General features: G+C 44.2%; 1 protein-coding gene across 1 annotated transcript; it reads left to right on the top strand.

The window, feature by feature from the left end:
* Window positions 1-57,876: 57,876 nt before the first annotated feature.
* Window positions 57,877-116,434, top strand: LOC144769760 (uncharacterized). Its single transcript, XM_078653939.1, has 4 exons — window positions 57,877-57,904; window positions 58,448-58,780; window positions 106,128-106,196; window positions 115,843-116,434. Exons 1-4 carry the CDS (start codon window positions 57,877-57,879, stop codon window positions 116,364-116,366), a joined length of 954 nt encoding a protein of 317 aa, XP_078510065.1. The 3' UTR covers window positions 116,367-116,434.
* The last annotated feature ends 7,618 nt before the right edge of the window (window positions 116,435-124,052 follow it).

Genomic DNA, 124,052 nt, shown 5'->3' with positions numbered 1-124,052 from the left:
CGTAAGGGGTTAAGAATGGGATCACAGTTCCGCCCTTCGATCTTGGTATAGAAATTGCTAAACATAAAATATCACAAGGTGTGAACACCAAAAGAGTCCCGGTCTGCAGAGAGTCCTGACTGATCACTTTTCACCTCTCCCTCTTATGCCTTTCACTCTTTTATATCAACTCACAGAGAGCCACCTCACATAGTCCACCATATGCTTTTGAGGGAATTCTGAAATTCCTTCTGTTCTTTCTGCAAACCTTGTTAGCAGACAAAGTGACAACAAAGGGCACATCAAAATACTTCACCATTGCAAGAGCCTATAGAGTATGGGTGGCCATAACTCTGTAGACTCCCCACCAAAGCACAATAGAAGCACATTTAATTATTTACAATTTGCCAGCAGGAATGGTGCGACAATGGTGGATAATCACCTACTACAAGGTTCAAGCCAAGAGGCAGTCCTTCCTGGAAGTGAAACAACACTCAGATAGTTGGGCATAATGTACATACTCATCTTTCCTGCAAACCTAAAAACCTTTAAAGGCGGCAAAGCAATTCTTTTCATGGATCCCGATGAAGCGTGGGAATGGATTGCAAAATGGGCAGCAGGCAGTGGTAAAACTATTGAAGGACTGGTCACAAAATGAGTAAGGAGAAATAGAAACTTACAAAATTTCCATGAATTCACTTAAACAATCACCTCCCAAAGAGCATCAGCAATCGGGCGCGCAGGCTGATGAGAGGTCACCAGTGAAAGACTCACACACTCATTCAGAAGCCCTAAACACAGGCTTCAAAGTAGATCAAGCTGAAGATAGTGATCACCAAGCACCAGTTTCAACCAAGTAAGTATAGCAGAAAGACCCAACCAAGCAGAATTATTGGATGTAGGAAGGACAATACGGCCTCATTATGTACACTATCATTCATACCAATTAGAGACCTCAGGTTGTAACGTGCAACCTGAAACACACAAGAGTCCTTCAACCTTCATGCAACATTTACAAATTGTTAAGACCAAAAATATACATAAGGGGCAAACAAACAGCACTCAACACATGGGTGACCACACTCAAAGTTGTGCAGGCATCATAATAAACCAAGCCACACCTCCCACCTCAACCAGCCATCATGCTGCAGAAAAAGACAATTTCCTTCTTTAGGAGTTGAAGTTGATAATAGGTTTAAGTAGTTGATCAATAGGCCGGGGCAGGGGGGTGATATGACACAGAACAGTTGAGAGAATTAGCTAGAACTAAGGTGACGCTAGTAACTTTAGGTCACATCGGATCAGAGAGACTGTTGAGCCATGAGATAGAGGAGAAGTTGTTGATAGCTGATCTCTGGTGGCAGCAAAGTGTAACCTTACATCAACCCACACACGCCCATTGATGACGGAAAGGACTACCTTTGCGGACTTGGAAGGTGATTTAACAATGCGTTGCAGGATCCATGCATTCGAGAAGAGATGTTAACTTTACTTTCCTACAGGAAATACGCCTGGCTAAAGTGGAGGGAGCGAAACTAAACAAACTATAGAGAGAATAATTATTTCATGGTTATTACTCCTTTTGCACAAGGGTCATATTAATATGTTTTTTGGGGCGGAAGTTTCATATAACGCAAACTAGACCAGAAAGTATCAGAGTGCTTTACATGACCACCAGTTGCATTACAGATGGACACATTCAATTTTTGTTAGGTACGGGGAGATTAAGTGATCAGCCCAGAAACTGGATGGTGAGCGTCCTTGCCAGACTCAAACCGGTTCCCCCGCTTGGAGGTTTAATCAGGGAGGCCCATTTAAAATGACAACATTGGTACATACTCAATAGTTGAGGGAAAATTGGATGGAGAAGTGTAACAACTGGTGAAAATGAAGGAGCTAAGTTAGACTGTGAAAGCATGCTCTCAAAAAATACAGAGAACAAACTAACTACTTATACTACACAACACTAAGCAATGTCTAGCCAAAAAGCAGAGGAAAAATCTCCCAAAATGGGTCAGGACAGACGAAAGATTATTATAGAATGTTATATAGCAAGATCAATAGGCATTTAGCAGATAGGCAAAGAGATTACATGTGGGGTGCACTTCTTGAAACCGGCCCTGAATACAGAGCACTCTTAGAAAACCCCTTTTGACAGATGAGATTAAAACCTCCACGAAAGACCAGGCGAAGGGACAAACACTGGTAAGCAAGTGCCTCCTGTTGAATATCATGCTACTTACCATGCCTGCCTGCTAGAAATTTCCCAAACCGTCCATGACGAAAAATTGCTCCCTTTCACTTCCAAAAGGGCAATTATAACTATGCTTCTAAAGCCACATGAGGACAATAAACATCTGTTATTCAGTGCCAAGATACCCTTGAGTTAGCGTGGGCCTTACAAATACATATGTTATGTAATGTTATGTAATGTTATGCTAGGACCCAGTGGAGGTTGCCCCTCATTGTCCACTATCCATATTAAACCTAGACTATAAACTTCTAACAAAAATCCTATTAACCAAAATATTCTACATAATACCCTAGCTAATTCAAACCAGTCAGAAGGGATGGTGTCTTGTATTAACAGATCTCCCCCAAACGAAGGCTATTCCATGTATTAAAAACCCATTGTTGAAACTTGAGCTCATGGTGGCATCTCTGCACGTAGAAAAGGTTCAACACTTTAAATTGGTCCTCCCTATTCATAGTTTGGATGAAGTGGGTTTAGCTGACATAATCAAAGCCTACATAAAACTACTCTAGTCTAAACTGGTCCTACAATTGAGTAATCAGTGGCAAAATATAATCCAAGCTCTGGCCAATGCGGCTAGGAACAAGACAGTGGTGTGTCTACTCTCACTGCTGTCCTTCGTAAAGAAGAAAAACGCTGCCGCGGTTAAGACAGAGGACTCTTTTAGACATATTTTGCCCTATGGATACACCCATATAATCTCACTGCAAGCGGATGACTTATTACTTGATCTCAAAAATGCCCATACTGACCTAAATCCACTTCTTACCCAATTAGACCGCTTTGGGGATTTGTGAGGCTTACAAATCAATACCAACAAATCATGACTGTTCTCTCTGAAATTACAAAGCTCACTTGAACACATTCTGATTCCTGAGTTACCTCTGAAGTAGGAGCAATGATCCTTCTAGTGTCTGGGATCCACATACTTTATGAAAATGCACACACCATAGAGTGAAACCGAGGCAAAACACTGACATCCACAAATAAAACCAATCAGCTTTGCAAAAAGTTACCACTATCCACAATGGTGACTGACACTTTACAAAATGATTATAGAGTCCCAAATTCTATACCTCTTTGCAAATTCACTAACAAGAATACGTAATCAGATATTTGAAAGACTGCCTGTGATATTCCTGGACATGGCCTGTTGAAGGGGCAGAAACAAAGTTCCTTTTTGCAAGCCGGAACTGCCCACTTCGGAAGGAGAACTTGAAACCACTGTCTACAAAAGTTACTACATAGACGCAAATCGACAGTGGGTGGCCGGATGCTTCATGTAGGAAAGTGCCCTTTTGTATGGTCACCCCTACACTTTTTCCCCCCAGGTGCTGATGGTTATGGCTCTGGTAGCGCACTAAAGCCTTTGAACCAGGTCTCGGAGCCAGTGCTCTCTCCCTTTAAATTAGATGTATGTGAATTGGTTACCCCAATTAACAAGGACTTTAACCTGCTCATAAGTCCCTGGTAAGTGGGCCAGTGGTACCCATGGCATGGGCGTTAAAGGGGTCACCAGGGCATGATGGACTAATTGAACCACCCTGAGTGACTCAAGTAAACAGATGAAAGCAGTTCTGCCATTGCCTATTGCTTGAGCAGTGCAAACTGCTCAAATTCTACTTCGCCCTCACCCCTAAGGCAGGCCTCCTTAGCCCAGGTAGTAGGGTGCATTAGATTAAAGGTGTGGACATATAAGTGCAAGCATATATGTCCCTATGGTAGCCTCTTTCCATTAAGGGCACATAGAAGTGTTAGCCGGCTCCAGTATGGTCCAACTGTAAAGTGTCAAACAACTTGTCTCATCAAATCTGACTTTTGTCGAAAGTCATATTTACTGTGGCATGCATCGAGGTTGCTTACCTAGTTGCCCCCGCCTTTCCTGTGCCCTGGCTAATAGCCTGCAGCTGATTCCACCAACAGAGTAATCCGACTCCCTGCCTAGATGGGTAAACACTCCCAGGAGTCATAAACAAAGGCGTGCGTGGGAAGGAGGTGACACCTCCCACCCTGACAGGATGGCTATGAAGTGGCACATCAAGGCTGTGAGCTTCGAACCCTCCACCGCCTCTGATATGCAACCAGACTGCCTCCCAAAGGAGGAAACAGCCAATCACTTGCCCCAGACACATTTGCTCCTAGTCAGGTGTTAAAACTAAGGTCAGGAGGTGTACACCCCAGAAGGCTACTTGATCTGTACAGCCAAGGAATCTTTATGCCATTTTTAAAAGTGGCAGAGTAAAGGGTTCAAGGTAAAAAAGGTGGCACGCAACCTTAGATGTGGTCACCTCTGGGGATTTAAGGGGCACCCTTTGCACCAGAACCTCAGATCTAAATCAATTTGCAACCAAGGACAAAGAAGAGATCCAAGTCTGCGACTTTAGGACCTGCCCAAAGAAAAGGTGCAATAACCTGCACCCATGGCAACCACCCTGCTACTGCATGACTGCAACTCGTGCCAGACCAGAAACCAATTCTATAGGAAAGAGGAACCCCTCTGAGAGCCAAAGGCAACTCCAGCACTCCCTTGGCCTGGAGGTACTAGTCTCATGCGACCCACATGTAAACCAAACTTCCAGAACCAAAGAATCACTGCACATCTGGCCCACTGAGGGATCGCACAAAAATAAATTATCTAGTGCATTGTGGAAAACATAGTGTTGACTTCCAGCTAGTTTCGGATGGCTACCTTTTCTGCCAGACTCCAGGATGTCAAAGTAACCCATGGCTGAGCTTGCCACTGCGAAAGCTTCTTGGTGGCCAGTCCGGCTACCCCTATCATTGTTTGACGCTGTGCCTTGAGAGAACCCCCCAGCATCATGGCCTGGTCCTGGGACATGCATTACATTACCCCCTACCTCCAGTGGCTTTGATTGGGCTTGACCTGCAATTAACTGAATGTCACAAGTGTATTTCTCCTTTGTTTTGTCGTACTGAAATGCACAATTAGTTTCTTCTTTTAAAATATATATCTCCTTTTATACTTATCGGATTGTTTACTTTGGTGTCTAATATTTATATAAAAGTTGGATTTATTTGAATAAATTGGTGTCGGAGATCTATTGCGTTGCGTCAATTACTGATCGTCCATGTTGAAACTCTGAAATGCTTAACACCAGTTCCTCTAGTGAAGCCTGGCTACTCTGTGCCATACTACCAGGACTGAGCTGGGGATTTATTAGTGTGAATCCAAAGGACCATCCTTGGCGTATTGTGAGAGTACTGCACAGTGACGCCTAACCAGCCTCACTGAATAATACTCCACTTTCCCACAGTTCACCAATCCATAGGCAGAATTTCTTTTTTTTTGATGTTCTGAATAACTGCTTGACACTGATGCCTAATACTCTAGGCCCACATGACAAACCCCAGAGTCATTCAGCCAGACACTACTGGAAAATATGCCATACTCATAGCAAAATAGTCAAGGCATGCTCTCCAGTGCACCCCTTGTGATTCCATCCCAAACTATATAAGCTATAATTAATAACTAGTATAGTGATCTGGCTGAGAGCTGCCATACCTAGACTGGGCAACCTATTCTTAGAACACACACTACAGACTTTTGACAAAATGCAACTTTACACTAAGCTTCCACTGGGTAACGTTTTAACTAATGGAGCCTGTCCTGACAAATTAAACTAATATGAAAAAGCAGGGACACACAGACCCAAGAACCCATATAATATTGCAGCTATATTAACCCATGGCAGAGCTAACAATTCAATTACAATACTCAACCACAGTATTGCAGTACATCCAAAGGCTGATCTTCCAACTTTAATGTTGTATCACACTATAAAGAGGTGGAGGTTTGTTATTCTGCAATACTCCTCCACACACACACCTATTCCACAAAAAATGTACCGAAGTCTCATTTTACCTTAATCTCCCTGGAATAAATTCATCCCCTACCAGAGGAACAAAAGACCAAGATTTTGGATGGAAATGGGTCACCCACATTATTGTGACATGCTTCATCATCAGTTAGCCTGTCACACCCTTGTGGCTTACTGGTTAGAGGCGGCAGACCCGGGAGCAGAGAACGGCTCGGGACCAGGGTTCAATTCCCGATGCGGCAGGGTCTTGGACCAGGGTCAACGGACTCGATAATTCTTGCCTCGGTGCCTACTCTAACTAGGGATCACACTCGGCAACTCTGGGCATTAGCTTGCCTCATCTCCACAACGGCCCCCCACATACGCCGGGGATGGCTGGTTTCACCCTGGAGATACCCAGTAGGGACCATCTCACAGGGAAATCCAGGACGGGTTCCCCAGCGGTCTACAGCGCAGAGATACTCCTTCGGGAGTCGATTCTAGCACTTTAGAAACCCACAATCAATCATAATTGTCTCAACGTCTGGAAGAAGGAGATCAGATTAAGTGATTCTAACTATGCAAAGAATACAGAATAAAGTTTAAAACTATCTCTGTGTATACCCAAGGAATTTCCTTCATTTGAAGAGATTCACAGGGTAAGGTTAAAATAGGACACACTTACAGATGATTGCTGAGAGATAATGTTTCAATGATCCTCTATTTTCAAGATATAAATATGTTTCAACCTCTTTTACAGCCCAGATTGGGTCTCTGACCTTTGTCAGGGCACCACTAGTCTGTTTTACATACACTTGTATACATACAAGTGAGAATAAATCTTACCTTAACACATATAAATCACCAAATATGACATATGGGAAGCTTATGGTTAATAAACTGCATATTACTGTCCTTCATAGGACACGCGCTCGGTTGCTTGTTCTTCAAAATCTTTCATGAATGATGAAAAATCCCTTCATGAAAGTTGAAAAAATCATTTTGCACAGGTGAAACCACAAAACACAGAATACACATGAAGTAAACCTGAGAATGTACTACTAGTGTGTTCACGTACCCTACCCTTAAGGGGTTCAAGACCATTAGTCCATTACACCACTCCTGAAGCCACACACTTAAAAATGGGCACAGACATATATTCAAGAAATCGTACATAGTATGTTCATGAGCTGGCCAAGAAATGTGTTAGTACATTGTGTGTTACTATGTCATCAAGGTAAAACCTTGCAGAGAAATTTGTTATCAAAGTTGGATAATCTCAGGTAAAAAGCTTTAGTCCACTCGACATATTGGAGTGAATATTGTTGTAAGTCTATCATGGTGTCAGGGTGAAATAATGCTTGTGGACGAATACTGATACCTTCTTCCAGCCATAAGCAGCATTTTGCTTGCAAAGCCTCCATCTGGCCCACAATCATTGGTAGCCATGGGTTAGTTTGTTTTATTACTCCTGCTATACATTATTAAATATACCCCAAACAATTCATACAGCCCTTTGTATGCACTGAAATCTTATGACCTTGTTGAGGTCACACAGATGATGTCATGGGTCACCAAACTCACCTTTGCACATCATATGTTAACATGACCATTGTGCTGCATCTGAGGTCATGTTTATTTGTAAGTGTGCATGTACAACTTATTAGGCATTACATCATTTGTGGCAATAGGCCATAGTGCGCTGTGAGCATAATATGGATTGCCCACAAATAACCAATCACACCAGCACAGATGTTACACACCCCCACAGTAAATCTAGACTTATAAACCCCTTGTAGCATTCTGTTTCTCAAAATAAAAGAAGACTGATAAAACACATGATTGTTCCAAGGCATGCAAGACAGACATTCTCACATTCCAAATCATGCCCCTCCATACCTGACTTTCTCAAGGCTCATGCCCCACATTTCTACTTGTTTGACCACCAGTGAGCTGATTCCAGTACCTCAATATCTGCCAGTTGGATCGTTAAACCAGTGCTAAAGGAATGTAGTCCACAAGCAAGAACACAAAAGCATGAGGCCAGTTTTCATAATGTCTTTCTTGCATACTGACTTACAATTGGAAGCTCAACATTGAGAGAATTCTTATTGGTAAGAGCATATGTTCTACTATTCTGTGTGCCCACATTTCTCTCGCTACCAATGGTACCCCACTTGTGCGACTGAATTCATCACGTGTGACAGGAAAGGCCAAAAATGTGCTTAGCAAATCGACCCATTTTTGTGATGTAGGTAGCTAGGGCATTCAGGCACAGGCTCAGAAAATATCAAGGAAGGCCTACCAAACCTAGACATTTCTGCAAACTAGATCCATATATCCCACTCCATCCTCTTACCGAGACTACCCTGCAAACTTTGGATAAATCACAGATTTCCCTTATATGTCTGTGAGGAAAAGTTGAGGAAACTTTGGGAATCAACTACTATTGTTACAACCCAGCATCTCCACACGTTCTCTCGTAACAACAGTAACCCACTTGTGCTTTGGATCTATCATGCTTGACAGGAAAAAGTCCAAACTTGGACCATGTGAAGTCAATGTGGGGTTAATGAAGTCCTCACACAATTATAGTTTTGGTCCTTTCCAATGAGGTGCATTAGGTGTAGACCCACATATCAGAGGCAGCATTTTGAACAGAATATGTGTGGGATTAGGCATTTTTTACCTATTTGACAATCACAGGGCATTCTGGATACGAAAAAATGCTAGGATACATGCTATTTCCACCACCCTGGATTCCCCATGGCCTGTAGGTTTCGGAAATGCACTGGGATGGTAGAGTACTCTGATTACAGTCTGGCCTAGAGGCCACATATTTCAGACATTCACCACTGAACGTTAGAGGACGTTAGAATTGCTTTGGACATTCTTTTGACAACTGGGCTGGCAAAGAGGGGTTATGCCCCCATTCTGCCTTCCTCTGGTGGCAAGAGCACTATATGGATTATCCCAAACTTCTGCGCCTTCTCTTCTTAATATTCAGCCTTAGCTTCCTGGAGAGCCAAGTGTGAGCTCAGGGTCTTGGTCAGACTTAACACAGCAATCAGAGAGAGATAGGAGGCTGTCTCTCCTGGTTTAATACAGTATATGTTTGGAAGTAAAGACATTCCTTCTGGAACACTTCTACCCCCTTTCTGGATTGTAATTTAACAACCTGTCATAATTTTTTTAATGTTCCCAACTTAGCTGTAACTTGGTGACAGTTTTACCTAACCTGGCAATCTTTGTATAGGGGGAAATTTACAACATTCACGGTTTTTCAGATTGTAACAGGGGAAAGTATGTTATTATCACATAATTTTATTACCCATTCCCCGGTTCAGATTTTAGAATGATGTTGTAATACATGATTGGAGTGTTCTGTCAGATCGATTTTTCCCTTTATGGTTTGACTGCATCATCTTACGATTGCAGGCAGAATCAGCAACTCAGAGCAAAAATAAGTCTTGTTTGGAGCGTAAGAATTTATTTTGCAAGTGTCTGCAAAAGAGGGTTGAGATTACTCTCCAAGAAGTTTTTGATTCATGATTCCCAATTACTAGCTGGGCGGTGTGAGGGGGGGGGATCCAAGGTGAGAATTGCGCCTTCCTGTTGGTAATTGCACACCTGCACTATTCAATTAACAAGGATGGTGCAGATGAGAAATTACCAGCAGGAATTAAAAAGTCTGGAATGGGACTTAACTGTGCAACCACGATTATATTGATTGAATTGCACATTGATTTCCTGATTACAGCCTGCTTAAAACTACCATTGACCACCTGCTCAGTGCAGGTAGCAAAATGGGCTGGGAGGCTATGGTGTATGGTGTGGTGGGGATGGGTTGTTATGAATGTACAAGCAGGCTCTTGTAGGTCAGGGCCTACTTACTTGTCCTTGGTGTTGCTTGAGCTTGGTGGTGGCTCCTCTCAGCCCTGGTTCACTGTTAGGACTAACCAGGGCTCTGTTGCTGCTGTGGGGAATGGTGTTAGGGGTTGGGTTCAGTGGAGCAGGACCTGGTGAATCAGCCATCCCTACTGCTGGGCTAGATGGGATGCAGGTCTGTGATGCCGCCTGCAGCCCTAGCAACATCTACAAATAGCCAGGTTTAGCCAGGTGCGGATGTTCACAAGTTAAAACTGGATCCTGTGCTTGTGTGCATTAAATTACTGGGACTGTGTATTGTACATGTAGAGATTTTATTTACACAAATATCACCCCACCTGGGACCAATTTGAATGGCATTTGCGCCAGAAATACTGCCCTGCCTTACTCATCCACAGGCCCATATAATTCACTTCATGCCACTGATTTAGATATTGTAAAAATTGATTTGATGTATTCAAATGCATTGAGATAGATTAAATGTTCAAATATTTGACACTCATTTTAGGTATGTTAAGATTGTTTTAACTGATTCCTGTCCTCAAGATCAATCAATCAATCAATCAATCAATCAATCAATCAATCATATCATTTGTAAAGCACACTACTCACCCGTGAGGGTCTCAAGGCGCTGGAGTGGGGGATGCTGCTACTGCTCGAAAAGCCAGGTCTTGAGGAGTTTTCTGAAGGTCAGCAGGTCTTGGGTCTGCCGTAGGTGGATGGGGAGGGTGTTCCAGGTCTTGGCGGCGAGGTGGGAGAACGATCTGCCACCTGAGGTCGCTCTTCGGAAGCGGGGGACTGTAGCGAGGGCGAGGTCGGTAGAGCGGAGCTGGCGGGTGGGGGTGTAGAAGCTGAGTCGTCTGTTGAGGTACGTTGGTCCGGTGTTGTGGAGTGCCTTGTGTGCGTGGGTGAGGAGCTTGAAGGTTATCCTCTTGTTGACAGGGAGCCAGTGCAGGTCTCTCAGGTGGGGTGTGATGTGGCTGTGGCGAGGGATGTCGAGGATCAGGCATGCAGAGGCGTTCTGGATGCGTTGGAGCAGTCTCAGGAGTTTGGCCGAGGCTCCTGCGTAGAGGGCGTTTCCATAGTCCAACCTGCTGCTGAGAAGGGCCTGGGTGACTGTTCTTCTCGTTTTAGTGGGGATCCACTTGTAGATCCTACGGAGCATGCAGAGGGTGTTGAAGGAGGAGGAGGAGACGGCGTTGACCTGTTTAGTCATAGAGAGGGTGGAGTCGAGGATGACCCCTAGGTTGCGCGCGTGGTTGGTGGGTGTTGGAGCGGTTTCCAGTGCGGTCGGCCACCAGGAGTCGTCCCAGGCCGAAGGGTTGGATCCGAGGATGAGGACCTCCGTCTTGTCCGAGTTCAGCTTCAGTTGGCTGTTCCTCTTCCATTCAGCAATGGCCTTCATGATGGTCTACCTCTTTTATTAAAGAATGGAAAGGGCAACAAGAAATAGCTGAACATGGGAAATCTGAGTTGTAATTTTCATCATAGTAAATTTTGCTTTGAATAATATTTACTATTTCTATCTCAACTGCTATATCCAGCTGAACTTTGTTTATTATTTTTATGATTTCACTGAATTCAATGTGGGTTGTGCTGTCATTGCCTTCACATTTGACATTAACATATGTGTAAAGAAGAAGAAAAGAAGAAACATTCGAAGCCAAAAAATTCTTCACTCATCAAATTTCATACTGTTCTTTTGCATTTGTAAATGTAGACTCTCCTATTAAATAAATGAATATGAGTGTGCCAGGAGGTGCTTTTGCAGAGTAGTGGAGAAAGAGGGCATGGCGTGTTAACATATCTCAGCATTTCTGCTGTATGGGACTTACTGGAGATAATAGGAGGGGTAGTTGTCCCCCAAGGATGTCCAGGATTGCCGAGAAGTTGTCAGAAGCCGCGCCCGCTTTCTCCACCACTCTGCAAACTCGCCTTCCGGTGCACTTTTTCAGGTGGGACCTTGGGGTTCAACAAGCCCTCCTGGTAAGTTCTATTTAGTGGGATTCCTGAGAGCTGGTTGGAGGCCTCACCTCCTTTATCCACCACTCTGCCATGTGATTCCTACTTAAAAACCATAGAAGTTCACTGAAAAAAAAAAGTTATGGTTAGGAATTAGCATTTAAAAAACCTTAGCAATTCCCTAAAAAAACAGAGGTTACAGGAACATTATAGTTAGTGACAGATTTTACTCATACAAGACCAGAGAAATTCAGCCCTTATAGTTAGAGAGGTAACTATAACTCGCGCCCAGCAATACACTGCTTATGACCTCACATATTCATCACAATGACATGGTGAGTGACAGGACTGATGACATCGGTGATTACATCATCTAGTGACTGTGAGTGTTTTAAAAACGTTTATGAGTTTAAAATATAAATACCAAGGTGTATTGGTGAATCAGTGGGTGTATGAGTGTCTGTTTGGATAACCCAGTGGGCGTGTGACTGACTGTATAAGTTATTGATTAGGTGTTTCGATGGATGTATGCGTTGAGTGACTAGTTGTGTAAATCTGTGTATCTGTCTGCCAGTTGATGTCCAAGTGGGTGTATGGGTGTGTTAGTGGGCATGTGAATGGCTATAGGGGTGATTGATTGGTTGTCTGACATCCCCTATGGTGTCTATATGTATGGGTGAGGTGGTGTTTGACTGCCTGTATGGATGAGCGAGTGGGTGAGTCACTGGTTGTATCGGCTACTAAGTGTGTGTGTGAGAAGCTGTATGGCTGTGTTGGTGACTGAGTGCATATGTCAGTATGAGTGAGTAACTGGGTATGTGAAATTCAGTATAGGGGATTGACGAGGCATATGAGTGACTATGTGCGTGAGTAAATGTGAGAGTGGCTGTGTGAATGATTGTGCGCTTCTGTCAGTGACCATATAGGTGAGTAAGTATGTGTTACTATTTGGATGAGTAAATAAGTCGGTGTGTGTAACTGCTTGGGTGAGTAAGTGAGTAAGGTGAGTAAGTGGCTGTGTGATTGACTGTGTGGGAGAATATATAGGTGTGTGAGTAGTTATATGGGTGACTCACTCAGTGTGTGAGTAGTTGTCTGGGTTTGTGAGTGGATATGTCAATGGCTGTATTAGTGAGTGAGTGGGTGTATGAGTGGCAGTATGGATGACCGAGTGGATGTTTATGATGATCTATGACTCAACGAGTGGGTGTGTAAGTACTGGTATGCCTCTGTAAATGAGTTTGTGAATAGTTGTGTAGGAGTCGCAGTGGGTGTATAAAAGACTCATACTGGTATGAGTGGGTGCGTCAGAGATGCTGTGGATGATGTCATCATTGATGTAATTTGAGATGTCATGAGTGATGTCACTGACCATGTCATGAGTGATGTAATATGTGAGGTCATAAGCAGTGCAATGCAGGGGCAGATGTTATAGGTAACTCAGCTAAGTATAATGGCTCAATTTTTCCGCTTATGTAATATGTAAAATCTGTTTATAACTATAACGTTCCTGAAACCTTTTTTTGTGTGAATATATATATATATATATATATATATATATATATTTATATATATATTACCTACTGGCGATAGCCAGTAGGTATATATAGTTAGGATTTTTTTCCTATGGGATTTTTGAAAATTCTATGTCGAATAACTTTGGCGTTTGAGGACAGAATTGGCTGAAATGTTCAGGAAAATGGAACATTTTGTTTCTGAGCAGCCCCTGAAAATTTGGGGGGGTTTCGTCAAGGGGGGGCCGAGAAAAAAGGGGGGTCCCAAAACGTGTTTTTCCCATGCAATTTTCCATAGGGCGGTTCGCCTCACTTTTAGCCTGAACGGCTGAATGGATTTACACCAAACTTGGCAAAATTGTAGGGACTGGTAGCCCGATGTGCCTTTGCTATGTCTCAAGATATAGGCTCCAGTGGTTTTTACGAAAATTAACTTTGAAAAATATATATTGGGCTACATTGGGCTATATATATGTTGGAGCCCAAATGTAGCCCAATGTAGCCCAATGTAGCCCAATGTAGCCCAAAGATGGCCACCAGAGACAAAAAAAACAAATGTAGCCCAAATATCAGCCAGATGTAGCCCAACTATAGCCCAATGACAGAATGTCCCAGAGTGTTCTAAAGAACAACTAGAGTGCTAACAGTCCTACTTATTACAAAGGTATGGCACACCTGAAGCCATCTTGATTGGAATAAAGTGGTAACTCTTAAAACATTTAATTTAAAAAGGAACAAAATGAGGGGGTTCATTTTGCCATAGAAAGTATGATTAGCGAATATATGACGAAATCCCGCATACCATCAGTCCGCAAAAAAAATCCCGCATGTACTATTAGGCCGCAAATTAAAATAATGAAAACTTTTAGAACGAATATGCCTTTAGCATACACTAAACAACTAAACTACCCTAAACCCTAAAACACTACCCCCAGCATGACCCTACACTACACAAACAGTACAACACTACCCTAAACCCTAAAACACTACCCCCAGCATGACCCTACACTACACAAACACTACAACACTACCCTAAACCCTAAAACACTACCCCCAGCATGACCCTACACTACGCAAACACTACAACACTACCCAAAACCCTAAAACACTACACCCCAGCATGACCCTACACTACGCAAACACTACAACACTACCCTAAACCCTAAAACACTACCCCCAGCATGACCCTAAACTACACAAACACTACAACACAACCCTAAACCCTAAAACACTACCCCCAGCATGACCCTACACTACGCAAACACTACAACACAACCCTAAACCCTAAAACACTACCCCCAGCATGACCCTACACTACGCAAACACTACAACACTACCCTAAACCCTAAAACACTACCCCCAGCATGACCCTACACTACGCAAACACTACAACACTACCCAAAACCCTAAAACACTACACCCCAGCATGACCCTACACTACGCAAACACTACAACACTACCCTAAACCCTAAAACACTACCCCCAGCATGACCCTACACTACGCAAACACTACAACACTACCCAAAACCCTAAAACACTACACCCCAGCATGACCCTACACTACGCAAACACTACAACACTACCCTAAACCCTAAAACACTACCCCCAGCATGACCCTACACTACGCAAACACTACAACACTACCCTAAACCCTAAAACACTACCCCCAGCATGACCCTACACTACGCAAACACTACAACACTACCCAAAACCCTAAAACACTACCCCCAGCATGACCCTACACTACGCAAACACTACAACACTACCCAAAACCCTAAAACACTACCCCCCAGCATGACCCTACACTACGCAAACACTACAACACTACCCAAAACCCTAAAACACTACACCCCAGCATGACCCTACACTACGCAAACACTACAACACTACCCAAAACCCTAAAACACTACACCCCAGCATGACCCTACACTACGCAAACACTACAACACTACCCAAAACCCTAAAACACTACCCCCAGCATGACCCTACACTACGCAAACACTACAACACTACCCAAAACCCTAAAACACTACCCCCAGCATGACCCTACACTACGCAAACACTACAACACTACCCTAAACCCTAAAATACTACACCCCAGCATGACCCTACACTACGCAAACACTACAACACTACCCAAAACCCTAAAACACTACCCCCAGCATGACCCTACACTACGCAAACACTACAACACTACCCTAAACCCTAAAACACTAGCCCCAGCATGACCCTACACTACGCAAACACTACAACACAACCCTAAACCCTAAAACACTACCCCCAGCATGACCCTACACTACGCAAACACTACAACACTACCCTAAACCCTAAAACACTACCCCCAGCATGACCCTACACTACGCAAACACTACAACACAACCCTAAACCCTAAAACACTACCCCCAGCATGACCCTACACTAAACAACCACCACAACTCTACACTACACTAACACAACACTACACAACACTACACTACACTACACAATCACTAACCCACGAAAAAATTAACACAAACCCACTTACCTCTCTCGTCATCGTGGTTTTCACAACGCAAATGCATTTACCATACATGCCTTTAAAACGTAATTCTTTGTAAAGGCATGCGCGATAAATGCACATGCGTTTTGAAAAAATGCGGGATAATGGTATGCGAGGTCAATGACCTTGCGGGATAATGGTATGCGGACTGAAAGTCGGCGGGATAAAAAATGCGGGAAAATGGCTGCAAACCATGATTAGCAGCAGACTTCCCTGGTGAGCACTAGCTTTACTACTATGATCTAATGAGCAACTAGAGTGCTAACATTCAGAATTTATGGCAAATGTGTGACACATCTGAATGCCTTCTTGATAGAACCAAAGTAAACAAGCATTGAAAATGCAATAGATCTCGCCCTCGTTTAAGTTAAATCCATTCTGTTTGTAATGAGGTGGCTTTTTAGCTTTGCTTTTATTAGTGTTTTTAAAACTTTCATGTAAATAACATGCATATGTATGCATATATGTATATGTATGCATGCATTTATATTTATATAGATATGCAGATTATATATGTTTATATATGTATATTACCTACTGGCGATAGCCAGTGGGTTTATATAGTTAGGATTTTTTCTCTATGGGATTTCTGAAAATTCTATGTCTAATAACTTTGGCGTTTGTGGACGGAATTGGCTGAAATTTTCAGGAAAATGGCACAGTTTGTTTTTGAGCAGCCCCTGAAAATTTGGGGGGGTTTCGTCAAGGGGGGCCGAGAAAAAAGGGGGGTCCCAAAACGCGTTTTTCCCATTCATTTTTCCATAGGGCGGGTGGACTCACTTTTAGCTCGAACGGCTGAATAGATTTACATGAAACTTGGCAAAATTGTAGATATGGTTTGCCCGACATGCCTTTGCTATGTCTCAATATATGTGCTCCAGTGGATTTTGAGAAATTAACGTTTAAAAAAATATATATATCTGTGACAGCGCTCCGGTTAGCGCCCCGGTTCGCGTACCTGACGCGTAACGGAACTTCGCGAAGCGAAGCTGATTGGCTCTCCGGTGTCTGTCAACATTCTAAACAGTCCGGGGCGGCCGCCATCTTGTCTCTCGGTACGATCGAGAGACAAGATGTGGTGAAAAATGAAGGGGGAAATGAAGGAAAGGGGGCAAGGTAGACCACTCCTGACCCCCTAGGATTGATGAGGGGGATATTAAAGTTCCCCGCGATTTTTCGCGGTAGAGGCGCTTCCCGGTACGCGAACCGGGCAGCTAACCGGCAGCGTAACGGGAGTCCGCCATCTTGTGTTTTTGGAGCGTCCGGTTCGCGTACCGGGTAGCGTCCTGGTAAGCGTAACAAGGGGAAAACCAAGAGAAACAGTAAAAAAAAAATTAAGGGAATAGATTTCCAGCAAACTTGGCAAAACTGTAGGGACTGTTTGTTTGATGTGCCTTTGCAAGGCCTCAAGATATGTGCACGTGTGGATTTTGTCTAATTAAGGTTAAAAAAAATATATATATCTGTAAGCATGCTCCGGCACGCTTACGTTACGGGTTTTGTTTGCGCTGCAGAGCCGATACGTCACGGTTATGCGACGCGTCATGAGGCGTCTCACGTGGCTACGTGATACGTCACGTAATAAAGAATATATTTTACAGCTATAGATATTAGCTTTTAAAAAACCAATGAAATTCACTGAAAAAAACATAGGTTATAGACCATATATAGTTAGGAATTTGCATTTACAAAACCTTGAAAATTCACTGAAAAAACCATAGGTTAGAGACCATATATAGTTAGCTGGACATTTTATTGACATGAAACCAATGAAATTCCATATATAGTTAGTTGCACTAACTATATATCGCGCACCCGCAATCCACTGCTGATGATGTCACATATTACATCATTCATGACATGGTCAGTGACATCACTGATGACATCACTGATGACATCTCAAATGACATCACTGATGACATCACTGATGACATCTCAAATGACATCACTGATGACATCATGACACACCAATACCAGTTACTACATACGCACTCACTGATTCCTACGTCTACACACACATTCACTCATTCACCCATACAATCACTCATACATACAGTCACTCATTATTACAACACTATCATATGCACTCATACACCTATGCAGACACTCACACACTGCCACTCATCCATGGAGTTACTCACACACCTAGTCAGTCCTGTAAAGAATCAATCACACTTCCATTTCCTCATCTATACAGTTAAACACAGAACACCATACTTCAGTGACATCACTGATGACATCACTGATGACATCTCAAATGACATCACTGATGACATCTCAAATGACATCACTGATGACATCATGACACACCAATACCAGTTACTACATACGCACTCACTGATTCCTACGTCTACACACACATTCACTCATTCACCCATACAATCACTCATACATACAGTCACTCATTATTACAACACTATCATATGCACTCATACACCTAGTCAGTCCTGTGAAGAATCAATCACACTTCGATTTCCTCATCTATACAGTTAAACACAGAACACCATACTTTTCACACATATACTAACACATACTTACTCTCTTATACAATCACTGATACAAGTACACATTGATATGCACAGAGTCACACACCTCCCAGCCAGCCACACACACACTCAGTCTTCCATACATCCACTCATTCTTCAATATGTAAAACATATTTAAACTTTACAAAAACACACAGACACTAGAAGATGTCATCAGTGATGTCATTTGAGATGTCATCAGTGATGTCATCAGTGATGTCATTTGAGATGTCATCAGTGATGTCATCAGTGATGTCACTGACCATGTCATGAATGATGTAATATGTGACATCATCAGCAGTGGATTGCGGGTGCGCGATATATAGTTAGTGCAACTAACTATATATGGAATTTCATTGGTTTCATGTCAATAAAATGTCCAGCTAACTATATATGGTCTCTAACCTATGGTTTTTTCAGTGAATTTTCAAGGTTTTGTAAATGCAAATTCCTAACTATATATGGTCTATAACCTATGTTTTTTTCAGTGAATATATATATATATATATATATATATATATATATATATATATATATATATTACCTACTGGCGGTCGCCAGTAGGTATATATAGTTAGGATTTTTTCTCTATGGGATTTTTGAAAATTCTATGTCTAATAACTTTGGCGTTTGTGGACGGAATTGGCTGAAATTTTCAGGAAAATGGAACTTTTGTTTCTGAGCAGATACTGAAAATTTGGGGGGGTTTGTCAAGGGGGGCTGAGAAAAAAGGGGGGTCCCAAAACGTGTTTTTCCCATGTTAATTTCCATAGGGCGGTTGGCCTCACTTTTAGCCCGAACGGCTGAATGGATTTGCACGAAACTTGGCAAAATTGTAGGGACTGGTAGCCCGATGTGCCTTTGCTAGGTCTCAATATATGTGATCCAGTGGATTTTGAGAAATTAACGTTCAAAAAAAGATATATATCTGTGACAGCGCTCCGGGCAGCGCTCCGGTTCGCGTACCTGACGCGTAACGGAACTTTGCCTAGCGAAGCTGATTGGCTCTCCGGTGTCTGTCAACATTCTAAACAGTCCGGAGCGGCCGCCATCTTGTCTCTCGGTAGGATCGAGAGACAAGAGGAGGCCAAAACAAAGGGGGAAATGACCATAAGGGGGCCTAGTAGATCCTCCCTGACCCCCTAGGTTTGATGTGGAGGCTTTAAAAGGGCCTCGCGGGGCAAAAAAAATAAATATTTTTTTTCTTTGTTTTTGCGTGGGGAGCGCCCGGTACGCGCACCGGGAAGCGGTCCGAGGAGCGTACTATGAGGAACAAAGAAAGACAGGGTATAAACATTTTGGCAATTTTGTTATAAATGGAAGGTAGTTCTGAAAAGAACTGTTTTTTTATTCTTTTTCTTTTTTTTCTTTTTTTTATGAATTTTCTGAACAATTTTTTGATTTTTGAAAACTATTTTGTGTTTTTTTTGTTTTTTTTTAGGGGAAATAACAAAAAAGCAGGGTTTGAACATGTCTCAACAGGAGCAAAAAAAAATAAAAACGATTCATTGTTTTCTCATCTTGTTGCATTTATGATTTTCTCCAGCTCGGTTAATCAAAGTAATACTCTTCTCTCCATAACAAATAGTTCCTCCACAATATATACAAACTATTTTGTAGTGTTCAAAAGGAGCTTGAATATTGTGGATTATTTCTCGGCCTTCTGGTCCAGCAAATGAGCTTTGTCCACTAGAGGTGCTGGGGATGACATCTGGGGGGTTGGCAGCAAGATCCCTTACTTGTGCTTGGGAAAGATTATTAGGATGCCATCGCTCCATGTGGCGAATCATTGTATGATTGCCAAAGCTGTATTTCTTGTTGGCGTTGCCACGAGAAAGTATATTTTTACATATCAAACAAGACACCTGGGGTGCATTGACCTTCTTTTGTCCAGGTGGAATTTTAAAAAATTGCCATATGTAGTGCTCTTTAATATGGCTCTGCCTTGGTGTTGCTGGCAGGAACTGCCTTACTTGCTCTTCCTCCTCCTCCTCCTCTTCGTCCTCAATATCTTCCTCTCTACCAAAGTCCAGTGTTGGTGGTGGTCCTTTTGGTGGTGGTGGTGGAGGTGGTTGCTGAGAAGCACCAGCTGCAGCTATTGCAGAAGCCATTGTGAAAAATAGGTCTTGCTCTCTGGAAGTAGAAAGTAAGAATGAGGTAAAAAGAAGGAGGGGTTTTCATCATTTGGGAAGAAAAAATAGTTCTAAACCAATGAAAAGTGTTATTTTTAGGTCACATGACCTAGCCTAACAACATTAGGAAACCAAAAGTGAAATGAACCAATGAAAAGTGTTATTAACAAGTCACATGACAAGTCACATGACCTGCTATGCTTACATTACGCGCTCCGCGCCGCGCCCCGGATCGCTTCCGGGGAGCTGCGCTTCGCGCCGCGGTTCGCGTACCGGAGCACTTCCGGGTGCGCTAACGCGGCGCGTCATAAGACACATTACGCGACAACGCGATACGTCGCGCTTCCGCGACGCGTCACGATGTTGATTTCTAACGCGGCAGTTGCGCAAACGGAACGTTTACTGGTTCGCGGACCGGGTCGCGGCACCACATTAAGCTAACGGGAAGCTTCCCGGTTCGCGAAACGGGAGCGAACCAAAACATAATAATAAAAAAATAAATAATAAACATATAAAATAAATTTTTTGATTTAAAGAAGAATACATTTTACAGCTATAGATATTAGCTTTTAAAAAACCAATGAAATTCACTGAAAAAACCATAGGTTATAGACCATATATAGTTAGGAATTAGCATTTACAAAACCTTGAAAATTCACTGAAAAAACCATAGGTTATAGACCATATATAGTTAGGAATTAGCATTTAAAAAACCTTATTTTACTCACACAAAACCATTGAAATTCCATATATAGTTAGTTGCACTAACTATATATCGCGCACCCGCAATCCACTGCTGATGATGTCACATATTACATCATTCATGACATGGTCAGTGACATCACTGACCATGCATATGGAGCTTCGAAACGCGTCGGGCAGATCCATTACGGAGCGGCACCTACACATAAATCAAGCTGCTGCTCGTGTGCTGCTCAAAGGTGGACAACCTTGGAGCGACAACATATATATATATATTCTGTTTCTGTTTTTGTAATAAAAACATCTTTGCTGACTCTGTTGGTCCGTTCGATTTTGGAAAAAGGGGGTGGTGATGGACAGAGTTTCTGAATGATGCAGAATACTCTTACCAAGTCAAGAGATCATGGTTTTAATCCATCACCTGTTTTTTAGCTCATTGCACCATCCCAGCTCAGAACCTGGCTATATGCAAATTAGTCTGTTCCTGTCCCAGTGCATGATGGGAACAGGGCAAACCAAACTACCAAGCCAATTCTTATACTGGGAAGGAGACAAGCTTCCGGGGACCGGTTTCTGGCATCACAGCCTTCGTCGGCCCGGCTTGCTTGAATCCTGATGGTGCAATGAGCAAGGGACTCACGTCTGAGTATACCCTCCCACACATAGTTCCTCACTACTGCTGGCGTGGAGGCGGTGTCTGCGAGCGCAGAGCATGCTGAGGAGGAGCTCTAATTTCATATATATATATATATATATATATATTTCACGCAAAAAAGAAATCGTGGCACTCCTCTTGGTAACTTCAAAAGAGATTTTTTACAGACTGTGATAACCTACGCGTTTCGAACCATAGTTCCTGTTCACAGCAGTGTTATACATATGTCCCTCTTGAGTTTCTTTATTTATACTGCTACACCCATGAGTTGTTATGGTGCATTGTGGGCCATGTAGTTTCTGTATATATCTTTTCAATAAAACTTTAACAAACTGCCATGGTGATATATGTTTATACATTTTGGGGATGGTGTTGTATTATAGCGGTGTTTATTTGTAACTACAACGCACCTGACACCATGCTAATAGTTAGATACTGGGCGTAACAGAATTCATGGCACAGCCATGAATACAATGGTCAATGGTTACATACGCGGTCCATATAGAAGTTATGATATATTGACCATTGTATTCATGGCTGTGCCATGAATCCTGTTATGCACAGTATCTAACTATTAGCATGGCATCAGGTGCGCTGTAATTACAAATAAACACCATTCGAAATGCGTAGGTTATCACAGTCTGTAATAAATCTCTTTTGAAGTTACCAAGAGGAGTGCCACGATTTCTTTTTTGCGTGGAATTGAATACGAGACACAGTCCTGGTCTCGACGTGGGCACCGACTAAACAGTGCTCCCTCTGCGACAGGACATTTGTTGTGAAAATATATATATATATATATTACCTACTGGCGGTCGCCAGTAGGTAGTTATAGTTAGGACCTAGTTTCCATAGGAAGAACATTTTTTGTTTTGCTTATAACTTTTGCGTCGTTTGATGAATTTTCATGAAATTTTCATAACTAATTCTTTGTTGATATCAACTCATATGTTGAAAGTTTAAGGATGATTCGTCAAGGTGGGGGCGAGAAAAAAGGGGGGTCCCAAAATGTGTTTTCTCCATGTTAATTTCCATAGGAAACTTTAGACAAGGCTACAGGTCGAACGGGTGAACAGAATTACCACAAATTTGGCAGGGGGAAGGGTCTTGGTCTACAAAGCACACTTTGTTGGTGTAAATCTGTTCAGTAGTTTTCGAAAAATATTGAAATTTACGGATATATTGATATTTGGGAATTCTGCCATCTGATTGGCTGAGGCGTTACGAGCACGAGGCTGCTGCTGATTGGCTGCAAGCACTGCGAGCGGTTGCAACTAGGAAGTGTTGCCCCCCATTTTGTGATTCCGTTGAAGCGAGTAAGCGGAAAAAAGGGTAAAAAAAGTGGGAAAGAGGAGGGTAGGAGCACTGTAATCTCTGTGTGGTGTTTAGGGTGTGCTATACAGGGGGTGCAAATCTAACTACTCATACCTAGCGGTCTGAAAGTGCTGGGCTATGGAAATTTAGTGAGGTACTGGCTAGAGTATGATGCTGCTAAGAGAAGCTGCTAGCCGGAGTCGGGGATCAAAGTGTGAGCCCAAATTGTGTGTCTTATGTATGTGAAGTCATATGCCGTGGCTGCTGCACTACACCTGTGGAAGTAGTGTCAGCATGTGTTTATACCTACTAGGATGAACTACTGACCCGTTCTGGTCTGAAAGTCCTAGGGTACGGAAAATATGTGAGGTATTGTCTAGAGTCTCATGGTGCTAAGCTGAGCTGCTGGCGGTCTCAGGGATGTCATATGCTCTGGCCGCTGTGACACATATGTCGAAGTAGTGTGAGCATGTAGTTATACCTACTCGGATGAACTTTTGTTTCGAACATTGTAACTTGTGTGTGGTGCTTAAGGGGTGTTATACAGGGAGCGCGAAGGTAAATTTGCGCGTGTTAAATGAATTTGAAAGTGGAAAATACTCACTCCTACGGGTCTGATGGAGCTGGGGGCGTAAGCTGAACTGCTGACGGACTCGGGGTAAACTATTGACCCCTATCGGTCTGAAAGTGCGGGGTACGGAAATTAAGTGAGGTATTGCTTAGAGTGTCATGCTGTTATATTGAGCTGCTGCAGGATTCAGGGATGAAACCGTGAGTCTCAACTGTGTGTGCTATGCTGTGAAGTCATGTGCTCTGGGCGATGTGCGACACCTGCCCAAGTTGTATATGGTTCTTAGGTGGTGTTGTATAGGGAGTGCGAAGGTAAATCAATATGGTATTTGTAAAGCGCAAACTACTTAAGCCGATGGGTGAGTAGAGTCGGTGATCAAAGCGAGAGCTCTGTGTTGCAAAGTGAGATGGTGTGGCCGCTGTTGCACAGCTGTGTAGAAAATACATTTTGGCGAGGGTCCAGGAGTTTCCGTTGCCTGGCCCTAAAATAGCGGGCCTAAGTTGTAAGTTATAGGGTGGCTCTAAAAAGAGCCCTTGTGTTCATTAGTTGGAGCTACATATAAGTGCGGATGCAAAGCTTCAAGGTTTTCAGGAAAACTCGATTTCCCTGATCTGTGAAGTTTACTCCATCACTTCTGTAGATATCAGCCATATCAAAACATATGTTGTGTGGTCTCTGAGGTATGCAGACACAGCTTTGTTGACTTTCTTCCTAGATTTTTTAATCTGAGGACATAATTGTCTTGACCATTTTCACTTCTGTCTTTGGCATATATTGCAATATACAAAGACAGTTTGGGGCAAAAGTAACATCAATTGTCCAAAGGTGTCCTTCATAAGCATTTCCAAACCTACCACAGTCAATGTGCTTAGGTCGTTTCCACCACAGTGCACAATCATGAGGTCAGGGTGTTGGAGATGCAAACAGGTTTTACTCAAAGGCAACAATTGGTGCCACATCAATCCTCTCTGTGGAAACCATTTAATGTTTACATTTTGTAAACCTAGGTCTTGGTCAATACGTCTCAGTTCTGCATACCTCTTGCACCAGAAAACACAGCTATGTCCTACGATCCACACTAGCATTTTGAAGGTATGGCGAGAAGGTATGGAAAGACGTCTGTAGCTACTGCAGTTCCTTCGTAGAATACGAGATATGTTTAAAGATCCGGAAGTCGTTTTTTTTCAGATACAAAAAGATACCTTATCGGGAGATCAAACGCATTGCTTTTTAAAAGTAGGGTGCACATTCGTTTGGTGGAAAAGCATCTTTGTGTTTGGTTAAGAAAAATAAGTTTGAACGTGGAGTATATATTGTAGGATAAAATTTGCTCAACTCAACCACACCTGCTACTTGCATTTAGAAGGCACTGTTCGTACTTAAAACAATTGTGAACTTTTAACCTGCACGTGTTGTAGAATGTTCTAGAAAGTGTGTTGATAGAATACGTTGCACTGCTGATTTTAATGTGTCGTTGAATATGAAAAAAACTGTTTAGATGGAAAATTAAAAAGAAACTAATAGAGATAAGTTTTGAAACATAAAAGATTCAAGGAAGTATTCTAATTTGTTCTTTACATGTATTTATGTGTGGAGGAGCAAAAGTATAGAAACAAAAGCAGCAGGAAGAGGAAGAAGCAAGGAGTGGGGGTACGGGGAGTTGGGCACAATGTCACACATGTACAATCAAGTATAGTACAAGTATATAGAAACAATGGCCAAAAGGAAACACACGAGCATAGAAGTGAAAACCATGGTTGCACACATCCCACAACACCCACGATCTTCCTTTGTACACATCCTGTATGAATGCACTGTGGTTTTCACTTCTATGCTCGTTCAGTGGTGTGATGTTGCCAGATTGTGTGACTTATGCACCTTGTTCGTGTGTATGTGTACAAAGGAAGATCATGGGTGTTGTGGGATGTGTGCAACCGTGGTCATCATGGATGAGATGCCGAGCACTTGGCACATGGGCGGGTTCACTGTGTGCTACATTGCCAAACAGCTGCTCCTCCCTCCAACGATCCCCCACACTTTTGTACGGTGCGCTGTTGTATCCTGTGCATTCGTATGGCACACCATTGTAATGCCTATTTGCTTATATCCTGCTGTCCAACTACACTATGACAGTGCCATTTTACAACATCAATTGCTGCGGCCCTCGTGGCAGGCCACACCAGAACACAGAGACACACTTACCGTACTTCCTGCATGCGGACATGTCAGAGACAGGCTGTTTCCCTTGTCGTATAGGCATACCCCTACCCTGACCTATGTACGCCGGACCAGCACACGTGTGTTGTGCTTTCATTCAATCAATCAATCAATCATTGCATTTCTAAAGAGCGCTACATACCCATGAGTGTCTCAAGGTGCTGGGGGGGACGCTACTGATCGAAGAGCAAGGTCTTGAGAAGTCTTCTGAAGGCCAGCAGCTCCTGAGTCTGTCATAGGCTGGTAGGGAGAGTGTTCCAGGTCTGGGCGGCGAGGTAGGAGAAGGATCTGCCGCCGGCGGTGGATTTCCGGATACGGGGAACTGTGGCGAGGGCGAGGTTGGCTGAGCGGAGGCTTCGGGTGGGGGTGTGGAAGCTGAGTCGGTTATTGAGGTATGTGGGACCGGTGTTGTGTAGTGCCTTGTGTGCGTGGATGAGGAGTTTGAAGGTGATCCTCTTGTTGACGGGGAGCCAGTGCAGGTCTCTCAGGTGGGGTGTGATGTGGCTGCGTCGGGGGACGTTGAGGATCAGTCGTGCCGAGGCGTTCTGGATTCGTTGTAATCGTCTGAGGAGCTTTGTTGTTGTTCCTGAGTAGCGGGCGTTCCCGTAGTCGAGTCTGCTGGTGATGAGGGCCTGGGTGACGGTTTTTCTCGTGTCGGGGGATCCATTTGAAGATCCTGCGGAGCATTTGGAGGGTGTTGAAGCAGGACGCGGAGACGGCGTTGACTTGCCTGGTCATGGAGAGGGTGGAGTCGAGGATGATCCCCTGGTTGCATGCGTGGTCTGTTGGTTCCGGGGCTGTGCCTAGCGATGTGGGCCACTAAGAGCCATCCCAGGCCGAAGGGGTGGGTCCGAGGGTGAGGACCTCCGTCTTGTCTGAGTTCAGCTTCAGTCTGCTGTCCTTCATCCAGTCGGCTACGGCCTTCATTCCTCTATGAAGGTTGGCTTTGACGGTGTGGGGGTCTTCGGTGGGGGATATGATCAGCTGGAAGTCGTCGGCGTAGGAGATGATGTTGAGGTTGTGTTGTTGTGTGACGTGAGCGAGCGGTTCCATGTAGATATTGAACAGCGTCGGGCTGAGGGAGGATCCCTGTGGGACGCCGCTGATGATCTCGGTGGTTTTCGAGCGGAAGGGTGGGAGGCGGACGCTCTGGGTTCTGCTGGAGAGGAAGGATGTGGTCCAGGCCAGGGCCTTCTCTTGGATTCCGGCTTCATGTAGGCGTGCTGATAGGGTGCGGTGGCAGACTGTGTCGAAGGCTGCTGATAGGTCCAGGAGGATGAGGGCGGCTGTTTCTCCTTTGTCCATCAGGGTCCTGATGTCGTCAGTGGCGGCGATAAGGGCAGTCTCGGTGCTGTGGTTACTGTGAAAGCAGGATTGGGAGGGGTCCAGGATGTTGTTGTCTTCGAGGTAGCGGGTTCGCTGTTTATTGACAACCTTCTCTGTCACTTTTGCCGGGAATGGGAGCAGGGAGATGGGCCAGAAGTTCTTGAGGTCCTTGGGGTCTGCCTTGGGCTTCTTCAGAAGGGCTTTGATATCGGCGTGCTTCCAGCTTTCCGGGAAGGTTGCTGTCTCGCAGGAGCTGTTGATTGTTTTCCGGAGGTGGGGCGCGATGGTTGTGCTGGCTTTGTTGAAGATGTGCTGAGGCCAGGGGTCAGATGGGGATCCGGAGTGGATGGAGTTCATGATTTTGATGGTGTATTCGTCGCTGACGTAGGACCAGGCGGTCAGGCGGTTGGTGTGGGTGGTGGTCGCAGGGGCGGTGGTGGGTGCGGGGGTGTCGGAGTTGAAGCTGTCGTGGGTGTCGGTGATCTTGTGGTGAAAGAAGGTGGCCAGGGAGTCGCACAGGTCTTGTGATGGTGGGATGTTGTTGGTGTTGGAGCTGAGGTTGGAGAGTTCTTTTAAGATAATGAGGAGCTCTTTGGTGTTGTGTGCGTTGTTGTCTAAGCAGTCCTTGAAGGCGGTCCTCTTGGAGGTTCTGATGAGTTGGTGGTGTCTGTGGGTGGCGCTCTTGTGGGCTGTATGGCTGTCTGGTGTTTGGTCGTGGAGCCATTTCTTCTCCAGTTTTCGACAGGTGCGCTTGGAGATCCGGAGGTCTTCGGTGAACCAGGCGGCTTTCTTGTTGGTGTGGTTGGTTGTTGTGGTCTTGAGAGGGGCGAGGGTGTTGGCGCAGTCGTTTATCCATTGTTTGAGATTGGTCGCGGTGGTGTCTGGGTCCGAGGGGTAGACGGGTGGTCTCAGGGCGAGGGTGGTTGTCAGTTGGTCCTTGGTGACCTTGCCCCAGCAGCAGCGCGGCAGCTGTTGGGTGCGGTGGTGTGTTGTGGGTTTCTGGAAGGTGAAGTGGACGCATCTGTGGTCGGTCCAGTGGGGTTCGGTGGTGTGGTTGAAGGAGACGTGGGGGCTAGTGGAGAAGATGGGGTCCAGCTTTCAGGAGGATGTGTGCGTAGCTACATGTCCAGGGTCACTGCCAACACTGAGGTGACATGGTAACGTCTGCTGAAGACAGCACACGGTGATGTTGCAGGGCCCGTGCCTATCATGCTAACACAATGACCACACGGACACACTTGCTCAGATGTGGTTTTGGGGGGCTTTGGTGGTCCTGGGGTTGTTGCGATGAGTCTTGTGGCCCTCATGGGTATCCCTGTATCATGCTCATTGACTCTATAGCACCTGTGGGTGTTCTGGTGTGGCTCTTTTCTGTGTTTCCTTTCATGCTGCAGGTAGTCGTCCTGATTAACACCAGCAGAATGCAGGTGTAAAATTCCTGGTGGTAACGTGGGTTATCGCCGGAATTAATTTTGCATTGCAGTTGTCAAAGTTCTGATGTCATTTTTTTGTGTGCAGAACAATATGCAAACTGGGCAGTGTATCCTGTTAAGATCCAGCACCTCACGCACTATTCCTAATCCATATAAATACAATGAGATTTCTTCACTGATTTTATGTGTACACTGTAAGTGCAGGCACTACCTCAGTGCAATTCAATTCAGGATTTTAGTATTTAGAATAAATCGCAAAGGTGCACCTTGTGTCTTTTTGCATGGGCACGGCTACTCTGCATTTCATTGTCAGCACTTTAATGCAACTAAAGTTGAGATAAATCTAACACAATATTCAGAAGTTGGTGCAAACTGCAGGGATCACCAGTATTCTCGCGATAAGTGGTCCAAATTGTAACAATATGGTGGATACCAGCAAATAACAGTAATAAGAACAAGAAAGAGTCACATAGCAGTTAAGAAAACAACCAAAAAGGTAAATAATGTTTTTTTATATAAACCATAAACTAGTTTTACATTTAATTTTTTTATTATTATATATATAAAAAATAAACCAATAAAGAAAACAATTAACAAACCTAATGGAAAAAAACAAGGTGGAAGACTTCTCTGGGGACCATGGATGTAGACGACAGAGCCTGAAAAATAAAGCACAAAATAAGGCCCTGTGTAATGCACATATAAAAGGACTGAGAGAGAGAAACAGAGAAGCAAAAACAAGCCAGAGAGAAAGAGAGAGGAAAGGAAAGAAAGGGAGTGAGAAAGGGAGTGAGAAAGGGAGAAGGGAGAGAGAGATAGAAGGAAAGGAATGAAGAGAGTGAGAGAGAGAAAAGAGAGGGGGGAGAGAGAGAGAGAGAGACAGACAGACAGAGAGAGAGAGAGACTGTCGCCTCTGCGCATCCATGAGCAAATAATTACCTGGTGCCGGTGGAGTGTGCAGCAGTGGGCGGACTACTCGTGCCTGTCAAAACCCCGCCGATCTCAGATGTGCTGCTGAGTCCTGAGTCATTCATGGTGGAGACCACATCAGATACTCGCCGATCTCAGATGTGTTGCTGAATCCTGAGTCCTGAATGGCGGAGACCACATTAGCTGTTCTGCAGATGTGACAGATGTCGCTGAGTCCTGAATGGTGGAGACCACTTCAGCTTCTCGCGGCCCGGCAGATGTGAGACATGTCGCTGAATCCCGAGTCGTCAATGGCGGAGACCACCTCAGGGTTTGGGGCCCTAAGCCTGTGGAACTCAAGTTCGTGCCACGTGGTGGTAGGCTCCTGATGGCTACATGAGTTTGGAGTGGTACTAACCCTGCGCATATGAAGTCCGCGCCAAGGGGATGGTAGGCCGCTGACGGCCATATAGCTGAGGGTGCGACTAACCTTCTGCGCAATTTTTCAGGGACTTTTTATGGTTGAGATCCGTGAAGCATTCGCCAGCTAGTCAGCACCGGCAATAAAGGATGTGAAGTTGTCGATCTATTATATTTGCGTGGTCACATGGCCTGTGCCGCATGTGCCGGATGGGTGTGGTGTGTGTGCGAACCTGCCCTCAGGGAGTGGCAGTGAAATCTTGAGAACTAGACCACTGACCTGCACACCAACAGCGAGTACGCCTGTGACAGGTAGCTATGTGGGGCCAATGTCGGAATGTAATTGCAGTGGCGTGGCGTACGACGGAACAGGGCAGAGATAGACACAATGACACAGACGGCTCGTAGTATTGCTTCTGGGAATCGAGCGGACGGGCCGCAGCTTTCCCTCTGTGAACCTGGGTCCAAACTGTTGATAACTCACACTATATAAGTATTGAAAAACCATTTTGTGAATCAGTCCGTCAGCTGGCATCTGTCCGAGGCATTTGTGAAAAGATATCGGAGTTATTTCTGTGAGTGATACCCGTTTGATGCTCCCTCTCCCCACATTACCAACATACCCCCAACAACCTTCTTGGGCTCGGAAGTGTCTTTGTGCGGTTGGAGAAAGAAGAATCTTAGTTATGTATAGATTTACATATAAAAAAAATATGTAAAGAAAAGAACAACAAATAAGATTAAAGGAAGTCTGGTGCTGTGGTTGCTGCCACGAAGTTGGGGTCACTGCAGTTCAGGACTCAGGACACAGTTACACATGTGGGATTGCTTTGTGTTAAATAGGGTTAGTGACACCAGAAGCATTGAGACTGTATGAGACTGTGATGGTGCTTGGTGTGAATGACCTCACTGTGAGTAATGTGTGTTGCCTACTGGACTGCGTCATGTGGAATTAGGACTCTATCTGAATTGTAAGCTCAGCTGACCGTAGTGTAGGCAAGAGGTAGCGATGAGGAAGGGCCTACAGTCATGTGTATATGTTGGTGGCTGGACCGGCCTGCGTAGGTTCAGTGGCACCGCTTGTCGGCAGACTTCAATCTGTAAATACTCCTCACTAATCGAAGGGAGTGAGGTCCTGCGGTCGCTGCCACGAAGTTGGAGTCGCTGAAATTCAGGACTCAGGACTCAGGACTCAGTTACACATATGGGATCTGCTTGTGTTAAAGAGGGTTATGCTACGTGACCCCGGCCTTGTATATCAAAATATGCCTCACTGATCGAAGGGAGTGAGGTGCTGTGGTTGCTGCAACAAAGTTGGGGTCGCTGCAATTGAGGACTCAGCACACAGTTACACATGTGGGATCGGCTTGTGTTAAAGAGGGTTAGTGAGACTACGTGTCGCTGGCCTTGCATATCGAAATATGCCTCACTGATCGAAGGGAGTGTAGTGCTGTGGCCACTGCCACAGACCTGGGTTCAGTGCGATTCAGGACTCAGGACACGGTTGCACATGTGGGATCGGCTTGTGTTGAACAAAGTTAGTGGTACCACGTGTCACCGCCGTTGCATATGGAAATATGCTTCACTGATCAGAGGGAGTCTGGTGCTGTGGTCGGTGACACGGACTTGGGGTCACTGCCCTTTAGGACTGGGGAGACAGTTACACATGTGGGATCGGCTTCTGTTGAACGGAGTTAGTGGCAGCACGTGTCACCAGCCTTCCAAATGGCAATATGCCTCACTTATTGAAGGGAGTTTGGTGCTGTAGTTGTCTCACGGAGTTGGGGGTCACTGCTATTCAGGTCTCAGGACACAGCTACATGGAGAAGTGTGGCTCACTGGTTAGAGCGGCAGACCCTGATGCAGAGATCTGACCCGGGACCAGGGTTCAATACCCGTCGTGGCAGGGTCTTGGGCTCAATGTCCGCGGACCCGATAATTCTCGCCTCGGTGCCTACTCTAATCATGGGTCCCACTCTGCAACTCTGGGCAACAGCTTGCTTAATCTCCACACCGGCCCAAATCGCTAAGGATGCCTGGCTTCACCTTGGGGTGCCCAGGAGTGGGCACCTCACAGGAACAGGCCAGGATGGGTTCCTCAGCGGTACAGCGTGGGGACACACTGTTAAGTGTAACCAGGCGCTTTACAAGCTCAGTTACATACATACATACATATGTGGGGTTGGCTTGTGTTGAAGACAGTCAGTGGCACCATGTGTCGCAGGTGTTCCACAGTGTACGCCAGAGCAAGGGCCCACAGTCACATGCCTACGTTGGTGGCCCCACTGGCGTGCATAGTGCAGGTTCAGTGGCACCACGTGTCGCTGGCCTTCCATATGCAAATATCCCTCACTGATTGAAGGGAGTCTGATGCTATGGTTGCTGCAAAGAAGTTGGTGTCGCTGCAATTGAGGACTCAGGACACAGTTACACATGTGGGATCGACTTGTGTTGAACAGAGTTAGTGGCAGCACGTGTCGCCAGCCTTCCATATGGCAATATGCCTCACTGATTGAAGGGAGCCTGCTGCTGTAGTTGCCTCACGGAGTTGGGGGTCACTGTTATTCAGGGCTCGGGACACAGTTACACCTGTGGGATCGGCTTGCGTTGAACAGGGTTAGTTGGCATCATTTGTCGCTGGTCTTCTACAGTGTAGACTGGAGGCAGCGGTCAGCAAAGGCTCACAGGCAGGTGACGTTGACTTGAGCTGCACAGATTGGAAGCATTTGGTCTGCTTAACCCATTATAGCTTCTCACACAATTTGCGTCGCTACTAATCTTGAATTGTGAACCGTGTAACCCCAGTGTAGGGCGTAGGCAGCGATCAGGATGGGCGCAGAGCCACGTGGCATTGAGTTGAGCTGCACAGTTAGTGGCACCTGGAGCACTCAGCGTGTGCGCTCCCTGCGAGGATAGGTGGTCCCGGCGGGCCACACTGGGTTCAATGTCTTGCCTTAATAAGGCCACATGGAGATGACTTATGGTGCAGTGAGTTAGTATTACCTGAAGCACACAGCGTATGCGAATTCTGCGATGATGCGTGGTCCCTGCGGGCCGCACTGGGAGCAATGTCTCTTGCGAACTGGACTGCATCATCTGCAATCGCCACTGCATCTGAATTGCGAGCCCTGCTGTCCGCAGTGTAGATCGAAGGCAGTAGTTAGCATAGACATTGAGGAATGCATTTTCTCACATCTTGAAATCCGAGGACATAGAGTACAATTATCTGTGCAATTAATAAATCAAGGCTGAATTCAAATTGTGAACTGTAGAGTTGAGTGCATCTGCATGTCATCATTAGAATGTTAGCTATGTTGCTAGGATAGAATGTTAGCTTTTGATTATAGGAAAGGAAACGTTTATTTTCCTTAATATTTGCTAACACTTCTGAAGATTTGTTTTAATATAGAACCTGGGTGTTGTAATACTGAAACTTTAAGGATTTTCAAGCTTGCCTGAGAAATATCAGTGTTAAAGAGTGCATTCTTTGAACTGCTTCCTAACTGGTGTATGGTGATTGCGGCCATATTGGATTTTCTTTGAAGCAAGCCCTACCTCCCTTGAAAAGAGGACCGAGTGTTTCTTTCGGTGGCCATATTGGATTTTCTTTGAAGCAAGCTCTACCCCCCTTAAAATAGGACATTCTGTTTCTTTTGGCGGCCATATTGGATTTTCTTCGAAGCAAGCCATATCTTCCTTGAAAAGAGGACCGAGTGTTTCTTTTTGCAGCCATATTGGATTTTCTTTGAAGCAAGCCCTATTTCCCTTGAAAAGAGGACCGAGTGTTTCTCTCAGCGGCCATTTTAAGAGATTGGGCGGATTTTCATTAGAAAAACATTACTTTACGATCATTTTTATTAAAATACGATCGCGACTTTAGAAAACTGCATCTATTTTGAGGAATATTTGAATTTGAAGAAAAGAGGAGAACAGTTTTCTACAGTTTGGAAGTATTGAACTGGAAAAGACTACAACAGTTTAGAAGTCTTTGGAATTACAAATAGAAGGACTGGAAAGGAATTATAAATAGAAGACATCAAATAATCTGGTTTGGTATTTTAAACTATTGTTTTATCTTTTTATATTAACGTATTGTTTTGATTTGTTGTTTTCTTAACTAACACTTTCCTTCTAGGTACATTGTATTATATATATATTCTAATCCTTTTCTTTTTTTTCGTTATGGGTGATCAATCCATGTCTGCTCCTCCAAGTTCCCTTCCTACTCCAGGTGATCCGGCGATCCCTTGGAAAGATTGGAAACAGCTATTTTTGACTTACATTTTGGCTATTGGGGCAGATAAATATGTACCCATAAGAAAACAAGCTATATTACTCCATCATCTTGATCTCTCTAGGAATGGGAGATGGTCAACCCAATATTCTATATGAAATGTCAATGAAAATGTTAGAGTTACGCTTTACTAAAGTTACGCTTTACTACTAAAGTGAATGTGGTCCTTGAGAGACATACATTTTGTAGTCGCAAACAGAAATTTGATGAGGATATTGGTACCTATGTTGCTGCATTAAGGGGTCTATCTCTTACATGCCAATTTGAAAACCTAGCAGATTCTCTTATTCGAGACCAGATAGTAAGATGTACAAACAATAGGAGAATACAATAAAAACTTCTCATTAAAGATCCGTCTCTAGAAGAGGCAATTCAAATCGCTAAAAGTCTAGAACATACTCAGATATGGATTAAGGAAATGGAAATTTGTAGTGATTCATTAAGTGGAGATCAGAATAATAAGAAATGTGAAACTCAAGCCTATGTTGATGAAATTAAATTAGTTAAGCAAATAGAGAAATATCCTATAAACAATCCTGTCAAAATTGATAGATCTTTTAGGTAATAATAATATTCCAAAGTTTGACATGAGGACTGTTAAGTGTTACCGTTGTGGGGCACCTGGTCACATTGCTTCTAGTCACAAATGTGCTGCGAGGAATGCCTTGTGTAGAATTTGTGGAAAGAGGGGACATCTTGCCAAAGCGTGTAGGACCAAGATCCAGTCGGGGCAGACACATTCAGATCAAGTACATGAAGTGGGCGATGTTACTGATAATATGCGGGAGCTTATGTTATGTGTTGATGGTCACAGTGACTCTACTAAATATGATCAAGTGTACAGTAATGATTTAGAATCACATTCTGAAAATTCAGTTTTGGATTGTGATGTGGTTAGAGAAAGCACAGAATTGTTGACTAAGCATCACTGCATCATAAAATTAGACTCATATGATGTTAAAATATGCTAGTTGATTCAGGGAGTCTTTACATTTTGTTATGCATGGAAACGTATAATGAAGTGTGGAAAAGTAAATCTGATGTTAACTCATGGAATAAGCCTGACATCAGAGCTTTCGGGCATGGGGGAAAAACTATTGATATAATTGGCTTCAAATTGATGTTAATATTCTTTAAAGGAAAGAAAGTATATGGAAGTGTGTATTTAACCAAACAAGGTTCGAATTTGTTGGGCTGGCGCCATCAAAAGGATTTCAATATTATCCTCAACCCTAATGCTGAAGAACCTGTTATGTCTGCTGTTGTGCACGATATTAATTCTATCTATCAAAATGATTTATTTGAAAAGTACTCAAGAGTGTTCTCTGATGACCTTTGGAAATTGAAAAACTTCTCGCACAAAATTATTTTAAAGAGAAATGTTATTCCAGTAGTACACAAAGTTAAAAATGTACCCCATTTAATGAGAGAACCATTGCAATGTGAACTTAAAAAACTCCTTGCTCAAGGAACTATTGAATCAATCGTGGCCTCCGAGTGGTTGGCCCCGATTGTTGTAGCACCAAAGGATGGAAACAAAATTTGTTTGTGTGTGGACTATCGCGATTTAAACTGAAATATTTGGGTAGATAGACAACATTTGCCAAATATTTCTGAAATGCTAACAGCTATGGGTGGTGGTACTGTTTTCAGTGTGATCGATATGTCTTCGGCGTATCATCAGATAGATTTGGAAAGTGGATCAAGACATCTTACCTCTTATGTGACGCCGTTAGGGGCATATCAGTATTTTAGGATGCCTTTTGGCTTAGCATCCGCCTCTGCGGTATTTCAGAGAGTGATGGAGAGGATTTTTGGAGACATGAATGATGTTTTGTGTTTTCAGGATGTTTTAATTGTAGGAAAAAACAGTGTACACCATGATATTATTCTGAATGAGGTATTGAAAAGAATGGATGATATTGGACTGACCATAAAGAAAGAAAAATGTCAGTTAAGAAAAGATAGTGTGACGTATCTTGGACACAAAATTTGCAAAGATGGTATTAAGCCTAAAACATTTATCATTGCTGCAGTTAGAGACTCTCCCATTCCAAAAAATAAGGATCAGCTTAAATTTTTTTTTGGACTTGCTGAGTATTGCTCAAAATTTGTCAAGGGTTTTACAGAAATTGTTGAACCACTGAGACTGCAGATAAAGAAAGGAGTACTTTTTACTTGGAATGAGAGTTGTGACAAGGCATTTAATAACATTAAAAGAAGCATCATTAGTGCTCCTACTCTTGGGCATTTTAATGTTAAGGATATGACTTTTGTTACTGCTGATGCAAGTGCAGTAGGGATTGGAGCTGTTTTGACTCAGTTGAGTAATGATGAGATAAAGATCATTGGATTTGCTTCCAGAAGATTGCGAGATGCGTAACTATCATATTCTGTGATAGAGAGGGAGGCCTTAGCGTGTTGTTGGGGGATTAGGCACTTTAAGTACTTTGTATGGGGTCTTCCCTTTCATGTGCGAACTGATCATAAACCGTTAGTTCATCTTTTCAAAGGAGGCAGAGGATTAGAAGGAAATGTTACCCCTAGGATTTCAAGGTGGATCATGTCTGTACTTGATTTCAATTTTGTTGTTGAATATGTTAAGGGTCTCAGTAATGTAGTAGCAGACTATTTATCTAGAATGCAAGTTGAGGGTGTGGAAAATAATATGGACGACATGATTGATGTAGTACATCACCTTAAAGGAGTTGGACATGCTTTTAGCAAGGAGGAATGGACAAATGTAATGTGAAATGATGAAGTTTTACAACAAGTGATTACTTGTGTTTCTCATGGGTGGCATCAAAACATTATTGAAGATGTAAGATTCAGAAGTTTCTACCATGTTGAGGCTGAACTGAGTGTAAGTGAAGGAAAACTATTGAGGAGATATCAATTTGTACCACCAGCAAGTCTGGGAGGGAAAATTATAAATATTGCTCACGAGGGACACTTAGGCAGGAATATGACTAAGAGAAGGGTCCGACAATCGTATTGGTGGTCTGGAATGGATAGAGAGATTGAGGATGCAGTAAGAGAGTGTTACGCTTGTGCTCAAGCAGATAAAACTAAAGTTGTAAGGCAGCATTCATTGGTGTCTACAACTTTTCCCAAACGTCCATGGGAAAGAGTGGCGATTGATTTTCTTGGGCCAATTGTCAAGCTTGGTACTCGTAGCAAGTTTTTGATGGCCATTGTTGACTACCATTTTAAATGGTTTGTGGTGGAAAGCACAACATTTATAAAGACTCAAAGAGTTGTTGATTTTATGGAAAGGGTGTTTATGAATGAAGGGATACCCAAGACACTAGTGTCAGATAATGGTGTGCAATTGGTGTAGAAAGAAATGCAGGAATTTCTTTCTAAATTTGGAATCATTCATGAGAGGGTTGCTCTATTAGGCCACAAGCTAATGGTTTAGTGGATCAAATTAGCCAAGTGATTATGGATAATGTTCAGTTGTCCCTGTCTAATGGTTTGTCTTGGCGTGAAGAATTAAAAGAATTGGTGTAATCTTACAGGACTACGCCACATTCAATAACATGGGTTTCTACATTTATAACTTTGAAGGGGCGTGAACCTCGTGTTAAAGAGGTTCCTGGTTGGTTGAAAGTGAAAGATTGTGTGTAGGTGGACAGAACTGCTGTGGAAGATAAAGTAGTTAAAATGCAAGATGAATCTACTAGATATTATAATGATAGGAAGAGTGTGAAAGATATTAAATTTGAGATTGGTGATTGGGTGACCATGAAACGAGGTGGTGTAACTGCAAAGGGTGACAGCAAATTTTCTGCACCGATTCAGGTGAAGTCTATAAAAAGAAATGCTGTTATCCTGTCCGATGGTTCAGCTTGGAGTACTGGAAACATATGCAAATATCGTGCTCCGGTTCATGGTTCTGAAGATTGATGTCTTTTGAATATAAAAAATGGAAATGTATTATATTCCTTAAATATGATTTATATGAAAAAAAATGTATAATTTATTTAGTGTATGTTAAGTAGGGAGATGTGTAGAGTTGACTGCATCTGCATGTCATCATTAGAATGTTAGCTATGTTGCTAGGATAGAATATTAGCTTTTGATTATAGGAGTTGATCTTTGAGCTGTGAAGCTGTGCTGGAGGTATCTGCCTTGATTCTCATGTAAAGCTATTTGATCTTCATCAAATTGTCTGGAAATTGGATCTTTACATGAACCCTGCTGTCCGCAGTGTAGATCGAAGGCAGTAGTCGGTACAGACATAAGTCTGTGGTGCTGTGCCGCTGGGTTCTCAGAGGGCCTGTGTTGAGGAGGCCCACAGTCATGGCGGCAGCCACGTGCCAGGGTGAGGGCCGCCGCTCTGCCAAACTCGTTGGTCTTCGCAGAAGTGAACCACACCTAGGGCCTGGCCTATTTATTCATTCTCCTACGCTGGAGTGGCGTACGTTGGATCAGACGACGCTTCCGCTTCCAGGGGGGGACAACACAGCGACATGACCGAGATCTTTCCCCTGCCGCAGGTGACATGGTTGCTTCCACTGTGCACTATAGTACAAGTATCAATAATATATCTCCACATGGAGATTTTTGGGGTTTGCATAGTGAGGTCTGTGCAGCACATCAGCGTTACAGTTGGGATTGTGTGCATTATTATTGATGAGTGACTTGCTTTCTTCATATATAGTTGGTTGCCACTTCTCCCTACATTCAGCTATTGTGTGGCTGAGGGGCCATGGTATTTTGGGAAGGTCCGTTGTCCTGTTTTGCGCTGCCTTGGTGGTAGTAGTGGGGGGGGTGGTCCGGGGGGGATTCTGGTGGTGGTGGCACTGGGTATTGTGGTCTTGTTGGGTGTCGGACCTGCATGATCAGTAGCTCTATCATGTGTTGGTCTTTAGATGTGGCTGTGAGTTGGGTCTAATTCACGCAGTAGATAGTCGACCTCCTTACACCAGTTAAAGGTTGATGTTATTTTGTTACTATTTACTTGGCTTATCGCCTACTTTTTTTTTAGATCGCATTGCAGATTTGGCTTGTTGTTGAAAATATGGGGAAATGGTGTTTTCATGTTTTTTTTGCACGGGAATGCCTACTTTAGATATTATTAGCGTTAGTTGTGGCTCTCTTTTGTGGCGATGTTGTTGGTGGAAGGTATCGATGGCAGAGTGGTGAGATTTGCAGTTTTCACCAGGTTGAAAAAGGAGATTTTAATTAAAAAACAGTGAAAAAAAGATAGGTTTAATGAACATTATAATTAGATATTAGTATTTAACAAGCCTTTGAAATTCACAAAAAAAACATAGGGTTTCAGGAACGTTATAGTTAGGAATTAGCATTTAAAAAAACCTTAGAAATTCACAGAAAAACCATAGGTTTCAGGGACGTTCTAGTTAGTTTGACTTTTCACTCATACAAACCGATAGAAATTCAGCTGTTATAGTTAGTTGAGCTAACTATAACTCACGCCCGCAATGCACTGCTGATGACATCACATATTACATCATTCACAACATGAAGGAAGTAATAGGCACTGCAATGGTAATGCCAAAAGACCGCCCGCCAGACCAAGAGAACACTCTGAATCTTGTGTGTGGGTGGTAGTCGACTCCGGCAGAGCAGGAGTTGGGCGGTGGTGTGCTGCTAAGCTCCCACACCGCCAATGTCGTAATCAGCCCCTGAATCATTGTTAGGTTGAGTTTATAACCAGAGATCACTCTAAACCTATTTGCCTAATCCGAGGTTCGGTATTTAGCTTTGATGAGGCCCGATGAGTATACAGCCACATTGATTGCGTAGGCACTAACCTTCAGTTCCACCCCTTTCAAAATGACCACCTGATTCAGAAGATTAGAAATTAGAAGTTGGAGGTAAGGCTCAATATAAAGGGCAAATTATAGCAGGGATAAGGTGTTTATTTTCGCTACTGGCCCACACTTTTTTCAACAAACTGCTTATCATTTCCAGTATTGTAACTTTTTTTTGTATATTTTTCTGGTTGGCCACATTTTTGCAATAAGCTTTTATAAATTGTTCCACTTGAATTCTATAACAAATGTATTATTATTCTCATGCACTATTGATGATTCAGCAGAATAACATTGTCCCAGACTAGTGGTCTGGAACCAAAATGTACTTGTTTAATTTTTTTTTTTTGATCAACCTTCTCCGCCACCGGGTCTTAGGTCATATTGACCAATTCCTTCAATTGATTGTGATGCCAATATTTACTCAAAGAGTATGGCTGCCTGTGTAAACAGGGTAGTTGTCAATGTGGCGTCACTGTGGCAATGCAACTTTATTCCGGGTATGGGCACCATAGATAACCGTACAATAACAGTATTTGATGTAAAGAAAAAAAATAAGAAATCTTTTGGCAATGATAGTGCTCCATGCAGAAAATGCTTTTGACAATCTCACATGGACATTTTTCTGGGCATTGCTATCTAAGATGGGGATACGTATGATGGATACATTCTCTAATGTTAATTAAATTAAGCTGAGGATGCCTTTCACCACTTCTGTTTGAATTCTATTTAGAGCTGTTCTTGTGAACAAATGTAATTCAACCGCAATCTCTCCAATTAGGTTTAAATTTCCTGACGGCTAAGACTCTTGCATATGCAGACAAGATAGGTGCCTTTATCCCATGTGCTGCCAAGTAGAACAAAGAAATAGAAGCATTAGTGATTGAATGTGGGGCCATATCATGCAATTTCATAAAGATAAAACTGAAATACTAGCCAATAGATATTGTAAAATCAGTGATCAGCAGAATGTTGATATGGCAAAATACCTTCCGTTAAGCTTATAACATGAAGTCCACAGTGTAATAAACCTAAAGTACGACACAGCATTAAATAGAGCTTAAAAACGATCTAAAGAGCTGGAATCATCCTCATTTCTGCCTTGTTTTCTAAAGAAATGTTATTACCAATTTGTTTACATTGTCCTACATTTATAATGTCATATTTGACAACTATTTTGGATTGCAGAATTGATTCAGTTTTATTATATTTTGGGTTGGCAAATGATCCAATAGGGCGTTGAAATACTTGAAATTATCCCGGGAAGTAAGTGGTTTACCCCTTCCCATCTTTAAGCATTGTTACCCTGCAGCTATGATTAAACAAATGGGCATTCTTGTTAATGACTGCAGGACTTCCCTATATTCATGAATTGAGCTTAGTTTGTAAAGGACAATTATGTCCTACTATTTTGGGAGCCAAGCTATTATAGGAAGGCCCGCGTTAAGACAGTGCAATCAACAGTGGTTCTCTGTAAACATGTCCACAGGTATTTAATGTCATCATTCAATTGCTGTACACCATATAGCAATCAAAATTAAAGCCAGAAATCTTCCATAATAATAAACATAAGCCCTGACAGAGAACTGGAATGCATCAGTTGGGACAAATAGTTAAAGAAGGCTTGCTGATTTCATTTACACAAATGCAAGATAAATCTAAACTCCCATATCAAACCTTTGGTAAATAACTACAGATTATGGAATTTAACATAAAGAAACAGAAAATGCAAATGAATGTTGAGCAAAATCCAGTTTAAGATCTACTGTTTAACAAGTTTATATAAAAAAACGTAGAATGTACTATGCAACACTGCAGATTGCAGGACTTGGAGATTTTACATGGCATATCATAATTCGTTTGATTTATATATTCTGGACCGACTTTATAGATGGAGACTGAGACATTCTTCCTCTTGTGCTCGATGTTGTAAGAAAGATGCTGATATTTTACATATGTCTGCTTCATGTCCTTGTCCAGGTTATTATTGTGCTGCCATATTTCTCAAACTAGAATACTTCAAACAGTATTTCAGTTTTTGTTATCCATTTGTCATCATTTCTATTGACAATAATCAACTTTGTCTTAAGCAAATAGATAAATCAATAGTTGTAGTGATTTTTATTGCCAGAATAATTTTTTGCCACTGCTTGGCTAAATTTGCAACTGCTCCTGATGAGCCAGAAGCGGTCCAGGTATTTAACACTTTACGATATTGAAAATTCGTCCTATAAAGTGGCTACCAACTTTATGTCTGCTAGATAAATGGTTCATAGTACACAAATCAATGATTATTTGATTACAATGTTTCATAATCATTGTGAGAGGCATTTATTTTTTCTTGTTTAGCCTTCCTTCTTTAGAGATTTCAGTCACCCCATAAAGTTCTTATTGGGTTGTAGTGTTTGTTCTGTTTAATTTTAATTTGTGAGTATTGACCTCTGTCCGTTGCTTTTTAATGTTGATACTATAGAAGAGGAATGCAATATATTGGATCATTGCTGTTTTATTACTAGATGTGTACAGATTTGTGTTATGCATTTATCCACGCTTATGTACTAATGTAATATATGCATTTCTCAGTGAGAAAGATTTATCAAAATTGCAGTTTTGTGTTCATGTGTAATCTATTGACATAAACCTTTGTGCAAGTGGATTTCTCTCACAAGCATTCCCCCAGCAGATGTTGTGAAGTTAGCTGGCGATGATACTCAGTGTGCTCACTCAATTTAATGTTTTTTTGGAAATGTCACACAAAGGGGCCGATTCCGATGTTGGCCGGACCTGAATCTGTCCGACATCGGTCAGGAACCGTGACTGACAGACCCACTGTCGTCGGTTACAGCACTGCAAGTACGATTTCGGTCGCAATCGTATGTCACACAATGGGAGCATGCATTCGGGCAGAATGCATGCCCGCATTGTGAAATGGAGGGGTGCAGTTCATCCCTGCACCCTGTGGCCGGCACCCCAAGGAACCATCAGGCTTCCATTTGAGTGTTGATTCAGGTCATGGCCCCTCCATAGTTGCATTCCTAAGAAGTACATGGGAACAGTAATTTGTTAGTGTAGGTTTAGTTATGAAATTGTGGTGCTAGTGCGGAAAATCAAATATAATTGTTCGGTCATGCAACTTTTGGGTTCACTGACAGAATATCGATGCTAAAAACATTGATGTAAAAAATATTGAAAAAAATATAGAATGCAAAAATATCGACTCCCTTTACTTAAACAGGTAAGTATAAAATATTGAAGTTAAAAATATAGATGTATTAATTAACGATTAAAAAATATAAATAAAATAAAATAAAATATATTACATATATAAAATATAAATATTATCTTTAACAAAATAAATTACAATACATATATTTACTTTAAAATACTTTCTTAACTATTACTTTAATTGAATTTTTCGAACTTTGAAAATATATAAAATTAAAATATAGACAAATATCAATAATTTAAAATAAAAAAAACTATAATTAATCAAAACATTACACTATTTATAAAATGTAAACGTACATTTTGCAATACAATAAATACAACTGTAGGGAAAATGTTGGATAGGGAAATAATTACTTTTACTATTCCAACTCCAGTGAGTGCAACAGTAGGGAATGTCCTGGATAGCAGAGGGGTAACAATTGCTATTCCCACTCCAGTGAGTACAGCAGTAGGGAAAGTGTTGGATAGAAAGGAGGTAAAAATTGCCATTGTGTGACCACGGTAGCCCAGAATGTGTCTGGACTGAGGGAACCAGAGGCATGGGGTAGCAGGAGCAAGCAGCCTCCAACAATAATGTTATAACACAATAGAGCTGCTCCCAGTGCTAAGGAACTAAGTGCAATTATTTCTAATTTGTGAGTGCTGGCATCTCACAAAATGAGAAGGACTGGTCTCACACACCACCTGGTGTCATGCTTCATCATTGACCAGTTCTCGCCCTCTAAAAACTTGGTTTGGTAGAGGGCGGGCATACACCTGACGACAGGGATGCACTTCTAAATTAAGTGGGGGCCCAGAAGGAAAAGAAAAGTGAGTTAAAAGTCCATTACAGATGTCACATTAAACTTCATATGGCCGGCATCTGTATGGTATCTTAAAATTGTGGTCTGTGTGTAGAGGAAATGATGATCCTCACCCCGAAGTCAAAGGGTCAACATGTGTCTGCCCAGTGGCCCATTTGGGTACTTGGCATTCATCACGACCTATATGTAAGGGCTCCACAATCACCACACTACGGTATGAGGAAATCCACGGGGTGAGGTGGTCTTTCACACTTTACTGAGTTGTTGGATTTGATGTCTAAAGCCTGAAATTAGACATTGAAATAATATCTAGAAAAACAAAAATAAAGAAATTACTGCACAAACAAGCCTAAAGTACCGAAACAATAAATGTAACAGGCTATAGATGCGCACAAATGGTGAAGTCATACATCTGTGCACAAAATTAAGGGCAATGGATTTGTCTTGCTTACCCTATCAAAGGAGCAAAGTGTCCCATAGGAGGGTGAGGGCAGGGGACCCCTTTGGTCCAGAGCTAGACTGTGATATTTTCAAGAATGAGGAGAAAAAGGAGAGAAGACAAAAAACATACTTTGTAATTGTATAGTTCTAGTCAGGAACCGGAAAAGCCAAGGTTCCTTCTGATTAAGCAATACCTGAAAGTGAAAACACACTCTTTACCACATTCACACTCTTAATGTATGTAGAAATGCTCTTCGCCGTTCCACCTGTCTGCGTCCTCATCCTCTCCTCGATGTAGAGTGAGTGATTTCGATTTGGCGCTTATATAGTAAACCAGTGTGAGGTAATTGGTACCTATTACTAATGATTGGAAGTTGCTGTGGGTCGTACGGTGTCAGGGGGACTCCCATTGGAAGTATTGCCTGGTTGCCTGAATGCCCAAAGAAGGTGTATCCGGAAAAGTGTTTCCGTACGAGGAATAGGAATGGTAACCGCCTCTGGGTGAGTCTCGTTGTTTTGCCCGTGCTGACAGGAGGATGGGGTGCTCGCACAAGCTCAGTAGCGCGAAGAGGGAAGTGTCTCTCCTCCCTCTCTGCGTGCGGGCCTGTTTCCTGATTAAAGTGAAGCAAGAACAAAAAGCACGAGTGCGCCTGTGCGCCAACATGTAAGTTGCACACTAACTAAAACGGAAATATGCGTGCGCGCTGTATGTCCGGGGGAGTTTTCTTGATGTTAGGCACAATGAAAACCTCCCCTGGTAAAAATGTAAGTGTAAAAAGGCGGCGGGCCTGGGTGAATGGAAGTGGGACCACTATTTACAGTACCATGTGCTGCCTAGGTGTTTCAAGAAGATTATTAAATTGCAACCTGGGGCCAAATAGGTTAGTGAACCAAGGTATGTAACCTAAGCACCATGGGGTGCTAAAGAAACATAAGGAAATAAAATAAGGCAGACTTTAAGTGGCACAAACTATGCGGTATTCCAATTAAAGTAAGTCCTACTGGTATGCCTGTCCCTGGGGGCGAAGGGGTGTAATGAGGTGTTTTAGGTTGAAAGAGCATGTTCATGGTGTAAGTTGTAACCATGGTATTTTCATCATTGAGTCCTGTGCTTGATGTGCGGAGGTGATAAACCCATCACTGTTCCCTGATGTGTAAGGGTTTAGTAATGTCCATCTTATGTTTCTTCATTACTTCAAGGACTACCCACTTGAGGTCAGTGTCTTTATGATTGTATTAAGTGTTTGGTGAGTTTGGTGTTAGTCTTTTTACACCTAATCGTGCTTCGATGTTCATTGATTCTTGTTTTAATTTTTCGGGTGGTCATCCCCACGTACTTTAGGTTACATGGACATGACAAGAGGTATACAACGTTTTCCGTATTGCAGTTGGAAAACGTGTTCAATTTCCACAGGCGTGGAGTACCAATGTTTAGTTGTTGAGGTGAAGGGGCAGGCGACACAATTTCCACAAGCATAATGTCCTGTTCGTCTCTGGGTGTTCCACAGGGTGATTTGATCATCCCCCGGCGTGGTAGACTCTTTTGCATGCACTAGTTCTTCTCGTAGGTTCTTGCTTCGTTTAAATGCAAAAAGTGGAAGGTTCCATCTCTCCCCTGCTATATGGAGTATCTTCCAATTCTTCTGGAAAATTTTCTGGATGGTGTTGGATACCGGAGTGTATATAGTAACACACACTAGTCTGTTTGTTTTCTCCTTTTCGAGCATTTCCAGGAGGGCATCGCGATTGGTATTTCTGGCCCTTTTCTTTGCCTTTCAGATTATTTTCTAAGAATAGTGCCTTTCAAGGAGTTTTTCTTCCAGTGAGTCTGCCTGTTCCAGAAAAGTCTGTGTTTCTGTGCAGTTCCTGCGAACTCGAAGGAATTGTCCAACTGGCAAGTTGTTACGCAGAGCCTTGAGATGGAAGCTTTCATACAATAATAAGCTATTCCTATCTGTTGGTTTTTTATGTACCTGCGTGCTAATGCCTCCCATGTTGTTGGATTGCTTTTTGTTTGGCTGCCAAGGATTGGGACTGCGAGCAGCTTCATTTCTGTTTGCTCTTCCCGTCACCTCTTGCGGAACCCGCTTCGCGGGTCCCGCTGCGTGTTGGACCGTGTCACTGCCCCATCTGCAACGCTGGACTGAGGAGGATCCTTCCAAACGCCCAATCTCCATCTTGGGGCGCTTGTTGGAGCAGGGTTGCGAGCGAGGGTGGGCGCAGGACTACAAGTCCCAGGAGCGCCCGCCCATCTCGATTACCAGCACCTGAGACGCTCTCCCTGCAGGCTCCTCCCCCGCTTTCATTGCTGTAAAACCCCGTGTACCTGGGGCTCCGTTGGATTGCTTTGTGTTTGGCTGCTAAGGATTGGGACTGCGAGCTGCTTCATTTCTGTTTGCTCTTCCCGTCACCTCCCTGCAGGCTCCTCCCCTCTCCTATAAACTTAACAGACTAGCCCCGCTGCGCGGGAAGCGCGCGGGAAGGCGCCGGGAGAAGCCCGGGACAAGGGTGGGACAGTCTGCGACAGTCCGCGACTGACGGCGATTGGACTGGGCCAGGTATACTGCCCTTTTTTGTCCTTGTGAGTGACTATAACTGTGGTTTGTTCTACTTTTGAAGGTATGTCTAAGCTAAAACAATGCACTGTTCCCTCAAACACCATGGACAACTACTTAGTCCAAGTGGTCGCCAAGATTAATAATGACAGAAGGTCCTCCCTGAGATTGAGCTTAACCCCTGATATATTTACAACTGATCCCTCCCAAGGTGAACTAGGGGTGTTCACCCACAGTAGTACTGATAGTCCCGCTCTTAATACATCGACACCCCTCATATTGAGTAACTCCCTAGTTAACCTGCAGGAAGTAGAAATGGATAGTGAGACAGGGGTGTCTTCCCTGACTAACATTGATAACCCTGTACATAATGCATCATCCTCGGCTATATTGACTAAAATATCCGAGGTTGACCATGATGATACAATTGTGGATTTAGAAATTGTGGAAAATAGCTCCCCTAAACCCGCACCTGTTCCTGCGCCTAGAGTGACTAGAGGGGCTTCAAAGGGACAACCCAGACGTACTGGATAACGTTCCAGCAGAAAAAGACCAGCGACCCCACCTAGGAAAAGCAATGTAGAGAACATAGGAATAGAGGACGAGGGTAACATGCTATGGGACGAAGCTAATATAAATAAACTCATGGGAATGTTTGATCAAAAAATAAGGGGTATAATAAAACCATTGTTATCCAAGATTGACCAACTAACTGATAAAGTGCACAAACTTGAGGGCCTCCTGTCAAATACAAATGAAAATATGGAAAAAATACCCAATCAGGTGATGGACAAACTGGAGCTTACCAAATACAGGGAAGATGGGACTGGTAATGGAGGAGAAGGTGGGGAGTCGGTGGTTCCGACTCATCCACCTATCCCCACCCCATGCCCAACGGTAAATGCCCATTGTTTACCAGATCCACTATCGTTTTGTAGGTCTGGGGAAGATTCTCTGCCGGAATCTGGTCCAGTGGAGTTAATCGTTGAAGCATCCCCAATGATCCTGGTTTTGGCAAATGTACAGATCCTAAAACCTGGCCAGACAGAGTCCTCCCAATCACTTTTAAGTAAAGCTCTTTACTGGCTAACTAACAATATGCACATCACCCACTGGGGAAAACACAAACTCACAGAGGAAATATCATCTGCCAGAAGAGTCAAATGGATAGGCAGTAGCCCTAAAAATTTTTGAAGGTGATTGTGTGGTGCTTAATTTTAAGGGGCCAGAAGTATTACCTGATATCTTACCACACCTTCTGCCCCCACAACGTAGAACAGCAGAAATTGTCCCACTTACACTTGACTTCTTCTATAGCAGAAGAGGCCTCATTGCCAAACCAAGTGTCCTGAGAACTAAATGGACCACGGTGACAAACAGAAGGGGTGGGGGTGCGGGTGGAGGTACTCATAGCGGAGAGTGGGGTGTTAACTTAGAAAATAGGTTCGCAGCACTATGTAATCTAAATGATTGCGACTGACTGATGCAGCGAAAGTCGCCACAGAGAGCCAATCACAAGGAAGTACCAAGTAGGAAAAATAGTGAGGAGGGGCTTGAAACCCTAGAATGGTATAATAGCTTAGCCCAGAGCAATGACATTGAGACATTACTGGAGACTTATTTGCCTGATCCTATTGGGATTTCCTCTGAACTTTTAATAGTACAACCTATACAGCAGAATATAAATATAAATAGCCTTCCAAGTCCAGGTCAGACAGGGCACACCGTATCTAACCCACCGCTATCCCTTATTTCTTGGAATCTGGCCGGGTTAGCAAATAAGATAATATCTCCTGAATGGTGTACTTTCATTGATCTCTATGATATTATACTATTTCAAGAGACTTGGTCGCAAAGCCCTGTGTATCGGGTAGGGTATCTTACATTTTTTATTCCCGCAGTATCACATGGTAAAGGCCGCCCATCTGGAGGGCTGTTAATTTGGATTCGCCAAGCGCTTAAGTGTAAAATCCAGCAAAGACCACTCCCAACTAGGGATATATTATCAGTTAATATAAGATGGGATAATGGGGAAGATTTAGCCCTCTATAATATATATGCTAGGGGAGTCAGTGGGGGTAAAACCTCAGATGTAATAACGGTCCTTGAGCAAGAGCTAGAATTATTGCCCCTTGAATAATTTATTATTGTAGGGGGAGATTTAAACACAACCTTTGAACCCCTAGGACGAGAGGATAAATTCTTAGCCGAAGAAGAAGACAGCAAATGGGGAATCCCCCAACTTGAGATAGCTGCAGTCAAAAAATGGAGTGCGGTGGCCATCCAAGTGAAGAGCCTTTGCTTAGCTAGAGGACTTAGAGCCGCAAACGGTCGCACACTTTCAGACCGCGAGGGGAACTGTACATTTGATAATGGCCGGGCATCTAGCAGAATTGACTATTTTTTGGTAGATACCAGGATTTGGAATAAACTGATTGATATGATTGTGGTAAAGAGAATGGAAAGTGATCACAACCCATTGAGTATGGTCTTTAAGTCTTACCTAGAGGAAAGGGTGATAAGTACGGAGGAAGAAAGGGTGACCCTGGACCTCGTATGTACAAACAACCAGCGGCAATTAAAATGGGGGAAACTTATTGAGGATGAGGGGACGTTAGACGAACTTAAGAGAGTAGCAAAAGAGGAAGTAAACAACTTAAAACTACTCACAAAAAATCCTAACTTCCGAGACATCTTAATGGAGTCTCACAAACATTTTTTTTCTAGACTACAAACATTTTTCCTAAAAACTGTAGGCCACAACAAAGGGAAAAAACATCAAAGTAAACAGGGATGGTATGGAAAAAGTTGTAGGCTGGCACGCCAGAAACTTAGTACAGAGCTTAAACTAGGAAACGCTGACACAGTTAGGAAAGCAAGGGACATGTATAGACGCACCCAAAAACAGGCAAAGAGGCTATGGGACGAGGAGCTTTGGGCTGAGCTTAAAAATGCATGTGCAGTTAAAAATTCAAAGCTATTTTGGTCTACAGTGAAGTGGGAGCGGGGAGGGATAGCTAAACCCCCCCAAAACAATGTTCCCATTAATAACTGGATAGAATTTTTTAAACCGCAATATGCTCGAAATCAGATCCAAGCTTGCGCTACTCTCCCGCCGGCTGTTTTCTATCAGGGTAGTGTGTTTAACGAAAAAGATGTAAATGTAGCCCTTGACTGTGTAACTAGGGGCAGAGCGCCAGGTATGGACGGAATACCAGCAGACGTATACCTAAGTGACCGGAACACGTGGTGTGTATATTTTGCATGGCTTGCTAATGCAGTGGCGATGGGTGGCGAAGTACCTTCCTCCTGGAAAGGGGCGGAAATTATCCTAGTTTATAAAAAAGGTGACAAATCCCTCCCTAGTAACTATAGACCCATCAGTCTCATTGATTCAGCTCAGAAACTGATGGGACGTATGGTTCAAAATAAGCTTCAAGTATGGATCGAGGAAAATAACATCTTGTCACCATACCAAGCGGGGTTCCGCCCCCTGACAAGTTCCATTGACCAGGTTTTTTACTTCCTTGCCCTGTACTAGAGAAACATCATTTTAAGTAATGGCCCCCTATATGCTGTCTTTGTGGACCTAAAGTCAGCTTTTGACTTGGTTCCCAGGGACAAGTTATGGAGGGTTTTAACTGACGTAGGAATAAGTCAAGAACTCCTCACTCTTCTGATGCGTCTGCACGAGAACAATTATGCTAAAATTAGATGGGGCCAACAAGGAGAAGTACCCGAGCCTTTCCCCGTTGAGCGTGGGGTGAGGCAAGGGTGCGTACTAGCTCCTACATTGTTCTCGATATACATAAATGGTATAGTTGAATTCCTGAAGAGGTCCCCCTCCGACGCCCCAAAAATTGCTGGAGCACATGTCCCCGTATTAATGTTTGCGGACGATACGCTTATACTATCGCGTACTCCAAGTGGCCTCCAAAAAGCGGTAAATGCATTTGGTGAGTTCTGTGACACTCGTGGTCTAGAACTGAATACTAGCAAGACAAAGTTCATGTGTATGAACCATCACACAGTGTTTAAAGGTGTTATTACTTTCAAAGGTATCCCCCTTGAGCAGGTAGACGCTTTTACCTACCTTGGAATAACATTACAGGGAAACTTGAAATGGAAGTCACACATAGACACAGCTGTATTGAAGTTCAGACAATTAGCGGGAGCACTATCATTAAAACACAGAGCTTCTCTCACCAAGCCAGTAAATTGTGCCTTGGAGATATACAATATGAAAGTCTTACGTGCCAGCCTTTATGGTTCAGAGTTATGGGGCTTTAGTGACCTGGCACACCTGACTACCGCAGAGAATAAGTTTCTTCGCGGGCTGGTAGGGGTACCACAAAGTACGCCAACCGTCCCTCTAAAACTAGATCTTGGTCGGAAAAATATTGCAGATATAGCGAGGTTGCGTCCATTACTGTATTGGAGACGTTTAATGGTGACTCCAGAGCTAGCACACTATGCTCTAGCATTCTCTGACATTGTATCACTTGATTGTTTTCATAAAATTTCCTGGTTGAAAGATCTAAGGGGGGTATTGCAACAACTAAACCTAGATCATTTATGGTGTAATACTGATGTCTCTAGATTCCCCCCAAAGGCAAGACTGAAACAAATGTACTGGGAGATGGTGAACCTAAGAACTTTTTCTACTGGATCTATTACTTCACTGACGAGGCGCTTCCTGGACTTAAAACTGGCTCCCTCGTATGAAGCGTATTGGGATTTGATTGAGAAGCCCTACGACAGGAAGCTGTACTTCCAATTCAGAGTTGGAACTCTCCCAGTAAACATGTTCAAAAAGCAATGGTCTATAGCCTGGGATGAACATTGCTACCATTGCATGGACAAAGTTGAGCATGTTCCCCACGTATTGTTTTGCTGTCCCTTATATTCCAAGCCGCGCCACAAATGGATTAGACCTGTTTGCCTTAATCTGGGGACTCGAAATCAAGCTACAGCCCTTAGAATTCTGGAAACCGACTGTTCCCCACAGTATGCAATTGCTGTTGCAAAGTTCTTAGCCTGGGCCTGGGTGATTCGAACACGCACCCTACTAGGAAAAACTACTTGAGGTATCCAGGTTATTATGTTTATATTGCCTTGACTGGAGAGTACGAGTCAGGGCGGTTCTTAAAAATGTTATTAATAGTAAATGCATTCGACGGAAGTTTTTTGTTTAATACTTATTTTACAAATTCTGTGTATTAGACTTAGTATTTATTGTATAGTGTTAGGTGGAAATGCTTTTATGACTGAAGTCGAATAAAGCTTTAAGAATGAGCCTCCCATGTTCATCTTAATGTCTAGATCTAGAAAGACCGCCTGGTCCTTGCTGATTGAGTGGGTGAATCAAAGGTGTTGGTCTTTTGTGTTTATCCACTCAACAAAGGCTTTTGCAGTGTCCTCCGTTCCATGCCATACGATAAAAACATCATCTATAAACCTTTTCCAGGATTTTAGATTAGCTGCAAATGGGTTGTTTATGTTGAAGACGTGGTCTTCCACAAACTGGTGTACATATAAGCAGGCCAAGCTGGGGGCAAATGTGCTGTCCATTGATGTACCAGTAATCTGATGGTACAGTACAACTTCAAATTCGAAAAAAAATCCGTAAATGCTTTCTCTGCACAATCAATAATGAAGTGTTGCGGTGTGAGGAAATTCCATTCCATATTCAACAGGATCTGTTCCACCACTTGTAGTGTGTGTCTTTGAGGGATGCTCGTGTAAAGAGCCTCAATATCCATAGTGATGAAGAGGTCTTCTGGGGCATCAATTTCCAAATCACTGAGGAGACAGAGTACATCTTTAGTGTCTCGTAGGTAAGATAGAGATTTTTGTACGATAGGTTTAAGAAACCAATCGCAAAATTGCGACAATGGTTCAAGAATTCATCCGATGCCAGACACAAACGGTCTTCCGGGTTGGGGTATTTTTCCTTTATGGATTTTCGGCAGGCTGTAAAGTTTTGGTTTTCCTGGTGAGTCGCCCATTAGAAAATCTGCCTCCTGCTTCCTAATCCAGTCATTACATAAAGCCTCATCCACCATGCCTTTGATCTTTCTGGAGAGGCGGAGTGTGGGGTCGCTGCTATATTTCTCGTACCTGATGTTATCTGCAAGCAGACGGTTGCATTCCTCCTGATACATTGATTTATTCATCAGGACTATTGCGCACCCCTTGTCAGCAGGCTTTATTGTAAGATAATGGTTACTTTTTAGTTTTTCCAAAGCTAACTGTTCATTCTTTGTGAGATTCTGAAAGCCTTTTTCTTCTCTGAAGTTGATCTCCTGTATGTCTCTGAGTACTGCCTGTTCAAATGCTAATAAATGACAGGGTATAGTCTGGGTGGGTGGTACAAATGTAGATCTTTTCTTGAGGCCAGTGTTGGTCGGTTCCCTCTGGTTGTCAGTATCATCCCCAAAGAAATGTCGAAATTTTATCTTCCTGAAAAATTGCCCCAGTTCGATGTGTAGCAGGAAAGGGTCATTGGTAGGGGTTGGAACAAATCCTAAACCTTTTAATAGGACCGTTTCTTCGTCCTTGGTGAGGGTGTAGTTACTCAAATTTACAATATTGGTTACTGCCGACTGGTCAACGGTCCGTCCTCTCTCCCTCTGCTCCTTGTTCCCATGGCTACTGGATTTTTTGGAGAGGCGGAGTGTGGGGTCGCTGCTATATTTCTCGTAGCTGATGTTATCTGCAAGCGGACCGTTGCATTCCTCCTGATACATTGATTTATTCATCAGGACTATTGCGCCCCCCTTGTCAGCAGGCTTTATTGTAAGATCATGGTTACTTTTTAGTTTTTCCAAAGCTAACTGTTCATTCTTTGTGAGATTCTGAAAGCCTTTTTCTTCTCTGAAGTTGATCTCCTGTATGTCTCTGAGTACTGCCTGTTCAAATGCTAATATATGACAGGGTATAGTCTGGGTGGGTGGTACAAATGTAGATCTTTTCTTGAGGCCAGTGTTGGGCGGTTCCCTCTTGTTGTCAGTATCATCCCCAAAGAAATGTCGAAGTTTTATCTTCCTGAAAAATTGCGCCAGTTCGGTGTGTAGCAGGAAAGGGTCATTGGTAGGGGTTGGAACAAATCCTAAACCTTTTAATAGGACCGTTTCTTTGTCCTTGGTGAGGGTGTAGTTACTCAAATTTACAATATTGGTTACTGCCGACTGGTCGACCGTCCGTCCTCTCTCCCTCTGCTCCTTGTTCCCATGGCTACCGGAGTTTGATCCTCCCACTGGACCCTGGCGTTCCGTCTTCTTTGTCTTTCTCTTCCCCTGCCTCGGCCACTGTATTAAAAAGGATGTGGGCCCTGGGCGATGCCAAATGCAGGCGGGAAAAAAGGTTGTTGCCATAAACCCATCTGGGGCATTGGGGGGTGTACCATTTGTTGATTATAATGTTGTTTCCATACCCCTTGGTAGCTGTTAGAGCTATCTTCAACCACTGCTGCTTCCGTCTGTGCTTCTATCATCGCCAGAACTAAAAGTCCAGTTTTGTAGTGTCGCTCTGAAGCGCTGTTGCTTCCTCATGGATTGTGGCTGGACTGGTTTGTCATAATGTTCATCAGTCATATACGGATATACAGTATCTCTGCTGAATTTTTGTACGTCCTTCTTCAGTTTATTTAATTTCGATTGGGTAAGATAGTCTTGGTATTCTGTGTGGTCTTTATTGATTTCTTCAAGTTTTTTCTTGAAAACAGTTATCTGTACCATAGTTTTTAATCTATTCTTACTCTGTTGAATTTAGACTAGGAGTGCATCTGGCGGTGTTAATAATAAGGACTAGCCAGTCCTTTGTGGACTTCCAAGCAATCCTTGCGGAACTCTTTGATGTTAAGGAACAATCTAGGCTCATTGGTGACTATGAGGCCTCTTGGTGCGCTGTTCTTCCGTAGATATTCAGTCATGAAAGCTCCATGTAGAGCCGTCCGAATTTGTTCTTTTTTCTTGGCAGATAGGGCTTCCCATTTGTCGGTGTTCTTGACAGTGTGGGCTACCACTGTCTCTGCCAGTAGAGATGGTGTTCTTAAAATCTCAGCGTAATTCTCCTCATTAAATGCCAGCTCAGTGTCCATTTTTGCAATGTGACACTGTACACACCTTTAAAAGAATTGGTGTGTGTGTTTTACTGAATATATGTATCTCGAGGTTCGAGATACAATCGGACAAATGTATCCCAGGTATTTCAGTGCATTCTGTACCAAGAGTTGGTATAACCCCAATGGTATTGTTCCCACAGCAAAAAGCTGTACTTAATATGTGACCACGGCAGCCCAGAATGTGTCTGGACAGGGGGAACCAGAGGCACGGGGTACCAGGAGCAAGCAGACTCCAACAATAATGTTATAAAACAATAGAGCTGCTCCCAGTGCTAAGGAACTAAGTGCAATTATTTCAAATTTGTGAGTGCTGGCATCTCACAAAAAGTGAAGGACTTGTCTCACACACCACCTGGTGTCATGCTTCATCATTGACCAGTCCTCGCCACTGTTCCCTGTAGGCAGCGTTCGCACCTTCCCTGACGTCAGCGTGCACCACCTAGCGTGGAGCGCGCACACAGGATGTCGCTAGAGAGTCGCACCGCCCGCCGCTTTTAAAAAGCGAGCGGGCGATCATGAGGCACTTTTCTGTGTGGTGGCGGTGGCGGCGGAGCGGGCGTGAGGGGTTCAGGTAAGGAGGCGGGGGGCTGGTGGCGATTGTGGCGCTTGCGGCTGTGTCGGAGCGTGGCAGACTGTGGCCTTTTGTTTAAATATTGCTGATAATCAGAGCCCCTTCACGGGCTCCGATTTACAGCAATACTTAAACAAAATGCCACAGTCTGCCCCGCGCTTTACTAACAAAAGCGTAGACACTTTCCAAACACAGCGTGTACTCGGCTTTTCCGGTTCCTGACTAGAACTATACAATTACAAAGTATGTTTTTTGTCTTCTCTCCTTTTTCTCCTCATTCTTGGAAATATCACAGTCTAGTTCTGGACCAAAGGGGTCCCCTGCCCTTTGCTCCTTTGATAGGGTAAGCAAGACAAACACATTGTCCTTAATTTTGTGCACAGATGTATGACTTCACCATTTGTGCGCTTCTATAGCCTGTTACATTTATTGTTTCTTTACTATAGGCTTGTTTGTGCAGTTATTTCTTTATATTTGTTTTTCAACATATTATTTCAATGTCTCATTTCAGGCTTTAGACATCAAAGCCAACAACTCTGTGGAGTGTGTAAGACCACCCCACCTTGTGGATTTCCTCATACCATAGTGCGGTGAGAGTGGAGCCCCTACATATAGGTCCTGATGAATGCCAAGGACCCAAATGGGCCACTAGGCAGAAACATGGTGACCCTTTGACTTCGGGGTGAGGATCATCATTTCCTCTACACACCGACCACAATTTTAAGGTACCATACAGATGCCGGCCATATTAAATTTAATGTGACATCTGTAATGGACTTTTAACTCACTTTTCTTTTCCTTCTGGGTCCCCACTTAGTTTAGAAGTGCATCCCTGTCGTCAGGTGTATGCCCGCCCTCTACCAAACCAAGTTTTTAGAGGGCGAGGACTGGTCAATGATGAAGCATGACACCAGGTGGTGTGTGAGACCAGTCCTTCACATTTTGTGAGATGCCAGAACTCACAAATTTGAAATAATTGCACTTAGTTCCTTAGCACTGGGAGCAGCTCTATTGTGTTATAACATTTTTGTTGGAGGCTGCTTGCTCCTGGTACCCCGTGCATCTGGTTCCCTCAGTCCAGACACATTCTGGGCTACCGTGGTCACATATTAAGTACAGATTTTTGCTGTGGGAACAAAACCATTGGGGTTATACCAACTATTGGTACAAAATTTACTAAAATACCTTGGATACATTTGTCCGATTTTACCTCGAACCTCGAGATACATATATTCAGTAAAACAGACACACCAATTCTTTTAAAGGTGTGTACAGTGTCACAATGCAAAAATGGACACTGAGCTGGCATTTAATGAGGAGAATTACACTGAGATTTTAAGAACACCATCATTACTGGCAGAGACAGTGGTAGCCCACACTGTCCAGAACACCGACGAATGGGAAGCCCTATCTGCCAAGAAAAAAGAACAAATTCGGACAGCTTTACATGGAGCTTTCATGACCGAATATCTACGGAAGAACAGCGCACCAAGAGGCCTCATAGTCACCAATGAGCCCAGATTGTTCCATAACATCAAAGAGTTCAGCATCAATTGGTCAAGGATTGCTTGGAAGTGCACAAAGGACTGGCTAGTCCTTATTATTAACACCGCCAGGGAACTGGCTGATGCACTCCTAGTCGAAATCCAACAGAGTGAGAATAGATTAAAAACTATGGTACAGATAACTGTTTTCAAGACAAAACTTGAAGAAATCAATAAAGACAACACAGAATACCAAGACTATCTTACCCAATCGAAATTAAATAAGCTGAAGAAGGACGTACAAAAATTCAGCAGAGATACTGTATATCCGTAAACGACTGATGAACATTATGACAAATTAGTCCAGCCACAATCCATGAGGAAACAACAGCGCTTCAGAGCGGCACCACAAAACTGGACTTTTAGTTCTGGCAATGATAGAATCACAGACGGAAGCAGCAGGTGTGAAGATAGCTCTAACAGATACCAAGGGGGACGGAAACAACATTATAATCAACAAATGGTACACCCCCCAATGCCTCAGATGGGTTTCTGGCAACAACCTTTTTTCCCGCCTGCGTTTGGCATCGCCCAGAGCCCACAACCTTTTTTATACCGTGGCGCGGGCAGGGGAAGAGGAAGACTTAGAAGACGGAACCCCAGGGTCAATTGGGAGGATCAAACTCCGGTAGCCATGGGAACAAGGAGCAGAGGGAGAGGGGACAGACCGTCGACCAGTCGGCAGTAACCAATATTTTACATTTGAGTAACTATACCCTCACCAAAGACAAAGAAACGGTCCTATCAAAAGGTTTAAGATTTGTTCCAACCCCTACCAATGACCCTTTAATGCTACACACCAAACTGGCGCAATTTTTCAGGAAGATAAAACTTCAAAATTTCTTTGGGGTGATACTGACACCCAGAGGTAACCGACCAACACTAGCCTCAAGAAAATATCTATATTTGTACCACCAATCCAGACTATACACTGTCATATATTAGAATTTGAAGAGGCAGTACTCAGAGATATACAGGAGATCAACTTCAGAGAAGAAAAAGGCTTTCAGAATCTCACAAAGAATGAACGGTTAGCTTTGGAAAAACTAAAAAGGAACCATGATCTTACAAAAAAGCCTGCTGACAAGGGGGACGCAATAGTCCTGATGAATAAATCAATGTATCAGGAAGAATGCAACCGTCTGCTTGCAGATAACATCAGCTACGAGAAATATAGCAGCGACCCCACACCCCGCCTCTCCAGAAAGATCAAAGGCATGGTGGATGAGGCTTTATGTAATGACTGGATTACGAACCAGGAGGCAGATTCTCTGACGGGTGACTCACCAAGAATACCAAAATTTGACAGCCTGCTGCAAATCCATAAAGGAAAAATACCCCCAGCTGGAATACCGATTGTGTCTGGCATCGGATCAATTCTTGAACCATTGTTGCAATTTTGTGATTGGTTTCTTAAACCTATCGTACAAAAATATCGATCATACCTACGAGACACTAAAGATGTACTCTGTCTTCTCAGAGATTTGGAAATTGATGCCTCAGAAGACCTCTTCATCACTATGGATATTTAGGCTCTTCATACGAGCATCCCTCAAAGACGCACACTACAAGTGGTGGAACAGATCCCTTTGAATATGGAATGGAATTTCCTCACACCGCAACACTTCATTGTGGATTGTGCAGAGATAGCACTTACAGAATTTTTTTCGAATTTGAAGATGTACTGTACCATCAGATTACTGATACATCAATGGGCAGCACATTTGCCCCCAGCTTGGCCTGCTTATATGTACAATTTAATTTCCACAAAAAGACCTAGACCCACAGGCACTAACTGATTTCTATACTTAATGGTGTACCGTATGTCGCAAAACATTACAACTGAACTCTCCTCTTTTAATTAATGGGGTAGGGGGAACATCCACATTGTGCCATGTTTTTAAAAAATTGCCCGATCAAACTCAGACAAAGTAAAAAAGTGTGTGAGAGCGAGATGGCGCCTCACGGGCGCACCACCAACGGGAACCTGGCAGGTACTCACCAGGATTGCCCTGATCTCATCATTGGCACCATCAAGCTCAAAAACAAAACAAATGTGTCCAATAAACAAACAAGAATTGTGTTTGTGAATACGTGCAGTGTAAATAGACAACAAATATGTCGTCAAAACAACATAAATACACAAACAACACGGATATCACATTTTATTCTTTCTCCTTCGTGTTGGTTGTGGGTTCTTAAAAAAGTGAGTGTGGCTACTACTTATCCAACCATACTCCACTTGCCGACATGTTTCATTGTCACGCAAATTTTGGGCAATTTCTTCAGGGCGTTACGTATTTTAAGCCATTACATTGGACATACATCGTCTTCACAACTGTGAAAATAAAAAACACACAACACTCATACAGTTGGCCACCTGCCTTTTGGAATTAATACACATTTGGCATGTCCCAATTGCACATAACTCCATTGTATTTACCCTCAATCAGCCATCCTGTCTCGTACCAGCTGAGAGGACGAAACCCTCGTGTATTTCTAGAATAACTCCAAATGTGAGTCACCTTTCCTCCCCTTTGGTTATTTTCACTGCAGGGGATTGAAATGCACCATCATTACATACATATTCAAAGGAAGTTTAGCTGGCAAAGGAATGTAACCATCGTAGTAGGAAACGAGATAACATGCAAATAATGTTAAAAAGTAAGATATTCTCGGAAATGTGGAAATGAGAAACATAGAATATGTATGTAATCATGGTGCATTTCAATCCCCTGTTTACACACTAGATGGATTGACTTACAACGCGTTTAATCTAATGACTTGTGCTACACTCATGAGAAATGGAGCAGCCATCACAGTTAATTCTGCCTGGTAGACTGGGCTGGGAAGACTGTGCCTGCCTACCCACCAAAGTTTAATGTAGAGCCCATGTGTACTGTTGGAAACCTTTGACTTGTATACGGTGTGAATGGTATTATGGAGTCCTAGAGGACCAAATTATATTGCAGTTTTGATCGCATTATTGCCACATTTATTTATTTATTTATTTAAAACTTATAATGCGCGACAGCTACCCGCAATGGGTTTCCCGGCGCAAGGGATAGACTAGAGTAGAAAAATGGACAACACTACAGCGTTATTGACAGCTTAGGACAGCAAGAGACTATTAAAAAAGTAAAGTTTTCAGTTTTTTGCGGAAGCAAAGCAAGTTTGTCTCAGTTTTCAGAGCAGCAGGCAGAGCATTCCAGGATTTGGGGCCTAGATGGGAGAAAGATCTTCCCCCCATCTTCACAAGTTTGAATCTAGGAATGACAAAATCACAATTAGCCGAAGATCTTAGTGTACGGCTAGGTCTATATGATGGAACAAGACTCTGAAGATACAGTGGGGCTGAGCCCTGCTTAATTTAAAAAAGGTAGCATAAGGCTTTAAATTTGATGCGACTCGAAACCTTGAGCCAATGTAAATCTCGAAGGGCCTGGGTGGCCGAAGATCTCCTCGGGATATTACACAGAAGACGGCCCGATGAGTTTTGCACAACCTGTAGTTTATTTATGGTCGCAACATCGGCACCAAGGTAGAGGACGTTACCATAGTCCAGGCGAGATGTTACTAACGCCTGGACAACGCTTCTCCTGGTGGCATGAGGTAACATCCAAAGAATTTTCTGGAGCCATCTCAGGGTGGTAAAACAGATGGCAGCCACCTTGGTTGCCTGTTGTCTCATAGAAAGCTTGTCATCTATGAGGAATCCAAGGTTGCGTACCACAGAGACCGGTTGAGGAAGGGGACCCATAGCACAAGGCCAGTGTTGCGGGCCCCAAAGATCTTTATGTTTCCCCAAAATAACGATCTTGGTCTTGTCACCGTTTAGCTTGAGGAGATGCCTCTGCATCTTCTCAGCCACTAGTGACAATCCGGTTTTTAGACCAGACACATTGTTGGCTTCAGTGCTGGAGAGGGAAAAGACAATTTGCGTGTCATTGGCGTATGAAAAAATAGTCAGCCCAACGTCCTCCGCGATGGAAGCAAGAGGTTTGATGTAAATATTAAATAATAAAGGGCTGAGAATGGACCCCTGAGGGACGCCATACGCGGAGGGACAAATCGCAGATGTAGCTTTCGCAGAAAAGACCTGGAAAAGCCGCTCACTTAAAAAGGAGGCAAACCAGGCCAGTGCAGGGCCATCTATTCCCAGGGACCGGAGAGAGTTCAATAAGATGGTATCGAACGGTATCGAACGCCACGCTCAAGTCCAAAAGGATGAGGGCAGAAGTTTCTCCGCGATCGATACCGTGTCGTAACCTCTCCGTTACCCCAAGTAGTGCAGTCTCGGTAGAATGGTGAGCGCGAAAGCCGGACTGAGAGGGGTGTAGAAAGCCCTGATTTTCTACGAGATGAGTAAGCTGCGTGTTCACATGCCTCTCCAGCACTTTAGATAGAATAGGCAACAAGGATATGGGTCTGAAGTTAGCAAGGTTTGACATGTCCGCCCCAGCCTTTTTCAGAAGAGGGACCACCATCGCGTGCTTCCAGTCCTGTGGCACATGAGACTCATTTAAGGAGGCCTTATTATGTCACTATTTTTAACATTTTATGAAATATTGTTCACTCTTTGAGCGAAATAGTCACCCCTTTCAATGCCTGGTTACAACAAATAGAAGATGCAAGCTGAAATGATAACTTTTGCAAAATGTTTGGCGTAACGTTGCAACCCTGTGTGTAGTTTGAGCTAGTAACATTTTTTGCTAACCATTTGTAGATCATGTTGGATTTTGTGGCTAGGGCCACTAAGTCACATCAATGTAGAAAACACTGCAGCTGGTCAAGTGCATGTTTCTAGGGGGTCTTTTAATACTTTGCCATGTTCTCCAGGAAGACCAGTCGATGTCACAGTCAGTGTCTGCAGGAAAGGTAGAGTGTTTCTTCTGGAAATTTACTGTTCTGTATGTATTCACTCAGCCACAGGATTAGGAAAGTGAAGGTGAGGAGACGTCGGACTACACTGTAGAGAACGGTACCATGAACCTCTTTTGTAGATATGACCTTTCCTCCACCCAGCTGAAGATCATGGCAGGTCATCCATCATGATGCCAGGCTCCCTTCCAGAGGCTACAATAGTGACTGTATCTCTGTGCATTGACTGTCAACTCATAATGTCATCAGTTTCACCTTAGGATTCTTTGTTTATAATTTTACATTGGATGCATGTTTTTACTTCTGGCTCCTGCCTGGTCAACAAACCCACCACGAACAATAATAGTTTTGTGTGGATGGGTACATTGCTTAAAGAGTGCTTGGCAAGAAAGCCTGGCAAGCTCTATTTCGAAGAAAGAGAGATAAGACGTAGCCAGCTCCATTGTGAAGATACAGAGGAGTTTTAGCGACATGTTGAGTATAGTGAGATATATTTTTCCTCTTCTGCCACGTTGCCACTTTGATTGAGCTATGTTTGTGTCTACCAAATTGGATCCTTGCTCAGTCACAATTTGCACTTGAAGATTTGGGGCCAGATGAGCAAAAATAGGAATAATGATAACCTAATTGTGGTTTTCTGCAAATCACAATTAGGAAATTGTTGTTTGAAATGTATGAAACTCGTTGGAGTTTCATTAGAAATGATTATTGCGTAGCAAATAGAGCTACCTCATATATACTAATGAAGTAGGTTGCAACAGGGATGGTGTCCTCCTGGGGTCAGTAGACCCCCATGTCTATATCCTAATTCCAGCAAGCTTCCATAATAACAATCGTAATATGCTTGGTGATGCCACAGCAGCATATTAATGAGCCTCTCTCAATTTGTGAGCCCAGCCCATTGGGAATACCAGCCCTCCCATGGATGGTGGCCTGCTGGCAGCCGCGGTGCGTCCATTGGGGCGTAGGGGCGTAGCCCCACTAAGCCCCACTAAGCCTGGTGGACGCACCTGTGGCTGCGACAACTCAGAGTCAGAGCATCTAAAATGAAGCGCAGCACAGCGCTTCGGAATCGGGATAGACACGATGTTATCGGGAGTGCGCAGGGGGTGGGGCTGGCCTGGTAACCTGGGTAACAACATTCATAACAACAAACACCTGCGACTCGAGTTGGAAATTGCGCATGAGGCATTCAGGGCAGAAACTTGCCCGCGCATGCGCGTTACTGTCAATTGAATTGACCAGCAGGGACCGAAGAAGGGGCCCAGGGGGGGTGCGTCTTTAACCCGTTGATTGAGAAGGCGCCGCGCCAGGGCGAGGAGTCTGTGTGCCCCCCTAGCCAATCCTGGCTCTTATGCAGCGCCAGGATTGGCTGGTCCACCGCGCTGAAGGACAGGCAATCCACTATTGGATGCCGCGCGTCGTGGGTGGTGGCACACTGGCTCAGGCCGCGCACTATAATCATGGCCAATCACTGTGACTTCAGCATGTGAAGCCATTCAGTGATTGGCCATGGCCATTCCGATTCGGGGAGACGGGGACGTGCGCGGTGCGCGCCGGGACGTTTGCTCTTAAGTTGCAAGTGGGGGCGGGGGCTCTCTCTGTCTCATCGCGACTCGCCATGTGAGCAGCGTAGAGAGAGACTGAGAGAGAGACATTGTGCAATTATTTGAGTCGACAGAACGGAGAGAATCGTCAATCGTCGTCTCGTCATTCATCAATCCATCGAGTCCGAGTCGCCGGCGGGCTGACTGACTTCGAAAAAAGTAGGTGACGGTGTGCAGCCAGGTCGCACTTGGGCGGAGCAGGCCAGGCAGGCCTGTGAAAAGCTGGTTGGCTCGTCACGTCACTGAGAAATGTGTAGAATTGCTTTTCAATAGTTTTCACTCACATGCTGTTACTCTGGTGAGTGTACGAACTGAGTGGACATACTTTGCCAACCAGTAATCAAACCACGTCAAACCTAGACTGACAGGCTAGTATTTGCACATCGCGCCGATCACCCCAAACACAGAATACTGGGATCTTCGCTGAGGAGGCAGTTCACCTCAGCCCCCCTCCCCGAGTAACCCGCAGAGAAGTCCACTACATCCTCATCAGGGTCATTTTGGGGGCCACCTGTCGCGTCCCTCCGCTTTTGCCCAAGCCTGGTCAAGCCCTGCCCAACCCTTCACGTGAGGTCAATCCCATGCCACTTTAGAACCATAGTGGGCACGACAGTCCCATGAACACCCCTAATTAAGCAGGCACGATCACGATGCCACCAAGCCGCTCTTGCTCGCACCTAAAGTCATGCGCCCCTGCTTATAGCCCGCACAACGCAACCTTGCCTAGTATCCCCATCTCCGGACAGAAAGGTCTCCAAAATCCGCACCCCCACCCCCATCGCCCCGTAGGTCTCGATCCCCACCCGCCCTGTCCTTGCAGGTTCCATGGCTCCAGGCTCAACAAGATCATTTTCCCGTACCACCAATACGGCCATACAAGATGTACATAGAAGTGTCAGGGCCCACCCAGCTCATGTCAGCCTACCCTTTCCCTTCTACAGCTTCTGTCCTATGCCCTCAAAACCCCCGTCAGTGCCCTTACCACGTACCACCCACTGGGGCGGAGTAGATTCCCGTGCAGGAAAGTTGTATCCGGGGAAAACAAAACCTTATTTATGTGTATTAGGTCTTTGAATATAGACTAGAATTGGACACATTACGAGGCAGATAAAATGAGAAGACAATGTTCTTGTGACGGCAATGTCAGCAGCAGACAGGATCATCATGCCCCATTTTATTTATTTTGTTCTCACCAGGAGGCGGAGCATAAAAGAAATGGATGTAAGGGACGTCGAAACGCAAGTTAAAGAAACTTGCATCTTGCATCTTAATGTGTGTGCATTTGGAATTCCTCATTCAAATGGATGATTTTCAGGAATTTTCAAATGTTTCCAGAAGTCACAGAAGTCTGTTCCAGAACCTACAAGTCGTATTTTTCCAGGCACACTTCTGGCAAACTTTTGTGAAGTTTATGCACTTATGAGAAACATACACATACAATTTACCCTTGCTCTTTTGAGTAACTGTACACTTACATTTTGTGAACAGCCAAAGGTGCTAAAGTTACTCAAAAGAGTAAATGACATGTGTAAATTACTCCAAAGTGTAAGTTACGTTTGTGATTAGGCTCTTCAGTATTTAAATTGCTTCGGTCGTTCGATTTGGTTGAGTACATTTACTCTCAGATTTTGGAATAGCTAAAAAGTGACTAACTAACTCAAAAGTGCAATTTACTCAAATTCTAAGTTCCCTTTGTGAATAAGGCCCTTTGTGTCCAAGAAATGTGATGAAAAATGATAGTCATTGGTAAAGTTTATAGGCACCAATTAGCATATTTTACATTTAAAACATTGCAGTGCTGTTCAGTTATCCTTTCAAAAAAGCAGAATTTTGCGAGGCGCTTTGACAAAATGCAAATTGGTTTTTCGAAACCCTTCTGAAGTGGCTAAAGATGTTTTGTTTATTCTTCGCACAGCAACCCTGAGTATTCCTTTGTGTCAGGATCAAACAAAGACTGGTGCCTATATAATGCCAGGTGCCACAATCGAAGAATAATGCAGAAACAATTTTTTGAATTAGTTGACGGAGAGTACTCCAGCAGCAAAATATCATTTTGCCTGCAGTACAGAACATCCTTCCAGCGCTCCTAGCCCCGCCTCCCCCAACAGCCTGAAGCCTTGTGGTCTAGGACAGTGTTTCCCAAACTGTGGTCCGCGGACCCCCAGGGGTCCGTGACACATTCCCAGGGGGTCGGTAGGCAACAGTTTTAAAAGCACAAAAACATTTCTTGTATAATTAACAGCTTTCCAGCAACAATAAAAGTGTCAAGAGAATGCCAGTGATTAATTAGTGGAGTAGTGTGGCTCACTGGTTAGAGGCAGCAGGCCTGAGAGCAGAAGTCAGCCCGGGACCAGGGTTCAATTCCCGACGCGGCAGGGTCGTGGACCTTGGTCAGCGGACTCGATAATTCTCACTTCGGTGCTTACTCTAATCAGGGGTTCCACTCGGCAACTCTGGGCATTAGCTTGCCTAATCTCCACAACGGCCCCACCAATTCCGGGGATGCCTGGCTCCACCTTGGGGACTCCCAGCAAGGGACCATCCCACAGGGAAAGCCAGGACGGGTTCCCCAGAGTTATACAGCGCCGGGACGCCCCGTTGCTGGGGCAGCTGTGCGCTTTACAAGTATACTACATTTACATTTAATGTACCTGCTGGAGAGCATGAGAGTTTTGTTCAGTGGCAGCTTTGATTTAACTAATGTAGCACAGAGGGTTAATGTGCCTACTGCAAAGAACGTGTAACATTGAGAGACAGCTCTCTCACAGGGCGGCACGTGGCCTCTGTCTGTCTCCCCGGAAAGGTCATTGGCATCTTGCATTATAAAGGAGCCAGAGGCATTCAGCTAATCAATGGCCGGCCTGGTGAAAGCCTGCTGTGCAGCCTATTTTTCATGCAGAAGTGCCAGGATGGGATAAGCTGTGTTAGAGCTGAAACATTTAGACAATATTAACCTTACACGGATGTTAAAATGTCCCTAGATAATAACGTAGAGCATGTTTAACAAAAACAAACTGTAGGAATATGTGCATGTTTTAAATGTGTAAAAACTAATGTGCAGTTTATGGTTCAGCAGAAAGCTCCCATTTTCATAGTGCTTACATGACTAGGTGTCATGTTTTCTTTCTTCCTCCTACTTGCTCTACCTTCTCATTCCCATTAATAAAAAAATGCCTTTTAAAACTACTGATTTAGTCTAGTATTTAACTGTAGAAGGTGTCATTGTCAGAAAATGTGCTGTTTCTTTCTTTCCCCACACCATATGATGTCATCATAATAAATCAAGTCACCATGCTATGTACTATAATACATAAAACGTTTAGTAAAATTAAGGCTTATTGAAGAAAATGTTTCTCATGATCTAACCAGGACATTGAGAACAGAAAATGTTTAATTTATTAGACTAGTGTATTGAAAAGTGGGACATTGAACAAATATGTTTTGTGCTTTCTATATTGTACGTGTTCCTAGTTAGAAAGTTAATGCATTCTATGCACACCTACCCTGCTTTGCCCTTTAGTACCTTTGTGTGCTTTCGTGAATTACTGTAAGCTACTGCTGGAGAATTGTCTTGTTTTCCTTAACATTCATGAGGAGACGTTATTTCTTTATGCTAAATCACAGCTACTGCTGTGATTAATTTCCTTTTAACTTGGATTAACGGTTACTACTGCAACTGTTGGGGTACTCGACTGAGTTGCCAGAACTGCTCTTAATGAGAGATGTGCTTTCCATTGTGCTGAACCCTTGTACTTTTCCAAAAGGAACTCTTTAGGGTTTTGATGCTAGGCTAGGTTAGTCCTTTCAGATTAAGATAGGACTATTTCCTGTATGCAGTGCACTGTTATTTTCCTTGCTGCTTCTAAATACATTTTTCTTGATATTTCTGTAACTGGATATATTTGATTAAAAGACAAAAACTGTTGCTAATCTGTTAATGAGATATAAAACTATACCAAACCTATCATCATTGAGTCACCTCTAAACTGCTGGAAATTGATGAATTTTGATTTGTGCTCCATTCTAACACCATGGCAAAGATCTGTCGACCGAGAGACAGAGTTGGTGCAGAATTGAATACCTCTGCCATAAGTTAAGGGTTGAACAGTTTATACATTTCCCTTACTAATATAGTGGAGTGTAAATGGCTCTGTCTGCAGCTGCCATTAGGTAGATGGCAGGGGGTAGTGCATGAAGACTGCATATCCTTTCCCCCCCTATGCTCCCTCGGTCCCTCCGATTCCTTTTGTCTCTTGAAATTTCCCTGTTTCTCTTCCCTCCATCCTTCCTGCTTTTCTCTGTTCCTCTTTTCCTTGCTTGATTTGTTTCTAATTATTTTCACATTGACGGCTCTATCTATACCATTCAATCTCTGACGTTGCTCCTCTCTGGCTGTGTAAGCTCGAGGAACCATGGAAAAGTTCAACATTAATTCAGTGATTAGTAACAGGAAAAACGTTTCTGGTAGCAATTACTGTTTTAATCGTATGTACGAATTTTTAATCACCAGGCATGCTTTACTTTTAATTACTAAATTGGTAATTTCATTGGTATCACTTCTCAGGAATGCAAAGAGATGGGGCTGCGCCAGCTCCTCTGTAAACGTGCAGCTAACACAGTCAGAAACATGGCTGCATTTCATAGTCAGGCAGATGTTGTGCTTCTTAGCATCTTACATGCCTATCAAAGTTCTGAACCGAAGACTCAAGGTTCGAGGGGGCCACACTTGATATGGTGGCAGTACTGAATTGCAGAGATGGGTGCATGAACGTTAGAGATTCCACTTGAAGTGTGGTTCACTTACAGTGGGGCCTGCTAACTGACAACCCACTGGAATTATGTGACTGTGCGGCCGCAGCAATGGTAGCATATTTATAGATTTGCTCCATTTGCCTCATAATCCATCATCTGTTACATAATCGGCAGAGTTTGACCAAGAAATATTTGTTTCTAGGTAAAACAGTTCCAAAGTTACTAAAAACGCATCTGCACGTGATTCCTCGCAGTGGTAGGACTTTTGCGCGGTCACCTTTCTGTTGTTTATTGTTATATTTGGGAATTGAACAGTATTACTGAGGTGCACCCAATGCCCAGACAGTGTTAAGAAGTGTAAAAGTACAAAATAATGAAGTAAATCTATTAAAAATTGTGCAGCAAACCCGCAAAACTATCCTTTTCTTTATATTATTGCACGGCACCTTATATGTTGTACTTTGATTATTGACAGGTTTATCAGCAAACAACAAGAGGACCCCAACCTCCTTTGCTGCTCTCTCACCCGACCCCGGCTACAACCCAGCAAACACCAGTGTTAAAGGTAAGGAAACTGATGCTATATATTTTTTTACATGGGAGTTAGGGCTATGTATCTGGTCACTCTCCAGGCCCTCAAGCAGTGTCTCTCTCAGTGCCTCCAGCAACCACTATGGCACAGAGAGGCAGGAGGCAGTACGGCTGTATTTTAGCAGTCATTTTGTGGGAAGGGGAGCTGTTGGAGATGTATTTGTATTTGTACTGAAATTTCATATTATTGCACTGCATCTTATACTTTGTACTTTGATTATTGACAGGTTTCTTTAAAATATATATATATATTGGTAAGGCCAGCAACACACCATCATGAATACAGTACAAGAGCTGATTGCAAGGTCATTCCAGTCACGGCCACTTGAACAAAAACTACAGATAAAGCAATTAGGACCTCATCAGCCTGAAATAAACCTACAGCAAACTTCCCAGGACAGAGGAAACATGTCAAAAAGTACATTCTCAAATGCCTGGTACAAAAAGCTGATTGGCTTACAGGGTGCCCTATAAAAAAATTCTCTGTTCTGCTTCCCCTGCTTGCTGTTTGGCGGTGACTTTTCTTGGACACGGCAAGGCTTAGTTGACCTGAAGCACATCTCCGAAAAAATAAAGAAGCATGCGCTCACAGGAAATCATCTGGAAAACCTGACAAGACTGGGAATGTTGGGGGAAGACGCACCAATTGAGCAGCAGATAAATGATGCATATCGTAAATCCATTCAAAAACACAATGAAGCTGTTGATAAGAACAGACAAAATCTATCCAAGATCATTGATTGCATTCGTTTCTGTGGTGCTTTCGAACTGGCATTGCGAGGCCATGACGAATCAGAAACTTCCTCAAAACCTGGGTCTTCCTAGGCCTAGTGGATTTAATGTCAACCATAGACCAGGATTTGGAAACACATTTAGCACGTGCTACAGTCTTTAAGGGCACCTCTAATACAATACAAAATGAACTCCTTGACTGTATGCTCGAAATTATAAGAAGCCATATCGTGCAAGAGTTGCGAAACACAGACTTTGTGGCTATTCAGGCTGATGACACCACTGATGTGGCCACTAAAACACAGTCCGTGTTAGTGTTTCAGTACCTTGACAGTGACAGAAACGTGGTGGAGAGGTTCTATGGCTTCACGCATTTAAGAGACTCTAGTGCAGCAACCATCACTGAAGCTATACTGTGTCAACTGGACTTAATTTTTCCGGACCTGCCTCCAAAACAAAAACTTATCGCACAAAGCTATGATGGTGCGTCCGTAGTGAGTGGAAGCCTTAGTTGAGTACAGAAAAGAATTCGAGATGTGTACCCTAATGCTCATTTTGTGCACTGTTACACCCACCAACTCAATCTTATTATGCAACAGGCTGTATCAAAGATCAGAGAGACACGAGTTTTCTTTCAGGATATCAGAGGCATAGCAGCATTCTTCACACGTTCCCCCAAAAGAACAGAAGCCCTTCATGAGATTGTGGACAAAAGCGTACCAAGGGGATCCTCAACTCGTTGGAACTTTCACATTCGTACAGTCAGCTTAATCTTTGAACAGAGGGAGGGCCTTGAGAAATGTTTTGTCGCCATATCATGCAGAGAAGACTTTGATCGCACAAGTCAGAATGAAGCCCATGGCTTTCTTAGAACACTACAAGAGATAGAGTTTCAGTTCTTACTGTTTTTATTTCATGACATAATGAGTCATGTTGATGTGTTATACGATCAGTTGCAAAGAAAAGACACAGATACTGTCTCTGTGAAAGCCAATACATCTGCATTTGTACAAAAGATTATGAAAGTGAGAGATGGGGTTGACGATTTAGAGAGCAAACTGCCGGAGCAGTCTATTTTTGCAAACCGCAGACAAAACATCACCTCTCTGGTTCGAATTGGAAAGGAGATATGTGACATTGTAATTGTGCAGGCACAAGAACGTTTTTCATTCACAAAACATTTGGTGAGTGCCACTTTATTGCAAAGTAAAGAGTTTGCACAATATGAAGAATCCTTCCCTGACCGTGCTCTGAATCAGGCTGTGGAAGCATATCCTATGCTCAAAAAAGAGCAGCTGAGAACTGAGTTGACTGTACTCTACGGAATGCCTGTGTACCGGAAGGCCACAAGCGCCTTGACTTTGCTGAGTTTAATTCATAAACTGCATATGGAAAACTCACTTACAGGGACAGTGACTTTACTAAAAATTGTGATTACGACTCCAATGACAACAGTAGAAGCTGAGCGATGTTTTTTAGCCTTAAAGCGCATAAAGACATTCCTCAGGAACACCATGCTAGAGGAAAGACTAAATGCTTTGTCGATGCTATCTGTAGAGAGCAAGCTAGTCCAAAAGATACCGGACTTCAACATGAAAGTAATTGACAAGTTTGCTACACTGAAAGACAGACGTACCGATTTCATTTACAAAAAGTGAATGCTGCTACTTGTTGGTTGAATACAAAAAATTCTGATTGAGGTAAGAAATGCATTATTGTCTCTGTTTTTAAAAGTTTTGTAGTGTTTGTTCTATTTGGAGACTACACTGATTTGCTCACCTTTGTTCACTGGCTGGAGCTTTCTCCCGCAGGTTGAACGATTCGTTGCTTGTGTTGCCTATCAAACCTTTCCCCTTGACAACTTGCGAAAACCTTGATACCATATAGTGCTCATAATCGTATCCTTCTGTTGCACAGGGGTACAACCTATGTTAACCTGCCATTTGTCTACTAGAACCAAGACTGAAAGCTGTGTAGGTTGTATATACAAGTGTGTTCATACTCTCTGTAGTATAGATAAGAATAGAGTGTAACATCTATCTTCCTTTACAGCCTGCCTATTCTTCAAGAATTCACGAAGAGGTTATGTTTGGGGTACTTGCGTGGACATATGTGAAGTGTGTGTATAAAGCTCAGCTCAACCAGAATCACGGTAACAGTGCGTTGCGCTGCCTCTTTTATATTCAGTATATTGTAAGACTTTCATGTGACCTTTATGACCACTCTCGCCTGGCAGATTATTCTTTGAACGTATAACCTACAGAAGAATATGCACTCCTCTTACTCCTCTCTGGGAATAGAGTGGTAAGCCATACATACCTTATCATTGTATATACTGACATTGTGTTGGACCATAGTGCTCATAATCTTATCCTTCTGTTGCACAGGGGTACAACCTATGTTAACCTGCCATTTGTCTACTAGAACCAAGACTGAAAGCTGTGTAGGTTGTATGTACAAGTGTGTTCATACTCTCTCTGGTATAGATAAGAATAGAGTGTAACATCTTCCTTTACAGCCTGCCAGTGCCTATTCTTCAAGAATTCACGAAGAGTTCCCTTGCTCAAGATCTGTTTTTCTTCCCCCGCCTTTCCTTGTTTTGTTTCCCTGTTTTCCCCTTGCGTGCCATTCGTTACTCTAGAGTCTAATAGAGTCGGAAGGCATTGAGGGAAGACTGTGGACTTTTCTTCAAGTTCCTGACGCTCCTGCGGAACGAGCCTGGCAACCATTACACTGCTGTGCAACTTCTTCTACTCTTAGAGCTGAGATTTCCATGAAAGTCTTATAGTCTGAATTCAGCACCTGAGCATAATAGGACGGAATGTATGAAGCTCTGTGGTTATACTGAATAGGCATCTCCCTATGTTATGCCATCTATTAATGTAATAACTGCACTTTCACAATTGCTTTATTAACCTTCCTGCTTTCTCAAATTTGCTTGAAAATGCACGATTTTTCTTCTTTTTTTCCAAAATGTTCGTGGGGGTAACCCCCCCAAATCCCCCTTTTGGGGTTCGGGCTCGCTCGTTGCGCTCGCTCGCTACGGTGCTGTATGCAAAACACTTTCCGCCCCACCACTTTAAAATGTCACCCACCGCCCCTGCCTGCTGGGCTCAGCAGACCACCATGTCTGGGACTGCTTTTTAATAAAGCAGCTTTTTTTTCTTTAACGCAGCCCGTTTTCTTGAAAGAAAAATGGGAAGCATTAAAAAAAAATCAAACTTTTCAGTTTCATTTTTTAAGGGCAGGCAGTGGTCTCTAGGACCATTGCCTGCTCTTAAAAAATATTTTACCATCCCCTTCCCCTTTGCGAGTGGTTTACCACCTGCTTGAGGTAGGTGGTAAACTGTAAAAGTTTTGCAGCCGCAAATGCGGCTGCAAAACATTAGTACTTAACATATGGACTCGCTATTAAGAAGGGATGTCCTTCCTAATAGCGAGAGTCACAAATGCTATTTTGCGAGTCAGTAACTTGCAAAATAGCATTTGTACATGCTATTCCCCTTTTTTGCAGCCTCCAAAGGGAGGATCTCCCATTTGCGACCGCAAAAAAGGGTAGTACATCTGGCCCTAGCTTCTTAGAGACATATAGATCAGACTTTCATATAGATTAGAGCATAACATGGATTCATACATAGCCTGGTGAGTACTTTTATAGCGGCAGATCTTTGAACATTGCTTTTTTAGGTATCTGTAGCAATCTGACCACTCTACCAGGACTCTTTGGTCATGAATAAAATTAATTTTGGTTCTTAATGGAGATCTTCATCTTTGAATCACCAGCAAAGGAAAATGTTATAACTGTGCCTTTTGTATGTTTCATCAAAGCAAGAAAGCCTTCCTGAGTTGTAGTTTCTTTAGCAAAGTATTTTTACATTCTTATTCTAGATATGTCCCATATGGGCTGTGGGGATTTGCTCGTGCATTAAGCTATCACATTATGCTGGTCTCAAAGTGCACTGAAGATGAAGGTACTCTTTGGTTGCTTTGATGGTACTCAGTGTGCTCACTCAATTTCATATTCTCTTTGAAATGTCATACAAAGCCTTAGTTGGAATCCACACAGCCAAAGTTTCCTGTCTGGAGTTCATTCCTTCTTTGTAAGCTTTTGGTAGGCCGTGTGCCCCAACTTGGTTAATCCTTTTCTATTTCACATAACTTGATCATCATGGCATCAATTCCATTCCTTCGCCTTTGTAAAATATTGTGGTTTTCAAATCTTCTCACCCTAGAATCTGCTTCTGTAATCCTTCATGATACGTCTACTCATAATCAACTTCCATTTGAATCAGTCTATATTCAGCTTGGTGCTCTAAAGTGTGAATGAGTTCTTCTATTTTATTGTACACATTCCATATCATGAATGGGAATTGTAAGTTACCATCTACATCCCTAGAGACCACCAGTACACGTCAAGGTCTAGTATGTAAGTAGCAAAAAAAGAGAAAAATTAAACTAATTTTTGACAAAACTTTTGTGAGCATCAATGAAGGTCCCCTTAATTTGTAAATGGACTCTCAGATGAGTGTGGTAGTCATATCGTCAATTAAGGTGGCAACCGTCAGCCACTGTTTAGTTGTTGATGACCACAAGAAGCTACTGTGAGCTCCTAAGGCACCATCAGGCTTCCATATGTGTGTTTATCCAGGTCATGGCCCTTTCATAGTTGCATTTATAAGGACTATCTGGGAACAGTTATATGCTAGTTTAGGCCTAGTTGTAAAATTGTGGTGCCAGTTTAGGAAATCAAAAATATTTGTTTGGTCATGCAACCTTTGGACGCATGTCTGGGTGTCATTTAATAGTAAGTAGGGCTAGCGGTTGCCACTCAAGCTGAAAACTAAACCTTTGCAATATGAACTATTAGCAGCTTTTTTTTGCTGACCATTTGAATTTTGTGACTAATATCTCAAACTCATATTTATGCAGAAAAGATTGCAGCTGGTCAATTGCATGTTTCTAGGTGGTCTTTTATACTTGGCGATATTCTCCAGGAAGACCAGTTGATGTCACAGTACGTGTCTGCGGTAAATGTCCTTGGGCCACATTATCAAGAAAGGGCGATACATTATCGCCGCTTTTATCAGCAGGATACATTATCGCTGCTTTTATCGGCAGGAAACTGCAGCTAAAACGGCGATAATGGGCTTGATAATATGCCCTTGTGAATTCCCAAAGAAGCCCAGGTTCTGGTGTTAACCTGGGCTTCTATGGGAATTCACAAGGGCATATTATCAATCGCATTATCGCCGCTTTAGCGGCAGTTTCCTGCCGATAAAAGCAGCGATAATGTATCGCCCTTTCTTGATAATATGGCCCGTGTTTTTTCAGTCATGCTCTACTCTTCTGTGTGTGTTCTCTCAACCACAGGATTAAGAAAGGAATGGTTATAAGACATCTAGCAACACTGTCAAGAACTGTACCATGAACGCTTTTTTAGGCATGAACCTTTCTTAACCCACTGGAGATCATGGCAGCTCATGCGTTCAAACTGTGCAGAGCACCCTTCACAATGCCAGGCTCCCTGCCAGAGGCTACAATAGTGCCTGTATCCCTGTGCATTGACTGTAAACTCAGAATGTCACCTGTTTCACTTTAAGATCCTTTTTATGTATTTACATTGAGGTTTTGCATCCACCACCAACAATAATAGTTTTGTGTGGATGGGTGCATTGCTTATTGAGTGCTTGGCAAGAAAGCCTGGCACGCTCCCTGTCACAGAAAGACAGATAAGACGTAGCCAGCTCAATTGTGTAGATGCCAGGTAACCTGTAGCGACATGTTGAGATGGGTGATGCTTTTTTCCTCTTCTGCCACGTTGCTGCTTTGAATGAGCCATGTTTGCATCTACCAGAATGAATCCTGACTCAGTCACAATTTGCACATGACGACTTGAGGCTATATGTACAAAAATAGGCATAGTGATTACCTAATTGCGATTTTTTTGTAAATTGTAATTATGAAATTGCTATTTCTAATGTATGAAATCCTATTGAGTGTCATTAGTGATTCACAAAGATCTCTATCTCATCAATACTAATGAGATAGGTGGCAATTTGTGATCACCTCGGATTCGTTGCAATCATAGGGATGGTGGCCGGCTGGGGTCAGCAGACCACCATGTTTGTGATTGATTTTAAATAAAGCAATCTTTTTTTTTTAAACACTGTACGTTTTCGTTAGACGAAAACTGAATATGTTTAAAAAGAAAAAAATGAAACTTTGAAGTTTAATTTTTTAAAAGCAGGCATTGGTGCTTTAGACCACTGACTGCTCTTAAAAAATATTTTTCCAACGATTTTCAAAGAGGGTGCAGTCCCTTGGGGACCCCTTCCCATTTGAAAATGGGTTACCACTAACTTTGAGTCAGCGCTAAATTACAAATGTTTTGCAACCGCATTTAGGGCCCGATGTAGGTCGGTCGGTAACGGCCGAAAATCGATATTTTCGGCCGTTACCGACCGGTATCAATCCCTCGGGATGTAGGAGTCCAAAAACCGCCCGAATCGGTAAAAATACCGAATCGGAAAAGTTACCCTTTCGGTAGATTACCGAATCGGAAATTACACCGATTCGGCAAATATATACCGAATCGGTAACAAAACCGAATCTGTAAAAAATACGGAATCGGAAAATATCACCGAACCGGTGTAATACCGAATCGGAAAACACAGAATCGGGAAAAATAAACCGATTCGGTACAGATATCGAATCGGTAAAATTACTGATTCGGTATAAAACCGAATCTGTGTGAAAAACTTAAGATTGAGATGTAGGAAAGCTCTGAAATACCGAATAAGCGTCAAAATCGGTATTTAAGATTCAGTTTTTACCATAGATTGGAATCAGGTGGTAACCAGGTGCAACCTATAAAAAAGGACCCAAAATGCATTTCTGCTTGCACCATGGCAGCTTTTTATGTCATAGCAAGACGGCTACGGCTACAGCAGGATGGAGAGAGGGAATGGCTGAGAGAGGAGCAGGTGTATAGACAGCGGATCACCCTGTTCATGCAGACAGATGCAGAGATCCTACAGAGGTACAGGCTGGACCCAGAGACCATCTTAGAGCTCATAAGGGACCTCCAACCCCTGTTGCAGCACCCCACCCCAAGGGCACACGCAATCCCAGTGCACGTGCAGGTGCTATGCAGCCTACACCTGCTGGCGTCTGGCAGCTATCAAAGTGCAGTAGCTTCGGTAGGAGGGGTGAGCCAGAGCTGCCTGTCACGGTTCTTCCACAAGTTCCTTGATGCCATGATTGACAGGATGGACCAATACATTTCCTTCCCTGCAACCCATGCAGAACTGGTACAGACAAAAGCAGACTTCTACCAGATGGCAAGATTTCCCCACATCATTGGCTGCATAGATGGCACACACATTCCGATTTGTCCCCCTGCTGCCACAGAATATGTATACCGCAATCGGAAGTCACGGCACACCATAAATGTGCAGGTGATTTGTAATGCCAAGTGTGTAATCACAGACGTGGTAGCAAAATTTCCAGGGAGTACCCATGACTCCTACATCTTTCAAAAGAGCGGAATTTATGCACGGTTGACGGCAGGGGAATTCGGTGAAGGATACCTCCTAGGTAAGACCCAGTGTCAGACCCCCATAACCTAAATAGCAGTGTATGCATGTGAGTAATGTTACCCCTTTTTCTTGTAGGCGACAGTGCATATGCCCTCCGCTCATTCATTCTCACCCCCTACCTCAACCCCTCAACACCCAGCCAAAGGAGGTATAACCGTGCGCACAAAAGCACAAGGAATGTAGTAGAACGGACCTTCGGCATCTGGAAAAGCAGGTCCAGATGCTTGCACAAGAGCGGAGGTGCAAGACAATATACCCCCATCACCTGCTGCTAGATAATTGCTGTCTGTGCAATGTTGCACAACCTTGCGGTCAAGAAGGGCACAGAGGTAGAGTTATCTGACTACGAGGACCCTGACGATGACATTGCTGTGCCACAAACACAACCTGCCGGAGTGTCTACACCAACTGATGGCAGGTTCAGACGTGAGGAGATAACAGACAACTATTTCTGAGTGAGTACAGATGCACAGACATGTCAATGGATGTGGAAAAAAAATAAATTTAATAATGTTGGCACAACATTACTGCACTGATGTGCAACAAATTAAACAATAACAGAATAGGTGGGGAATGTAAATTGTCCGGGTTGCCTCACCCACCCTGGCAGTCTTACTTCTTGCTGCGCTTAGCTGACCCACTTGGATGTGGCTCACCCCCTTCTGTGTGTCCGGCTGCCTCAGCGGAGCGCCTGCTGCTCCGGCGCGGCTCAGATACAGCACTGGCCGGGCTGCTGCGGCTGCTGGTGTCCCCAGCCTCGCCCACGTCCAGGGCAGGATTCACCATCGTGTTTGATATAATTAGTGCCTCCATGGCAGTGGTGATGCGGGCCATGCCCCTGGTCACCTCAGAAGTGTTCTGGGTGAGGCAGTCCTCCATGTTAGCCCCTCGGCGGCATAGCTGGGCGGTTGCTGCTGCAAGGCGGTTCATTGCCCGGTTTTGCACGCGGGCATCCCTGCGCCTACAGTGCTCGTGCTCTTCCATCTTACTGCATAGCTGGGTAATGGCAGTAGTCATGCGCCCCAGTCCAGTAGCTATTTCCTTGTTGCTCTCAACGAAACTCTTAAACCCCTTTGTCATCTCCCCCATGTGCAGGTTGTGCTGCCGCAATTGGCGCTGGCAAGCCAGCATCGACTTGGCCTGCATCCTTTGGATCCGGACCATACTCCCCTCCAGTCCGTGGAATACACTGCTCTCCCGTGCTGGTGAAGCAGGGCTGGATGTGCGTGGCCTGCGCCGATTGCTGCTGGCCTGCTGTGTGGGCTGGTGTGCCACGGGTGTTGCAGGGGTGGGTGCAGGAGCCTGAGCCGTTGCTCCCTCCATGATGTTCAATGGTGCAACGGTGATCCTCCTGGCAGGAGATGTGGCGGGTGCTGGGTGGGTCTGTGTGGGTGAAATTTCCGGTGAGAACTGCAATGGGGGCATTAGTGACAGTGTGGAAATGAGAGGGTATGTCCTGTGTCATCCTCATTGCACACGGCACTGCTGTTCTCCTCCTCCTCCTCCTGTGATGGTACAATGCTGCTTGGCCCTGCCACCGCACTGTCTGATGGTGCTGGAGCTGGAGCTTGTGTAGCCGCTGCTCCACTGCCTGATGGTGCCCCTAGGTATAAAGAAGCATTAGTGAACTGAGTGCAAATGTCTTACAGTCACTACAATAAAAGCATTGCACATTTCATTTTCAATACTCTGATTCATTTTCTAGGTGCATTTCATTTGAATGTGCACTGGCATTTGTTACTACTTAAGCTGACTACATGTATCATGATGCATTGCTCATGTATGTTGCTAGCAGTACTGGGCTGGGGTTTGGCTGTGCATTGGGGCTAAAGGGGAGGTGTCTGGTAGGGTGTGTCATGCTGCGCATGCTTCTTATTTTTTGATTTGGCTCTGGATGAGCTGTCCAGGTCCCCAACTCCCAGCACACTCTCGCTCTCAATTGTCGTGGACACAAGTTCCTCAAGGTCAGTGAGGGGTGGCGCCGGGTTCCTGCCTCCACCTGTTATTCCTGCCTGCTTGTGCAGCTCGGCCAGTTTCCTCTTGGTGAGGCTGCGAATGTCATAAAACCTCTTCTTGAGGTCGTCCAGGCTCCTGGGGGTGACACCAACTGCGTTCACCCTCCCACCGATTGCAATTCACAGGTTCCTCTTGGTGCTCTCTGGGACTGTGAGGGACAGCCTCCCAAACAGCTGCCTGTGGACCCTCACCACCTCCTCCACCAACACTTGCAGCTCCTTGGTGCTGAACTTGGCCTTGCGCTTGCGCTCATTCTTCTGGCTCTCAGAGCTGCTTGCAATTTCCACACAGTTCAGGATAGTGCTACCACTGCTGCTCACTGTGAATGCTCAGCTCAGGCTGCCTCTCCAGAAAGTTCTAATGAGTTGCACCTGCCTGGGTAGCCACTCCCTGCTAGGGTGGGGGAGGGTGCTTCCACCTCATTGGCTGTTGTCATTAGTTTCACTTTTACTTGCTCGCCGATTCGGTATTTACCGAATCGGTATTTGCCGATTCGACGAATACCGATTCGGTAAATACCGAATTGGTATTTACAATGCATTCCCATGGGCCATTTGGCCCACGGGGGAGTATTGCAATTACCGAATCGGTATTTGCCGATTCGGTAATCGCCGATTCGGTACTTACCGATTCGGCGAATACTGATTCGGTAGGTATCGAACCACGATACCGATTGTTACCGATTCGGTAATTTTCCGAAATTTTTTCCCTACATATCATTTTACGATTTCAATATACCGATTCGGTATGAATCGGTATTTTAAAATCGGTAAATGGGTTTTACCTACATCGGTCTCAAAACATTCGTACATAATGCTGCAATTCGGTATTAGGAAGTAATTCCCACAACATGCCCCTTCCAAATACAGACTCGTAAAGCCCAAATTGAAATTCTGCACCAAGTTACTGAATTGCAATTTGGGCTTCGTATATCAGAATAAGCGTTTTTGTTGTCTCACACGGCCAGATTCTGTGAATCGGGCTACCTGCGACTGCAAAAATGCTTCACACATCCAGCCCCAAGTTCTTTCAACTTTTGCATCACAACATTTTGGTTGATCAAAAACGTAAATATTGTGTCTGATTTTTCCATATGCCTTGTGTTAATCGTTCATACCTCTGTACATTAAGCTACACGCACATGTCATATAACCAAAAACCCATTACAAACAAAGCAAACCAATAACATACCCAAGGTGCACATTTATCTACATGCTGGTCAGTTAAAATAATCCAAACCCACTGGTTTGTATTTTATAGTCTTTCAGAGGAAGGTGGGATCAGTGTTTCTAAGTCTTGACAGTATCATCAGGCTGCTCCACTCTAGTAGTATGGCAGATGTTTTAGTTTGTAAAGCACCGAAGAAGGGAGCAGGCCGCTAACTGCAGTGCTGCAGGTGTGATTCCATTTTTAGGTTAAGCCTACCAGAGAGCACACACTCTCTAATTTCAAGAGACATATTGTGGGCTGAACAAGAATATACAGGGGCTCAAAGCCCGCCCATATTTTACCACTGGTTGATTTTACTTTCACTCTTATTTTCTAGCTTTCTACTGGATGGTTTTCCTTGTTTCAGCCTGTCCATCTTGTGTTTGTCGTACCCCTGAAGCATAACTTCTTTACCCTCTATTTGATTGGCTGGCTTATATGCTTCCTGTGCTTGGTTTTAGGGTGCTACATTTTTGTTTAAACACTTCAATATGGTACATATGTTTTCCAGCTGTCTCACTTGTGGGATTCCCTCTCTCAACATCTTTTTCCCAACCCGCACTAGTGTTGTCCTTTCTCGCCCATGTGCTTGTCCCCCGCGCTGTTCTCTTTCACACATGTTCGCTCCCTCTTCTTCCTCGCCCATTTTATTGATTCAACACCCACACCGTGTTGCTTCACAACCCATCCCCTCCTCAACCCAATCTTCTGTTTATTTCTTTAAAAGAGAGAGCTTTTTGCATTACGTTTGAAAAGACTGTTACCGCATTAAGTGTTGTTTTAATTTACCAATCCATCTTGTATCATTAAATAAAGCAAATTCCTGTGTCTCTGATGAACTAATGCGTGCACCTACAAACTGAGGCACCATCCGTGTCGTTGGGCCTTTTTCCTTTTTTTTTTTTAGCCATACTATACACTATACTATACACAATGGCTAAAACATTGGCAAAGCCAGTCTTACAGATGAAACATCTTGGCTTCTCCAATGCTTATTTACACTTCAGGTCAGTTAGGTAGCCTCCTCCGTTGATCGCTGTGCCATGAAGGGGAAATTTGCTGGAGCAAATCCCCTCACAGCTCTGCAGGATTGCTGAGGGTGCACCATGTTTAAAGTTCAAACTCTCAAAGTGGGAGGTTGCCTCACATTTCTGACACATATAGAAATATTTAGTGATGGTTGACCAGCCCTAAATAGGGGCGGGGGGCAATTGTCAGTGTGCCTGAGTCACCGGCAATCATCAGTGAATGTACTCAGGCAGTAACCAAGTGGTTTGCCACCCCTAAATGGGGTTGGTAAACCCTGGAATTGTAGAGGCCAAACTCTAAATGGGCACACTGTCTTTCAATTCAATTCAATTAAAAGCTCTTTATTCGGTTATCATAAAAATAACCATAAAAGCACAGTACAGTTGACAAAGTATAAAAACTCCATTATAGTGCAAAATTATGTCATAGCTGCATTGTACAAATATTGAATACTTAGATAAAACAGATCACATAATCATGGATTTACGGTAATTAAAGACATTACAAAAAAAAAGCTGTAACAGCAGCAATGATATATACTTCATCCAGACATTGCAAAGCCAATAGTGCAGGGCGACATTGGCTCAAGCCACATTTCTGCAATACAGGGATGATCCATCTCCTTCTCGGTATGACATAGTATCAACAGAAAAATAATATGTGAATAGTTGACTGAGTGACATCATCACATGGGCAACTATATAAATCTTTGAACCAATCATTTAGTTCTGGAAAACTTAGGGATCTATAAAGGATATTCAGTCTGAAAAGTGTCACAGGAACCGGTCATAATCACCAATAGTTAAAGAAATGTATGGCTGTGTACTGGATGTCAGAAGTGTAAGTTGATGTTTTTGGACACTTGATTTTTTCATTTAGTTTAAAACTCTAATGTTAACCAAATAACCTATACAGCTAGCTTTACAACGTTTCCTAGACACATTAAACATAGTATATGGCTCAGTGAAATATTCTCTATGACCAAGTTTAATTAAGAACATTTTAACATATTCTAGCCATCTGATGTGTTTGGCCCCATCCAGCTCTAAAGCATCAGTTAAAATGTGACGGTTAAAAGCAATTTCATCTGTGGTCCAAATTCTGTGCCATAAGAGAACAGGCTCAATCTTAATCAGGTCTTCCAGGTATTGCATGCCCAGTTTCGAATGACAAATATCATTTGAGGTACTATCCGGAACAGCCAGGAGAAACTTAAAAAACTAATTTTCCGCAAACTGCAGGGCATTTACCGCAGCGTGGCCGTAGAGTCTAGCTCCATATGTGGCTAGTGCCACACACTTAGCATTATAGATCCGAAGCATTTCCACAGGAGGGCTTCTACCTAATTTACGACTAAAGTTCATGAGTGCCATCAGCAACTTGGTAAACAACAGCCATCTAGTTTTAACTGCTTGTGTACAGGATCCTGACCAGTCAAATAAAATCCCCAGATAGGAGAATGTTTTAGTACACTCAATGGGATTTGAATCTATAAAAAGGGTGTTGGTCTTCTTAATGGAGCCCGCCCCACAGTTCATTGTAAAAGTTGTAGAACAATTAAACCTAAGCCCCAGATTTGACATAAAGTTAGAGAAAGAGTTAACAACCCTTTGTAAACCGAGCGGCGTGCGGGCCATTAAAAACCGCACCATCCGCGTTTAGGAGTGCAGGGATAGGGCGCTTGGCGGCTGTCGGCAGATCCCTACACTCCTTAACTAAAATAGTTTCTAGATTGTTAATATATAGTGTGAAGAGGAACGGAGCAGGGATGCAGCCTTGCCTGACTCCCCTCAACACATTAAAGTGCCTTGTGCATTCGCCGCCTATCCCGTACCGAACCTTCGCCCTAGCCCCTGAATAGAGCTGCCTCAGAAAAGTAATTCTTAAAACATCCATGCCCATGCTCTCTAAAATCTGACACAGTCGAACGCCGCCGTTAAATCAACACTGTCTTTCAATTACGTAAAGCTCCAGGGGCGGTTCCTCCACATGGGCGGAGGAGCGTCACCCCACTGTTTTCTCAGAGTGCGAGAAACTGAAACATAAAATGGTATTTTAAATACCGTTTTTTACTTCTGCTTCTGGCACTGCGAGAAAGCAGAAGGCAGGATTTGGTTGGGGGCAGGTGGGTGGGCGGGCCCATTGTTGTGGGGGCTGACTGTTTGGTCGGCCTCAGGGCCGACCAAACCAGTCATGCACACTCTGCATTTTCTCTATGTAGGATGCATGCAGCCTACATAGAGAAAATGGCCTTCCCATAGATGCCTGTGTGGTCGGCCCCCTAGCCAATCACAATGCTACCATCACAGCTTTGTGATTGGTTTAGGGGAGGGGAGGGATCCTGCCTGCTACATGTTTGGAGAGGAGAGAGGAGATGCAACGCAACGCGGGACCGGAGGAGATGCTAAGTTTAATATTTTTAACAGGGCTGAAAAGGGGAGCAGCCCCTCTGTGTTTAAAAGCCACTGCAGATAAAGTTTATTCTACAGTCTTTTTTAAACTAAGGATTGGTGGCCGGAGGAACTGGGAGAAGCTCCTCACCCCAAAAATTGGGTAAAAAATCTGGGTGTGCTAATTGATTCTAAACTATCCATGGAGGAGCATGTGAAAACTCTATCTGGTAAATGTTTCGGATTAATCTGCATGCTAAAGAAGATTTTCCCCTGGATTCCACTCTCCACTAGAAAGGTTCTGTTACCGGCACTCTTAGTCAGCAGGCTTGACTATGGAAATGTCCTGCTGGTAGGGATGAGGGAAGATCTATTCTCCAAACTTCAAGTCATGCAAAATATGGCGGCTCGCCTAGCTCTCAATAACCCTGCATGCACCCCCTCCTCCCCACTACTGAATGAGTTGCATTGGCTACCAATGAGGAAAGGAGCAGTTTTAAAGCTCCTTTGTCTGGTTTTCAAAGCCTTGGTTGGTCTAGGACCAGAATATCTAAGGAAAAAATTAATATGGTATACCCCATCCCGTCAGCTAAGATCTAGTGGCCATAAGTTCCTCCAAATTCCAAGAATTAAAAAGGCTAGGATGGGTGGACGTGCTTTCTCTCATGTTGCCCCTAAATATTGGAACACACTACCAGAAGACCTGCGGATCTGTTCTACATTCATGGCCTTTAAGAAAAAATTAAAAACATGGTTATTTTAGTGTATTGACTCTGTATATCGCTGTCTGCATCCCAGGCGCCGAGAGATCCCTTTGGGGATGATTCGTGCACTATATAAATCATAATAATAATAATTATAAAAACTTAGAGGGACTGCTCCCTCATCCACGCTTGTTAAAACCACTGCACAGAAAGGCACCCTTTCATACTTATGTGAGGGCACTGAGTGGTATGCACTGCAGTACATATCCCTTGGTGCCCTTACATAAGTATGTAAGGATACTGAGTGGTATGCACTGGAATGGACACCTCTCAGTGCCCTTAAAGACTTATGTAAGGGCACGGGGGTATGCACTGCACTCCAGTACAGCGCATATCATCTCATTGCCCTTACATTGGTATGTAAGAGCACTTATATGTAAGGGCACGTAGGTGTATAAACTGGGGTGGATAGTTGTGTGAAGGCAGAGAGGGGAATGCACTCCTCTACACTTCAGTGCATACTTCTTGGCACCTCACATAAGTATGTCAGGGCACCGAGAGGTATGCACTGCACATTGCTGTGCCTACTCTGCCCCTATGCAGAATTCAGTGGAATTGCGCTGAATTCAACTGGTATGACAGCAAAATATAACAGGTATCTGTTGGAAACACACTAATTATAATTCTACTTTTTCTGTAAGTGTTGTTCTTTGCTATGGCATTAGGTGTGTTTCAATGCCAGGTATGGCAATAATCCATTGGTGTGAACAAGTATTTGTAAAGCCTATAGGTCTAACCCTTGATCAGGATCTGCAGACAGAGGCACCATGCAGGCAGCTTCGCAGGCATTCACACGCACACACACAAATCATTAACCCACGCTGATATGAAGCAGAAATGCACAACTCCTACATGCATTAATAACCATAAAACAGCAAAATAATTCAAATTTACCCAGATCAACATACATAAAGGCAGACATGCGCACACGCAATCCTTCGAGACTCATACTGCCAAACCTTGGTAGACAAATATCATGCTGTCAACACACACACATATTTATTTACATACTAGTAACTTATAGAGGGACAATACAAAGATATAAAACATAGGCCACTGAAATTATGTGGCCCCAAATTATGTGACATGCACTTGGCCTACTGCGCTTTTTGTTTTGCTTGTCTCTCTCTCAGGTATACACCCTTGTCAAGTGTAAGTCTGCCTCCCATCCTCAGGGGTTAATGTCAGATGAGTATCAAGGTTTAGGAGCAGATTACCCTAAATTCATTTCTTAGCATTCAGTTCATATTTCATGTTATAGTCTCACCACATTGCAGGCCTCAGAGGTCAATATTGGCAGTGGTCTTTAGCACACGTCTTGCTTTACTCCCATCTCTGGGGGTGCTGCGCCTACTGGAAGCATTGTGGACCAAAGCAGAATGACAGCGAGAACTGACGACTAGCATCCTTGCAGGCAGGTTTCAACTCCGCTGAGCAGAGGACCTAATTCTGGGTCACAGGTGAGTTGCAGTTAGTGGGTCACTGAGGTCAGAGGTTACAGCAGTGTGAGGGCAGCCACCGCAAGAGTCACAAGTCCAGCAGCACAGCACCCCTCCCCTCGGGTGGAGTCTTTGAACAGTGGTAGCAGAGGAAATAAGGCTTTAGTCGATTGACATTGAATACCCCCTGGGTTCTTATATGATACCTCTACCCAACAAGTAATTTACCTCAGATACTTTCTGCACTACTTTGTATGGCCACACTGTTTATTCTCCAAAGCTTTGGAACAAGTGGGCTTCAGCACCAATACTTCCTACCCATTCTTGTATCTAGTAAGTATTGCTTTCTAGTTTAACTAGTGCTGCATCAGCTCATGCTAGCCTGAAAGTTTTTCTGTGCTTGTAAATGTGTAAATGTAAATGTGTGTGTGTTGGACTTGTAAAGCGCACGGCTGCCAGTAAGCGTTCCGGCGCTGGAGACCGCTGGGGAACCCGTCCTGGCTTTCCCTGTCAGATGGTCCCTTTCTGGGTATCTCCAAGGTGAAACCAGGCATCCTCGGCGTCTGTGGGGGGCCGTTGTAGAGATGAGGCAAGCTTAATGCCCAGAGTTGCCGACTGTGATCCCTGGTTAGAGTAGGCACCGAGACGAGAATTGTCGAGTCCGCTGACCCTGGTCCACGACCCGGCCGCGTTGGGAATTGAACCCTGGTCCCGGGCCGTTCTCTGCTTCTGAGTCTGCCGCCTCTAACCAGTGAGCCACACCACTCCATTTGCTTGACCTATGTATTGCATCAACTTCCTAAGGCCAATCACATAGTCCACCGTACCCTTCTGAGGTGAATCAGAAGTTATTTTTCACCCTTCTCTAATCAAAGTGAGCAGGCCATGCACTGGGTGACCAAACAGAAGTTCAAAGGACCTGAAACCTACTCCCTTTTCTGGAATCCCCCAGTAAGTGAATAAGATCCATGGCAGGAGAGGGTCCCTCTCCTTCCAAAGGTTTACTGCCAGAGTTCCTTCTTTTAAGGGTCTTCTTTAAGAGGTCTCAACTAACCCATAGGTTTGTGTTTGGTGAGCTTTGGCACTGACCTTGACTCCAACACCTGGTCTGTTTTGGTTATCTCATTCTCCTCTTCATCTGGAGCAGGGACAAAGAAAACCTTAACCAGTGCCTTCTCACAGTCCTCCACAATCCGCATAATACCTTGCTGTGGTCTCTGCAAATCGAGAATGGTTCCAGTCTATCCCTGAGACGGACAGGCAGCCTGTGCTCTCTTCAAAACAATGATGTTGTCCAAGATATGTAGGCCTCTGTTCTTGGAACTAAACCAGGGGCAATCAAATAATTGACCAAGAGACCTTACTTCTCTCTCACCCCAACATCAACAATGAATGACCTGCAAATTGATTTCCACCAAAACTCTGGCAGTCAGATATTCCATGCCATCTCCTCTGGCTAATATGCCTCTGCCATTGGCACCAGGAAGAATATCTTTAGCTTTGGGAAACTTCCTCTCAACCATAGTTCTATAAGGTTGTGCATCTCTCAGGGCAGGAACCTTCCTCCTGTTGATACCAGCTCCTAATATAAAAACCCCGCTGTCTTTTGCTGTGTGTGCCTCAATGCATCTTGGTATCTTTCCCAAATGTCTGTAGCCATTAGGTTGAGTGCAACACAATCCTTAAGGTGCCTTTTACCAACAATCTGTACACTCACTAATATGTGTGCAGGTGATACAGGGTCTGTCACCAGACTGGAAAAATATCTATTTAGCTGGAATGCTTCCTGACGGTGTTAGGTACTCTAAAATCGGACTCTTCATCTGACCCTTGTCTGCCCAATGTGTGTGCGCTATGTGCACCTGTAATTAACCCTCTAGTAAATAAGGTATTAAATTCTACTTTAGAGGCAACTAGAGTTCCGAATTCGTGAAAGCCTTTACTAAAGAAACCCTCAGCACGTCCTGGGACTTTGTCAAATTACAGACCAATATCTTTGCTCCTAGCATTTTTCTAGATACTGGAAAAGCATGTTAATCTTCAACTCTCCAGGAACCTTTAATCCAACAATTTGCTCAACCCCAGCCAGTCTGGGTACCCCACTATAGTGGACACTGCTCTCTTCAGGTTAGCAAATACATCAAAAGCACATTGGATGGAGTAGGAAAGGCGGTGCTGAAAATGATAGACTTATCAGCAGCCTTTGACGCTGTTCCCCCTTTCAGCCTCATTGAGCGCTTGCAGTCAGTTAGAATAGTGGGTGAGGCCCTGAACTGGGTTTCTTCATTTTTAGAGGGACACTGGCAGCACATCTGGATTCCATCCCATTAATCAGAGCCTGCTGAGTTGACAGTGGGAGTGCCCCAGGGTTCCCCTCTGAGCCCTACATTATTTAATTTATATCTTTCCCCTCTTTCACAGTTAGTGGTAGCCCTAGGTGCCAATGTTATGTCATATGATGATGACACCAAGCTACTGTTCTCATATGGCAAGGGTGAACAGCTCCCTGGGAACCTGATTGAAATCTATCTAAAGGCAGTCTTTCATTGGATGGCAATACATCTACTTAAGTGTATTGCTGAGAAGATAGCAATTCTCTTTTTTGGAGACTTCCCACTAAACAGCTGGCAGGCCTCTTGCCCCTGGCTCTCAGGATGGCAAAGTGAGGAACTTGGGGGTGGAATTTGATGACCATCTGTCATTTAAGCCACAAATAAAATCCGTGGTGGGTACATGCTTCAGGGTTTTTCACACACTGAAAACGTTCTTACACTTACTGTCTCTCTAAGCAAAAAGACAGCCATTCAGGCTCTCATTACATCAAGACTAGATTATGGTAATTTGCTTTTCCTGGGCCTGCTAGAATACCTCCTAGAGTGATTACAGATGGTGCAGAATGCGGCAGCCTGCCTCTTTTTGAAACTGCCGATGAGGTGCATATGCATTGCCGTGAGGGAAACAGCCACCCAGAACTTCAGTCCCAAGCAGTCAGTGGGGATGCAACGCTTCTTCCTGAGCCTAGTGCCGCAATAAAGCTGCCCGCGGGCTCCCGCAGAGTTTGATAGCCCAGGGAAGAACACCAAGCATTGCCATGAGGGGTACGGCCACTCAGAACTTCAGTCCCCAGCAGCGAGTGGTGCTACGACGATTCTTTCTGCGCCGGAGGCGCGATAATGCTGCCGCCGGGCTCCCGGGGTGCAGGACGCACACAGGTGAAGCCCGGGCCAAGCCGGGCCCGTCTGTACCCGTACGCGGCCGGACAAGGCTGTGCTGGGCCCCCTCTCTTGGCTTTGCCTTATTTTGTATTACTCTCAAGCTCCCTGGATGGTTTGGTCCAACGAGGCTGCATCTTGATAAAGCACAGGAAAAATCAAGGTTGGACTTTCCGCTGCCATAGCCAGGGTACCCCGGGGACTAAATTGTAAGTGATTACAGTCTCTTTTTTTTTCTTGCTGTTTCTGCTTTTATTCATGCCTGTCTGATTCCCCTCAAGTATTGTCTTGGGATATAAAGTTTGGTGGGGTCTCATCTGCATTTAAAGGGAACTAGGGTTCCCCTCTAAGCAAATAGCAAAGACAGTTGGCAATGGGGAAGCAGACAACCACCGCTCTATGCCATGCACCCCCGCGGCTTGTATCCCCCTCTCTACTTCAGACATTCATTGATAGAATGCGCCAAAGGGCAATAGGTGTTGTGGCCACTGAGATCGAACTTACTGAACGTAGACTGTCTCTAACCCCGGATCTCCCACAGATCAGCACTATCCTGGTCTCCCCTATCACACTAAATGGCCTAGCCAGATCATCCGAAACCACAAAACTGACATCGACACCAGGATTGGACATTGGCTCAATCCCCAAAGTGGTCACTAGAAGGAGGGGAGACAACAAGGGCACAGCAAAGCCCACTAATTCAAAGAAGCCCACTATGACATCTATGGGTCTACTCAGGTGACAGGTCAGACCTGACTGTGCCTAAGGGGCCTCTCCAGCACACAGATATGATGCCACCTGCCTGGGTAGCACCCAGGTTGAAATCTCTACTAGGTCAAATTCGAGCCATTGTCAGGGAGGAACATGCCCAGGTATCTGCCCGCCTGGACCACATCTCTATTACATGCACCTGTTCGGCCGGGACACCACCTAAACCCTCTACATCAGCAAGGGTGTCCAGCAAGGCGACGGTAGACCTCACAGATCCCAGAACAACTGAGAACAGAGTGAAGTCCATCTCACCTTGCGGGGTCCCAAAAGTCTACTCGGAGGCTCAAACCACACAGTGTGAGAAGGTACACAAAGCCGAGGTCAGTGCACCCATAAATGAGGGTACCTCTGGGACCACTTCTGACAAAGGAGGGATGAAGAGTCTGAGAGGCAGGGATGGACCTGCCAAAAATACACCTCCCACCAGCCCCTACTCCATATGTCATCTTTCTTACAGGTGTTCCACCTCTAAATGACTGCCAGAATGAAACCCACCTTGAGTTAAAAAATAAATGCTTACACGTGCATGCTAGATGTTGGAATGAAGGTATGCGGTAATCTGGTTCTAAGCATTTATTTAATACAGCCCCACAGGGAGTACGCTTCAGTTAGGCTCAGGGGAGAAAATCCGGACAGTTTGGAACAGGGGCAGAGGAGAGGTGGCATTGGAATGTTGGGACAGCCAATGGGAGGGGGTGTACACAAGGATGCTCTCGCGCAGGAGAGTAAAGGCAGTAACTGTCACCGGCTGGTAGTAGCGCGTGACAAGCAAACATGTTAATTACAACACATCTTCCTCTCTTGTATTTAACAAACAAAGTCATCAAAACGTTTGGTTCTGTTGATTATTCTACCAAACCTTCCTATGGGACAGAGGTGGACTGATGCAACCTCAGTGTCTCAATGGGAATCACTATTGGTCCTACCAAACCGGCCCCTAAAGTGCTGACTGTCACATGCGACATCGGAGTCAGAATGTGAATCACTCTCGCCACTCCGATCAAGCTCAGGAGTACGCAAGTTGATATCCTCAAGCTGGTCCGATGAGCGACACTCTGTGGAGTCAGTGGTGAATTGAGGAGTGTGATTTAGTACATCTTCACTAGTGGAACAACCTCTAACTAGGGGAATCAACATTATCACCGTAATCCACCCACAAGATCTTTACCAGTACTGCTGGATTGGCTCAAGCCTGAATCATCTCTGGTGGTTCTAAAGGACAGATAATGGTTGAGCTCACTCCAGTGGAATGACATTTAGCTAATCAGTTCAAGTGCCAAACTTTCCCATCGCTGAGTCTGGCAGCGTTGTTGTATAATTTGCTGATGTGCAGGGGGGACGTGAATATACTTTCTCCCTACCTAGTTTTCCTTTCCATGCAAACTTTGACAAGATCACCTATCTTGAAGGAGTGTTCTTTGACAGCATGTCTGGAGTCATACCAGTCTTTGTAGCTCATCTGTGCTTTTTCTATGCTGTTCCTGATGGTTTCAGGTGACCATTTGATTTGTTTGGAGGCTGACATCCAGCCTAAGTCTTTGCTCAAGGGTTGTCTGCTTCTCATCAGGACAAAGGGTGCTAAGTTGGTGCTGGCACATGGGGAAATTCTAAATGCCCATATGAGTTAGAAAATTTCTTCTTCCCAGTTGAGATTTGCATTCCGGGATAGTTGTACATGTCCTTTAATGACTCGGTTGAAAGGTTCAACAAGGCCATTACCTTCAGGATGATAGAGTGAAGTGGTGAGGTGTGTAATACAATTTCTCTCTAAGAACGATTTAAATGTTACAGATGAGAACTGAGGGCCGTTGTCGGTGAGCAAGAATTTGGGTAATCCCTCACTCAGGAATAGCTTGTCAAGAAAAGAAATGACTGAAGAACTGTCGGTGCATGAAACAATTTTGATTTCAGGCCATTATGAAAAGTGATCCAAGGCAACCAGGACATACTTGATAACTCCATCATGACCTTCAATGGGTCTGGTGATGTCCAAGCCAATCCTTTCCCATGGCATTGTTGGTGGCTTGATGGGAGACAGAGGGACTCTTGAAGTTTTCAGACTCTTGTCTGAGTCATTGCAATCCACACAAACTCTGATTAGGATTTCTATCTGCTTGTCGATTCCAGGCCACCAATAGTTGCATCTGACTCTTTGTTTGGTCTTTGAGATACCTAAATGACCTATATGGCATAAGTTGAGTGTTTTGTTTCTGGGACTGAATGGGGCTATAGCTTTGCCAACTCTGTTTCCCCATTTTCCAGTCTAAGTTCATTCCTTATTTCCCAGTAGGCTTTGGTATTTTCATCCAGACGCTTTTTCTCGGGCCAGGAACCCTTGATGTATTTACACACTGTAAGTAGGGTGGGGTCTCTTGACATGTGTCATTCCATTCTTCTGACGATATTCCATCAAGATCTGAGTCGAGTAGCAAAGCTACTTTCTCACCATCCTCTTGCTCGTTCATGACTTCCTCATGGGGTAGGGGTAACGTGCTTAGGAAATCAGCTACTTTGTTCCTGACCCCAGGCCAGTATTCGACCGTATAGTCCAGCAGTTTGACAGACATTTTGCTGAGTCTGGGGGAAGCATTCTGCAGACCGGATGCCGAGAGGATCTTGATCAATGGTTTGTGGTCAGTGTGCAGACGTATGTTGAAACCCCATATGTATGCCCTGAAATAATTTAGAGCCCAGGAACAGGCAAGCATCTCGCGTTCGATCACCGAGTACCTTTCTTCTGCTGAGGTGAGTGATCTTGACGCGAATGCTATGACCCATTTATTGTTCGCAGCGCCCTTTTGAGCTAGCACAGCTCTGAGTCACTTGTTGCTGACATCGGTTGTTCCGATAATTTCTGCTTTGGAGTCAAAACCTTTCGAGAAAAGGTGCATTGATGATTTCCTTTTTAATGGAACAAAAGGTGTTCTGACAATCAGTAGGCCATTCAAATTTACTTTTGTTCTTGAGTAGTTGCCTTAAATTGTATGTCTTCTCAGAGAAGTTACGAATAAACTTGGAATAGTACTTGGTTAGACCCAGAAAGGCCCTAACATCCTCTTTGCTAGAGGGGAAGGGAGCTTTCAGAATGGCATCAACTAAACCTTGCTTTGGTTTGATACCCTCATGACTAATCATGTGACCCAGGTACACAACCTTATTTTGAGAACATTTGCATTTTTCTAATTCAACTGTTAAACCATGCAATTTCAAGTTTTCTAGAACTTGCTTGAGTTGTGTGTCATGTTCCATTTGGCCGCTGCCCATGACCAAGAACCTTACCCCAGCAATTCCCTCAAAGATGGATGACATACAGGGGAGAACATCCGGACAGTTGGGAACAGGGGCAGAGGAGAGGTAGCATTGGAATGTTGGGACAGCCAATGGGAGGGGATGTACACAAGGATGCTCTCGAGCAGGAGAGTATAGGCAGTAACTGTCATGCGCTGGCAGTAGCGCGTGACAAGCAAACATGTTAATTACAACACTAGACACTGTTTTTTTAATTACGCACATGCTGGTGAAATACTCCTGACACGTAGAGTGTGTTGGTTGGGAAGTAGACCCAACATATTAGGGGGGACAGTGTCAATTTTAGAAATCCCAGTATTGTTTAAAATCTATTGCTTCTGAGCCATTGTTTTCCATCTATGGGTTCTGCTATCAGACTTTCCCCGCTCCACAACTTCTATGCACCAGCATCCATCTATGATGTTAGGGACAATTCTAGACATAGACAAGACGCCTGGTGTCAGACAAGGATAATGACAGGCCAGGGTCACCCCCAAATGCATACCCATGTTTTCAACTTGCCCCTGGCAAACAGATACGGGGCCCTAGAAGAGGTCGATTGACATTCGGCGGAGGGGCCATCTTGGTTGTCTTATGGGAGGGATCATATAGGGGAAAGGGCCCTGGAACCAAGGAAGAAACCACATATTCCCCCAGAAAACAATCCCATTATAACCATTATAAATGCTCACACTGGGTTAAGTGCCCCCCTGGAACTCCCCAAAGACTGAATGGCCACTCCTAGTCTCCAATCTCCTATCATCACTAAGGACATACAACCTGTCAATACTGTACATCCTTATGCCCCAAACCACCCTTGCAAAAACAGGGTACAATCTGGTAACACTTTGCTAATCTCTGATTCCCTGAATAAACTACAAGTAGCGACTATAGACACCGCAGTGACATTAGACTTTGCGGTTCACTGAAAGAATCAAGAGGATGGGGACCCCACAGTCATTAGTAGTGTATAGAAAGAGCTTAAGATTGTGTCCTGGAATGTGGCAGGTATTAAAAATAAACTTGACTACCCTGACTGGGGGGCGGGGGAGGGAGGGTTGTAAAAATGTGTGATATCTGCATGTTTCAGGAAACCTGGGCAGTGGAGAATTCAACTCGTAAGGGTTTTGCTTCATTTCATATTCCTTTTGTGACCAAGGGACGAGGCAGACCCTCTGGTGGGCTCTGATCATGGGTTGGGAGTCATCTAGGATGTAAGATTACCCTAGTGATGCACATTTACCCTGACATACTGTGCCTTGTACGGACGTTCAATGCAGAGTTGGTAAACACCCTACTTAACATATACTCAAGGGCGATCAAGATTGACCAAGAGTGACCAATCATCTTGACAATACTTTAGTGGTGGTGGGAGGCGATCTAAACTGCCAATTTGAACCACTGAAAGATCTAACAGGTGTACCCGTATTAGAGGAGGACGAATTGTGGGCCATCCCCGAGACAATATTCCCCCAATTGGGCCTGGACACCACTCGCACTCCAGATTATGGCGCTTACCCTGAAGTATTCCCTGTGAGCCTGCAACGGTCACTTTGGATCAGATTCCCTAGGGAACCATACCTTCAACAGAGTGGGACACTCCTCTATTCTGGACTATATCCTTCTGGAAACTAGGCTTTGGCCTCGGGCTAATGACTTCACTGTTGTCCGCGACATGATAGTGACTACAACGCCGTAATACTTGTACTTAATCTCCCATCCACTGGTAAAAAATCTGCAAATATATCTGCTGCTGATCATAGACTGACCCTGACAAACAACAGGCGGAAAGTTAGGTGGGCCTGGGTAGAAAAATAACACAGGAAAATGGCTCTCCTATTTGATGCCATTATTCCCAATATTGAGGTCATATTAGAGATAGTGAAGCTTGGAGATCTCGCCGCCTCTCTTGATGAGGTTGCAATGATTAATGAATCCACAGTCACTAAGCTGGAGGAGATGTTTTGGACCACGTGCACCAGGGGCCACCAAAAAGGCATTAATAGAGGCTATAAAAACAAAGTGCAATCTCACAGTGAAAACATCCAAGTATCACTATAAATCCACTATTGCAGTTGCTAAATACACTTGGGAAAAAAGACCAGCGGGACAACCTAAAACTGGCTCTAGAATCCAAAGACATGAAATCATTCTGGAGCATTGTATCTACTGGTAGTAAAAATGGCCAAGCGGCCCTTGGGCCAAATATCGTGGCTGAGTGTTGGAGAGAGCATTTCATAACCCTCTATGCCCCACAAGATGACCCAGAGAGAAACTAGACTCTAGTATCTCAGATTCCCTCTGTATCTGAAATAGTCATTCCTGAGATAGCCGTGTCAGAAGTCTGTAAAGCCTTTAACAAAATAGCACCTGGTAAGGCTGCCGGCCTGGATAAGATCCCAGGGGACCTGTATCGGGCTGAACCTAAGATCTGGGGCCCTTTCTTTTGGGGGATCTTCAACGCCATCCTGCAGGGAATGGCCCTTCCCGCAACCTGGTTATGTGCTGAGATCATCCCGGTATACAAGAAGGAACCTGCATTATCACTGGCAAATTACAGACCGATCAGCATGATCGATGTCTCACAGAAAGTTTTCGCCAGGATTCTCCTATATCATCTGCAATCCGGGCTGGAGGAACATAAGTTCCTGACTCCTCTGCAGGCAGGTTTTAGGGAGAAAACATCAACAATAGACCAGATTTTCACGCTCCAGCTCCTCTATTGGAAAACCATCTGGAGGGGGGCAGCCTGTACCTGGTTTTTGTTGACCTGAAGAGTGCTTTCGACTTGGTACCCAGAGATGCTCTATGTAGGGTTCTAAGTGAGCTGGGACTTCCCCCCTACCTTTTAGACATATTGAGAAGGCTACACAACTGAAACTACGCCCAAATTAGATATGGGAAAAATGGGGAACTGATGCAGCCCATCCCTGTAAACAGGGGAGTTAGACAGGGATGTGCGCTTGCCCTAACCCTGTTCTGTATTTACAGCAATAGTTTTGTAGATGCGCTGAGAGTCTGTAAGGATATAGACGCTCCTAAAACCGTGCAAAAGCTATTTCCTGCCATGACATTTGCAGACGATACCCTTCTCTTTTCAAAGTCTCCAATGGGCATCCAAAGAATTTTAGATGGGTTTTATGAGTTTTGTAGGATTAGAGGATTAGAGATCAACATAAAAAAACAAATACATGATCTTCAACCCTCGCAAATTTACACGACCCAACCCGAGTATGAACGGCACGCCTCTGGAGCAGGTCTCTGTATTCGACTATTTGGATCTAACTTTTACCGAAAACATGAGCTGGGGTCCCAAATCAGTAAATGTAATCTCAAACTGACACAAACTACAGGCGGTTTGGCCAAGTTCTTCAGAAAGTCCTTCCATAAACCTGTGAGCCTGGTCATGGAGATCTATAAAACCCAGGCTAGGAGGGCCACCCTATACCGGACAGAACTATGGGGGCACTCTAACCAAAGGCTTATGGTCCCTACTGAGAACAAATTCCTCAGACAATTATTCAGACTACTGATAATTTCTCCTTTCGTTCCACTGCGCATGGACCTTGGGGTGTGAATCTATTGCTGAGGAAATTGGCTGCAGGTCACTACTTTTTGGACGGCGCCTCTGGGTAACTGGTGGAGTACAGATTGGAGCTACTGGAAATCCAGAGACTCCCCGGCTCAGGAATGTTGCCTTGGCTCCTATTTATTAGGGAAGGTCTTTATGCAATAGGACTAAAAGATCTATGGGACAACCCTGACATTGCATGCTTGAGAATATCACGTAAACTCTCAAGTTCTAGCTTTGGAGCGGTATAACCGCTAAACTTTGTGCAGGATCCACCAACGGTTCCCTTACACAACACTTTTTGGATGTGAAAGACACATGCAAGTTGGAGGCATGCCTTGACGGAATCCGCCTGGTTTTAGGCAGGAAACTTTATGTGCAGTTTTGTCACAACTGTCTCTCACTGTGTGCTCTGACGTGAAAATGGTTGGGTGGCAATCCAAGTGGGTGCCCAGCCTACAACATGTGTGTTGAGTCTGAACTCAACACACATGTTGCCCCGGTTATTGCACAATTAGAACAAGATGGTTGGTACAGCTATGTAAAAACTTGGGCACAACACATTGCAAGGAAGCATTTAGACTTTTGAAATATAATACTGATTCCCATATAGTTTATGTGGTCTCACGTTTTTTAAATTCCCTGAGGAATTCCCTCAATATGCAAAACCAAGGACTGGATTATGACTGACTCTCCTACCATCTTCTTATTCTAAACGCAATTTCCTAGATGAATTGTTTTAACTCTTTTTAACTTTTTATCTGTTTTAATTTGCTTGTACATATCTGTGATTGCTCTTTTATGGCGAACAACCGAAATAAAGAAATATTGGTATGGTATGGTATGGTATGATATGGAATATATCCCCACATTTTCGAGCTCTGCGCTGGCTTCTGATTTGGAAAATTACTATGTACAAGTTGCTGGTGATGTAAAATGGGGCCTTATATCAATCTGGGGTTGTGTGCCTCAGAGCCAGGCTCAGCTTTCCTTCTCCTACCTGAAATCTGAGATCTGCCAATAAAGTATTGGCAGTAATTCCTAAAATGTGGAAGACTAGAACGGGAGGTATATCCATGAATTTTCTGGGTGTCACTGCATGGAACAAGCTCCAATTAGAATTGCGTGCCATCTCCAATCAACCAGCCATTATATTTTTAACCGGGTTTGAACAATGGTTACCTAACTTCTTACCTTTCGTTACTTCATCGGGACACTCTGTTGAGTAGCTGTGTGCATTATAAGTTTAATTTCATTCATTCCGTCTTAGAGGAGGGTGGTTTAAAAGCAGTCCCCAGAGGAAGCAATTGAGGCTAGGATGTGGCCAACCTGAGCATCTAGGACAGGTGCACTTGTCTTCTTAGTGTATTGATTAGCTACTAACCCACAGGGCGATTTACCTATAATGACTGTAGTGTACGATCAGAAAATCAAAAGACAGTCCATCAAATTTGAGTTTATATCCCCATCCGAAATAAATCTATTGGAGGAACATGTTTCGGATATCTACCACTTATCATTTTATTTTTGTTTCCCACATATAACTTTGGAACATATACATTGTGCTAGTAGTCTTTTTACAGTCCGGTTTATTTAAGGAAGTCTCATTTACCCTATCAGAAGGATGTATTTTGACTTCTATAAAAAGTGAAATGATTTCCTTGGAACTGTGTAACTTACACATTAAGAAAAGTTGACTGAAGCTCTGCCTTTAGGCATTCTAAAGATAAAAGGATATGAAACAATTGCAATCCTTCCCCTTGAAATCAAATCCCAACTGTCGGTCCTGGAGTTTCAGAAAGCTCTGAAAACATGGCTTTTCCCAAAGGCCTACCCGTAGTATTGTTATCTGGTTAATTTTGATTTTGTTTGGTAGGCGCCTTGATGCCTTTGGGCTCAGTAGCGCATTACAAGACCTACTTCATTTCATTTCATTTCATTTCATTTCATTTCACATGCCCCCATTGTATTTTTAGATGCATCCAAACTGGTAGGTCACTGCTTGAATAATCAAAATAAATCTGCAGGATTAAAGCCTTATCTACTTTCATTTCTAGGTCTTTATCCGTGAAACACAATGTGTAATTCTTAACATTATTACCTTGTACTGTACATCCTTGGACTACTGTCACATACACAAAGGTTACACACACAACTTGGACATAAAGAGACAGTCACTCTGTACATCTTACATTTATTGAACTGGAATAATCCCCTAATCCCTTGCTGGATTTTGTCCCTATCGCTTATCTTGATGTGCAGTTTAGTCCTATAAGTACCAGACTGTCTGTTCTGGTCTCCAGTGGAAGGACACCAGCTCCTCCCGCTCCTTGCTGCTATTCCTGAGACAGTGCTAGCTGTTTAACCAACATGAGTATCCTTCTCTTTTCAGCGCTGCTGGTCCTGGCATCAGCCAAGGCATCCCCTGGTGGTAAGTGCTCTGTCCCCAAGTCTGTCCAGAGACTATTTCTTGGAGGACAACATTTGATGAGCAAAAAGGACCCTCGCTATGAAAAATTAATAGAATTCATGTGATCAGTGGTGAAACCAGAAACTCCCTCCCTTGGGCAGCCATTCCAACCCCCACCTCCTGCATATTTAGGCTGTCTACTCTTTCTCATGAATGCCTCTGTAGTTATGAATCAATATGAAGCGCAGCTGCCACTCTTAAGGGCGTACAAAGTTCACAGTGAAATCAATTCTTAAACATCTGGTCACCTTCTTAAGTGTTGATTGGTAACTGATAATACCTCATTGACAGTCACAGTGATGAAAATGGCAGACCTTGACACAAAGAATAGGTGTGGCTCAGTAGTCATACAGTGACTGTAGTTATAGATATGTAGATGTTCTTGTTCAAGATTAGTGTTGGAAGGTAGAGGGTAGGCAGCTGTTTCTCTATACACAAGAACACATTCTGCATGTGTCAAATGGCATTTGTTTGATGGCCGTGAGTTTTGGTGCTGTAGATTAGGAGCATTATAGTCTCCCATGATGTATCTCCTGGTGTGTCTGTATTAAAGAATTGTGGTTTTGAAACAAAGGCCCCAGTGTAAGAGGAAGCATAACAAGTATTCCATGTCAGCCCCATTGCCTTCTAAGCATTCTTGAAGCCTAATCAAGACTTTCCACTTACTTCCACATCTTTAACACATTAATGATACATGTGTACACTGTCTCAATGTTAACTGCAGCCACAAATTAGTCATCATTTATAACACTACAGGTACATGTGCAACAGACACCAATCCACCCTCTCCCTCAGTAGCCTCACCTTCTCATTATGAAAGGTGGACCTGCATTTACTACTCACATTCCATCAGGCTTCCTCACTGCTGTTAGCCTTTTGAGCATGCAGCCTGAAATCCATTCTATCTGTGTCCCAAATACAGTCTGCAGGCAAGCTGACCCACACATCCCATGCAACTAGTGTTAGTCAGTGATGTTTTGGTGGATGTTTATGATTTTGAAGATGCAAGGTCTTTCAGCATTTGTTTTATGCAAAATGTAACATTCACCCCTTAAATGGTTGGCTTCCACATTGTTCTCAGCAATGGTTGTGTTTGAGGAGGCATCAACCTACACTTTGCCCATTACCTCTTTCATCAGTTTCTCCAATTAATTAGATTTAAACGTATTTTGCCTAAATCCATGTCAGTTTTCAATGCTGTACCTGAATCCCTTTGCTTCCTAGCCACCACTTCTTTCTTTAGTTATCTAGCCAGTGCTGATGCTTTTCTCTAACCAGTCTCCTTTTCACCACCTCCGCAGCCTCCCTCTGGTGCCCCCAGTATCATATGCGCAGCTGCTACAACATCCCAAACCCTTCCAACCAGTGTCTCGGCCAGTCTCCCACTAGCCACTACATCAGCGTCTTACCCAGTGCCATCCAGTATTTCTCACAAGTTTCCTACCCCTCATCTCTCAACCTGCATCCCTGTCTCTCAATATTCACAATGCTTCCTTAGCCTCCCTCCAGTACCCCCCACCTAGTGCTTTCTCTGCCTTCCCTCAGTTTATTTATTTATTTATTTTATGTAATTTGTAGAGCGCACAGCTACCCCCGAAGGGGTGTCCCGGCGCTAGAACCTGATCATCCAGGGGAGAAGAAGGAGCATGGAGAGGGAACAGTAAAATAAAATCAGAGTCCAGAGAAGAGCCAAGTTTTGAGTTTGGCCCGAAAGATGGATTCGGAGGGGCAGAATCTAAGATCGATAGGCAGAGCGTTCCACAGTTTTGCCGCAATGACACTGAACCCTCTGCCACCCATTCTAGAGAGTCTAAAACGGGGAGAGACCAGGAGGCGGAGGTCATTGGATCTCAAGGATCTGATGGAACGGGATATTGAGACACGTTTTTTCAGATAGTTGGGTCCGAGGTCATTAATGGCTCGATAGGTAAGGGTAAGGATCTTGAACTGAATACGGCTGGCCACTGGTAGCCAGTGAAGTTCTTTGCGATAAGCGGATACTGATTGACGGTAGGGAATGTTACCAATCAATCTGGCCGACGCATTCTGGACAATCTGAACTCGATCTAGCAGATATTGGGGGGCACCAGCATAGAGGCTGTTTGCATAGTCCAAATGGGATGTGATGAGGGCATGGGTAACAGTACGGCGGGAATCCAGAGGGAGATAGGGGAGTATCTTTTTGATCATGCGCAACTTCAGGAAGCAGGCAGAGGTCACTTTGTTGACCTGAGTTTTGCATGAGAGGGAGTCGTCAAACTGAAAACCCAGGTTACGAGCAGAGTGAACGGGAGAGGGAGCGGGATCAAGTGCCGTGGGCCACCACCAGGAGGAGGGGATGGGGACTTTCTGGTTGAAAAACAGCACCTCTGTCTTGTTTGCATTGAGTCTAAGGTGGTTGTCAGTCATCCAGATACTGATGTTGTTAAGGCACTGGCGGAAGTTGGTGAATGCGGAGTCCGAGTGGTCTCTGAAGGAGAATACCAGCTGAGTATCGTCAGCATAGGAGACCACCCTGACTCCGTAGGACTCCACAACATTGGCCAGTGGGGCAAGATAGGCGTTAAAAAACAGGGGGCTGAGGGCGGAGCCCTGTGGTACACCGCAAGACAGGGGTTTTTCCTCCGATTTAAAAGGCCGCAGCAAAACTCTCTGACTTCTTCCTGAAAGGAAGGACTCGATCCAGCTAAAGGCCGTGCCGCCAATGCCTAACTGTTTGAGTCGGTCAAGGAGGATGGGGTGGGAGACCGTATCGAATGCAGCGGACAGGTCGAGGAGGACCAGCATGGCCTCCTTGCCCCTGTCCACGCATTCCCGAATAGTTTCGGATACTTCCAGCAATGCCGTCTCAGTGCTGAATCCCGCCCTAAATCCGGATTGTGAGTCGTGTAGAAGAGAGTGGTTTTCCAGGTATTCCGTGAGTTGCAACTGCACGGCTTTTTCCAGGACCTTTGCAGGTTTAGGGAGAAGGGAGATAGGGCGGTAGTTGGCGAAGACCGAGGGGTCAGCATCAGCCTTTTTTAGAATAGGGATCACCAAGGCCTCTTTCCAAGTGGTAGGGAAGAAGCCGTGGTGAAGGGAGGCGTTCCAGATGGAAAGGAGGGAGCAGGCAAGCGAGGGTGCCAGCTTCCCCATGAGTTTCGCAGGGACGCCTAATGTCCCTGCGAACCCACCTAATGTCTCACTAGTAACCTACCCACTTCACTGTCACACCTGCAGAGAATGTAGTGTACCTCCTATGTCTTATATAGCTCCCACTCAGTGATTGGCTTTTCAGCCTCCTTGGCACTGCCTGCTTCACCTGAGTGACCGGTGCACAATTGTGTGTGTGTGTGAAAAATAATTTGAAAAGGCATTTTCACCCATCACAGCTGGCATGCAGCTGTCATTAGGCTATACATTAGGTTGATTTACCTCATTAGCACACTTCATTCACCATTCCACTATTAGGAGCATAATTACTGTTAACTGCTGTGGGTGTTTTAGGGTGCACAACACTGTCTCTTATGCCTCAAACTCCTCTGTGTTGGCTTTATGTGGTTTGTTCTCACCTGCCATTGGATGGTTTGTTAGAAACAACAATCATTCAAGGCCACTTGAACAACCTAATGGGACTGGAGTTCAAGAAGGGCAGAGGGTGCTTTGTTTTCTTTATTACTGTTACAATTGCAGTATGGACACCAAGAAGACTCTTCTACAACTCTTATTGGCATAAATAAGCAGAATAATAATGTGTGAACAGCTATATTTGTGTCCGTTTTTTAGTTGTGATTCTACAGTGCCATATTCAGATGGTGCTTACCAGTTTTGGGTTCAGGAAAGGGCAGTATTAATATGTAGTGAGAGGTATAGGGTCCAGGGATGAGTAGTGCTAATGTATATATTTGTAATATATATATATATGTTACAATAGTTTTTAATTTGATGTGTAGTTGTGGTTTGCGTTGTTATAGAAACTGTGATTGTTGTGAATGAGAGTGCATTGTAAGTGTAGTCGTTGTGGTATATACATGGAAAATGTACTGTGTGGTGATGGTGTTCTTTATAGTAACCCATATTCTAAATGGTAATATACAACTGCAATGCATCCAAAACAAAGGATCAGCACTACAACAAAGTAATATAGAGTATATAGAATGAGCTAAGCTCCAATAAGGTAAATTATAAAGCATTATTGTATCAACACATTAAAACAGTAGTGTATAGCGATGTTAAAGGGTGTTAAGGTTCTGGTGTGGGTTGCGTTTATGGATAGTTAAGGATTTCTCTGGTTCATTGATGGGCAGAGTGAAGGAGTAGTAAGTAGTTTTAAGCCTCTGGGACAGGTTTGGCTAAGGGGTGGTAGGAGATCTTTAGGGTTTAAGGAAGAGTGGGCTAAAGGGGTAGTTCATTCAGAGTTTGTAGGGTCCAGGGATGAGTGGTAATAATGTGTGACCAATACTTTTTAGGTTTAATGGATGGGTAGTGTATTAGAGTAGTAAGGGTTTTTAGAGTTCAGGGATGGTAGTGCTAGGGGGTAATAAAGAGTTTCAGGTGTTGGTAGCATTAAAGTGTTTATCAGGTTTATTGAAGGAACATGCTAAGGAGTAGTAAGGTTTTTTCTGTTCTTGGAAGGGTAGTGTTTTTGGTTACTAAGGTTATGTGACAGTTAAGAGATTTATAATGTTCACGAGTAGTGAACATTTATTTAATAATTTTATATATATATTATATATCATTGTAAACTTTCAATCAATAGCCAGACTTACTCGGTGCCAGTTGGATCCGGTGCAGGGCGCTGATGAAGGAAATTGGTCCGAAATGCATTCGCCGCCACCGGTTTGAAATCTGCTGCATTAAAGTCTTTCCAACCCATCCCCCTGGGGTCCTGCTTCCTACTTTCAGACGGAATTCATTTTCATATATATATATATATATATATATATATATATATATATATATATATATATATATATATATATATATATATATATATATATATATATATATATATATATATTCAAACCAGGATTCCTTCCGCGGAAGGCAGTAACGGAGTCGCAGTCAAACCACACAATATGGCAAGGAGATTACTTTTAAGGTTGTTTATTTATATCCATAGGGTGCCAAAACAAAACAAAAAACCAACGCGTTTCGACAGCATCCGCTGTCTTGTTCACGGTCCGTTGTTAAATGTAATTGTGGTGAATGGGAATAAATTGTAGGTATAGTTGTTGTGCCAGTGTGGTAAGTGTAATACAAGATGTTGGTGTTTGTCGTTTTCTCCTTTACTCAAATATCAAAGGATTTGTAAAACTTTTAACTGCAGCTGCAGCCACCTGGCATTTGTTTTTTGTTTGTCCCTTCTCTAAGCTCCTGTAAAGTGATCTTTATATCCCACAGAGCTTTGATATTAGCACACCATAATTGAAAATGCACCACCCTCCCATCCTTGCCCTCTTCTTCTCTTGATGACCATCTCAGTTGCAGGGGTAGAGCCGAATTCTGAAGACCTAGGCGCTAATTAGGATGTTGGTCGGAAAGCCTCCGACCTTCCGAACAACATCCTTTGTTCAAATTACAACTGCTGTATAAAATTGAAGGCAGTCTGAATTCAAACTGACTGGTCATTCCGGCTGGCTTCTGACAGGCTCATGGAGCCTGTCGTCTAGTCGGAAATCAAACATAATCCCATGCAGACGGTGTTTCCACCATCAGGTTTATGATGTTGGGCTTTCCGACATGGAAAGAATGTCGGATTCCCACTTTGGAGGACCCTGGCAGGGCCCCCCTTCTTGCGCATCTTCCTGTTGGGAGACAAGGGAGCACCTATGGTGCCCTCCTATAAATTCCTGCACAGTGTAGTAGGCACCATGAGGAGCTTGCCACACTGTGCGAGGATTTACAGTGACTCCCATTTCGCTATGTGAGCTTGTGCTGTGGCCAGTTTCTGACCGCATCACAAGCTCCCATAGCGAAAAGAGTCTGCAAACGCACCATGTGTGGTTGCATCCTAATTGCGGTTTGGGACCACCGACCTTTGATTGGTCGCTCTAGAAACCACAGCCCCCATGGTGTCAAATTGGACATGAGTTCAATCATGATCCTGAAGTTGACCCGTGAGCAGAAGCTCCATGTTTTGAGGCTAAACAAGGAAGTTTGGAATGTAGTGCTCACCATGACATGCTGCTCACCATGACTCCGTTCTATCAGTTTTCTTTTTTACTAATATGAAGACATTTACATATTTACAAAAAAAATCCTCACTAGTAGCCAGTGACCCTTTGAAGCTAAGGCTCTACTACTAATACCGTTTTTTTCATTAGGTTGGCAGGAAAAAAAGATGATGATGATGGAGCATCATGGAGAGAAACGTACGGAGTACCATTCTACCGGTGAGTCACCATCTGTGTGAATGCTTATCTATGAAAGGCGAATGGTGACAACAAGGTCAATGCTGGGGCCAAGATCAATGGTAATGATCTTGTCAAGAATGTGCAGGGTGTAGAAGTAAAAGATGTTCAGAGGTTTCAATTTTTGAAGCAAAGCAGGAGTGAGGGTTTTTTAGGGTCGAAGGAAGGGTAGCATTAAGGAGTAGTTCAGGGATTAAAGGTTCTGGGATAGCAAGTGTTATGGGCTGAGAGATTATCAGGGTACAGTTAGACAAATTAAAGAATGCATGCAACATAAACAACTTACAAAATTCTACAAATTCCACCAGCTCATCCGCGCCACCAAGAAGAAATCACTGAAGGATCGACTGGACAACAACGCCTGCGACAGCAAGGAACTCTTCAGCATCGTCAAGGAGTTCTCCAACCCCAGCACCGGCAACAACGACATCACCCCATCACAAGATCTCTGCGACTCCCTCGCTTCGTTCTTCCACCGCAAGATTGCCGACATCCACAACAGCTTCGGCGCACCATCCTCGCACCCAACCATCGAACCAACGCACCCCACCGCCACCCTCCGCACCTGGACCGCAGTGACCACCGAATACACAGCCCGCACGATGAACACCATCCACTCCGGATCTCCGACTGACCCCTGCCCCCACCACGTCTTCAACAAGGCCGACTCCACCATCGCACCCCAACTCCGAGACATCATCAACACCTCCTTCGACACCGCCACCTTCCCGGACAGCTGGAAGCATGCCGAGCTCAGCGCCCTACTGAAGAAACCAACAGCGGACCCCACCGACCTCAAAAACTTCCGCCCCATCTCGCTCCTCCCTTTTCCTGCCAAAGTCATCGAGAAGATCGCCAACAGACAGCTTGCCGCCTTGCTTGAGACTAATGGATCCCTCGACCACTCGCAGTCCGGTTTCAGAGCCAACCACAGCACCGAGACCGCCCTCATCGCAGCCACCGACGACATCCGAGCCCTTCTCGACAACGGGAAACAGCGGCACTCATCCTCCTGGACCTCTCCGCGGCGTTCGACACTGTCTGCCACCGCACCCTAGTCCAACGCCTCAGCAACACCGGCATCCAAGAGAAGGCATTGAAGTGGATCATCTCGTTCCTCGCTGGAAGAACACAGAGAGTCCGCCTCCCCCCGTTTCGTTCCGAGGCCGGCGAAGTTGTCTGCGGCGTCCCGCAAGGATCATCACTCAGCCCCACCCTCTTCAACGTCTACATGAGACCTCTTGCAACCATCGCACGCCAACACAACCTCAACATCATCTCCTATGCCGACGACACCCAGCTGATCCTCTCCCTCACCAGAGACCCCGACACCGGCAGAACCAGCCTCCGCGAAGGGATGAAAGATGTCGCCGAGTGGATGAAGAACAGCCGCTTGAAACTGAACTCATACAAGACGGAAGTCCTCATACTTGGACCATCACCCTCCGCCTGGGACGACTCCTGGTGGCCCCCAGCCCTGGGCACCGCCCCCAAGCCGACAGACCACGCACGCAACCTGGGCTTCATCCTGGACTCCTCCCTCTCGATGACCTGAAAAGTCAACGCCGTCTCCTCCTCATGCTTTCACACCCTCCGCATGCTCCGCAAGATCTTCTGATGGATCCCGATCGAAACCAGGAAGACGGTCACCCAGGCCCTCGTCACCAGCCGGCTGGACTACGGAAACATGCCGCAACCACAGCCAAGCTACAGAAAAGACTACAACGCATCCAGAACGCCTCCGCCCGACTCATCCTGGACATCCCTCGACGCAGCCACATCTCCGGCCACCTGAGGTAACCTGCACTGGCTCCCCGTCAACAAGAGGATCACGTTCAGGCTCCTCACCCACGCACACAAGTCTCTCCACAACCTGGGCCCCAAGTACCTCAACGACCGCCTGACCTTCCACACGCCCACCCGCCACTACGGTCCGCTAGCCTCGCCCTCGCCGCCGTACCACGCATCCGAAGAGCCACCGCCGGAGGCAGATCCTTCTCCTACCTGGCGGCCAAGACATGGAACTCCCTCCCCATCCACCTTCGGCTGACCCAGGACCACCTCACCTTCAGGAGACAACTCAAGACCTGGCTGTTCGAGCAGTAGCGGCCCCCTTCCCCCAAGCGCCTTGAGACCCTTCCGGGTGAGTAGCGGCTATACAAATGTTATGATTGATTGATTGATTGTTTGATACATTTATAGAATTTTTATAGGTAATAAATAAAGGCACAACCCAACTCAACTTTAATGTAGTGAAGATTTTAAAAGTCATATTTATTACATAGAATCTGAATGTGTTGGGTTGAGTAGCTGATGGAAGGCACAATGCTTGATTTGGATAAAGGAGATAGAAAAGACTTCGGAAAGGTGCTTACTGGATACAATTGAGACCAGGTCTAGTGGTGCTACATTGCATTGGTCATGCATGGTTGAATGGTGAAGGTGTAGGGATAGTTTGCACAAACACAAAAGAAGACCATGTGAAAAGCCAAAAATTGAGAAAATTATCAGGGGGTGGAGTGGACTGTACCAGGAAAGAGGAAATGACAGAAATAGAATAGAATGTAAAGGTCAAGCTAAGACTACCATCAAGTGTGTTTGTAGGAGGTGAGGAAAGGAGAGATTTAAGATCAGAAGTAGGTTACATGAATGCAATAACCTGAAATTGATGCAATTACAGGACAATTATTAGCTGCTTTGACCTTTGAGGGTGATACAGTAGACCACCTCTGCCTCTCTTGCAAGAGCGGCCTTGAGAATGAATGAAGCAAGAGCGTTTAATGCTGCACACCTCACCATGTCATTCTGGCAGATCCAGATTTGGGTTGTACAGAGGAATTGGAGGTCAAGAAAGAGAAACGTGTTGAGAATAAGGACGTATTCAAAACACACCGATCAATATAAAGGCCCCGAGAAAAGGAGTGGCTGGGAATATTAGTGCAACAGATATAAATATGCTCTTGTGGTACTACAACCCTACGGTTTGTGCTTGTGAGCAATGACTGATATGCTCTGGATGGTGCAGGCAGGTGATCAACAGCAAGAATACAGGAACTAACAGGATTTACAAGCTGACCGGAAATTGATGTAGCCAGGAAAATATTGAAATTGACCTGCTGGTAGAATGACTGTCTCAAGCCCTGCTAAGAAGTGACAGGAGCAGAGAAGCCACCATGACAAACATGGAGAGCACAATCTCCCATAAAGCACCCTAGTAGGGAAGATGGCATTATATGCTATAGGAATAGACAGTTAGTAGACGGGGCCTAGCCCAACCTTTCATAGGCTGAGATGGGAAAAGATTCTCTGATTTATTGCTGGGGGTGCGATGAGACAAGTCTGGTCTGCATGCATTCCGGCTCTGGGATGTAGCCTTAGGCTCCACACGTACCAGGAAAAAGGTGCAGGCTGGATCAGGAGAGTTGGTTTCTGGACTGAAGAATTTTCAGACCTTCATTCTGCAGGGTCCAGCATGGAACAGAGTCCCTCCCCAATGTAGCAAACAGTCACCAAATCCTCTGGGTGTGGCTGGAGTCAGAGCATTGGGATGTAGCTGCACACCGCACCCTTGCTAGTAGCTATTGGCTGCTCAGTGTCAGAGGCATTGTTCATTCTAAGAGGTGGGAAAGGGTTTGGTTTTTTAAGTCTATGCCCCTGTATTTGGCATGACATTGAAACAAAGGTGAATAGCATCAATGGGAAAGCAAAGGCAATCGGAAAAAAGAAAATACTTTCTTTTTGCGAGATTCAGATCTGGTTGGACAAGCTGTACTTCTTCTATGAGTGCAACGATGGGATCTGCTCTTGCAAGAGAGCTGCCTCGGTGTCAACAGGCTGTAAGACCACAGAGGGATTTGATGTTAATCAATGACCAGATACTCCATTTTCCATTTTGAACAGACAGTCTTACATTTGGTGTTACATTAGACATGAAGCTAGCATTTAAATATGTTTTTCCAATAACATTGTAACAGTTGCATATTGAAGAGATGCATTCCAATAACATTGTAACAACTGATTATTGAAGAGATGAAATAACCAGGTTGGTCGTCAGAATAGCATTTATCAATAATTGAAGCCTAGGTCCCTCTAAATCAGTATCTTTTTTGTTAGGTTGGAACCACGAAGAAAAGAAGGATCCGGACCAAATGAAGTCTGGTGAGTAACTTTGCTTCAGATTTCATTTTTATGAGAAAGGCAACCATGTCTGTTTCCAGTGGCATAACAACATGTAAGGGGCTCAACAACAAGATATGCTGGCTCCCACCACCACACCTATCTCCACTGCAAGACGTCCACATTAGCACACGTGTTGGTGGAATGCACGTCGCAGAAACAAAATTGTTGGATACAAGGGGGCAAGGGGAACCATCAATTGGTCACAGGGGAGGTGGAGACAAAGGTCTTCTGTGTGCTATGGGCTCAGCAGACCCAATTATACAAAAAAAACAAAGAGTGTGAAAGTGAGGAATAGTGGAGGAAAGTGGAAAGATCAAGAAAATCAAAATACTCCCTGAAAGAAACAAATATCACAATTGTGAAAGATTCATCTAGACCAGAAACAAATGCTTCCACTAAGATGTGCCTGTCGCCACTGGAATACAGTATCAACATTTCATACACAGAAAGAACTGTAAAGGGCAAAAAGAAAACCGTATTCTTAATACATTTATTGTCCAAGCTTCAATCGGCCAGCAGGTGTTTCACAATACAAAATGCTTTATCAGGGCCTACTTAACAATCCCAGTAGTACAGTAAATCACTCAATTCCCATTTTCCAAGAAGGTTTCTCTGACAGCAGTGATGTACTCAATTTTCAAATTAAAGGCAGTTCTAGTATAAAGAGAAGAGTAAATGGCATAAGGCCATTCCATGATCAGTGTATTCACCGATCAGTGTATCAGCAAAAAGTGATTGAGATCAAGAAAAACAACATAGTCCATAAAAAAAGAAAATTAGGCCCACTATGCAAAAAGTAGCACCTCATATTCCATATATTTGTTTGATGAAGTTGCTTTTCAGATCCACAGCACTATTTTGAGTGCACAGATCTGACATATGAACTACAGATTTCTTTAAACAAGAATAAGCTAACACTTCAGGTACTGCATAGGGTAAGCCCTACATTCCGAGACACTAGGGCATGAAAGGAAACCATCCACACTTGGGGGCATATTATTAGGGGGTTTATCTCCGCTTTTTTGGCTTTAAAACCCAAGAAGCGGAGATAAAATTATCTCCCTATTACCTAGCTGTCGCTAACACCAGTTAGTGACAGCTAGTAGGAGATAGCGACCATCTTGGGCCCCACTTTGCATGTCAGTGAAATTTATCACTAATTTAATGCAAAGTGGGCGTGCCAAGATGTTAGCGACTGGAAACAGTCGCTAACATCGCTATCTCCTATTATCAACTTTTGTAAACCTCTACATAAGACCGAACCTCACTCGATTCACACTTGAGGTAATCTCCAGAGTCTGCCACACTTGGATAAAATGTGTGACTCTATAAATAATTCTACAGGCACAGGGTAATGCATTTGCAAGCACAGTGCATGCTTAGTAGGCTATCCACTGAGAAACATTAACTCCTAGAAGTGTGTGGCTCTGACCGACTCATGATCACATTCAGCTTTTTCACTGAACCAATCAATCAATCAATCAATCAGTCAATCAATAATTCAAGCATTTGTATAGCGCGCTACTCACCCAGAGGGTCTCAAGGCGCTTGGGGGGGGGGGGGCTACGGCTCGAACAGCCAGGTCTTGAGTTGCTTCCTGAAGGAGAGGTGGTGTTGGGTTAGGCGGAGGTGGATAGGGAGGGAGTTCCACGTTTTGGCAGCCAGGTAGGAGAAGGATCTTCCTCCCGTTGTGGCTCTTCGGATGCGGGGAACGGCGGCGAGGGCGTGGCTGGTCGATCGCAGCTGGCGTGTGGGAGTGTAGAAGGTGAGGCGGTCGTTGAGGTATCTGGGTCCTTGTTGTGGAGAGCTTTGTGTGCGTGGGTGAGGAGTCGGAACGTGATTCTCTTGCTGACTGGGAGCCAGTGCAGGTCTCTCAGTGTCCGTAGATGTGGCTGGGTCGGGGGATGTCCAGGATGAGTCGTGCTGAGGCGTTCTGAATGCGCTGGAGCCTTTTCTGAAGTTTGGCTGTGGTTCCGGCACAGAGGGCGTTACCGTAGTCTAGTCGGCTGGTGACGAGCGCCTGGGTGACCGTCTTCCTGGTTTCCGTGGGGATCCACCGGAAGATCTTCCGTAGCATGCGTAGGATGTTGAAGCATGACGAGGAGACGGCGTTGACTTGTCTGGTCATCGAGAGGGAGGAGTCCAGGATGAAGCCCAGGTTGCGCGCGTAGTCCGTCGGTTTGGGTGCGCTGCCTAGGGCAGGTGGCCACCAGGAGTTGTCCCAGGCGGAGGGTGATGATCCCAGGATGAGGACTTCCGTCTTATCTGAGTTCAGTTTCAGGCGGCTGTTCTTCATCTGCTACGTCTTACATCCCTTCGTGTAGGTTGGTTCTGGCGGTGGCGGGGTCGTTGGTGAGGGAGAGGATCAGCTGGGTGTCGTCGGCGTAGGAGATGATGTTGAGGTTGTGTTGGCGTGCGATGGCCGCGAGGGGGCTCATGTAGATGTTGAACAGCGTGGGGCTGAGCGATGATCCTTGTGGTACGCTGCAGATGACTTCGGTGGCCTCTGATCTGAACGGGGGGAGGCGGACTCTCTGTGTTCTTCCGGCGAGGAAGGAGATGATCCACTCCAGAGCCTTCTCTTGGATTCCGACGTTGCTGACGCGCTGCACTAGGGTGCGGTGGCAGACAGTGTCGAACGCTGCGGAGAGGTCCAGGAGGATGAGGGCCGCTGTTTCCCCGTTGTCGAGCAGGGCTCGGATGTCGTCGGTGGCTGCGATGAGGGCGGTCTCGGTGCTGTGGTTGGCTCTGAAACCGGACTGCGATTGGTCGAGGGATCTATTCGTCTCGAGGAAGGCGGCCAGCTGTCTGTTGACGGTCTTCTCGATGACTTTGGCAGGAAAAGGAAGAAGCGAGATGGGGCGGTAGTTTTTAAGTTCGGTGGGATCTGCTGAAGGTTTCTTCAGTAGGGCGCTGAGTTTGGCGTGCTTCCAGCTCTCTGGGAAGGTGGCGGTGTCGAAGGAGGCATTGATGATGTCTCGGAGATGGGGTGCGATGATGGAGTTGGCCTTGTTGAAGACGTGATGCGGGCAGGGGTCGGTTGGTGATCCGGAGTGGATGGAGTTCATCATGCGGATGGTGTCTTCGGTGTTGATCGGGGTCCAGGCGCGGAGGGTGGTGGTGGGGGGCGTTGGTGCGGTCGTGGGGTGCGTCGGCTGTGTGCTGAAACTGTTGTGTATATCTGCGATCTTGTTGTGGCAGAACGCGGCGAGCGAGTTGCAGAGGTCTTGTGATGGGGTGATGTTGTTGTTTCCGGCGCTAGGGTTCGAGAGCTCTTTGACGATGTTGAAGAGTTCCTTGGTGTTGTGGGCGTTGTTGTCTAGTCGTTCCTTAAATGCGGTTTTCTTGGTGGTGTGGATAAGCTGGTGGTGTTTTCGGGTGGCTTGCTTGAGGGTGGTCATGTTGTCTGTTGTTGGGTCTCTGCGCCAGGCTTTCTCGAAGGCACGGCAGTTCTTCTTGGAGCTCTTGAGTTCGTCGGTGAACCAGGATGCTTTCTTGTTGCCAGGTCTGACGGGGGGGTCTTCAGTGGAGCGAGGTCATCTGCGCAGTTGGTGATCCATCTAGTGAGGTTGTTGGCGGCTTGGTTGGGGTTCGCTGAGCTGGCGGGAGGGTTCTAGCTCAGGGATGTGGCTAGCTGGTCGGTGGTGATCTTGTTCCAGCTTCTGCGGGGAACCTGTTGCGGGTGGTGGTGGAGCGTGGTCCTTCTGAAGCTAAAGTGGACACAGCTGTGGTCTGTCCAGTGGAGTCCAGTGGCATGGCTGAAGGAGATGTCCTTGCTGGAGGAGAAGACGGGGTCAAGCGTGTGGCCGGCGTAGTGGGTGGGGGTGGTCACCAGTTGCTTGAGTCCGAGGTTGGCGAGGTTGTCCAGCAGGGTGGTGGTGTTGCTGTCGTTGTTGTTCTCTAGGTGGAAGTTGAGGTCCCCTAGGAGGATGTAGTCAGCGGAGGGGAGGGCGTGCAGGCTGATGAAGTTGGCGATGTCTTCGCTGAATTGTGTGCGCGGTCTATTTCAAGTGGAAGGCGTCTCCTATTACTGCAGAGGGCAGCAATCATCCCTTGTCTATCACCAATGCAACTGAGAATGGGTTTTAACTTTGTTTTTCTTGAGGGCTGGTCTTTAGCTCCAATGAACATCCTGGGAATCAAGACCCACTTGACCACAAGCAACAGAACTTAAGCACAGACACTTCACTGCAGTGGTGCTTTCAACACTCAAGCACCATGAAATCATTGGATGGGGAACAGCAAGTCAAATCCTCTGAGTGTGTAGGCAAGGGACACATCCAGGTCAGCTCTGCTCACCAGGGACGTAGAAGGGACTTGCAGTTGTGACTTGAGATGGGAAAGAAGCATTCATCACATCAAAACTAAACCAAACCAATTCCTTGATGAAAGGGTCAGTCAGATCACAAGGGGAGCAGAGCAGGAACAGTTCCCTCAACAGACAGGTCCATGAAGCACCAGTGTGTCTCTACCATATAGTGTAGTTGCTTTCCAGTGTACTAGCAAAGTAAGTATGGGACTCACAACACTCCCTCTTTTGGAGATAGATATGCATATCCCTTTCCGGTCTAGGTCGTTTTGCTCCCCAGATAAAGCTCTACCAATTTCAGTAATTTATGGATTATCCCTGTAGGTGCCTGGAGTTGCAAAGCCTGAAGTGTGTAGAGTATTCTTGGTAGTGATGTCATTTTAAAGGCAGCAATACATCCCAACTGATAGCTTTGTAAGTCTCTAATGCCATTCTTTAAGAGGTCAAGATAGATTTACGCTGCGGTTTTGTCGATTGTTGGGCAAATTTGATCTCCCAAATACTGGATCCTCTGCTGTGTCTAGGCAAAGGGAAATACTGTAGGTCCTCCCTTACCGTACTCTGTGTATTGAGACGGAGGATCTGGGTTTTCAAGCAATTTGATGGTATTTTATTGTGAAAAGTGGTGAAAATATGAGAGAAAGCTTTAAAATCCAGTACTTGTCATCCTTGAAATGCATACTGAGCACAACGATTACAGAATGAAAACAGGTCAATGTTCCTGTGTTTGTGTTCTTTCATTGACATGCATTTCTGATTTTTATAGCATTCTGGTTGGCCCGGTGTTATGGATGGGGCGGGCCTATTTGATGGAAACAATGCACATTTTAAGAACACTTCAAAGATCCCTCCTCTGGTTGGATCTGGAGGTTTAATCTCAAGAGTCTTGAGTGTCTGGAGCCTTTGACTTGCTATCTATAGTGTTTTTACAGTAGTTGCCCTGTAACAGACTAGCACACATACCAGGAGGGAAAGAGCAGAGTCAACATCACTCATGAGTGGCAGATGGTGGTTGCAGGGTGGAAAGAGAGTGTGTAGTCCACAGTCTCAGGGCTGACCCTTTTGTCGAAGTAAACTCACATTTACCTTCTCCCATTCTTTTATTTACATGCCTTTCTCTTCTTTTACTTTATACAATAGGAGACCCAGAGGATGGAAATAAACCAGAGGATCCAGAAGATGACGACAATGAAGGAAATGAGGCTGGAAGTACTAGAGAAAAAAGACAAACCAGCAATGGTGTAGAAACAAATGAAAAACCTGGAGGAGGGAGTGGAAAGGAACATATGGGTAGAAAAGGGAAGGGGTGTGGCAAAGGGAAAGGTGGAGGGAAAGGCACAGGGGATGGTAAAGAACATTATGGAGGGGGTAATGAAGCAAATGAAAAAGACAAACCCATGCCAGAACCCGAAAAGGAATATGAAGTAACAAGGAAAAAACGACAGGCCCCTGAAGATGAGGAAAAGAAATATGAAGGGCAGGTTGATGAAGAATCAGGGAAAGGAAAAGGAGGAGGGAAAGGAAAAAAAGACAAGGAAAAAGGAGGAAAAGGAAAGGGGAAAGGTAAAGGTGGTGAGAAAGGAAAAGGTAAAGAGAAAGGGGGTGGGAAAGGAAAAGGAAAAGAGAAGTCTAAAGAAGAAAAGGGAGGGAAAAATAAGGAATGAGGACATGGACATGCAGAACAGAGAGGGGGTGGAGGCCATGACATGGAGGAGAGGAACAAGGGGACATAACTGAAGGAAAATTAGTGTATTTCTGTAATAATCCTGGGATTGGGATTTTAAAAACACTCCTATTTATGATGGCTTTGGGAAAGAAAAAACCTTCTCTTCTTTGTCAAACTTAGGATTAGAATAAAAAGCATCAACAACTGCATCTCTGTGTGCATTCTTGTGGTGGGTGATTTGTGGGAGATTAAGGAAGGGATCACGGCTCCGCACCGCCATCTTGTTATAGGAATAGCTAAACATAAAATATAACAAACTGCAGACACTGAAAGAGTCAAGGTCTGCAGAGAGTCCTGACTGATCACTTTTCACCTCTCCCTCTTTGCCTTTCAATATTTCATTTTTTCACTAATGCACTGAAAGACACTTCACATAGTTCACCATATGCTTTTGAAGGGATTCTAAAACTCCTTAAGTTCTTCTGTAGACCAATGTTGGCAGACAAAGTGCCATCAACTGGCACATCAAAATACTTCACCATTGCTAGAGCCCATAAAGGTTGGGCAGCCACAACTCTGCAGGCTCACCACCCATGCCAATAGAGGCACATTTAATTATTTACAATTTGCCAGGAGGAATGGTGCAACAATGGTGGATAACCACAAAATATTCTTCTCTCCTAATTACAGGCATGGTCCAAGCCAAGAGGCAGTCCTTCCTGGAAGTGAAACAAAAACTCAGATAGTTGGGCATAAAATACACACTCATGTTTCCTACAAACCTAAAAACATTTGAAGACGGCAGCGCATTTTTTTCATGGATCCCAATGAAGCGTGGGGATGGATTACAAAATGGGCAGCAGGCAGCGGTAAAACTATCGAAGGACTTGTCCTGAAATGAGGAAGGAGAAATAGGAACTGAGTAAAATTGTCTGAAGTCACCTAACCAATGAAGTCCCAAAGAGCAGCAGCAAATGAGGGTGCAGGCTGATGGGAGGTCACCAGTGAAAGACTCACACACTCACTCAGAAACCCTGAACACAGGCTTCAAAGTAGATCAAGCTGAAAATAGTGATCACCAAGCAGCAGTATCAACCAAGTAATTATAGCAGAATGATCCAACCAAGCAGAACTATTGAATGTAGGAAGGACTATAATGCCGCATTATGTATAATATCATTCAGTAAAGTGAAACCTGAAACACACGAGAGTCCTTCAACCTTCAAGCAACATTTATGAATTGTTGAGACCAAAAAAAATGTATAAGGGGCAAACACACAGCATTCAACACATGGGTGACCATACTCAAAGTTGTGTATGCAGGCAGCATAATAAACCATGGCACACCTCTCACCTCAACCATCCATCATGCTGTAGGAAAAGGCACATAGGCTGGGGGGTGGTGATATGTGAAAGATCAGTTGAGAGAATTGATATTGAGTCCCTTAAAAATGACAGTATGGGTTGCTGGAACTAAGGTGACGTTTGTATCCTTAGGCCACATTTGGTCAGACAGACTGTTGAGCCATGAGATGGATGAAAAGTTGATGAAAGTTGATCTCTGGTGGCAGCAAAGCATAGCATTACATCAACCCACACACGTAAGTCGATGATGGGAAGTGCTACCTCTGCTGACATGGAACATGATGGACCTGGGTGACTTAACTGAGCGATACAGAATCCATGCATTCGTTAAGAGAAAGAGATGCCAACTTTACTTTCCTACAGGAAATACGCCTTAGTAAAGCGGAGAGAGAGAGACTCCAAACTAAATATAGAGGGGACTATTATATGATGCTTACACAATCACATTAATATGGGGTAATCGGAGAAGCCCCAGTGACAACAGTGGAAGATGGTTTTTAATAATTGAAGGCAAATTGCAAGGAGAATTGTTACAAATAGCCCTGGCAGCGTCACAGATCATTCACACTCAACTCATCCCAACAGTCTGGGTGAGTGATATTAATTGTGTGCTGGATGTAGATTGGGATAGATCATTCCCACCACTTTCTAAAACTCCAGCTAATCAAATGTCAAAACTATTCACGAATTGGCTTCTTAGCTATGGGGTGGTTGATGTATGATGTAACTGAATGCAAAAGGCCCTACATTCCTGAAAAGATATGGTCATATGCAACTCCAAATACAGAGTGAGATGCTGGCCACAGAATGGTTTAGGCAAAACACCTACAGATTTCAACCATCTTCTCTTGACTATACAATGGACAGACACACAACTTGCCTATTGAGGTGGTGCCTGCAGCCTTACCAGATACACCCTACAGGGAAGCTTCTAAAATGTGATGAAAAAGCATTTCAACGATAATGCAGCTAGAGCAGCCAGCCCATTGATAGACTGAGAGTTGTTTAAGGCCACTGTGAGTGGTACATGCATGATACATGGTGTAAAGGCTGTGCTAGAAAAAGAAGGTACTAAATTAAAAAACAAAATGCAGTTGATTGCTTTATTTGGGTCATACATCATAAAAGTCACAACTACAAGTCAAAAGTGCAGTGTATAAGCCCAATTAAGGATACAGTTAATAATGAGACACAACGTTTAAAATACAATGTGGGCTCACGTGAGTGACAACATGACAAATGACTTAAACTCTTTCAAAACCATAAGTTAAAAGAATAATTTGAATAATCGTACATTAAATGAGAAAATATTCTCAACGTTAAAAATGGCACGTTGGATTTAGATAATTACTGACATGTAGGTACTATGCATAATGCAAGGAACAATTCCCAGTTCGACAAGATTGTACAACAAAGAATTAATCTAAGCCAGTAAGGGGTGAGAGTGAGATAACTTCGAGCTGAATTGGCCAAAATGCAGTAAAGACTGTAAAAGCATGAGCTCAAAAAACATGCAATCAAGAAAATACAGGCTTAGACTACACAATTGTAAAAAATGTCTAGCCAAAGAGTAAAAGTGGTCATCTGATTGGTCAGGACAGACGGAACACATGTCCCTATCACAGCAGTATGAAAACCGAAAGGCACCTTAGCATCCACACAAGCAACTAGCAGACATTAACATAGTCCACCAAGATTATTCTAGAATATTATGTAGTCAGATCAATGAGCATGTAGCTGATAAAGGGGTCACGTGGGGCATGCACTTCTTGAAACTGACCCTGAAGACAGGGCTCTCTTAGAGCACCCCTTTTGAGAGATGAGATTAAAACCACCACAAAAAACCCGACGTAGGAGAATACACTGGAAAGCGAGTGCCTCCTGTGGAATTTGATGCAATTTACCAAGGCTTCCGGGTACCATGCCTGGGAAACAACTTTTACAATGCAGTCATTACATCACACTACCTTTACATTGCAGTCATTACATCGCAACATCCTTTTCATCACATGTCATTACAACGCAGCCATTACATTGTATGTCACTACAACGCACGTCATCACAATGCATGTCACTACAACACAGGCATTACATCGCAAGTCAATACAACGCATACCATTACATTATCCAACACGGTTGCACTCACTGGAGTTAGAATAGTACATTTTACTCCTACACTACCCAACACTTACCCTCCTGTTGCACTCATTGGAGTTAGAATAGTAATTATTACCCTTATACTATCCAACACTTACCTTAAATGCAATGTAATGGTATGCATTATAAAGGTATAATGCGATGTAATGGAATGCGTTATAAAGTTAGTTTCTCAAAATGCGATGTAATGGCATGTTATATAAAAGAATGCGTTGTAAAGGATGTTGCGATGTAAAAACTACATTGTAAAGGCATGCATTGTAAATGTATGTGTTGTGATGTCATACATTCACATGGCCTGCTAGGAACGTCCCAAGCAGTCAAAGAGGAACAATCGCTCCCTCCCACTTCTAAAGAGTAATTATACCTATGCTTCTGACACACAAGTGCCCAATGGAGATGACCTCTTGTTGTCCACTATCCATGTTAAACTTAGACTATTACCTACTAAGGAAAACCCTAGTACTATTAAAACTCCACATGCTACCTGAGCTCTATGGATACACCAATGGGAGCTCGCTGCATGCAGATGATATTACTTTATCTGAAAAAATGCCCATATCGACTTAAATCCACTTCTTACCCAATTAGAATGAGTTTGGAGAGTTGTGGGGCCTACAAATCAATACAAGCACATTGTGCCTGTTCTCTATAAAACCACAAACCTCCCCGGAAGACATGCTGTTTCCTGGGCTACCTCTGAAGGGGGTACAATGATCCTTCTGATGTCTGGATCCACATATTTTATGAAAATGCGCACACCATAGTGGGAAATCGAAGCAGAACACCAACATCCACAAATGAATCCATTCAGCTGTGCAAAAAGTTATCATAATCCACAATGGGGACAGGCACTTTGAATTCCGAATTATATACCTCTTTGCAAAATCACCAATGAGAATCCATAATCAGATATTTAAAAGACTGACTGTGATGCTCTTGTACATATCAAGTTTAAGGGGCAGAAACGAAGTTGCCTTACGCAAGCGGGAATGGCCTATTCCGGAAGGAGGACTTGGAGTCACAGACTACAAAAGCTACTGGATAGATGCAAACCTACAGTGGGTGGCCAGATGGTTCATGTAGGAAAGCGCCCTTTGGAATGGTCCCCCCACACTTTTTCCCCAATGCTGATGGTTATTATTCCAGAAGCACACTGGAGCCTGCTATCCAGGCCCCAGTGCCAGTGCTCTCTCCCTAAATCTGTTGTATTTGAATTGATAACCCAAATCTGCAAGGACCTTAACCCCCTCATAAGTCCCTGGTAAGTGCTACCAGTGGTACCAAGGGCATGGGAGTTAAAGGGGTCACTAGGGTATGAAGCTCTGATTGTGCCACCCTGAGTGACCCAAGTAAACAGATGAAAGCATTCCTGCCCTTGCAGGCTGCATGAGCAGCGCAAACTGCTCAAACTCGACTTTGCCCTCACCCCTATGGAAGGCCTCCTTAGCCCAGGAGGCAGGGTGCATTGTATTAAAGATGTGGACATATAAGTGCAAGGATATATTCCCTTTAGTAGCATCTTTCCATTAAGGGCTCCTATAAGTGTTCAGGCGGCCATGGGCTGACATGGGCTGGCACCCAAGGTTGCCAGCTCCAATATGGTCCCACTGAAAAGTGTAATTTTTCAAATAAAACAACTTCTCTCATCAAATCTGGATTTTTCCTGAAAGTCAGATTTACTGTGACATGCACCGAGGTGGCTAGCTTAGAGTTTGCTCACATAGTTGCCCCTGCCTTTCCTGTGCCCTGGCTAACAGTCTGCAACTGCTGGCACCAAGAGAGTAATCTGACCCCCTGCTAGGCGTTGTGAACACTCCCAGGAGTCATAAACAAAGGCCTGCCTGGGAAGGAGGTAACACCTCCCTCCCTGATGGGACTATGAAGTGGCACATCAAGCAGTGAGCTTCACTGCTTCCACTACCTCTGATATGCAAACAGACTGCTTTCCAAAGGAGGAAATAGCCAACCTCCCTGTCCCCTGGCACATTTGCTCCTGGTCAGGTAGGAACATTAAGTAGTCATGAGGGGCGCCTGGTCCATACAGCCAAGGAAGGTTTTCTGCCAAGCGGAAGAGTAGAGAGTTCTATGTAGAAAAGGTGGCACACCCCCCCGAATGTGGTCACCTCAGGGGGTGGATTAGCTGCTGGGGCTAGTAGCCCACTGGATACTTGCACCCACACTCCTCACACACCAAAACTAGGTTTTAAGGGACACCAGAACCTCAGATCAAAGACCAACACAGTGTAAGCAAATTGACAGCTCAGGCTTTGCACCAGGGACAGCCAGGACAACTGTACATCTGGGCCCTGCGAGCCAAGTAAATGCCATGGTCTGGTCCTAGGACCGGCATCATCTTACTCTCCTAGTGCTTTCCACTGGACTCGACCTGCACGTGACTGATTCTCACTAATGTTTTTCTTTATTGACTGCAGCATTAAAGTTTTGCAGCAGTGAAATACACTGATTTATTTTTCCTTTTAAAATATGTAATCTAGTTATACTTATCCATTTTGTTTGTGTTGGTGTCTAATATTTATATAAAAATCAGCGTTATTTTAATAAATTGGTATTGGATTTCTTTCAAGTTGTGTCAATTACTTATCGTCCATGTTGATACGCTAAAATGCTTAATACGTGTTCCTCTATTAAAGCCTGACTACTCTGTGGCACACTACCAGGACTGATCTAGGGATTAATGAGTGTAAATGCAAATGACCTATTTGTGGTACTGTGAGAGTATTGCACAATGAAGCCTAACCAATATCACTACACAATCCATAGGCTGAAAAAACACATTTTGTGTGATGTTCTGAATTACTGTGGGACACTGATGCCTATTACTCCAGGCCCACATGACAAACCCCAGAGTCATTTGGCCAGACACTACTGGAAAAGATACCATACTCATAGCCAAATGGTCAAGGCACACTCTCCAGTACGCCCCTTGTGATTCCATCCCAAACAACATAAGATATACATGTTAACTAGTATAGTGATCTGGCTGAGTGCTGCCATAACTAGACTAGGCCACCTATTCTTAAACCACACCTATTCTTAAAACACACAGTAGAGACTTTTGACGAAATGTAACTTTATAATAATCTGCCAGTGGGCACGTTTTTAACTTATGGAGCCCTGTCCTGACAAATTAACCTAGCATTGAACAGCAGGGACACAGATCCTAGAACCCACACAATACTACAGCTATATTAACTCATGGGCAGTGCAAAAAGACAGTTTCAGCACTCACAGTATCGTAGTACATCTAAAAACAGTTCTTCCAACATAATGGTGTATCACATGTAAAAGAGGTGGAGGTTTGTTATACTACCGTACTCCTCCTCATGAAGAAAACAACCAACCTTCTCAGGGGTCCCACTGATACTTGATCCTTTTAAACCAACAAAGAAGAAATTGGCACAAAAGTTGATATATAAAAGAGCATCTTTATTAACCTCAAACGAGTGAGACTACGTCACACAGAAGCCTTAGAAACTGAATGAGGCAGTCTGAGGAGTACAGAAAACAGAGGCCTTATATATGCTTAGGGTTACATACTCAGCTTAAGACCAAGGGGCAGTCCTGGCTCATGTAAGCATGCAAAATGACTAAGATGGGCATACAAGATCTGCTTGCTCAACAAAGTGGGAGGAGAGTTACTTCTCCATACAGCAGCAAAAATAGCCTGACAGTTATACTAGAGAAGCAGGTGCATTCTACTAGCTAGGCCCTTCTGGGCATGTGCGAAGGTGGAAGATGCTAAATATAGTTAGTTTCTAGGCAGATTACAAGAGCAGTCAACACTGAGGGAGGACAGAGCACATGGCGTGCACGTGGCAGCACATGGCAAACAAAATGGCTGCCAGAAATACAAAATGGCTTTCAGCCAATGCTACCAAATCCGTCCAATATTTAACACTCACACATACCTAGTTCACAGAAAAGGTACGTAGTCCCATTTTCCCTTAATCTCACTGGAATAAGTGATCTCATCCCAGAGGAACAAAATACCAAGATTTCTGTTGGAAAAGCCTCACCCACATTAGTGTGGCATGCTTCATCATCAGTTAGACTGTCACACCCATGTAGGATAACACCATCATAGTTGTCTCAACCTCTGGAGGAAGGAGATCAGATTTGGCCTTGGCTCGGGTTCCAC

This window comes from Lissotriton helveticus, chromosome 7, assembly GCF_964261635.1.
Source record: "Lissotriton helveticus chromosome 7, aLisHel1.1, whole genome shotgun sequence".
Taxonomy (NCBI): domain Eukaryota; kingdom Metazoa; phylum Chordata; class Amphibia; order Caudata; family Salamandridae; genus Lissotriton; species Lissotriton helveticus.
This window is presented reverse-complemented; position numbering and strand designations above follow the sequence as displayed.

Excerpts from the sequence above, each read along its gene's own strand:
- LOC144769760 (XM_078653939.1), top strand. The coding sequence starts at position 57,877 with ATGATAGAATCACAGACGGAAGCAGCAG. Across the intron at positions 58,781-106,127 it reads GGAGGCAGATTCTCTGACGG|GTTGGCAGGAAAAAAAGATG; the intron begins GTGACTCACCAA and ends TTTTTTCATTAG. Across the intron at positions 106,197-115,842 it reads TACGGAGTACCATTCTACCG|GAGACCCAGAGGATGGAAAT; the intron begins GTGAGTCACCAT and ends TTTATACAATAG.